General features: G+C 42.4%; 3 protein-coding genes and 1 pseudogene across 10 annotated transcripts; 3 read left to right on the forward strand and 1 right to left on the reverse strand.

Moving 5' to 3' along the window:
- Positions 1-4,005: 4,005 nt before the first annotated feature.
- Positions 4,006-5,918, forward strand: LOC115162727 (rho-related GTP-binding protein RhoV-like). Its single transcript, XM_029714189.1, has 4 exons — positions 4,006-4,175; positions 4,497-4,685; positions 4,803-4,861; positions 4,980-5,918. The coding sequence occupies exons 1-4, from the start codon at positions 4,157-4,159 to the stop codon at positions 5,424-5,426; spliced, it is 714 nt and encodes a 237-aa protein (XP_029570049.1). The 5' UTR covers positions 4,006-4,156; the 3' UTR covers positions 5,427-5,918.
- Positions 5,919-9,721: 3,803 nt separating this feature from the next.
- Positions 9,722-12,230, forward strand: LOC115162728 (zinc finger FYVE domain-containing protein 1-like; annotated as a pseudogene).
- A 10,694-nt stretch (positions 12,231-22,924) lies between these two features.
- On the forward strand, positions 22,925-59,043 carry LOC115162354 (zinc finger protein DPF3). 5 transcript variants are annotated; one of them, XM_029713571.1, is made up of 13 exons: positions 22,925-23,051; positions 23,522-23,578; positions 39,731-39,817; positions 39,937-39,945; positions 46,681-46,841; positions 47,154-47,261; positions 50,409-50,533; positions 53,151-53,246; positions 54,174-54,237; positions 55,614-55,739; positions 56,148-56,276; positions 56,375-57,134; positions 57,320-59,043. In XM_029713571.1, exons 1-12 carry the CDS (start codon positions 23,020-23,022, stop codon positions 56,536-56,538), a joined length of 1,158 nt encoding a protein of 385 aa, XP_029569431.1. In that variant the 5' UTR covers positions 22,925-23,019; the 3' UTR covers positions 56,539-57,134; positions 57,320-59,043. The 5 variants fall into 5 exon arrangements, with proteins under 5 accessions (XP_029569431.1, XP_029569433.1, XP_029569434.1 ...); XM_029713573.1 differs by having other exon boundaries at positions 39,731-39,796; XM_029713574.1 differs by lacking the exon at positions 23,522-23,578 and having other exon boundaries at positions 22,926-23,051.
- On the reverse strand, positions 58,991-118,343 carry LOC115162353 (regulator of G-protein signaling 6). Of its 4 annotated transcripts, none has more exons than XM_029713567.1 (17): positions 118,027-118,343; positions 113,761-113,876; positions 78,391-78,490; positions 75,977-76,027; positions 75,743-75,849; positions 72,156-72,207; positions 71,227-71,291; positions 70,727-70,803; positions 66,587-66,668; positions 66,179-66,253; positions 65,937-66,041; positions 65,483-65,655; positions 63,686-63,811; positions 63,250-63,436; positions 62,505-62,597; positions 61,916-61,975; positions 58,991-61,660 (listed from the first exon to the last, which is right to left on the reverse strand). In XM_029713567.1, the coding sequence occupies exons 2-17, from the start codon at positions 113,848-113,850 to the stop codon at positions 61,610-61,612; spliced, it is 1,494 nt and encodes a 497-aa protein (XP_029569427.1). In that variant the 5' UTR covers positions 113,851-113,876; positions 118,027-118,343; the 3' UTR covers positions 58,991-61,609. The 4 variants fall into 4 exon arrangements, with proteins under 4 accessions (XP_029569427.1, XP_029569429.1, XP_029569428.1 ...); XM_029713569.1 differs by lacking the exon at positions 61,916-61,975 and adding an exon at positions 62,198-62,239; XM_029713568.1 differs by lacking the exon at positions 118,027-118,343 and adding an exon at positions 117,854-117,975.
- Between the last annotated feature and the right edge of the window lie 3,553 nt (positions 118,344-121,896).

Genomic DNA, 121,896 nt, shown 5'->3' on the forward strand with positions numbered 1-121,896 from the left:
CTGGTTTAATAACTGTGGGATATCTGTTTAAAGATGCACTCCGCCATTTCCTGGTTGCTATAAATCTAATAGTTCGCATAATTTCAGTTTATGTGACAAAACAAGCAAGTATAGTGCAGAGAATAATTGTACAATATAAAGCGCTGTGAAATATATTGTCCATAACCAAAAATATTGTATTTTTAGCTGTTTGAAGCTGGTGTACAAAACCGAAAGTAAAAATGAAATTTAAGAATGGGAAGCATAGAAATAGGGCACATAGAACAGATCTACCACTTCTTAGACTTGCTTTCAATGAGAATGACATCTATACCTTACATTTCTATGTGAATCTGGTCAGGTCACCCAAGGTTACATATTCCCGCTTTAAAGGTTGTTGTTGTTTTTATAGTTTGCTCTATTAGGACTTCAGCACTAGAGCACATAGGATGTTGACCATAGAAATGTAAACAAACCATCTGTCCCAACAAACCATCAGTATCATAGGTTGTAGCTAGATAGAGTAGGCCTAAAGCTCCATCTAGTTATCGCGTCGGGGACAACAGTTTTTGACAACTGTAGCATTTTAGCTAAGCCTAACCCTTACTCTTTTCCTAACCTTAACTTCATTCTCCTAACATGCCATGTTAATTATAATATCCTAACCTGCTACGCTAATTCTCCTAACCTGGTATGTAAACAAACCATCAGTCCTGAAAAACCATCAGTTCCTAACCTCCCTCTCCTAACCTGCTGTGCTAGTTCTCCTAACCTGCTACATCAGAGAGGAAGAGTTGAAGCGAGAGGCTCAACTCCACCCACAGTCTGCGATAAGCAGACCAAGTGGGATTGTTTGTATGGAGGTCTATGAGAGTGTCGATTTTGGTAAACACATTATGTTTTGGCTAATTTTCTACGTGAGGCTTATTTGATCGAACAGAGGTTTTATAATGCTTTGTAAACAACAGGTTTAGACAGTGAAATGCTTACTATGCTACAAATGTAGGCCTACAGATATAAGTGGATGCACGTGGCATTCCGGCAACGATTTTATATTAGTGATGGGCATTCCGAGTCTTTTTGGTGAGCCGGCACATTTGGATCTGTTCAGGTAAAAGAGACAACTCATTTGGCTCCCAATTGGCTTTTTGTTCAAAATGTTTAAAGATCGACCTAGAACCATGAAAAAAATCCACATCTCCAATGTAAAGCCCAAAAGGTAGCCTACAGTACCATTATGTCAGATTGTGAAACACGCCAAATTATTCGATGGCCTGCAAAAAAATTCTAATAATCGCACTGAACAATCAGCAAGGACCTGATTGACGCACTCTCGCTACTATTTGTTGTTTCTGCGGTGAGGCTTCACCCTCTTTAGATAATTATTTTGTAATTTATCTGCAGAAAAAAGTTGTTTTGAGCTAAAAAATCAGCACTAGCAGTATGCAAATCAGGGAGCCAAATGACGTCTCTTTCACCAATGTGATTCGGCTCCCGACATTCACCAAAAAGATGAGTTCAAAAAGAGCTGTTTCGTTCGCATCACTATTTTATATTGGAGTTTGGTCTGCTGTTTACACGCATATCTGACCTTTCATAGAATTGAATTCACCATTCATTTTCTGTATAGAGCCCCACAGTGGACGTGTCATAATACCCATAAAACCTAGCAGTCAAACAGGGAAATGGTTCCAATTGTTTTTCCACCATTCATGTTTCCCACAGGGAATTTTAGAAACACTTAAAATAAGGTCTGTTTCGTGAAGGTTTACACTGGTGTGACATTTTGATAAACATGTAAATCTCTCTCAGACAAGGTGACTTTTATCAATGTATTCGCATCTATTTACTCTCAAATTCGAAAATGTTAATTAGCGTCAAAGTAGACATCATGCAAAACTACAAATCCCAGCAGGCTCCTGCACATCATCTCTAGCTGACACCTTTGTTAACAGGCATTGTGTCAATTTATAACTTGCACAAGACAGTTCACAGAATTGTCCTTTTAAATAAATGTACCCAATTTATTAATTTCTACATTTAACTAACTTTAGATAGTTAATCCAGAGATTCTTAACTTTGCCTCGATACAGCACTCATCCAGATCATCATGGCATTTGTAGTTCTTTATGATAGCTACATTAGCAGCTAATTAGCATTTAATGTTTTGGGGGGGGAAATACAGACAAATATATTGATAAAAGTGACCTTTTCCTAGAGAGATATACAAGGTTATCAAAACGTCATGCCAGGGTAAACCTTCACGAAACACAGCCCTTATTTGAAGTGTTTCTAAAAATTCCCTATGGGACAAATTAACGGTGGAAAAACGATTGAAACCATTTCTTGTTTGACCACTAGGTTTTATGGGTATTATGACTCTTATTGTTGTACCACAGATAGAACAATGAGACAGATATTTCACTAGATGTCTAAATGTGATTTCCACTCACTACGGAAGCCCACTGGAGGGCAGTGGGAGAAGATGGAACGAGATTTTGGCTGACATTCTGTACATTTTCTCATCAATTAAACATTTCATCTCAATAGTTTTCTGTTCCCAAAACTAAAATCTGCTATGAACAGAGTGGACTAAGTTTGTAGACTTTACCCTTCGCAAAAGTTTTTAAAAATCGCGCGGTTTAGGAGTGCAAAGGCAAATTGCACTTCAGAGTATGCTTTTCCTAACGGAAATATGCAGATGTCTACTAGAACGCACCAATAGGATATCTCTAGCGTGCTTGGCTCTGCCCACCTCCTTGCTTGTTCTGCCCTCTATGACTCATTTGTTCCCATTTGAAACTCATTTTTTACATTTACATTTTAGTCATTTAGCAGACGCTCTTATCCAGAGCGACTTACAGTAGTCCAAGCTTTAGTCTATCTTGGTTTAGTTAGAAAACTCTTTGGTCGTACTCAAACATCGTTTTAAACTTTGTTTTACTATTGACAGTTACAGCTGATTTTGGGGATGTATATCGATTTTATATACTTAAATAGAAGTAATCAGATTTATTAGTTTCAGTCTCTGAATTCGATTTTATATACTTAAATAGAGGTAATCAGATTTATTAGTTTCAGTCTCTGAATTGTTTCATCAAACTTTTCGCCGCCAGCTCCTGATATTAGGGCATAGAAACTACAATCGGTCTCCTGAATTAGCCTAGTGATAGCCCACATGCGCATTACGTTCTAACTCTTTTCTCCTCTTTTCCATGGCTAAACAAGCTGGCTAGCTGAACTAAGCTAGTTTTCGTGCTTATTGTCAAACTTCATAAATACTGCACTCTCAACTTCAAACGCCTTCGTTACTTAAACAATAACGTAACCAATAAATTCGCTGGAAATAAACTTAAATTAAGTATTGTTTTGTTGAATAGTCATGACTGGTTCGAGGTATCTCGTAAGACAACGGTGGCGAAGGACATCACTGCGTCTTGACCGTAGGGTTAGCGTTCGGACGTTTCTGACTGGTCTTTGAACTGTGAGCCTCTCCCCGCTTCGTTCGATGGGATATGTAGTGATTTTGCCAACACAGCCAGATATGTACACAGTCTTGTACCCTTATTTTCTTTCCAACTGACTATCGTACTTGTTGATTAAATTTGACTTTATTAATTATGAGTAGTCCAGGAATGACACGAGAAAATAACAACTCTACAGATCGTATTGACTACAATGAATGGCTAAATTACTTCCGGACACTAAAGCTACTCCTCACCACTCTATTGGCTATAATGATCCCGCGTCCTCCCGCCTGTCTTCCGCCTTTGCAGACATGTATTTCCATTGTTAGAGCGGCAGTCGCTTATCTTATATAATATATCATCTTTGGCTACGTTCTTTCTCCTAACCTGCTATGTAAACAAACCATCAGTATCAGGTATTAATCGAATGTTATTGGTCACATTCCCATATTTATTTTAGAATACAAAATAACTCTCTCATTTGGTGATTTGATTTGTTCACCTGACCTTGCAACTAATTTACCATAATTTTGTTTTGCGATTATAATTGGTCCCTGAACCCATAGGCGATTTCTGAAATATATAAAAGCCTCCTTCATTTTTCTCTGTAAACTTCTAAAAATAGCCGAAACAATAAAGAAGCCCTCATCAGCTTCCACTGGCCACTAAGAGTTGCTAAATTACCTTTTCACTTAAGTTTTTCTCAACTCATGCACCTTGGTCGGAGAGGTAGGTATGTGAACGATTTGATTTAGGTAGCCTTTCGCGCTGAAATTCATACAGTATCCAGGCCATCGATCCACAATGGCCCATATTTTGGCATTTTGTCAAGTGTCCGATGGCCGCTGTAGGAGTGACTATGCAAATTCAAGCGTGTGAAAATAAGTTTGCGTTGAATTGAGGGCTGTAACTTGATTGGGCGGCATTGTTCGTTCAAACTGGAGGTGGCAAAGTATCCGCTACATTTGTTTCCACCATGTGCGCTTTGATGTAGGATGAAACAGTGGTTCTGTTGGATAAGAATTTAAACTTTTGCTGAAATTCCATCAGATAGTGAACGCAGTAGCGGAGATAAGATGATGCAGGCCCCTGATGATTTCCAAGAAAAGCACCATGAGCCAATCATTAGTTGTATGTTGGTTGGGGATGGCGCTGTGGGGAAAACCAGCATGATTATAAGTTACATCTCAAATGGATACCCAAACGAATACCGTCAGACGGCCTTTGACGTCTTCGCGGGTGAGTTTTTTTTGCATCCTTTAAATACTGTACCGTAACAATTTTCCTTTGGCAGTAATTTGGGCGAGTGAAAGAGGGTTCGAGAATGCATGTGGTGAAATGTGCTCTATTCTACAGGATTGGTTAGAGTAGATGGGATTCCAGTACAAATCCAGTTGATGGACACTGCAGGACAGGTAACTAGGCCAATACATGAGTAGGTCTACCAAATACATTATGGCAACACTAAATGTAGGCAACAGTGAATATATATTTATACCATGAATTAATCTGCCACTTCCTTATTTTCTGCAGGAGGAGTTTGATCATTTTCGCTCCATGTGTTACAATCAAATAGATGTCTTCATCCTTTGCTTCAGTGTTGTCAACCCTGTGTCTTTCCACAACATCACTTCAAAATGGATCCCACAGATCCGCACCTTCAATTCTGCTTCACCCATAGTTTTAGTGGGGACCCAGTCTGACCTCCGACATGATGTTAGCATCCTTATCCATCTGGACCAGCTGAGGGTCAAGCCAGTGGTGAACTCCCAGGCCAGGCGTCTGGCAGAGAAGATCAGAGCCCACGACTATGTGGAGTGTTCCGCACTGACCCAGAAGAACCTCAAAGAAGCATTTGACTCTGCTATCTTTGCTGCCATCAAGCACAAGGCCTGTGAGAAAGCAAAGAAGCTCAAACTATTTGATCGTGCAAAGACTTTTTCTAGTGGGGGGTGGAAGAAGTTCTTCTGCTTCATGTGATCTAATGGCATCACTACCTCAATACAGGACACAAAACTCTCTGGTGTTGAATACTAGGGGGTGGCAGTAGCAGTTGGATGGATTACTAAGGGTTAGTTATTCTGAACAAAAGTTGTCAGATATGTTGTGTTTATTGAAGCTCAAAAGCCAAAAGTACCCCAGCAACCTGTGATAGCCTTCCACCATTGTATGCGCTGTGGAAAGTCTTTCTTATTCACAGGATTCAGACAACATTGTATTGCAGTTGGTGTCACGGCCTATTTGCGACCTGACTATCACTTTTCTGGCGCAAACACTGCATAGTCAAGTATTTTGTTTGTAGGCTTTATAAAATGTGTATCTTCTAGCCATATGCTTCTTGTGGAAGCCGCATGTTTCAAACAATGTTTGCTTTGTCGTTTTATGTCACGTTTACTTTTCTCGTTACACATTTCACTTTGTGTTCATTTTTTTTGTTTATTTTAAGAAATTAGGAGTTTGTAAATGTAAAAATACGAAATCAAGAATGGTAGCCTAGTGGTTAGAGCGTTGGGCCAGTAACCAAAAGGTTGCTGGATCGAATCCCCGAGCTGACAAGGTAAAAATCTGTTGTTCTGCCCCTGAACAAGGCAGTTAACCCACTGTTCCCCGGGAGGCCGCTATTGTAAATAAGAATTTATTCTTAACTGACTTGCCTAGTTAAATAAAGGTTAAATAAAAAAATATAAAGATCATGTAGATCAGCTTAGGGCCCTCATTAGAGTAGTTGTAGAAAATTATATTCACTAATGCCTTGGACCTTATAGTCATTTACTGTTAACATGTGAGCTCCATTTTATGGTAAGGTCTATTGATCACTGAGGGAGGCCAACAGTCTGAGGTAAATCCTCAGAAAACGGAGGGAAAGACATAGCTGAGAATATTCTCACCACAGGGTTTTGTTACCCAGCTCAGACAAGGGACTACGGTCACCTGCTGAGGCTCCAATTTACAAGACAAAGCCTCTCCATTAAAGCTGTTCCCTTTGCCTTTGTAATATAGCAAATTGGTTTAAGCCTTGGAAAGAGGAAAGTCATAATAGATAAATAATCGATTGCAGAGTACTACGATGTGCACAGTTGTTGGGTATTAGAAACCTTGTGCGTATTCATTACGGAAACTGTTTAAGAACCAAACGAAACAGGGAGTGAACTACCTGAATTTGTCCAATAGAAACTTGTTTGCGTTTTACGTTTGGAGTAAACTGTTTCTGTTGCAAAACATTTTGCAACGGAATCGGTGTAATGATTACAGCCCTGGAAAAAAGTCCAAAGTGCTTTGCTTAAGACAGAACATCTTTTTTATTTGTATGATAAGTGGTAAAATGAATGTGCTATAAAGGAGCCAACAATTGAACTACTGAGTGATTATACTATATAGCCTGCATACAAGGCCTAATGAGTCTACTGGATAAAGTTGTGTGTTCCTGGGGATCGGCAGTGTCCGGTGCGAGAGGGGCAGGTTAGTGTTCGTTGCGAGAGGGGCAGGTTGAAGTGGTCATAGTGCAGAAGGTGTCCTATGCTGAGGCAGTGAAGAAATTTGAGGGGTCAAGGGTGAGGGATCCTGAAAGGATCTAAGTGAGTAGTAGATTTGTGCCAGCACAGAGGGGGATAGCCCAACGAGTGATACTGTATATGCTTCAGTAAGTTTGGTTTCTTAGCGTTTTATAGCAATGGTTATCAACTGTACCGCAGAAATGGAACATAAATAACATAGATGGTGTGGAGGTAGCTGCAGAGAAGTTTTGGGGTATATGTGATTTGACTTCAGAAGAGTTACAGGGTGTGTTGAGTAGGGGTGTCTCCTGTCCTCCCAGGCCGTTTGCATGGGCAGGAGGTGATAGGATCAAAGTAGTGGAATGAAGAAGTGGGTTTTTAATGAGTATAGGTGGCAGCTGCAGGTAAGTACCTGGGTGTAAGAGATTTTACTGCAGAAGTTATGTTTTGTGATTTTTATTTTTGTGAAATAGCGTGTGTGTGGTGCAAATTTGTATCCCCCTGCCTTTAAAAAAATGTTATATCAAATGTAAAGTGAATGAACACACTACCGCACAGTAGGTGGCGGCATGCATGAACAAAATGTGAGTGCCATTATACCAAAGAAGTAATGCGGCTGCCTGAAGTTGTAATTTCTCTGAATTTTGTATTTCCTCAGCCTGCTGTGTTGACGAGACGTCTCATATATCCAATCTCTGGAGCCTGTCAAACTAGATAAGTGCCTGCTATCCTAGCACACTGCTGAGATCTGGGGTATATTCATTATGCCTTGTAACTGAAACCATTTACTGCTTAAGAACCAAACGGATGCAAACAGAGAGAACGGAACGCAACTGGGAGGGACCTACCTGAATTTGTCCAATGCAAACTCTCGTTTTCGTTCTATAACATTTTCCGTTTGGAGTGAACTTTCTGTGGCAAAATATTTTGCAGCAGAATCGGCGTAATGAATACACCCTTGACGAACCTGTAACGTTTTCTGTTGGATCAATCAATCTGTCAATTCCTTAACATTGTCAAGGAGACCATTAACATGTATAGTGGGGTGAGTCCCTGCTTTCTCTCCTAGGTAGTAATTAGCATTCTGATAACAATGGTTTCCTCACTCACAAAGGCTTCTCTAGTAGAAAACATAATGTGGTGACTATAAACTCTATCTGCAAAAGGTAAAACAATTATTTTGGAATATTAGTTATCAGTAAATATATATTTGATTATGGGAGATACTCCCAACACTTTTGTTTCCCTTAGGCTGTGTTACGCACAAATACAAATGATTCTGTTGGAATTGACTTGGAATGAAGGAGTGGTAAAATCTAGTACGTTAATCATCTTAGAAATGTCTGTGCTGAAATTCACATTCCCAGGACAAACATATCAACTTGATTTAAAAATGATGATACCTCCATATGAGATGATACCGCCATATGAAAAAGAGAACACACACACCTTTTGGGGTTAATCATAGCCTACTTTATTTTGGAGGGGAACCACAGCTACTAAGGTTAAGAAATATGGCTACGTTTACACAGGCAGCCTGATTGTGATCCTTTTTTCCACATTGGTATTTTGACCAATCACAAAAGATCTCTTTCAGAGCTGATCTGATTGGTCAAAAGACCAATTTGTAAAGTGTGTGTGTATATATCAGAATTTGCATCATCTATTTGAAAGTGTATAATTCACTAAACTGTGCATGTGGGTTCGTGCTGCCAGAATTTCATTATGGATATGTTCAAACCCACTGACATGATCAATCCAGAGAGATCCTTGATGAAAACCTGCTCAGGACCTCAGACTGGGGCAACGGTTCACCTTCCAACAGAACAACGACCCTAAGCACACAGCCGAGACAACGCAGGAGTGGCTTAGGGACAAGTCTCTGAATGTCCTTGAGTGGCCCAGCCAGAGCCCGGACTTGAACCCGATCAAACATTTCTGGAGAGACCTGAAAATAGCTGTGCAGCAATGCTCCCCATCCAAGTTTGAGAGGATCTGCAGAGAAGAATGGGAGAAACTCCCCAAATACAGGTGTGTCAAGCTTGTAATGTCATACCCAAGACAACTTGAGGCTGTAATCGCTGGCAAAGGTGCTTCTGAGTAAAGGGTCTGAATACTTACGTAAATGTAATATGACATTTGTAAAAACCTGTTTTTGCTTTGTCATTATGGGGTATTGCGTGTAAAATTTTGTAATTTTTTTAATCCATTTTAGATTAAGGCTGTAACGTAACAATATGTGGACAAAGTGATGGGGGTCTGAATACTTTCCGAATGCTCTGTTGACCCATTTAGCATACCCACCATACCATGAGATGTCTATGTCTTCATCACTGGAAAAGAGAAACTGTTACATTTTATATAATTGAAATCTTACACTCAGGATGGTAAAAACAAAATTAGGGGTACCTTTTTAAATGTAGACTTATGTCAAACACCCTGTATTCAAGAGTATGCTGTCTCAGCTGGAGACGCATCTGGCGGCGGGCACAACACAAACAATTCAGATTATGTAAATTAGGGTCTAAACTACAACATATGAAAACCTTTTATTTGAAAAATACATTTTGGAAGAATTTATAGTATAGTTTGACAACCCTGATTGTAAGTTTTTAAATGATATCAAACCCAACCGTTTAATATTTTTAATTGATTAAGAAATTGATTTCTTATTCTATGGTTGGGTTTGCAAAATGGGTCAACTTTAAGCACCGCATTCTCCTGAATGTTTTGGTATTCAGGTCCAAAATGTCACTTTCTGACCACTTCTACCATGGGCAACTACAGTATGTATGGAAAGTTTCGTTCAAATCAAAAAGGGATGTGGCCAAAAAGTGATTGAATTAAAATGTAACGACCCGCTTGTGAAATGAAATCACCTCATCTGCCAACTCTACTCCCTGTTTTTAGATAAAGGATGAAGGTGCGTTTTGTGAAGATATTTAATTGCAAGCCCAACAAGCTGATCAAGGTGGTGTCTGTCTTCGGCAACACAGGAGAGGGCAAATCCTACACTCTGAACCACACTTTCTTCATGGGCAGTGAGGTGTTCAAGACCTCCCCCCACGCAGGAGTCCTGCACGGTGGGGGTGTGGGCGGCATTTGACCCCATCCACAAGGTGGTGGTCATCGATACAGAGGGCCTACTGGGTAACAGCTCCAACCAGGGCCACAGAACACGGCTCTTGCTCAAGGTGCTAGCTATCTCCGACATCATAATCTACCGCACCCACGCCGACTACCTCCATGACGACCTCTTCAAGTTCCTGGGCGACGGGTCGGACGCCTACCTGAAACATTTCACCAAGGAGGTGAAGGCCACTACTGCCCGCTGTGGACTGGACGTGCCTCTGTCCACCCTGGGTCCGGCCATCATCATCTTCCATGAGACCGTCCACACCAAGCTGCTGGGCTCAGGTCAGCGCTAAGAAATACTGTAATCAACACTAACCATAGTGTACACAAATCGAACATTGGTGTGGTTACTTTCTGCTCTCATCAGTCTCATTTTTATTTCTCCTTCTTTAACAGTGGAAACATTAGGGATACAGTAGATTCATCCACATTGTCATGAGTGTTGCTACAGAAGATCATATTACATGTAATTTGATAATTATGGGTGCAGAATCTCTACTCACCCCGCTGACCCTTTGACATGCTAAGACTAGTAATTGTCATTCCAACAGAGCTGTTTTGAAACGGTGTGACCAGTTAGTTAGCCAGTCAAGCAGTTTGAGTAATCTACTATCATTTTCCTTTCAAAGTATGTGGCTGTTAAACTGTACAAATTGATTTTATATCCATTTAATGTTTCCCTTTAGAGTAGAATTTGACTTATTTTTCTTAGAAATCATTTTTGGTGAGGCACCTTCCATCTCAGTTTTGATTGATCTAGAAAAGGTTGAAGACCCCTGATCAAAGTAATCTGAAGTGAAATGTCCTTTTATGAGTGGTTATATATCAACTCAAAGTTAAGTCTGTCTTCTCATCCTATTCCATTTTATCACCTTTTTGTTCTCTCATTCTGACAGGAAACTCATCGGAGTCTGTGGATTGGCTGCTGCTTGAGCGCTTCAGGAAGCTGGGCCGTTTCCCAGAGGTTTTCAGCTCCATCCGGTACCACGACACGCGTACCTGTAGCCCCCCAAAGGACTTTGGTGGCCTGCAGCACACCCTGGAGCAGCTGCTGGACAACAACTCCACCCGCTTCCCAGTCGTCATCTTCAAAGCCCTGCAGGTAGTAGACATTATAGCTCAGTCATCTGGCTGTAAACTGGTTTCAAACAGGCTCACATTTACATAAGGCAAACACTGAAACCATGACAGTCAAATAATGGGTGTCAAGCTGTGTTCAAGAATGGAATGTTTTAGCATTTCTGTCTACTGGAACATTTGATATTCATTAAAGGGGTCTTAAAATCAAGCACAAACAAAGTTACAAACGTTGCTATTCAATAGGTGACCGTTATTTTCACTTTCACACTGTTTGAACAATCTAATCAGGCTACATCAATGTAATTTCTGATCTGCTGTTCTTCTCTGTCTATGGCCTAAGTGAGCGCTTCAATGGGGAGATTTCTGATGAGCTCATAGCCCACAACTGCTTCTTCCCTGAGGAGTACTTCACCTGCTCCGGCCTCTGCCTTGTTTGTGGGTAAGTCCTCTGTTTCCTTCTCTTCAATTATTTAATTCTCTCCATCTCATGCCACTGACTATACGATGTACAAGTGACGTCATCCTACGTCATACTTCCGGGTCCTTCTACACTGTGTGCCTACTCTCTCTTCAGGCCTGGTGAAGGATGCTGCACGTCCTGCCTATTGAGTGCCTGACCACATCGTCTCCTGCCACATCTGCCATCGTGACTTCACTGCCAAGCTGTCTAAGCACCACTGTCGCGCCTGCGAGCAAGACGTGTGTTACGAATGCTCCCCAGAGCGTCGGCCGGTCCCCTTGCAGGGCTGGGACCACCATGTTAGTGCAAACTGCAACCAGAAACCTGACGACCTTTAATGGGACTGGCCCTCCTTCCTCAGAACACTGGACTGAACCACTCTTTCAAACCTCCACCTGCCCACTCATATACCTCCATTATTGAAATGGATCTGTCCTATGTCTGTGGCAAGGATGTTGTTAATAAATCTAGTTTTAGGGTTTCTGATGCCTTGTAAAAAGAATTATGTATAATAGTAACGTAATTTGACTATCGAATTACCTTTTCCACATTCACCCAAATCAGTACTTTTTTGTTGGATGATGGTAGTGAAATATTTTTCTACAATGGAATAAAATTAAATTTGTATCATGTAAACTGTTTGTTGAGAAACCTTTTTTTTTTTTTTTGTGTCAATTCTTGACACAAGGCATTGTTTCACTGATGTACAGTTAGGGAAAAAAGTATTTGATCCCCTGCTGAGTTTGTTCGTTTGCCCACTGACAAAGAAATGATCAGTCTATAATTTTAATGGTAGGTTAATTAGAACAGTGAGAGACAGAATAACAAAAAAATCCTGAAAAACGCATGGCAAAAATGTTATAAATTGATTTGCATTTTAATGAGAGAAATGAGTATTTGACCCCCTCTCAATCAAATTTTTCAGGCTCCCAGGTGTCTTTTATACAGGTAATGAGCTGAGATTAGGAGCACACTCTTAAAGGGAGTGCTCCTAATCTCAGTTTGTTACCTGTATAAAAGACACCTGTCCACAGAATAAATCAATCAATCAGATTCCAAACTCTCCACCATGGCCAAGACCAAAGAGCTCTCCAAGGATGTCAGGGACAAGATTGTAGACCTATACACGCCTGGAATGGGCTACAAGACCATCGCCAAGCAGCTTGGTGAGAGGGTGACAACAGTTGGTGCGATTATTCGCAAATGGAAGAAACACAAAAGAACTGTCAATCTCCCTCGGCCTGGGGCTCCATGCAAGATCTCACCTCGTGGAGTTGCAATGATCATGAGAATGGTGAGGAATCAGCCCAGAACTACACAGGAGGATCTTGTCAATGATCTCAAGGCAGCTGGGACCACAGTCACCAAGAAAACAATTGGTAACACACTACGCCGTGAAAGACTGAAATCCTGCAGCACCCGCCAGATCCCCCTGCTCAAGAAAGCACATATACATGCCCGTCTGAAGTTTGCCAATGAACATCTGAATGATTCAGAGGACAACTGGGTGAAAGTGTTGTGGTCAGATGAGACCAAAATGGAGCTCTTTGGCATCAACTCAACTCGCTGTGTTTGGAGGAGGAGGAATGCTGCCTATGACCCCAAGAACACCATCCCCACCGTCAAACATGGAGGTGGAAACATTATGCTTTGGGGGTGTTTTTCTACTAAGGGGACAGGACAACTTCACCGCATCAAAGGGACGATGGACGGGGCCATGTACCGTCAAATCTTGGGTGAGAACCTCCTTCCCTCAGCCAGGGCATTGAAAATGGGTCGTGGATGGGTATTCCAGCATGGCAATGACCCAAAACACACGGCCAAGGCAACAAAGGAGTGGCTCAAGAAGAAGCACATTAAGGTCCTGGAGTGGCCTAGCCAGTCTCCAGACCTTAATCCCATAGAAAGTATGTGGAGGGAGCTGAAGGTTTGACTTGCCAAACGTCAGCCTCGAAACCTTAATGACTTGGAGAAGATCTGCAAAGAGGAGTGGGACAAAATCCCTCCTGAGATGTGTGCAAACCTGGTGGCCAACTACAAGAAACGTCTGACCTCTGTGATTGCCAACAAGGGTTTTGCCCCCAAGTACTAAGTCATGTTTTGCAGAGGGGTCAAATACTTATTTCCCTCATTAAAATGCAAATCAATTTATAACATTTTTGACATGCTTTTTTCTGGATTTTTTTGTTGTTATTCTGTCTCTCACTGTTCAAATAAACCTACCATTAAAATTATAGACTGATCATTTCTTTGTCAGTGGGAAAATGTACAAAATCAGCAGGGGATCAAATACTTTTTTCCCTCACTGTAATGTTGAGGGGATAATGGCGTCAATGCAGTCACCACTGCAGGTTCGTTGCATGCTCTACTACACTATTTTAACTTTGCTCTAAGTCTGTTGCGGCTGTACAAAGCTGCTGCATATCATATGGCCCAAAAATAAAACTGAGACCGAAGTTAGGTTTGATTTGGGTATGCATGAACATCCATAGATCCCAGTTTTAAACCGGTCTGTTTTTGTCAACATCAGATTTAGGTTTAGATGTAGGATATTTGGTCTGCAAATAGCATTTCAGGTTACTGTTTCTGTGTCTGAGAGATGCATTGCCTTTGAGGTATTGTGAGGTAGTCTGGGTACAAGTCTCTGTAACATTCACTCCTTGTACGACATGTCATGCGCCAAATTGGCAAGTGACACGGCGTACAATGAGTGGAATGTAATAGCTGAACAGAAACCCCTGGGGAAAAAATCTGTACTTAACCTCATTATTATTTAATTTATACTGGATGGTATTTTTGTAATGTATCTGACCATTTCTGTTACTTGATGTGCATTATGCACCTAGAATTGAATTGAGTGGCAGTTACTTCCATTTGTTTGAATCTTGTTGAGCTGCTGTTTGTTGAACATGCAGATTCTCCTCTAACCCAGTTTAACATAGCAAACGCAAGCCTACAGATCGCCATAAGCATAGGCTGATGGGACAATGAACTCAGCATTTCAGCAGCTTTTTTTTTTTTACTGTAATCTGTTCTTTGCATACGACACTTGGATACGCACAGTCAGCTGGCATTTAAACCTGAACCATTTCACATCTTTGATGGTTATATGAATATGTGGCTGAAATGTAGTTAAAGCTTTATTCATCAAATAACTTCTTTATATCCACATCTGTTGAAGTGTGTTTTGAAAGAGTACTTTTAAAAGTTCAACCAGGGGAACAGTTTTACCTGGATGCATGCTATGCATGACATTGGACATTATATTACCTTTTACATTGGAGTTTGTAATAAAAAAAAAAAGTAATAAGTGAAGACAAATAATAGTTGTCCTGTAAGCCTTTTAGATATAATTGTCATTTTGGAGTGTTTTGTTTTTATTTTTAACTTTTGTCTAAGCTGTACCCCTGTATAGAAATGACAATGAATCTGCATTGGCTGCTGTCAAAATGTTTATCTGGTTGAATGTCATTGTATAAAACTGATGTCTGTGTTGCACAGAATAATAGCCAGATAATGTAATTTGTCCCCAGCAAGTCCTGTTTCCAAAACACATTACTTGAGAGAAAGATGAGACGCACCTTTGTAAGAAAATATACTGAATTATTGTATCGATGCTCCTATTGTCGACATAAGAAAAGGTATGAAGAAAGGTATGAAACACTATATTGTGCTCATATTAAGTGTGAGAAAGTGTGGATGTCTGCATATTCACAATGTCCGTTAGTGGTGGAATAACTTTAAGACTCCATATTATTAAAGTCGTATCAGCTCATGGCTGTTTATAATTACTGGGGTGGGGCTATTTAGTCAGGTTCAATTTCTAATGAGATGTTCCCTTCAACCCTGCAATGTTTATATGTTGCATTGGGGGGAAGAAAGCACAATAATATCTTTGAGAAGTCTATAATTTACTCAGTTTCGAGCTCAATTGGTATCAAGAGACGTAACATGTTCCAGGAAAACCTTCCCCCTACACCACCAGCCTGTACCGTTGACACCAGGCAGGCTGGGTCCATGGACTCATGCTGCTTACGCCTAATCCTGACTCAGGTACCGGGACCAGGCAATGTTTTTCCACTCAATTGTCCAGTGTTAGTGAATGCAAGCCCGCTTCTTGTTTTTAGCTGATATGAGTAAAACCCGGTGTGGTCGTCTGCTGCAATCTGCCATCATCCGTGATGAGGATGGTCTATTGCAACAGACGGAGATGTTGTTCTGCACACCACTGTTTTTCTGCGCCGTTATTTGCCTATTTGTGGCCCGCCTGTTAGCTTGCAAGATTCTTGCCATTCTCCTTCGACCTCTCATCAACTCGTTTTTTTCGCCCACCGGACTGCCGTTGACTGGATGTTTTTTGTTTGTCCCACCATTCTCGGTAAACCCTAGACATTAGTGCGTGAATAGCCCAGGAGGCCGGCCGTTTCTGAGCTACTGGAACCAGCGCGCCTGGCACCAATGATCATACCACGCTCAAAGTCGCTTAGGTCACTCGTTTTGATCATTCTCACATTCAATCAAACAGTAACTGGATGCCTATCTGCCTGCTTTATATAGCAAGCCACACGACTCACTGTCTGTAGGAGTGAACTATTTTCTTGAAGGGGGTGGTGTACCTAATAAACTGGTGTACATTGTCAGCATTCAATTTTCTATAATATAATACAGGGAGAACCCTAATCATTTTGACAGTTTACCCTATAGGCCACAGGTATGTTTCGTTATTTAGATTTCTAAGACAAAACGGAATGGAAAAACAGATTAATCTTTGAATTTGAATAACAAAAATCTGAAATCGACTTGTTTTCTCATTTATTGTGTCAAAATTGGACATGGAATAATGGAAAACAAGTAACTAAATGTATACAACTTTTAGATTTTCGTTTTTTGTTTTATTCATACACAGAGTACACTCCCCCTCATAGAATATTCACAGGGCTTAAGTGGGGTTACAACCTAAGTATGCAGCACAAAGACAGGAATAGACTATGAAAGTGACAGGAAGATAAAAATACTAATGTTAGCTAAACCTTTTTTATTTTAGATAATTTGTTGGGCTGGAATTTCTCCTGTTGTCATTTCAATAAGTGTTTGAAAAAGATGATCAGAAAACAAAGTAAAACTTGTGATACAAACGTCTCACTGCCTCTTTATAATGCTTCGTGTTTGTGTTTAATACACTTGTCATCTGTAATTTCAAGGTTCTACTGTACATTCAAGTCTCAAATGGACTCCAGGGTTAACTCCTGTTCGCTACTGCTCTCCAGAGGACTTTAAGAGCTACTACATGCAATTTAATTAAATAGGCCTTTTTCTGAAATGTTAATATGAATGGCAAAAATCTTTGTTTATATCCATGAAAGGACACATTTTGGAGGTTGCCAATACTGATTACTTTTAGGATTGCATAGGCCAGGACATGAAAAAAATACATTTTTGGAATCATTTTGTGCTTTTTGGACCAAGAAACAGGTGCGAGGAGTCTGAATCAGAATGATATTTCCTATAATAAAATGTAATCAATAGACACAATTCAACATTAAGACAATTGTGTCATTACTTATTACAAGTAACTTTTCATATAATGGGATGTTGATCAGGTGTCTGGTCCTCAGTAGCTGCATTTGCTGACTACATAGAGGGACCAGATCAGTGATCCTAGATCAGCAATGCTACCCTGAGACACTCTGATCTTCCTTGAATTGTATGTGTGTAAGTAAGTGGGGTGGGGAGAGGAGTGTACTGTAGGTGTGTATGGTGGCCTGGCTGGTCATTTGTTAGTGGGCTGTAGGCTCAGGCCTTTGCCTGTATTTAACATATGTCTGTGACAATAACTCTGAAGAAAATAAATCTTTATTTTATAGCAGAGAGAACAAATGGGAATATTTGTTCAATCAAAACGGAATTTTCACAAGGTACAGACCACACCATCAACTGTATATGTTTAAGATATTTAATGGAGTGAGTGACAGACAGGAGATGGGGGCTCAACATTACCCACTTTGTATGACAGTTGAACTTTGTATGTCACATGTGTCTGGATCACAACCAGTCATAACTAGTGTCCATCAAAGAAACATTTGCATTGCAAATTCAGGAAATTTCCTCAATTTGGACATTTGCTCAGTACTTGAAGGGTAGTGGCCAGTAAATAATAGATTTGTAAAGACAAAGTAATATCATGAAATCTCATTTTGTCTTAGCTTGTAACTCATAAAATATTTGATTTTGGATCACAGGTAAAATGCAGCAATTACATTCACTTGTATTACTTATCTAGTGAAGGAAGGGAGATAGGGGAAGGTTATTCTGCCAAACACATCTACACCCATCTATCCACTCTCCACCCACATCCCTCCATACATGTTCCATCTATCAAACTTTCAGTAAAAAAAAACACTTGAAGCAAATTTAAACATTGAATTAAACTGATTTAATCAAAGGGCAGTTGAAACAAGAGTGAGCAACGTTTAGTATGAGGGGAATAAAATAGTTGATTTGGCAGCCTGGCAGCATGGGATTGGTGCTAGGGTTGGACGATATCTAGATTTTCATACCCTCATACCGTGCCTATGCCATCCCGGTGTCGTGTCTTTGCTATGCCGGATTAAGTGATATGACATGCTATTTTGTAAAATCATTTCTTTGTAATTAATATTACCTGATTAAACTAATCATGTAAATGTAATTAACTAGAAAGTCGGGGCACCACGGAGAATGTTTATAGAGCTTTTATCTTCCGAATAAACTCTTAAAGACCTGGTAATCTTTTATATCAGTAACAGTCAATTATTAATCGACACCTTATTCAGTCTCATCTGAACGTCGTAGAATTCTTGGTTATCTTCACGAACCCTGGCTAACAAGTTGAATCAGCAGGGTAGCCTAGTGGTTAGAACGTTGGGCTAGTAACCGGAAGGTTTCAAGTTTGAATCCCCAAGCTGACAAGGTACAAATCTGTCGTTCTGCCCTTGAACAAGGCAGTTAACCCACTGTTCCTAGGCCGTCATTGAAAATAAGAATTTGTTCTTAACTGACTTGCCTAGTTAAATAAAGATAAAATCAGCAATATGACATTTGGTTTAATTATTTATTTACTAAATACCTAAATAATCACACAGAATTACATATACACAGGATGGATCATACATTGATTACTAATTATGTCATACATGGAAACGTCCCTAGCAGCCGGAACCGATAAGACAGCTGGTTACACAAAGAAAGGGGGTTGGGTTTGAATGAAAGTGTAGGAAGACTAAGGAACAAAAGGATTGGGTCTCTATCAGACCTTATGAAGCTACGTTATTGTAAATACAGAATCTTGTGCATTCTAAATAACCGCCCATTTGGAAAAGGAAAATGCAAGAAATATTTACTCTGAGCTGCGCTCCGATAGATTGGTCGTAGATGGAAGGCTGGGTTGCCCAGCAGAGATCTCTTGTCCTTTGAAGAATATGCCTGGTGGTAGAATGGATACGTTGTCATACCGTCGTCATGTGGTAGAACGGATACGTTGTAATACCCTGTCTTTCTGAAGAGGTTGTCCATCATTTCCTAGCCACACACGTTTACAGCTGCTGCTGCTAACTCGACATCTAGGATGTATCACTTCTTTAGTGAATAAGAGTTCAAAGTTCATACCAAGTTGCCATACTATAAGCTCATGCTATATTCTGGCTGGTATAGTCGAAATTCATCCTTCCAGCATGTCGATCGTCACCTCCACATTGAAATAGCCCATTTTAATGTATGGACACCAGTCCTCACGTCACTGGGAACACAATGCTAATTTCGTTAGGTTGTTGTCATTCAACCTTTCGCAACCAGAGCTCACGCTGAGGTTGGCTTAGTTCTGTAGTTGATACTAGAACTTTTAACGTATGGACAGCAGTCCTCACATCGTCGGAAACATAAATTGACTTTCGTCAAAGGGCTTTTGTAGTGGTGGAGAGAAGGGCGTGTTTCATAGTTCACAACCAATGTCTGTTCACTTGGGCGGGGCCTTTGAGTGAGCAGAGTTTACTTTTATGAAAACAATTCTCTCATTTAGAAGCTAAAATTACATTTCATCTTTTCACAAATAGATTCATAGAATGTGTAGAATGTGTAGACTTTCCAAAATACAGTTAATGTCATCCTATCATCAGTAATAATGTCTCAGACGACAACTGATCTGACATCATATTCTTAAAGTACGAACGGATATTTTCAACTGGTTGGATTACCAAAATATGGTTCCGTTCCCCACCCTTTTGATGTTACCAGACTCTCTCTATGTTAACAAAGGGCTTTCCAAGAGTCAAATCTGTAGAGTAGAGAGAGGAAAGGGGGAAAGGTATTTATGGGGGTCATAAACCTCACCAACAGGGCAAAGTCATGACACCGGGATATACGGTATTACTAGTAGTGCACTTAGCTAACATTAACAAGTTAGCAAAACCCAGCAGGAGAGTCTCAGGGTCATCTATAGGCAATACCACACAACATGAGAGAAATGTAAAGAAGGAGCTTTCCTTAAAGGATGGGAAGGAGAGTCTCAGCTGAAGTCCAAGAATTCTGATATGTTCTGTCCAGTTGTCCCTCAAATAGGCCTGCAGGTGCCAGCAACCAGCTTACATAGCATCTGTGAATGAACTGTGAGGATTGTCGAGAGAGAGAGAGAGAGAGAGAGAGAGAGAGAGAGAGAGAGAGAATTAACAGTTGATTTGTGATTGTTTATTCCACTTGCTTTGGCAATGTTAACATATGTTTGCCATGCTAATAATGAATTGAATTGAGAGAGAGAGATAATCACTGTTGAGCATTCAATTCAAAATAGTGTTAAACTGTTCTACAGTCATATTGTCTCAGCACAGTAGAGTACAGCAGGGTTACAGAAATATGCAGATTTACAGTCATGGGGACAGGATTATTGCTTCTCATCAGGGTGTGGTAGGAGGCGGTAGTGCATGACCTTGAGAGCTTCATGTCTCAAGAGCTGAGTGAATGGTCCTGTGTGTGTGTGTAATTGGTTTAATTACTGATTTACTAGCAAACTAAATGATAACACAAGATAAACATACAGACTTAATACATTAGGAAAAGGTCCCTAGCGGACTGACACAAAATATGGCGGCTTGTTACAAAGAAGATGAAGAGGGAGAGAGAGAGAGAGACACTTATCATTGATACATTTTAGGAACTATTCTCACAGTAATCATATACTTTGCACACAAACCGCCGCCATTTGGAGTAAGAAATCATGAATGTGGGCTCCCGAGTGGCGCAGCGGTCTAAGGCACTGTATCTCAGTGCAAGATGCATCACTACAGTACCTGGTTTGAATCCAGGCTGCATCACATCTGGCTGTGATTGGGAGTCCCATAGGGCAGTGCACAATTGGCCCAGCGTCGTCCGGGTTTGGCCAGAGTAGGCCGTCATTGTAAATAAAAATGTGTTCTTAACTGACTTGCCTAGTTAAATAAAGGTAAGATAAAAAAAATGTATTTACGTTTAAATACCTTCGTTTGCTGTGGATTTCTGTCGGAACCAGCCCTCAGGAAGGGTGTTGGGCCTTTCAGCGGCACGCTTGTAAGGCTCTGATTGTCTAAAAGGGGTCCCCCCGTCTTCTACTGTTGTTTACTCTGGAAGATAATCCTTGGAAGGTAGGCTAGCCAGCCGTATCAACGGTTCTCATTGGTGATGAGAGTAGCAGAATACGTTGATTTGAGAAGAGTAGTAGAATAGGATGGTTTGAAGAGTAGTAGAATGGTCCCATGCTTTTCTAGATATTTTACTTAGGACAGTTAATCAGCCATACCAGTGATTGTCCGGGAGGTGAGCTTCTCACCTCTACCTCGCGTTGATATACAGAGTTCGATCCACTTTGGATGTGAGCTGCAGCTACACTGGTCTCAATGTTAATTTCTTTACCGATCCTTTTATGCACTCTGGTCGAAAGGGACGGTTCCGTCAGGCTGACACGCTCTCACTCTGGGCGTGGCTACTTACTGTGCAAAGTTTATATGAGGAAAATGGTCCCTTATGGCTCCTAAAATCACATTCCTGTCTAAACAAAAATACTTTAATTATTTTTCATATTTCATGCACAACGTAAAGGATGGAGACTTCATACTAGTGTTTAGAGCGTTGGGCCAGTAACCGAATGGTTGCTGGATCGAATCCCCTAGCTGATAAGGTAAAAATCTGTCATTCTGCCCCTGAGCAAGGCAGTTAACCCACTGTTCCCTGGGCGCCGAAGACATTGATGTCGATTATAGCAGCCCCCCGCACCTCTCTGATTCAGAGGGGTTGGGTTAAATGCGGAAGACACATTTCAGTTGATTGCATTCAGTTTTACAGCTGACTAGGTATCCCCCTTTCCCTTACATATAGTGTATATACTTTCCAAGTTACAGTATTTCCTTTATAACACTTTTATTGACATCATAAAATAACAACCCATATGACATTTTTATTCTTTAGCTAGCCTGTGACCATTCCCCACATTCTCTGTTAGGAATATTCTTTCAGTATTCGCTTTAGAACGTGTTAGAGTTTCGACGGGAAAAGTCTCTGGAGACAAAGAAACATTCCTGTGTGAATTTGGAGAGGGATGTTCTCTCTCCTTGATTTATAACAGGGCATAAGGTGTCAACTCCCCACTGCTGCAAACTGACTCAAATTAAGATCTTACATCTGTAGCTAAGTTAGCTATGCAAAGTGACAATTATTTCCAGTAACTGCTCTTCATTATTACTCTGTCAATAAACACCATCAGCTGACAGAAGATCTAGCTAAGTTAGCTACAGAAAGTAATGGAGAAATCTCACTTTTCTGCATTAGCGCTGGTTGGGCAATGGGTAGCTCTGGCTAGCCTGACTATGGCCAGTAACCAGTTAGGGCTAGCTGGCTAGCTAGCCCTAGCCAGCCAGCTAATGCCAGCCAACTTTATTCAGATGTTGTTGAGTTTGTTATATTGGCATGCTAACTTCATTGGCATGCTAACTTCAGTTCCTGTCACACTCACACAGTGTAATATTTTCTTTGTGCTGACAGTTTAGGCTGTAAACACAACCCCTAAGCACCATGAATATTCTATAAAGGGGCGTGTACTTCCAGGTCGGAACAAAACCAAAATCAGAAATATAATAGATGTCGTTATTTGTTTTCCATTATTCCATGTCAAATTCTGACACTATATATGAGAAAATAAGTTCATTTCCGATGTTCGTTTTTCTAATTCAAAAACGAAAAACACGAAAAACGAAAAACAGACCTTTTTCGTTTTTCCATTCTCCGTTTGCCTCGGAAATTAAAGTAACAAAACCTTCACAGACCCACCCCGAGCCCTGATTGGTTGGTTTTTCGTAGGTTTCACTCAGAACTGCAAGACGCTGATATTGCGTTACAGTGTAGCAAAATGGCGGCTGTCATTCAGAACCCACTTAAAGCGTAAGTAAATTAACAAATTTATTAAATTCTGTTGTGTTACTTTGTTGCCAATACTTGAATTACATGGATCCGTACTTTTAAGCAAATACAAGACGTGTGCAAATGAGGGAATAATGCTGTCGTAGCAATTTGTGTATTTCTACTTGCTGAGCCGAATTAATGTGTCAGTGCTTTCACCGAAGTAGACTGCTTAGTTTATTAGACATTTCTGCATATTATGGTTTACAATCTTCTATGTGTGATATGCGGATTATCCCATGTGTCATACTAATTGCGATTTAGGCCTATAACCTCAACATGATCATTTATTGACTCATTTGAACCGACTCTTGAATTTATCTGAACGTTACTTCAAAATTTAGCACAAAAGTGTTTCAACATGCACTCTGCTATTACGAGGACGAGTGAAAGACGATTGCACGAATTTTCCATATTTCCTGAATAACACTGACATCCCGAGTCTTTTATAGTTGGTGTGTATTGTCGAGATGTCAACTTTGGCTGAGCGCAGACGTGACCAGGACCCGGTAGGTAGAGCAAGGCAGGAGGCATTTTACATTTGCATGCCTTTCCGCCAGAAAGCGAAGTGACAGCAATGCGAGCCCCGGAATTTCCGTTGGAGATAGCCCTATGCATTTTGTAAAGCGCTTGTGCAGTTACTTAAGTTTTATCCTATCCTCTGTGTGCTCACTAATGAGTCAACAGTATTTATCCGTGACGCCATTTTTTCTATTAGAGCTTATATTGTCAGATAATATATATTAGCCATAGAAGCTGAAAAAAAACTATTGCCAATTTAGACGTTTTTAGGCAAGTTTGTATTGAGTGATATTGCCACCTCGTACATTTTCTCAGAGAAAGACAAACAAGGCCTACTGGTAAGTCATTTCTTTGTTGCTACCCATGTTTGAGCACTGACAGACTGTTTGTAGGACAGTTAAGGTATAACCAGACCTTTTGGACCGTGCATTAGAGATGGTGAGACTTTCTGGAGGTGAAGAACGAGGGATGTAACTTGACTGTGCCTTTAAGTGGAGGAGTGGTGCAGATTAGCCTGGTCCATGATCCTGTGCCCATCTGTCAGGACATGCTCTGACCAGGAGGAAGTGTTGGGCACAGGCAGCAAGGCAGGAGACCCATCTGCTCTTCTGTAGAGGTACCCTGGCACCCCCATGGGCCCTACAGGGTCAGGGAAGCGTGCTCCTCGCCCACCACTTACGTATAGATGCATCATTATTTTACGCTTGCGACTACATAAACGAGCTTGAAGAGCTCTACCACTGACAAGCATAAAGGATGGTCTTGTTTCATTTCATAACTGTGGTGGTTCCCAGTTGGCACAAAGTAGCCTAGTTTGAGACTGACATTTTTATCAATTTTGTGGGACTCATTTCCTCTAAACCACTTTACCCTTGTATCCAACAAGATCAACCTAATCATTCTACTGTGCCTGAATGGGCTGCTTCTTCATCTCCTAGAGGTTTTAACATGTATAATGTCTCCTCGTTATAAGCTGTGCTTAATGAAGTGTTTCAATCTGCTATAATTAGCTACTGTTTCGGGTTTCAGACTTCATCTCACACATTTGTCAGATTATAATTAGTCACACTTGACACTAATTGGATGTTGCTCATGTGGACCAGTTTTAAATCAAGAGTATTCTCCTTTAAGATGAGGCAAATGAATTGGAGTCTTCTTGGCTTTGTTATAGAGAAGGATATAGCAATCGTGGGTGTAGCCAAAGTGTTGCTCCTCCCACGTGTGTGTTATGCATGGGAGAGGGACAAGGGGCTCTTCAAGCTACTGATAAAATGGAATTCAAAAAATGTAGTCTGTATGTGCACAGGCCATGTGCGTTATTGGTATTCTTTCTCAAGATGACTGTGAAATGGCTTTCTTGCTAGAGTCGATGTGTTCGATAGGAAACAGTCTATCTCTAGACCCTCCCCTCTTGCAGGGCTGCAGCTATGACTTCCTGTAAAGCTCAAATGCACCTGCAAAGAGCGAAGACATTTGCCTGAACCGATCACAAAAGGCAGAAGTATCTGAAGAAAATTGGTATTCTGAAAAAATGTGTATTTTATTGCCCTTTGTCAGCCGGTAGAGTATCAAGGTAAACACAACACGGTTGCTTCTAACTGTAACTCCAGCCCTCATAGGCCCTAAGCTAAAACTCTTGGGGTTCCTCAAATGTAGTGTAAAAGACAATGGAATTTATGTTCCGATTTAAGCTACTGCAGATCGCTTGCCTGGCCTCCTGGAAACTGTGAGTTGAGAGGTCATTCTCTTTTATGCAAAATGTGCGTTTATGTAATGCTCACACTAAGTGCTGGGCACAGATATGACACCCCAAACCATTGACAGGAGCACACTGATAGAGGAGGCCCCAGCAGCCAAGAGATTTGCTTTTGGTTTCCCCCCTCACTAACATCTGTAAGATAGTGTGTGTGTGCTTTTGAGGTAGGCCTATCCTTACTGTAGCTCAGTTGCACACAGTGTCTGTCTGGTTAGCTGTGGTATGTCTTTTTACAGTTGGAACAACCTTCCAACCACTTCAATGTCACAAAGGCCCTAAAAAATGAACAGTTGAAAAAAAGAACGTATGCAAGAGGGAAAAAAAACAGAGAGAGCAAAGACATGAGTAAGTGTTAGCAAGGCCTCGCTCACCTCCTGTGCTCTCAGACGCTGATGCTCGTCACTCATTATGAGTGTTAGAGAGATCTCTCACCTAGGCCACCGCACCTGCTGCTCAGGGCACTGAGGGCAGTGCACTCGGATGAAAGAGGGCACGAAACTTTGAGACCGTTAACACCTCATAACTGAGGGAGCTATCAACATTCCTTTCGCTGCTTGTTTTTCTAACCCCTGGCTGTCTTTTTTTTTTGTCAGACACATTATCCTCCACTGAAGCTTGACGGAAGTGATCTAGGTACAGCATTCAGATTCACATGACAAGATAATGGCTACTGTAATTTGTGTGGTAGTTTTAGGCCCATTTAGGGCCAGCACTTTTTAAGTAGCAGCCTAATGATTGTATTGTTAACAGGTACAACACACATATGCCATGACATGTTAACATTTCCTGTGCTGCTCAGAGGCTGTATGGGGCCATAAGCAAATAAGAAAATGCTCATCCAGAGGAGGTGCTCCTCCTTATTTTTCTCAGTTTTAATTAGATTTTTTAAATTCTTAATACAGACAGAACAGGTAGAGGGGAAAAACACACAAGTATCCCCTACCAGATCTAACCCACACCAACCCCCCCCATGCTCCAACAGAGCTCCACCCTAAATAAAGCAGGCATGATATAGAATTTGAGTACTATAAGCAAATAAAATAAAAAATAATAATAATAATATATATATATATATATATATAATCAAACTAAAAGTAAAAATAGTGATTTGAATTTGTGTTGGTTTATGGAGTTGTGAAATTAGCTGGTCCATGTCTTCTACAAAGGATAGGAAAGGTTGCCAGATATTATAAAATGTAATTGCAGAACCCCTAATGGAGTAGTGCATTTTCTCTAACTTGAGATGTTGCATGCTTTCCTTTTATCCATTGTAAACTGATCCTTCCACTTAAATGGTATAAGACATCTAGCTAGAAGACTAGTAAATGACAGCATGTTTGTTATATAATTGTTTAGAGGGAGTGCCACTCGTAAAATGATATACAGGCAGAAGGTTTTATAGGTCTCCTGTATCTTAGAAAACGTCTCAAATTGATATCCAGAACTCTTGGGGTATTGACGCACGGACCGGTTTGGGTTTTTACTTTACCTTCTGTGATGGTATTTTAATGTTTGGTTTGTTAAATGTGATACACCTTGTGTAACATCCATTTTTATAGTTTACTTCTCTACCTGAGTCATCTCTCTCCATGGCTTTCCACACAGACCTAGCCCCGCCCCCTGTCACTCAAGGAGCGCATTTGTTTTTCCTTGACCACAAGACACTTACGTTCAGTCTGCATGGTCAATGCAGCAGCTGGAACAATGTTGATGTCGACAATACTGTTTTCACTATGCTTCTTAATATAAATCCACTAGTGTTCTAATTACACTATTCGTTTGTTTCTTACATCTTCAAACATAGTTTAGCAAGTTAGGCCTAAATGTTAGCTGCTAATTGCTAGTTAGCTGGCTGGCAAGCTAGCTAGCTAATAAATGTACTGAGTCAGAGCAAACATAATTAGCTATGCAGCCTGATTTAATACTAGTGATGGTGTAGACCTAAATCAGCATGTTGTTTGTGCAACAGTGTCTTCTAAATCAAAGAGGAATATGCAAATTGTTCTCAACTGGCCTACCTGGTTAAATAAAGGTCAAATAAAAAAGGATACATGTGTTGGCTATATGAAGTAGCTAAGAGAGAACAACATCTAATATAGCCAAAGATTATAGGGTCCCCTAGGAAACACTTACCAACACTTTGGTGCCTACCCTGTCACAATAATTCCTCCCTGGCATTTTCATTCATTGTAAAGTCAAACACTGTATTCAAAGTGGCCACTATTATATTCTAACTCTAGAATTAGAATAATCATTCTATTTCCATGATTCCAACAGTTCACCCAAGTGTTTTGCTCTAAATCGCAAGTGAAATCTCAATTGCAACATTTGGTTAAAAATAGGGCCTAGATTGTTTGCCTGTATCGTGCAGCCCTACATGGCAGTGTGGAAATGATCTCAATTGAGTGCAGGAAATGCAGAAAATTATTTTTGGTTGAATTGAACAGTACAAAACAATCAGAATGGAGAAAGACATTCGAAGTGATTTCAATGGATGTGTTTTTACCCTAGGGTCACGCAGAAATCATGCCGCAAATTTAGAACTTAAAACTCCCATCATACTGTAAATTATTATTTTTAAAATTAAATACCGTGATCTATTTAGGTTATTTCACTGATGCCTACGTACATATTAGAGGTCAACCGATTATGATTTTTCAACACCGATACCGATTATTGGAGGACCAAAAAAAGCTGCTGCCGATTAATCGGCTGATTTTTATATTTTTTTAATATATATATTTGTAATAATGACAATTACAACAATACTGAATGAACAATGAACACTTTTATTTTAACTTAATATAATACATAAAATCTATTTAGTCTCAAATAAGTAATGAAACGGGCTCAATTTGGTTTAAATAATGCAAAAACACAGTGTTGGAGAAGAAAGTATAAGTGCAGAATGTGCCATGTAACGTTTAAGTTCTTTGCTCAGAACATATGAAAGCTGGTGGTTAAATATGCCACGTTCTTCAATATTCACAGTTAAGAAGTTTTAGGTTGTAGTTACTATAGGAATTATGATGCGTCGACTATTTCTCTCTCTACTATTTGTATTTCATATACCTTTGACTATTGGATGTTCAAATAGGCACTTTAGTATTGCCAGCTTAATGTCAGGAGTTGATAGGCTTGAAGTCATAAACAGAGCTGTGAATCAAGTATTGCTAAGAGCTGCTGGAAAATGCAGTAAAGTTTGAATGAATGCTTACGAGCCTGCTGCTGCCTACCACCGCTCAGTCAGACTGCTTTATCAAATATCAAATCATAGACTTAAATCTAATATAATAAACACAGAAATACGAGCCGTAGGTCATTAATATGGACAAATCCGGAAACTATCATTTTGAAAACAAAATGTTTATTCTTTCATTGAGATATGTAACCGTTCCGTATTTTATCGAACGGGTGGCAACCCTAAGTCTAAATATTGCTGTTACATTGCACAACCTTCACTGTTAAGTCATAATTATGTAGAATTCTGGCAAATTAGTTCGCAACGAGCCAGGCGGCCCAAACTGTTGCATATACCCTGACTCTGCGTGCAATGAACGCAAGAGAAGTGACACAATTTCCCTAGATAATATTGCCTGCTAACAGGATTTTTTTTAAACTAAATATGCAGGTTTAAAAAAATTGACTTCTGTGTTTTGATTTTAAGAAAGGCATTGATGTTTATAGTTAGGTACATTCGTGCAACGATTGTACTTTTCGCGAATGGGCTTTTGTTAAATTGTCGCCCTTTTGGTGAAGTAGGCTGTGATTCGATGATAAATTAACAGGCACCACATTGATTATATGCAACGCAGGACAAGCTAGTTAACCTAGTAATATCATCAACTATGTGTAGTTAACTAGTGATTAGAGGTTGACCGACTGATTTTTCAACGCCGATTATTGGAGGACCAAAAAAACCACGATACCGATTAATCGGCCGATTTTTGTTTTATTTATTTGTAATAATGACAATTACAACAATACTGAATGAACACTTATTTTAATATAATACATCAATTAAATCAATTTAGCCTCAAATAAATAATGAAACATGTTCAATTTGGTTTAAATAATACAAAAACAAAGTGTTGGAGAAGAAAGTAAAAGTGCAATATGTGCCATGTAAGAAAGCTAATGTTTAAGTTCCTTGCTCAGAACATGAGAACATATGAAAGCTGGTGGTTCCTTTTAACATGAGTCTTCAATATTTCCAGTTAAGAAGTTGTAGGAATTATAGGACTATTTCTCTCTATACGATTTGTATTTCATATACCTTTGACTATTGGATGTTCTTATATGCACTTTATTATTACCAGTGTAACAGTATAGCTTCCGTCCCTCTCCTCGCTCCTACCTGGGCTCGAACCAGGAACACATTGACAACAGCCACCCTCGAAGCAGCGTTACCCATGCAGAGCAAGGGGAACAACTACTCCAAGTCTCAGAGCGAGTGACGTTTGAAAAGCTATTGGCGCGCACCCCGCTAACTAGCTAGCCATTTCACATCGGTTCCACCAGCCTAATCTTGGAAGTTGATAGGCTTGAAGTCATAAACAGCGCAATGCTTGAAGCACAGCGAAGAGCTGCTGGCAAAACGCACGAAAGTGCTGTTTGAATGAATGCTTACGAGCCTGCTGCTGCCTACCACCGCTCAGTCAGACTGCTCTATCAATCATAGACTTAATTATAATATAATAAACACACACACAAATATGAGCCTTAGTTTCCGCATTCGACCATATTAATAACCTATCATCTCAAAAACAAAACGTTTATTTTTTCAGTGAAATACGGAACCGTCCTGTATTTTATCTAACGGGTGGCATCCCTAAGTCTAAATATTCCTGTTACATTGCACAACCTTCAATGTTATGTTATAATTACGTAAAATTCTGGCAAATTAGTTTGCAACGAGCCAGGCGGCCCAAACTGTTGCATATATACCCTGACTCTGCGTGCAATGAACGCAAGAGAAGTGACACAATTTCACCTGGTTAATATTGCCTGCTAACCTGGATTTCATTTAGCTAAATATGCAGGTTTAAAAATATATACTTCTGTGTATTGATTTTAAGAAAGGCATTGATGTTTATGGTTAGGTACAGTCATGCAACGATTGTGCTTTTTTCGCAAATGCGCTTTTGTTAAATCATCCCCCCCCTGTTTGGCGAAGTCGGCTGTCTTTGTTTGGAAGAAATAGTCTACACAGTTCGCAACAAGCCAGGCGGCCCAAACTGCTGCATATACCCTGACTCTGTTGCAAGAGAAGTGACACAATTTCCCTAGTTAAAAGAAATTCATGTTAGCAGGTAATATGAACTAAATATGCAGGTTTAAAAATATATACTTGTGTATTGATTTTAAGGCTTTGATGTTTATGGTTAGGTACACGTTGGAGCAACGTGTACCTAAGCGATTATATGCAATGCAGGACAGGCTAGATAAACTAGTAATATCATCAACCATGTGTAGTTAACTAGTGATTATGATTGATCGATTGTTTTTTTTATAAGATAAGTTTAATGCTAGCTAGCAACTTACCTTGGCTTCTTACTGCATTCGCGTAACAGGCAGGCTCCTCGTGGAGTGCAATGTAAAGCAGGTGGTTAGAACGTTGGACCAGTTAACCGTAAGGTTTCAAGATTGAATCCCCGAGCTGACAAGGTAAAAATCTGTCGTTCTGCCCCTGAACAAGGCAGTTAACCCACCGTTCCTAGGCCGTCATTGAAAATAAGAATGTTCTTAACTGACTTGCCTAGTTAAATAAAGGTGTAAAAAAATTTTTTTTTTTTAAAACATCGGCGTCCAAAAATACCGATTTCCGATTAGGAAAACTTGAAATCGGCCCTAATTAATCGGCCATTCCGATTAATCGGTCGACCTCTACTAGTGATTATGTGAAGATTGTTTGTTTTTTATAAGATAAGTTTAATGCTAGCTAGCAACTTACCTTGGCTCCTTGCTGCACTCACGTAACAGGTGGTCAGCCTGCCATGCAGTTTCCTCATGGAATGCAATATAATCGGCGTCCAAAAATGCCGATCACCGATTTGTTATGAAAACTTGAAATCGTCCCTAATTAATCTGTCAACCTCCAGTACATATCCCAACCAGAAGCCATGGATTACATGCAACATCTGCACTGAGCTAAAGACTAGAGCTGCCGCTCTCGAAGTAGGACTGTAGTCCAAATGCTTATAAGAAATCCCGCTACGACCTGGACTAGGATCGAATCCTACTACTCCAGCTCTGACGCTCGTTGGATGTGGCAGGGCTTGCAAACTATCATGGCGTAAGGAAGTGTGTACGCTTATTACTGTGAAATTATTAACGGTACCACTTGCTATAAATCAGCAAGAAATTATAAAATAGTTACAATTATAACTAAGGCAATGCATTATTGGAGACAGATAGTTTACAAAAACAAAGGAGATTTTATTTAGAAATAACCAGGGTAAAGCAATGAATGTACAGGATGAATGAATAAATCACAAACGGTTAATCTTGATTTTTCAGAACGAAAATAGGCAGGGATTATAGGATAAGTATAGATATTAATCATAAAAGTAACAGGTTACACGCTCTCATTCAAATTGGAGAAAAGATTGGCGAGATTGATATGGATACTCTTAAGTATATCCTGTCTGGAACCAACGGTCTTCAGCGAACTCTCCATGGTGTAGAGTCCAGACCAAACCATTTCAGGTGTCCAGTATCTCAAGGTCCCTGCGCGTGGTAGTTGGTGGTTCATAAATGACAGCAACCATATGGCTGGTCGCTGTCCGAACACAAGGACTGGTGTTGACACATTCAGAGGTGAGGCTTCCTGTCAGAAGAGCTGTGATTGGCTCGGGTTGAGGGAATAGTTCCTGGGGCTGGGTCAGCCCCCATTCATTGCCTGCATTGTTCTGTGACTAATGCCTGGTCATGCGTTAATCAATTGTTCACATACAGTTGAAGTCGGAAGTTTACATACACTTAGGTTGGAGTCATTAAAACTCGTTTTTCAACCACTCCACAAATTTCTTGTAAACAAACTATAGTTTTGGCAAGTCGGTTGGGACATCTACTTTGCAAGACACAAGTAATTTTTCCAACAATTGTTTACAGATTATTTCACTTAATCACAATTCCAGTGTGTCAGAAGTTTACATACACAAAGTTTACTGTGCCTTTAAACAGCTTGGAAAATTCCTTAAAATTATGTCATGGCTTTAGAAGCTTCTGATAGGCTAATTGACATCATTTGAGTCAATTGGAGGTGTACCTTTTGGATGTATTTCAAGGCCTACCTTCAAACTCAGTGCCTCTTTGCTTGACATCATGTGAAAATCTAAAGAATTCAGCCAAGACCTCAGTAGAAACACCATGGGACTACGCAGCCGTCATACCGCTCAGGAAGGAGACACGTTCTGTCTCCTAGAGATGAACGTACTTTGATGCGAAAAGTGCAAATCAATCTCAGAACAACAGCAAAAGACCTTGTGAAGATGCTGGAGGAAACGGGTACAGAAGTTGCTATATCCACAGTAAAACGAGTCCTATATCGATATAACCTGAAATGCCGCTCAACAATGAAGAAGCCACTGCTCCAAAACCGCCATAAAAAAGCCAGACTACATTTTGCAACTGCACATGGGGACAAAGATAGCACTTTTTGGAGAAATGTCCTCTAGTCTGATGAAACACAAATAGAACTGTTTGGCCATAATGACCATCGTTATGTTTTGGAGGAAAAAGGGGGAGGCTTGCTAGCCGAAGAACACCATCCCAACCGTGAAGCACGGGAGTGGCAGCATCATGTTGTGGGGGTGCTTTGCTGCAGGAGGGACTGGTGCACTTCACAAAATAGATGGCATCATGAGGGAGAAAATTCGGTGGAAATATTGAAGCAACATGTCAGAAAGTTAAAGCTTGGTCACAAATAGGTCTTCCAAATGGACAATGACCCCAAGCATACTTCCAAAGTTGTGGCAAAATGGCTTAAGGACGACAACAGTCAGGGTATTGGAGTGGCCATCACAAAGCCCTGACCTCAAGCCTATAGAAAATGTGTGGGCAGAACTGGGGAAAAAGCATGTGCGAGCAAGGAGGCCTACAGACCTGACTCAGTTACACCAGCTCTGTCAGGAGGAATGGGCCAGAATTCACCGAACTTATTGTGGAAGGCTACCCAAAACGTTTGACCCAAGTTAAGGTTTATGTAAACTTCCGACTTCAACTGTAAATGGAGGATACTTTGTACACTCTGTCTTCCACTGCCTGTTTTGAAGACTGATCGCACAGATATCAAACAGTATACTGTTTGGGTGTAAGGGTAATGGCTGTTAATTGTCAGAAAAGCACACATTCTATTTTTTTTTCTCATTACACACATCTCAACACATTTAGCCATGTTATTTTCAGTCTGTTTACGCAGTTTGCTTGAGGAAATAATTGTTTGTTGCACTCTTTCATGCAGTGTATTGTCCTCCAATGGAGAAGTTCTTTGTCATCGTCACTCTTCGTCAGAACTTAGCTGTGTCCATGTCTCTGGCAGAAGTCTGAGTAACCTTGTTGCTGATGGGAGGAGTTTGATGTAGACTAGAGTTGTAAGATGAGCAGAAGAAGGGAAGGACGACTGCTGGGAGGTTGCTGGGAGTGGTTCCCCTCTTCCTTTGTTCTCTGGCCAGTGAAGAGGTCCTTGTGTATTCTTATTGTGGATGTGTTAATTCGACCATCCTCTACAACTGATTTCAAATGAAAACCCAGCTGTGAGCCTACCAGATGAGCTAAATGCCTTCTATTCTGGCTTCGAGGCAAGCAACATTGAACCACGCATGAGAGCACCAGCTGTTCCATACGACTGTCCATGTTCTCCGTAGCTGATGTGAGTAAGACCTTTTTAAACAGGTTAGCATTCACAAAGCCACAGGGCCAGACTAATTACCAGGACGCATACTTGGAGCACATGCTGAACAGCTGGCAACTGTCTAGACTGACATTTTCAATCTCTCCTGGACCCAGTTTGTATTTACTGCATGTTTCAAGCAGACCACCATAGTGCCTGTGCCAAAGATCGCAGAGGTAAGCTGTCTAAATGACTATCGCCCCGTAGCACTCACATCTGTAGCCTAGAAATGTTTTGAAAGGCTGGTCATGGCTCACATCAACACCATCATCCCAGACACCCTGGACCCACTCCAATTCACATACCGCTCCAACAGATCCACAGATGACGCAATCTCTATTGCAGTCCACACTGCCCTTTCCTACCTGGACAAGAGGAACACTTATGTGAGAATGCTATTCATTGACTACAACTCAGTGTTCAACACCATAGTGCCCTCCAAGCTCATCACTAAGCTAAGAACCCTGGGATTAAACACCTCCCTCTGCAACTGAATCCTGGACTTCCTGATGGGCTGCCCACCAGGTGTTGAGGGTAGACATCAACACATCCGCCACACTGACCCTCAACATGGGGACCCCTCAGGGGTGCGTGCTTAGTCTCCTCCTGTACTCCCTGTTCACCCACGACTGCATGGCCTCGCACGACTCCAATACCATCGTTACTTTTGGTGACAACACGACAGTGGTAGTCATCAGTGGTCAGGGCTATCAGACAGCCCATAGGGAGGAGGTCAGAGACCTGGCAGTGTGGTGCCAGGACAACAACCTCTCACTCAACGTCAGCAAAACAAAGAAGATGATCATAGACTACAGGAAACGGAAGGTCGAGCACATCCCCATTCACATCAACGGGGCTGTAGTGGAGCGGATTTAGAGCTTCAAGTTCCTGTGTCCACATCACTAAGGATCTATCATAGTCCACACACACCACTTCCCCTTCAGGAGGCTGAAAAGATTTGGCATGGGATGGGCCCTCAGATCCTCAAAGTTATACAGCTGCACCATTGAGAGCATCTTGACTGGCTGCATCACCACTTGGTATGGCAACTGCTTGTCATCCGACCGCAAGGCGCTACATAGGGTTGTGCGTACGACTCAGTAGATCACTGTGGCCGAACTCCCTGCCATCCAGGACCTCTATACCAGGCGGTGTCAGAGGAAGACCCTAAAATTGTCAAATACTCCAGCCACCCAAGTCAGACTGTTCTCTCTACTACTGCACAGCAAGCATTACCATTGCACCAGGTCTGGAACCAACAGGACCCTGAACAGCTTCTACCCCCAAGCCATAAAACTTCTAAATAGTTATTTAAATTTTATCGATACTAGAACATGAAGAATTTTTGTACTTTCGTTACTTCTGTCAAATGTGTCTCACGGATCAACTATCAGTGCTGCTGATGTCCCCCTTATAGCGCAAAAGCACCGTGCCTGCTCCTCTTAGCCTGCACTGGGAGTCTGGGCTGCATCCTGTCAGCTCCCCACTCATGCCGCACAGAAGTTAACCTGTTAGGGCTAGGGGGCAGTATTTACACGGCCGGATAAAACTCGTACCCGATTTAATCTGGTTACTACTCCTACCCAGTAACTAGAATATGCATATAATTATTGGCTTTGGATAGAAAACACCTTAACGTTTCTAAAACTGTTTGAATGGTGTCTGTGAGTATAACAGAACTCATATGGCAGGCAAAAACCTGAGAAGATTCTGAACAGGAAGTGGCCTGTCTGACAAGATCTTGTTTTTCTTGTCTCTGTTTATTGAAGACTGAGGATCTTTGCTGTAACGTGACACTTCCTACGGCTCCCATAGGCTCTCAGAGCCCGGGAAAAAGCTGAATGATGTCATTCTAGCCCCAGGCTGAAACACATTTGCGCTTTTGGCAAGTGGCCGATAAGAGGATAATGGGCTTAGGCGCGTGCACGAGTCGATCCCGTGCTTTATTTTCTGTCGTCTATTTACCTAAACGCAGATTCCCGGTCGGAATATTATCGCTTTTTTATGAGAAAAATGGCATAAAAATTGATTTTAAACAGCGGTTGACATGCTTCGAAGTACGGTAATGGAATATTTAGATTTTTTTTGTCACGAAATGCGCCGTGCTCGTAACCCTTATTTACCATTCGGATAGTGTCTTGAACGCACGAACAAAACGCCGCTGTTTGAACATAACTATGGATTATTTGGGACCAAACCAACATTTGTTATTGAAGTAGAAGTCCTGGGAGTGCATTCTGACGAAGACACCAAAGGTAATCAAACTTTTCTAATAGTAAATCGGAGTTTGGTGAAGGCTAAACTTGCTGGGTGTCTCAATAGCTAGCCCTGTGATGCCGGGCTATCTACTTAGAATATTGCAAAATGTGCTTTCACCAAAAAGCTATTTTAAAATCGGACATATCGAGTGCATAGAGGAGTTCTGTATCTATAATTCTTAAAATAATTGTTATGCTTTTTGTGAACGTTTATCGTGAGTAATTTAGTAAATTGTTAGTAAATTCGCCGGAGGTTTGCGGGGGGGGGGGGGGGTATGCTAGTTCTGAACGTCACATGCTAATGTAAAAAGCTGGTTTTTGATATAAATATGAACTTGATTGAACAAAACATGCATGTATTGCATAACATAATGTCCTAGGTGTGTCATCTGATGAAGATCATCAAAGGTTAGTGCTGCATTTAGCTGGGTTTTTGTGACATATGCTAGCTTGAAAAATGGGTGTCTGATTATTTCTGGCTGGGTACTCTACTGACATAATCTAATGTTTTGCTTTCGTTGTAAAGCCTTTTTGAAATCGGCCAGTGTGTTTAGATTAACGAGAGTCTTGTCTTTTTAAAATGCTGTAAAATAGTCATATGTTTGAGAAATTGAAGTAATAGCATTTCTAAGGTATTTGAATAACGCGCCACAGGATTCCACAGGCTGTTACGTAGGTGGGATGATTTGGTGCCACCTACCCTAGAGAGGTTAACACACTTAAATAATGTGATAAAGCATTTAGAAATGTTGAAACTGTTAATTAAGGCCAGCATCCCGGAGTCGCCTCTTCACTGTTGACGTTGAGATTGGTGTTTTGCGGGTACTATTTAATGAAGCTGCCAGTTGAGGACTTGTGGGGAATCTATTTCTCAAACTAGACACTCTAATGTACTTGTCCTCTTGCTCAGTTGTGCACCAGGGCCTCCCACTCGTTCTATTGGTTAGAGACAGTTTGCGTTGTTCCGTGAAGGGAGTAGTACACAGCGTTGTACGGGATCTTCAGTTTCTTGGCAATTTCTCGCATGGAATAGCCTTCATTTCTCAGAACAAGAATGACTGTCGAGTTCCAGAAGAAAGTCCTTTGTTTCTGGTCATTTTGAGTCTAATCGAACCCACAAATGCTGATGCTCCAGATACTCAACTAGTCTAAAGAAGGCAAGTTTTATTGCTTCTTTAATCAGAACAACAGTTTTCAGCTGTGCTAACATAATTGCAAAAGGGTTTTCTAATGATCAATTAGCCTTTTTTTTAAATTATTAACTTGGATTAGCTAACACAACGTGCCATTGGAACACAGGAGTGATGGTTGCTAATAATGGGCCCCTGTACTTCAACCACTAACTTACCATCCTGAGACAAGGCCGAGTATAGCCCACAAAGATTTCCGCCACCTCACAACCCAAGGGGGGGTCAGACTGCTCTGTCAAATCATAGACTTAATTATAATATAACACACAGAAATACTAGCCTTAGGTCATTTAATATGGTCAATTCCGTAAACTGTCATTTCGAAAACAAAACGTTCATTCTTTCAGTGAAATACGGAACCGTTCCGTATTTTATCGAACAGGCGGCAACCCTAAGTCTAAATATTGTTGTTACATTGCACAACCTTCAATGTTATGTCATAATTATGTAAAATGCTGGCAAACTAATTACGGTCTTTGTTAGGAATAAATGGTCTTCACACAGTTCAACGAGCCAGGCGGCCCAAACTGCTGCATATACCCTGACTCTGCTTACACAGAACGCAAGAGAAGTGACACAATTTCCCTAGTTAAAAGAAATTCATGTTAGCAGGCAATATTAACTAAATCGGCAGGTTTAAACATTTTTTTACTTGTGTATTGATTTTTAAGAAAGGCATTGATGTTTGTGTTTAGGTACACATTGGTGCAACAACAGTGCTTTTTTCGCGAATGCGCTTGTTAAATCAACACCCGTTTGGCAAAGTATGCTGTGATTCGATGATAAATTAACAGGCACTGCATTGATTATATGCAACGCAGGACAAGCTAGATAAACTAGTAATATCATCAACCATGTGTAGTTTGTTTTTTTATAAGATAAGTTTAATGCTAGGTAGAAACGTACCTTGGCTCCTTGCTGCACTCGCGTAACAGGTGGTCAGCCTGCCACGCAGTCTCCTCGTGGAGTGCAATGTAATCGAACATAATCGGCGTCCAAAAAAATGCCGATTACCGATTGTTGTAAAAGCTTGAAATCGGCCCTAATTAATCGCCCATTCCGATTAATCGGTCGACTTCGGTCTACGCTGTATTTTTGATCATTTTGATGTTATTTTAATGGACAAAAAAATGTGTTTTTCTTTCAAAAACAAGGACATTTCTAAGTGACCGCAAACTATTGAACAGTTTCGTAAATATTTGGACGAGCAATGTCAGAGCGGCATAGACTAGTATCCAGTAGAATAGAATACACTATATACATATGAGTAATGCAAAATATGTTAACATTACTAGTGACTAGTGTTCCATCATTAAAATGGCCAGTGATTTCAAGTCTATGTATATAGGGCAGCAGCCTCTAATGTGCTAGTGATGGCTATTTAAGTCTGATGGCCTTGATAGAAGCTGTTTTTCAGTCTCTCGTTCCCAGCTTTGATGCTCCTGTACTGACCTCGCCTTCTGGATGATAGCGGGGTGAACAGACAGTGGCTCGGGTGGATGTTGTCCTTTGATCTTTTTGGCCTTCCTGTGACATCGGGTGCTGTAGGTGTCCTGGAGGGCAGGTAGTTTGCCCCCGGTGATGCGTTAGGCAGACTGCACCACCCTCTGGAGAGCTCTGCGTTTGCGGGTGGCACGGTTGCCATACCAGGCGGTGATACACCCTGACAGGATGCTCTCAATTGTGCATCTGTAAAAGTTTCATCTGTATCCCAATTAAATCTGAAAAACAAGGTCTATAAGTCTATGCATGAATAGACCTAGGCTACATCTTGATTTATCCAGTTTATCAAGAGATTTACCATTCAAATCAATTATTACCGTTATGACGTTAGATTGATAAAAACAAAGTAAAATGGATTGTATAATTCATTCATTAATGCATACCTGGCTGTCTCTGAAAAATGTTGATGTAAAAAAATGTCAAATATAATGATATTGAACTCATAAAATGCCCAACAATTGAACAGAGCAGTAACTGACTATCTGTCTGGATCAAGTGCCATTTTGTGACTTTGGTTAATATGCCTTCTTTTTTTGCAGTGGTATCGTTTTGGTATCGAGTATTGTGATGCTAAACCTGGTATCAGTATCGAAGTCAAAATTCTGGTATTGTGACAACACTACTCGGTACTGATACCCATTGTGTATATAGACAATTTATCATTACTGATTGTGTATTTATTACATGTATTATTATGTAATATTACTTTTCTATTTCTCTTTTCTTTCACTGCATTATTGGGAAGGGACCTTAAGTAAGCATTTCACTGTTAGTCTACACATGTATACGAAGCATGTGACTAATAAAATTTGAGGCCAGTTTTATAACCTTTGAATGCACGTGTGACCTCATTGCTCTGACATTTCCACAAGGCCTAGAATAACATTAATAATGCCCATCACTACTCACTGACTTTGTTAGTTTATAACATTATGATTTTTTGAAGATGCCATCCTATCTGATGGTTAGGCTAGTCTTTAAGCTTCTCTCTCTCTCTCTCTCTCTCTCTTTCTCTCTCTCTCGTGACATCTCTTACGCTCTCTCATGCGCTCTCCTTGCCTTGTGTACCTGGGACTGTTTACTCAATCACAACCACACACGCAGGCTCTTTCCCAGAATCCTCAAACACTGTGGCTTTCTGAAACTGCGGAGCCTTCCTTTATGTGAGGGACAACATTCCAAGCATGTCTGTTTATTTGCTGGAAGCTGTCTAGTCAGGGAATTGGGGAGAAAGAGGATAGGGTCGTAGGACAAGGAGGAAAAAGAGAAGGCAGATTTTGGCTTTTTTTGCTCGGCCTAAGCATGTCTCTTCTCTGATCGAGACTGGGAGAGCTGCAACTAAAGCGCCTCCATTAAGTGTTTGTCTTATCAAAATGGCTGCCTGTGGGTATTGTAATTGAGAACATGTGGTGAAAATTAATTACAGCTATATGTGTTGTTGCCATGTTCAAGAAGCTGTCTGCCAGTGGCAGGCCCAACTAGGTAGAACTTTGCAGAGGCAAATGTTCCTGTCTTTTATCTTAGATTCAATATTCATCCTCATTCGATATAATCAAACCTGTCTGTGTGCTAGAGGCTCTGCTTCGATTAATTAATCAGGATAATTACCATATGTGGCAGAGACTGAAGGTTTGAATGTGAAATCTCCTCCTTTCACAGCAGATATTAACATTGATACCCTAAGGGGCTGCCAAACTATCACCGGCATTGGAAAAAGCTTCTCAAACTACAGGGTCATTGATGATGATGATGATAGTACTGTCTGTAAATCTGTATACGTTAGTCATGAGTCTTTGAACACATTCCTATTGATGCCCTAGCCTAACCCAATCATCCCCTTCATTGATTCAGCGCCCTAAATAGAAACCAAAGCTCACTACTGTGTAGAATGGCATGTGACCGTCCCAGCAGCCCAAAGGTCATGTCGCTAGGCTACATGAAAGTCACTTCGGTCTCTGCAAAGAGCAATGTAAGCATCACACGGACGACAATATTCAGCTTAGTCACATTGTTTGTCCATGGTAGAGCCACTCCAATCAGTGAGTAAAGGTCCTGAGAAGTGTTTGTTTGATTCTTTGATTGACCCTGGTGATTAACATGATTAACAGTTGACTGTAATCATCATTTGCATTTCTGCTGGTTGCTAGGGGACAGCCCTTAATCCTCCATTCCTGATTGTATGCAGACAGATCAGGAGAGAGGGTGAAGAGGTGGAAATATGCTTCCAGAATGTAGCCGATACCAACCCTGTAATGTTTTCCACAAGCACATGGAGTAGCCAATCAAATAGAAAAAAGGAGCCAACCAGGCTCCACCCATTTCTTTGCAGAACAAGCTCTACTTTGGTGGCCTTTGTTACATTCTGATTGTATTTTCAACAAACAACTATACTAATCAAATACTAACTATACTAATCAAATGTTTTCACACTTACTGTAGACTAGGTTTCCATCCAATTGGCAACAGATTTTCATGCGAATATTCTAAAATCTGCTTTTAAACAATATGCGTGTTTTCCCACCAGAGATGTTTCCAGCAAATTGCCTCACTGTAGATAAAAGGCTGTGTTTGATGACATAGTGGACGTACCTTTTGTGGTTAAATTCCCATGTACCAAATAAAAACAAATACAACTTAATGAGTTTCCATCACATTTTGAATTCTACTGATGGTTTTCTCACAAAAAAAATTGCGTTTATATAGCGAGTTTGCCCACTCTGGTATTGGCACGTGCGCTTTAGCCAATAGCGCTATCTACATGATGAGATTATTATTATTATTATTATTATTATTATTATGGACGAAAGAGCAAGATTATTTTTCGAACGGCAGCCAAGTATCGATTATCATGTCACCAGAATTAGGGCCTCAATATTTATTGGAAAGGAGCATCAAACTCATCACCTTGTACTTTCAACACCCTGTGAAGTTAATTTATTTCATTTGTAGCCTAATAAACTGCATGCTTTCCCGACGAGCCTAGTGGGAGGACCACACAACATGATCGCGTGACTCCAAGTTTACTTTCATATGATGGTTATTATATCAATATTTGCACATTTGTAGCATAATTCATTTTACAGACACCAAAATATCACACCTTGTCTAGTGTATTTTGTTATGTCGACATTCTGAAAGTGAATCAAAAAATGTTCTGTTTCCGTCAGGCCTCATGACATTTTTCTTCGATGTACTTTACTTGCATAAAAAGGTTGGATGGAAACCTGGTTTGTATTACTTTCATCAGCTGTGGTACAATATGATATAAAACACAGGATAAATATGTCTTAAAGAAAGACTTAAGCCTTTAAAGAATCCTGTAAGTGTCTGCTGACTAACACAGGCTTGGAGCTTACTTTTTAAGAGGCATTTTGTCAGCTATCTGCAATACAGGTATGATTGAAGAATGAAGCAGGTGTTAAACATTGGCTTTGCTACACAGAAAGCAGCTGTTCACTACTCCATTGTCAACACTTTGAAAATACTATATACAGTGCATTCGGGAAAGTATTCAGACCCCTTCAGTTTTCCACATTTCTGTTACGTTACGGCATTATTATAAAATTGATTAAATAGTATTTTCCCCCTCATCAACCTAAACACGATACACCATAATGACAAATCAAAAACAGGTTTTTAGAAATGTTTGCAAATTTATTAAACAGAAAATGGAAATATCGCATTTACATAAGTATTCAGACCCTTGACTCAGTACTTTGTTGAAACACCTTTGGCAGTGATTATAGCCTCGAGTGTTCTTGGGTATGACACTACATGCTTGGCACACCTGTATTTGGGGAGTTTCTCCCATTCTTCTCTGCAGGTCTTCTCAAGCTATGTCAGGTTGGATGGGGAGCATCGCTGCACAGCTATTTTCAGGTCTCTCCAGAGATGTTAGATCGGGTCCAAGTCCGGGCTCTGGCTGGGCCACTCCAGGACATTCAGAGACTTGTCCCGAAGTCACTCCTGCATTGACTTGGCTATGTGCTGAGGGTCGTTGTCCTGTTAGAAGGTGAACCTTTGGCCCAGTCTGAGGTCCTGAGTGCTCTGGAACAGGTTTTCATCAAGGATCTCTGTACTTTGCTCTGTTCATCTTGTTGAATCTTGGTTTCATCAGACCAGAGAATCTTGTTTCTCATGGTTTGAGAGTCCTTTAGTTTGGCAAACTCCAAGTGGGCTGTCGTGCACCTTTTTCTACTGTGGAGTGGCTTCTGTCTGGCCACTCTAACCTAAAGGCCTGATTGGTGGAGTACTGCAGAGATGGTTGTCCTTCTGGAAGGTTCTCCCATCTCCATAGTGGAACTCTGGAGCTCTGTCAGAGTGACCATCAGGTTCTTGGTCACCTCGCTGGCCCAGGCTCTTCTCTCCCGATTGCTCAGGTTGGCCGGGCGGCCAGCTCTAGGAAGAGTCTTAGTGGTTCCAAACTTCTTCCATTTTAAGAATGAGGGAGGTCGCTGTGTTCTTGGGGACCTTCAATGTTAGACATTTTTTGGTACCCTTCACCAGATCTGTGCCTTGACATAATCATGTCTTGGAATTCTACAGACAATTCCTTCGACCTCATGGCTTGGTTTTTGCTCTGACATGCACTGTCAACTGTGGGACCTTATATAGACAGGTGTGTGTGCCTTTCCAAATCATATCCAATCAATTGAAATTACCACAGGTGGACTCCAAGTTGTAGAAACATCTCAAGGATGATCAATGGAAACAGGATGCACCTGAGCTCAATTTCTAGTCTCATAGCAAAGAGTCTGAATACTTATGTAAATAAGGTATTTCTGTTTATTGAATTCTAAAAACCTGTTTTCACCACTGATTCTGGGATATTGTTTGTAGATAGATTAAATACATGTTTTCCCGCATCAATTTTAGAATAAGGCTGTAACGTAACAAAATTTGGAAAAAGGAAAGGGTCTGAATACTTTCCGAGTGCACTGTATGTCACGTGCATGCAATGTTTTGCGTAACGCAAGGGTTGAGGGAGTAGGGAATGTTTTTCTTAAAGAAACTAGGTATTTTGGTAACAGAACTTTTCAGTCAAACAAAATGGCTGTAATTATGTTGCAGCTTCAGGGTGAACAGCGCGATAAACACTTGCTGTGCTGTGGTGCCTGTTCACTGTCTTTTGTGTCTTAATTATTTCATCAAACAGTGTGCTTAAGCATCAGACTAGCAGTGCGTATACTGGATTTTATTCAAGCACATGGGGTGTGTCTATATTTATGGAAAAATACATGTTAAAACATTTCGGCCAATCGATTGGTCAAAAAAAGACATTCGGTCGACCAATATTTTATTTTTTTCGGGAACAACCCTACTCTGTTGAAGGTTTACTTTTTTTAAATCACTTTCCCTAAAATCAGTAAGCTCAGCGAGTAGATTGATGGGCACCTGTTTTTGCTCTGGACAGCTTGCGTGTGCTGTGTGAAGGCATCAACTCATGTACTGCTCGAAGTTGGGACTCGAGCGTGATGGTGCTTGAATGAACAGCCAATCATATTGCTCAAATACAAATAGCATGACATTTTCGCATACAGTCTTCAGTGGTTGATTTGCGATAGAGCAGGTAAATGTTGAACTGGAATGCAGCAAAGCGCCAAAATGTTGCTGGCCCTTTTGAGCCAGTGACTGACGAGATCCACTGGCCCAACACGTGTTTTTATTGACCCAGGACCAACGGGCCATCATTAATGTCCGACCATGCACGCGAAAGAAAATATATGAATGTGCCAGAAAACAATAGGCTAAGTGGATTTCGACTCATTGTTACAACATTATGGGACGTGCAAATTCATGCTCGTTCACTCCCTGTAACATTTTTGGACTGCAACCACCACACACACACCCAGGTACTGAGAGGCGGGACAGACAGCAGACTGTCAAACCAGCAGTGTTTTCCTGCCATCGCTCACTTTGACTGACAGGTGGTTGTCCTATAAATAGATCACCAGAAGATGCTGTTGGTTGTTGGTTCTAGCAGGAGCGGGCTCGGCAGACTATTTCTGACTAGTAGCCTAGTTATTTTAAGTGGGGAAAAGTACCTGGCTGAAAATGGGTCTGTAATCGTTTGTATAGCCGACTGCCGGTGCTAGTGGAAAACACTGGTTTACATGGTTTATAATCGTTCTGATCAGAACCTTGATGCACATCCAGGGCTGGCACAATTACGGATACGAACAGCTGACTGAAGACACGGGGATGGCCGGGCATTCCATCGGTTGAGTCAGTTAAGAGTCCATGTTACCAAATAACAATGTGATGAAACTTTGTTGCTCCTTGCTGACACAAGCAAGGTGTTGCAGCAAATGAGCACACAAAGGTGCAAGTAAGGTGCAGCAGCAGAACACAGAAATATAATCTATTGTAGCACATGCAGAGGAGAGGGGAAAAAAGTGTATTAAAACAACAAAAAAATATATATATGCTATTCAAACAGTTATTATGGAGACCACAGTAATTTGACTGGCCAATTACTGTCATCCAAAATTCCATGACAGTCACCGCCCTGTGCACTAGGGATGGGCATTTGAAATGATTTTCACTATTCTAATATCATTTTTGGGGGGGATATCTGGACTGTCGAAATATGTTTTTATTATATATATATAGATGGATAGCTTTTTACTTCAATGGGGACTTGCTCCTGCGACTCAGGAGAGGGGGGTGCACTGCTTGATGTTTCAGTACAGACGGGTGTGGGAGGGTCGCGAGAGGAGCAGGTGGCAGTGTGTCAGGCATGGAGGGGGAGAGCGGGGGAGCTAGAGAAAGTAGCCAAACCGACCCGTGCAAGTTAGGTTATCTATCGCACCAAGTTTTTCTATCATCTCATAAGGTAGTGTCTGTCTTGGCTGCATCTAATTGATGTAAAGATGCTAGCAAGCTACACTAGCCAGCTAAGTTAGTAAGCCTGCTTGCTAGCTAGCAAGGCTAATTTACTATTTAGATTTGTTCCCCGTTTCCTTGTCTACAACTACAATTCATATTAATCAACAAGCCTACCTGTTGGTTGATCATTGTAGCCTATTCCTTCTCATTCCATAATTGTAATTCCATTTTCCATTGACTAGAAATCACCCACTTTACTTGCTACACATGGAGCCTCTGACAGCAGTGCTGCTTTGATTGGCTGACAATAACAAGCTACATGCGTGAAAAGTGTGGACTACTATTCAAATGACCGCGCCCATCCCTACCATGCACATCATTCCTCCATCTTATAGTTTGTTTGTATGTGTAAGGTTTATGTAAGATTGTCACAAATTCCGCCATTGAGACTGTCGCATGGAAACTTCTTCCCCTGCTAAGTATGTATGGTGTGTAGTGATGTTTCCAGTGGTCAGTGAGTCATGGCTAAAATGAATTGTCTGGTTAACTACTAATCTGGCCATTGGGCTTATTTCAGTATCTTTACCAGCCACATAACCAAATGCCTGTCAGTGCCAACCACAAGTGGTGTTGACCGGTCTGAATGGTCTCCCTGCTGCAGGTTGGGTGACCAGTTCTACAAGGATGCCATTGAGCAGTGCCGCAGCTACAATGCCCGCCTGTGTGCTGAGCGCAGCGTGCGCCTGCCCTTCCTGGACTCCCAGACCGGCGTGGCACAGAACAACTGCTACATCTGGATGGAACGCCACCACCGCAGCCCTGGTGGGTAGAGATAGAAAAGCATGATGGCTGGCTCTGTTTACTAAAACTATCATTCACTTGTTGAGGTTTAGTGGGTAATGTCATCTGTATCGAAATATGTCCCTCTGGCCACTACAGCTACAAACATGTCTATATAAGGAAATCCAATAGTGTTTATGTTGCCTCCAGCGAGAACCCTTCATATATATACAACTGCATAAGAATATTGAGTTCACTCTTTTAGGGTCGCTAAGCAACACATGATGTATCAGGCTGGGGGGGAGTGAGAACTGTGAGGTGTATTCTTCACTTCCTGTCTGTCTATTTTTATAGGGGTTGCTGCAGGTCAGATGTATACGTACCCCGCCCGCTGCTGGAGGAAGAAGAGGCGGCTGCACACCTCCATGGACACTCCGCTGCGCCTCTGTGGCCTCCAGCTAGGTAATAGAAACCCCCCTCCCCTCACAAAACTCCTGCAACTCTCTGCTGTGTCTCATCACCAGTCAGTCCAGTGCGTTCATCTCCCATTCTATTATCTTGTTATTATTTATGATCTGGAATCATTTAACTGAAAGCACATCATTCAATTTCAGTGTGGAAAGCAAACAGCCAGCTAGTCACTTTTTATCAAATGAGAAGTGCTCCGTTCAGTGAGCGAGTGAACTTGTTTTGTGAGAACTAGAACATGAAGGACAGGAATCACAACAGACTGCATTTAATAAATGTTATGAACATTTTAGTTTGTCGCTACTTCTCATAAGTTCTTGGAAATGTTCTCACAAACTCGCTCACTCTATCACCCACTTCTATTTGTTTTTACCCATTCATTCCGACACATTAAGTCACTCTGCCCTACACTCACACTTCCTATTGTAATGTTTTCACTGAGCCTCACTTTGCTCTTCTCTACCCGTCACTAAGACACCCTGCTCTAACAGTAACACTGTGTAACACACATTAAGTCACTCTGCCCTACACTGTGTAACATACCAGTGAATGTGATCAGTGCCTCTGCCTGGTTTCTCCAGACTCCACTGGGAGAGTGCCTTCTCCTGTAGCTGGGCAGAGGTAGCTAGCGCTGCAGCCAGCCGGAGTTAGTGCTGCTTGCTGTCTGACTGGCGGTGGTAGAGGGAAACTTGGGCTGCATGCAGAATCGACTCGCTGCTGCAGGCTGCCTGCTCTATTTTTAGCCTGCAGCTCCCAGGGGGGAGGGGCTGTCTAGTCACTGAGAGTTGAAAGTCAACATGTGCAGACACAATGGTTAGGGGCTTCGGTGTGGATGAGCCCTCAGTTGCTAGCATATGGTAATTAGTGCCTACCCCTGCCTCCCTCATCAACCTACTTAGATCCTCACCACTCAACTGCTGCATGTCAGCATTCAGCTCAGGGAGTGAGACTGCTAGGTGATTTCACTTGGTGAGATGAGTGTCTGAAGGTATGCTTAGAAAGCTTAAGTTGAGGCTTTGAAGTCTGTCCTCTTAACATCATGAGGCTACTGCTGAATGAAATACCCTTCAATGAAGAAAGTCTGAGTATGATCTCCAGGCTAGACTGACTACCAGCCAATGTTAGTCTTTTCTCTCATCCACACTCTGTTTTCACCTCTCACAATACAAGAGAACTCTATGGAACATTTACATTAAAGGGACAGTTCACCCAAATCACAAATGTACCTATATTTATTGACAGTTACAGCTTTGCATTAGCATTATTGAGTGTAATTTTTTTTTTTTAAAGGGCAGGTCGTCTCTCTTAGCATGCTCCAAATAGCAAGCCCACATTAGCCTACCTTTTGTAACACGGCAGTACACATTGGATTAAGCCATCTTTCATCAGCTGAATAGAAACATAAGCTATACAGAGAGAGTATCTCACCTCCCTAATGAAGGGATTTGGCGTTAATAGTGATGCTTTCAAAAATCAAGCAATTTGTATGTTCCAGGGAAAGACTAAATGCGGTGCTGCCTGTCAGTGTCTTTAGAGTTACATACAATGTCTACAGTTGTGGCCAAAAGTTTTGAATGACACAAATATTAATTTCCAAAACGTTTGCTGCTTCAGTGTCTTGAGATATTTTTGTCAGATGTTACTATGGAATACTGAAGTATAATTACAAGTGTCAAAGGCTTTTGACAATTACATGAAGTTGATGCAAAGAGTCAATATTTGCAGTGTTGACCCTTCTTTTTCAAGACCTCTGCAAATCCGCCCTGGCATGCTGTCAATTAACATTAACATCCTGACTGATGGCAGTCCATTCTTGCATAATCAATGCTTGGAGTTTGTCAGAATGTGGGCTTTTGTTTGTCCCACCCACCACTTGAGGATTGACCACAAGTTTTCAATGGGATTAAGGTCTGGGGAGTTTCCTGGCCATAGACCCAAAATATCGATGTTTTGTTTCCCCGAGCCACTTAGTTATCACTTTTGCCTTATGGCAAGGTGCTCCATCATGCTGGAAAAGAATTGTTCGTCACCAAACTGTTCCTGGATGGTTGGGAGAAGTTGCTCTCGGAGGATGTGTTGGTACCATTCTTTATTCATGGCTGTTCATAGGCAAAATTGTGAGTGAGCCCACTCGCTTGGCTGAGAAGCAACCCCACACATGAATGATCTCAGGATGCTTTACTGTTGGCATGAGACAGGACTGATGGTAGCACTCACCTTGTCTTCTCCGGACAAGCTTTTTTCCGGATGCCCCAAACAATCGGAAAGGGGATTCATCAGAGAAAAGGACTTTGCCCCAGTCCTCAGCAGTCCAATCCCTGTACGTTTTGCAGAATATCAGTCTGTCCCTGATGTTTTTCCTGGAGAGAAGTGGCTTCTTTGCTGCCCTTCTTGACACCAGGCCATCCTCCAAAAGTCTAAGCCTCACTGTGCGTGCAGATGCACTAACACCTGCCTGCTGCCATTCCTGAGCAAGCTCTGTACTGGTGGTGCCCCGATCCCACAGCTGAATCAACTTTAGGAGACGGTCCTGGTGCTTGTTGGACTTTCTTGGGCACCCCGAAGCCTTCTTCACAACAATTGAACCGCTCTCCTTGAAGTTCTTGATGATCCGATAAATGGTTGATTTAGGTGCAATCTTACTGGCAGCAATATCCTTGCCTGCGAAGCCCTTTTTGTGCAAAGCAATAATGACGGCACGTGTTTCCTTGCAGGTAACCATGGTTGACAGAGGAGAACAATGATTCCAAGCACCACCCTCCTTTTGAAGCTTCCAGTCTGTTATTCAAACTCAATCAGCATGACAGAGTGATCTCCAGCCTTGTTCTCGTCAACACTCACACCTGTGTTAACGAGAGAATCACTGACATGATGTCAGCTGGTCCTTTTGTGGCAGGGCTGAAATGCAGTGGAAATGTTTTTTGGGGGATTCGGTTCATTTGCAGGCAAAGAGGGACTTTACAATTAATCTGATCACTCTTCATAACGTTCTGGAGTATATGCAAATTGCCATCATACAAACTGAGGCAGCGGACTTTGTGAAAATTTATATTTGTGTCATTCTTGGCCACAATTTGTACTTTGATGTGACGGGCAGCTCCCGGGTTTGATTTATTTGTGTGATTATTCCTCTTTACCCAGATGGAGGACTCGCAGGCAAGGATGTGATTCCCACACAGGGCACCACGCTGGAGGCTCTTCTCAGAGGGGAGGGCTTAGACCAGAGGAACAACTCAAAGGACGAGGAGAGCCTCCTAGAGATCCAGGTGGGTTATAATGACGTTTTAACCCAATGGCTTCTGAGCGTAACAGAACTCCCTGGAACAGTGTATAAGGGCTAGGGCTGTCCCCGACAAAAAAAGATCTTGGTCAACCGAGAGTCGTCCTGTTCTTTCAACCAATGCATTGGTCGAAATGTTTAAACTTATTTTTCTATATATAGACCGACATACCTATGTGTTTGAATAAAATCAACTACGTATGCAATGAGCTTGTCTACTTAACCACACTGTTTGATTAAATAATTAAGACACACAAATGACTCCAAAGAGCCCGACGGTCACACTGTATTAAAAAAAAGCTCTCCTCCCTACTGCAGCGAAAAGGCACCACAGCAGTGTTTACTGCGAAGCTGCAACATAATTCCAGCCATTTAGTTTTTCATGTTTCTGACTGAAAAGTTATTTTACCAAAATCTCTCATTTCTTTAGAACCCTTGTTCTCTTTACGTGCAACATGTAAGCATCGCATGCATGTGTCCAATATGGCCTGAACTATAGCCTATCATAATCATATCAAAAAATTGGTAATAACAAACTCCAAACACAGTAATGTCGACTGCAAAATGGATGTGGAGGATGTCGAAAACTGCAAATGTTTACTGGTTGCTCAGGAGGGAAAAGGGAAGTCAGATGTGTGGAAGACATTTGACTTAGTTGTGGAAACTACTGCAGATCCAGAAAAAGGAGCGTATAGGAGCAAACGTTGTGTGAGTATTGTGTGCCAAACAGTTGCTGAGGAACTTTGCTGTAACGTGACACTTCCTACAGCTCCCATAGGCTCTCAGAAGGCGGGAAAAAGCTAGGTAAACAGCTTTTAAACAGAGTCAAGAAGCTCAAGGAATGGTCAGACAGGCCACTTCCTGTAAGGAATCTTCTCAGGTTTTTGCCTGCCATATGAGTTCTGTTATACTCAGACACCATTCAAACAGTTTTAGAAACTTTAGGGTGTTTTCTATCCAAAGCCAATAATTATATGCATATTCTAGTTAATGGGCAGGAGTAGTAACCAGATTAAATCGGGTACGTTTTTTATCCGGCCGTGCAAATACTGCCCCCTATCCCCAACAGGTTAAAGTCCCCGGCCACTAGGAGCGCCGCCTCTGGATTAGCATTTTCTTGTTTGCTTATGGCCTTATACAGCTCGTTGAGTGTGGTCTTAGTGCCAGCATCTTTTTGTGGTGGTAAATAGACAGCTATGAATAATATACATGAGAAATCTCTTGGTAGATAGTTTGGTCTACAGCTTATCATGAGGTATTCTACCTCTGTCGAGCAATACCTCAAGACTTCTTTAATATTCGAAAAAATATGGTAAGACTCTTGTCTTACCAGAGTAGCTGCTCTGTTCTGCCGAAACACGGAGAAGCCAGCCAGCTCTATATTATCCGTGTCGTTGTTCAGCCAAGTCTCGGTGAAACATAAGATATTACAGTATTTAATGTCCCGTTGGTAGGATAGTCTTAATCGTAGATCATCCAGTTTGTTTTCCAAGGATTGCACGTTGGCCAGTAATGCGAAGGGAAGTTGTGGTTTACCTACTTGTGTGCCAAGCTTGTAGCATCATACCCAAAAAGACTCTAGGCCAGGGTTGGGCATACTTTTTGGCTCGAGGGCCACATCGGGATTTTGAAATTCAATGAAATTCAAATTTTTGGGGGACAATATGTTTAAAATACATTTGAGGGGGCCTCCTGAGTGGCACAGCGCTTTAAGACACTGCATCGCAGTGCTTGAGGCGTCACTACAGACCTGGGTTCGATCCCAGGCTGTGTCACAGCTGGCCGTGACTGGGAGACCCATGAGGCGTTGTCTGGGTTAGGAGAGGGTTTGGCAGGCCAAGATTTCCTTGCCCCATCTCGCTCTAGCGACTCCTGTAGCGGGTCGGATGCATGCACGCTGACACGGTCGCCAGATGTACAGCATTTCCTCCGACACATTGGTGTGGCTGGCTTCTGGGTTAAGTGGACATTGTGTCAAGAAGCAGTGTGGCTTGGCTAGGTTGTGTTTCGGAGGACGCACGTCTCTCGACCTTTGCCTCTCCTGAGTCCGTACGAGAGTTGAAGTGATGGGACAAGACTGTAACTACCAATTGGATACCACGAAGTTGGAGATTTAAAAAAATAAATAATAATTTTACATTTATTTGTTTCGCGGGCCGGATTCAATTGTCTGCGAAACATAAATACTTTGCCCCCCCCCCCCCCCCCCCCCCGATCTAGGCTTTCCGAAAGCACAGTAATATAACCATATACAATTTCAGTATCACATGTCTTAGGGTGATGAGCTGTGCCTGACACTGCAAATCAGACAAACCCCCCCCCCCCCCAAAAAAAATTGTGACTGCTCCACTAAAGAAATGTCGGTCGACCAACAGCCTATCAACCAAACAATCGACCAGTCGGCTAAATGGGGTCAGCCCTTATAAGGGCACACTGTCACAATGTGCTCAAATATGCAAATAGCAAGTATCATATGTTTATAGCCTTATCATATTTTATTACAGCCATCTATCCTGGACACATTTTATACTTCCTCAGACAGTCAGGCAGTGTCTTTGACCTCTAGACAAGAGGGAGATCTCTCTATTCCTTTTTCTCCACAGAGGGTCTTGGAGGCTGACGCAGCTGAAGATGCTTACCATGACGATGAGGACTATGACGTGGACACCCCCAAAAAAAGACACAGAGGAAAAAGCAGGGTAGGTGATCCGCAGAGACATACTGTACTGTCGTGAACTACTGCTAATGCACATGACTGCCCTAGTTAATAATTCATTAATGGATTCAGTCCCTCACTGGTACCATATTTGCATTCATTATCCGGGCATCTGTGCTGTGAGGACTTCCTGTACTCTGAATACCACTCAGTGCTAGAGAATGATCTGAATCAATTCATTATAATGCATCAAATCATCTTGGTACCATGGCTAAGTGCTATTGTATTTATACTGACAGAATTACATTATAGATTAGTATTTGTTTCCAACGCAATCCAGTCATAAGCTTTAAAAAATACCTGTCCTGAGAAACATTTCCTTCATACAGACTGTTACTATGACATTGATGACAATGGAAACAGACGACCTGTAGCTATGAACTACTATCTCACCTATTATCCTGCCAGCCAGTTGAAATTTGCTTATCTGTTGGCTGCTTTCTTTGCAAGTGAAATTTCACTTACATTTTTTTTTTATTTTTTTTTTACAAAAATGTAAATTCTTATACAAATCACCTTCCCCGTTTCTATTCTCTGTCATGTGTATCTTTCCACACAAAAAACCTTTTTAACAAATCATAGTTTCAACTTAATGGGGTAGAAATATATCCTACCATATACAGTTGTTGGCTGGCAGGAAAGATGTTAGTTTGATCTCACAGGTATTAGTGTTTGCCTGTTGATACACTCTCTTGATTGTGCTGGGTCTGCCTTTATGAGGTGGTAACTTGTCGGTTGGACATTTTAGCTTAGTAGGTTTCCTGTAGGTTTCCTTTTCATTTGCATGACACTTTGTTGTCATGTACTTCTGTTTGCCACTTCCCTTGAATCACTGAGTCTCTATGGCTTCTGCTGGCTTAGCGCTGTGGTCTCCTTGGTCACCATGGTGATGGTGGTTTTGTCCCCACAGGGTCGGATTTCAGGCCGCAGGAGGACAGACATGGATGACCAGGACAAGCCATATAGCTGTGACAGTAAGTAAATAAGTCAAGTAATGATCAACCTCCCTCACATATCGTATCAAAAGGTGCATTGTGATATCATCCAGTCATGAGACATTTGATCTCCATTTCAACTGGTTGGTTTTGTTAAAGACATTCTCCTGAAGAGAGCTGATGGTACTACCATGTCTCTGTAAGCTAGTTAAACAGCATATTTTAATCATAAAAAATGGATATTGATTTCTCTGGTCTGGATGTCTTTCTACAAAGGGATTAGGTGCTGTGGTGCCCTCGGGACAGCATTTCAATGATCTAGCAATCAGGGCTTAACTAAAACTAAATGAAACCCTAACATTTCAACGATCTAGCAATCAGGGCTTAACTAAAACTAAATGAAACCCTAACATTTCAACGATCTAGCCATCAGGTCTTAACTAAAACTAAATGAAACCCTAACATTTCAACACTATGTAGATAAGTCATTCAAATCCCCCTTGGAGAACTCTCACATTTATCAGAGCCATGTGTGTTTCCACTTGCTTCTTACCAGAGAGGTTGTCACTGTCTCCAGTAGTCCAGTAGGCATGGCATTTGCATGTGGAAAAGCTAGGCAGGAGTTATGGATTTTCTGTTGTTGTGGTGACTTTCTGAGTGGGACATAGTCATGCCATTTTTTTGTTCTTTTATTAGATTTTTTTGCTTTGTGTTTTCTCTATTTCAGACAGATACAAACAAAAGCATAAGTCAAAAACAGCGGCCTCTGGTATCTGGACTTGTTGCCTTTTACTGGTATCTTAGGACATTTGGATATGTTTGTAGTTGATTAATATTCTCAGTGATCTTATTGGTGTACTCTATAACCATTCTCTAAACAATGAGTCCATGTTGTGTGACTCTTGAAACACTTATGTTCCCACATCAAGTTTGTTTCTCCTGATTGTGTTCCGTATTACTAAGGTGTGAACCAGTTCCCTGTATTTTCATACCTTTCTCCAACAGATAAGCGAAGCTCCACCATTTGGATCCTATCAGTCTATTTACAGAACTCAACTTGTTGAAATTCTCAAGGCATGTTTTGTTAGTCTACAGATATGACCTTATTTGGCAACCTTACTGAGCATAATTGAAGATGCGATAAAGCCATTGTGCAACAAAAATGACATGAATGCTCAAATGTGGAAAACATACTACCTGACACTACCAGTGTACCTAACGTTGAAATGGATCCTAATGGTTTCAGTGCGGTGATGGGAACATTGTGATGTAAAGGTCTTTTTGAATTTTTACCAAATCCCTGTGTCTAGCTCTGAAAGTGGCACCTAAATCCAATTCGTAATTTCTCTGTGTTGATAGGCATGTTCTGAGAAGGGAAGAACTGAGTGTTTTGTCTGTGTTTTGTGCTCTCTCAGTCTGCGGGAAGCGTTACATGCACCGTACAGGGCTGAGTTACCACTACACCCATTCCCACCTGGCGGAGGAGACGGGGTCCGAGTCCTACCGATCACCCTCCGCACAGCGCTCTGACCGACACAAACGTAAGGCACACAAACTGATATTCAAGGCCTCTCAAATGTCTCTTTTCTGCTTTCACCATCCACAGAAATAGAAATATACAGAGAGCCAATGTGTGTTTTTAAACATCATGGCTATTCCTAGTATGCGGTTTGAATATTCATGTGAGCTTTGTTGCAGTCTATTAGCTAAAGTAGGGATAGCTGTAGGTGTAACAGTGCATCAGGTTTACCTGCGCCTCATGGCTAACCACCTCCCCTGGGCTGTCAACATGTGATTTCTGTCTTCAGTGCAAGTTCACTAGCCCCATTTTAACCAACAATGTACACAAATAATGTTTAGGTCAGCCCTGTCTGAGGACTTTGAAAACAATTTTTTTCATGAATTTTGTTCATATCTAGTTGATCCAGCCTTCTGTTCATCCTCTGCAGGTCAGAAGGGTCCAGGTAGTACTGCCATTACCAATAACTACTGTGACTCGTGCCGGTGCACCCCGGGCTCCAACAAGCAGAGGGGTAAATCTGGGGAGAGGGGTCCCTGCTCAGTCTGCCGGCGCTCCAGTGAGTACCCTGCTCTGCTACACAGCATCCATGACTATGACTAAGCTGTACTGTAGCTGTTATGTGCTACCATCATCCTGTCATCTTGTTGTTGCCAGCTGGCCGCCCAGAAGAGAAGGAGGACAGCAGGCCGTTTGCTGGGGCAGAGGAACTGTTTGGCACCACCTCGGAGAGCGACACGTCCACGTTTCACGGCTTTGAGGACGATGAGCTTGAAGAGCCCTCGTCAAACGGCAAGGGGACGCCCAACCGATACAGATAGAGAAGAACTTTCTAGGTTTAAAGACTATTTTTAATATGGATAACCTCTGGCAAAAGTCTGCTGCTTCTTTTTAAATGTTTTTATTTAAAGTGATTATTTCAGGAGAGAAATGCAAGAAGTGTTATTTTGTTATCTACTGAATCTTGTTTAATAATTTATGAATGTGTTTTTTTACATTAACTTTGAAAGCAACTGAAGGTGTCTCTAGACAAATGACTTGCTCCCTATGTGAAATGGAAAGAAGAATTTCTTGGATTATTTTTCCACTGGAGCAGAAAAGGCAAATATGTTATGAAAAAACACTGGGACATGTGGATATAATTATGCTCTTTTTGGGATGATTTGCCAGAGAAAAATAAAATCCAATAATTTATCTGAAATTTAGTTAAATGACAATGTCTGGATGAAGAATGAATGTCAACACAAACCCTTCCCTCGGCTTGTTGATGTCACTAGAATCACCATGCAGTTTGGAAAGACTTCCACTGCTTCATCCTCTGGATTATAATAATGTGAAAATGGAGTGGCGTGAAGCAAAGGATTGATGTGTGAATTAAACAGGCTTATACCAGAAGCAGGGCCTGGCTAGCTGAAAGGTAAGCACCTAGGTCCTATTCAAACAGTACAGTACTTTCTCATTTAAATACAAGGAATATTCTTATTCCATCAGTTCATGCCTTACATTTGCCATCAACAAAGATAAAAACAACTGTTGGTTTTTATGCCAGCTATCTTGGAGTGTGTGTGACTCCACAATCTGACCCATATTTCTCTGTTGTAGGAGTACCATGGCATGAGGACCCAGGGGGCTTTGCAGCCAGTGAGGGGTGAGGTTCAGGACCCTCAACTGGACCTCCACACACCCCTTCACTGGGCCCAAAGACCCTATCCGTCTGACAGTCAGCCACCAAACAGCCATCCATCCAACAGCTATAATGCCAGCCTGCCAGCGACCACATAACCTAATCCTCCCTAACGCAGATATTTTCTCTTTTTGAAGCAATTTCCCCCCTGAGAATATGTATAGTTTTTATCCTGTGTTTTCGTCCTCTACGGCTGTGGCCACCATGCCCAGCCGGCAGGATCCAATGTGACACTGAGACGTCATTAACTTCATCACTGTGCCAGCCTGCGACCCAGGCAAGAAACCAGCTCTGACAGCCATGATGACCCAGTGACCTCACTGGAACCACCCTGAACTTGAACCTCTGCCCCTGTCATAGCGGCGGTGCTGTCACTTATACAACAAAACCTCTGGACTACTTACTCTTTTTAATGTCACTTGAACGGGCCAAACAAATCAAGAGCTTTCTTGAATCCCTTTCATCCTGAAGTTAGAATCGTGCTATGTTCCTTTGTTTTGAACACGATATTGACAGATTGGGTTGTTAGTGTCATTGTGGAGAGAGGTGGATATTTTATTATTCTGTTTTGTTCTGGCTTTGTTTATACCTCTGTCTTTCTACAATACCTACTTCTACTCAGGCGTATGATTTGTACTGCTGTTGATTGTTCTTCTCTCTGCATCACAATGCGTTCATTGTCAGCCACTGTCCCCTGCCTGCCTCATGTGATTGTATCCCTATGGTTTAGTCATCACAATAACACGTTTAGTGATCCCAGCTTTAACAAATCAGTGTTCTGAACTCTGCCCAACCAAGTTCATGGGCACATTACTCCATATTTTCTCCTTCCTCTGACTCACTTGTCAAACGCTTCTGTCCAGAATCACTTACATGGCATGTGTGCATAATGCAAGGATAGTTGCTTACAATTACAGAAGAAGTCTTTAAGCTGTAAAACAATGTTATTTTTGACATTTGCTTTTAAGTGCTATATAGCTGCGTTTACACAGGCAGCCCAGTTCAGATCTTTTTTCTACTAATTGGTTTTTTGACCAATCACATCAGATCATTTCCCATCAGATCTTTTGTGTCTTAAATGTTGACTCTAGACACTCACTCACATAAACATTCTTAACACTGAATTCCCTCAGGGACCCTTTCATCCACAGTTTCTAGGACTTCTATGGAGAATTATTTTGGTAATCAACAACAACCTCCCCATCAATTACTGAGTTTCCATGGTAACCTCAAAGGTCTTAAGTTAGTCATATTAAATGACAACCTGGTTGCTATTATGGTCATTGTTTTCTCTCACTGGTGACGTCCTCGAACAAACAGCACGGTACAGTATACTTCCAAACAACACTTCATGGAAGTCAGCGATGTCTGTCTGTATAGAAACAAGTGTCATCACCACCAATCATGTAATAGTGCATAGCTTGTATACCTCATCAAAGAGTCAAATACACAGCAATAACCCCAGAGCTCTTAGCAAGCCTTCCTGAGTTAGAGGGAAGCACAGGGGTCGGAATGGAGCCAAGAGATGAAATGGACTTCACCAGTCATTTTATCTTCAACTGTAAATAACTCATGGAGAGAATTAAGTCTTTGTTAAACTATTTTTATTGTATTGAAAGAAAATAAAGAATGAGACACTGTCCTCTCCGGATATTTGGGGGTGTTTTTCTGTGGTCCTATGTAACACTATTGTAGTAATTACAATGTTACTACCCAGTTACCACATACTGTAAATGAGAGGTCACCATGTAGACAGAGGTCCAAAGGTTTTATTATTTGGTGCCCACAAGATATCAGGTGGATGGGTATTTTACATTGATAATAGTCATCTTGCTGTTTGAGAAACTAGAAGCACAAATTCCCTGGATATGTTACATGCATAGTAATGTGCCCATACCATAAAGTGTGCTTTTAGATCATGGAAATCTATAGAGTCAATTTATGTACAATGCACTCTGTACATACACTATTGTGTTTGTGCCGACAATATTTTTAAACACTGACTCAATAAATTAAGCATCTCTACCTTACAGTCAAGAGGTTATCAGTTTATGATAATCATAAATATTCACCAGTACAGTGCATTGCAGCAACTCTAATTGAAACAATTATTTAAATAATTATCTCAGTATTTCAAGAACTTGGGACGATAACATTCTATCTGCAAAAAGATTATTCTGATATAATTGGCTTTAAAGTTCCGAAACCCTTTGGTCTCAGCAATTTTTTATTTTGTACTTTTAACTTCACATGAATTGTGGCATTTAGATCACTATATAGATCTGTTCAATGTTCTCTATGTCAATAACTGAATTTTGACAACAATGCAGATCGAACATTATAGTACCAAGCTCTCGATTTGTCTTTCATAATGTTGTCTCTGGCAGTTGTCTCTGGCATAACTGTGTACGCAACCAATAAACTTTGATCTGAGTTGATCATGTGTCCCTCCCCCTCACCACACGAGGGAGTTGTTGTTGTGCTGTGAATGATACCCTCTTCTAGCTCAGGACTTTGGGAGGGTAGAAGAGGTATTATGTACTGTATGTTCCAGTTCCAGGGGTGGATGTGGATGCAGTGTATCTCAGGAGTTTGTCCTTTCAGCTGCGATGCTCCTGTTCTGTTCAGTGGTGGGGATCGAGGGCATTAACCTTTTGTTCGTGTTTGAAGATAAGAAGAAGAAGAACCAAGCAGCCTGCTGGGTCTCTGTTCACGTGACTTTTACTCCCCAGCTCAGACTCCCTAAACTCCATTTCGCCAGAGCATTTTCCCTAACAAGCATGCACACTGTTTGGCAAATATAACAATGGCTTACAACATATGATGAGCACATACACATCTCTCTGACCCAAAGACTGGACTATGGATAAATGACTGAGCATGTAGGTAATGGTTTACATTGACACTCATGCAACAGAAAGGCTAGTACTAAAGAAAGCTGAATTTCCTGGGCTGTTAAATGTCATTCTGTAGGATCCCTCTGATTACGGGGTAAAATTATGATTCTTTGGAAATGAGACCCTGGTCTCAATGGGTTCCCCTGGTTAAAAAAGGTTAATAAATAAATAATTTGACATGAAATAAATATTCCTGCCACACCTGTTAGGGCAGGCCACCATGTTCCACAGAGGTTGTGCATGGTATTTACTCTCCATTAGATGGTAGTGATGCAGGGCTATTTTCATTAGGGGCCTGTAAGGCATGTTAATGTCACTTAAGTATCTCTGTGACTGATCAGATGTGGCACTTATTTGGCATGTATCTGCTTGAATAGGTCCAGAATAATATGTAAACCCCATGAGGCCGTATAAAAGACTAAATAAGGCTGAAATCACAAATGTATAAACTCGACATTATTGACATTTTCCATAAGGGATAGGGTTTTGAAACATTATAGCTATCTAAATTAATTGAATCAAATGGTAGGTGTTCTAGAGTGTATGATTGTCTATGTAAAATACTAGAGCTTTCTTGTCCAGGTCTCCTTTGAAAAATAAGCCTTTGACCTCAATTGGACTTCATGATTTCAATCAATAAAAATCCAACCACAGCATGAATTCTAAACAAACAAACAAAATGTTTTGATGAAACATGCAATGATTCATTGTAGATTCTCTATCAAGGCCTTAAACCTACTCTTGGAATGTAATGAAGCATGGAGAATTTCCCTCAAAGTTACTTAACCGGTCTTCTATAATAACAATTCTAATACCTTAGATTTATGGGCCAACAAAAATATATTCCCAATCACTGCAAAAATAATAGGTTTTAAGTTTCCATCAGTAAACAGGATTATGCGGTGTACTGTATAAGAAAAAATATGATATAGATTTAGATAAAGATATAAAAAAGAGATTTGTTATCCCGCTGTCTTTATTGCTGACTGCCTAGTGAGGGCAGGTGGAACTATCTATTTATATATGTATATACCCCACTATGACTCTTTGATCTTGTATGTAGCCCTACTGTAACCGTGTGTGTCTGTGTGTGCTTGTACTATATGCATGCCATGTAGTGAGTGGGTCAAGGCCCGCCCTGGCTGGCATGATCCATTCCTCTGTGGTTCTGTGAGTGTTCCTAACCCCAGTTCTGCATGGTATTGTCTGTAACCCTTCAGAACAGAGCCTCCCGCCCCAGCACGCCCCTCTACCCACATGGTCATGACCCCTCCAGGGGTGTCTCTCTATGCCCCTCCTGCCCAGGCAGTGTCAGGATGACTGCATCAGCCCTGTCAGCCGCTTGCCCGTCAAAGACTTGCCCTGGAAGATGGAAACAAACTTTACTGGCTGGGTTTCTGAAAAATCATTCAGTCTGTGTACATTGCTGTGCCAAGAAAGTACTTAGACTAGCTATCCCTGCCAACATGTTGAGCACTTACCTGTCCTTTTCAGAATTTTTAAAGAAATGCAAGTAAAAGACCTCTGTACTACTAGCGTTCACAATCATTTTGACCTTGAAAAAGGTATTCGTTGGGTCGCGTGCCTGTGTTACAGCCCTAGTTCCTGGTAACTTACCACACTGCGGGTGAACTTCTCCAGGGAGGTACGGCGGCCCTGCTCACTCTCTGTCTGTGACTACAGGCAGGGTGGTGTGGAGGTTGGGTGGGGGTGAAAAACGGTGAGAGACACGGGGAGGGGAGGAGATGAGGGAAGGTTAGAAGCGTTTCAAGGCAAAACACATTTTAGTCCATGAAGCCAGAAGCAGTGGCTGTGGTAGAGAAGCTAGGGACCAGGCCAGCAGGGGGGAGTGCCTTTTCAGGGGACTAGATAACACAGGGATGCACTGCAGCTGCTCACCAAGAGAAGATGATGCTTTGATCTGCTGTGGTGCTGATCATCCTAGTACACAGTATAACAGCACTTGCTTTATTTTCTGTTTTAGAGAGCCGTGATTGTATGTATAAATCTGAAGGAGTCAAAGAATATAATAAGTGACAAAAATAATCAAGCTAATGTCTCAGTTTAGATGTAAATGGAGATATAGTATCTGTAGAAAGTGTAGAATTTATTATAAATGTATCCTCTTCCAAAAAAAGGATGGAGTGCTTTCAAACATATTTAGTAAAGGGTGTGACTGATTCGGGTTAGTTATAGTAGAGCTCACCGGCTTCTTTCTGGCTAGCAGGAGGTCCTGATAGATGTTAGATCTCAGGAAGCGTGCATAGCTGTCACTTTTCATCAACTTGAAGATGTGCTCCTGGAGAAGAGGGAAGAGGTGGTGATGATGATGGTCATGGGGGGGGGGAGAGAGAGAGAAAGAGAGACAGGGAGAGTTGAGATTATGTAAGAAGGCACGGGGGAGCTGAATGTTAACCATGCGTGCTAACATGGAGGGACTAAGGGAGGGAGGGAGAGAGGTACGGAGGGTGGGAGGGAGGAGTCTCCCGAGACAGGGCTGAGTGAACACAGAGCCATCCACGCTAATGCACCATCAGGCAGTCGCCCTCAAACAAAGCTAATACAGTTTGAACCTAAGGAATCTAGGATGAATGCATGGGCTATTCATAGGCATTACTCGGCCCATTAGGCCCTGGCTAACCTAACATAGCAGGCCTAAAAAGACAACTGAGCAGAGTTTCCACATCCGTTTTTCAGAGGAAAAGGAAGCTAGGATGAATGAACTGTATCCCTGAAAACTGAATGCATTTGGTTGTTTGCAACTACGCTAAGGGTGGGCCCTGGCAACCACAGATTCTTCACCGCTGTTCACTTACTTCCTTCGCACTCCATGTATCACACCCCTCTCAGCCACCAGTGTGCAGGGGGTTTACTGTATGTGCAGTAGTAGCAGCAGTATTAACTGTGTGTGCATATGCGTTTATGTGCATAGGGGAGGTTGTGATACATACCTGTGCGTCTTCATAGCTGTATCGTCCAGGGTCTTTGAGGTTATGGCTGGTGCGCTCATAGCTGTGGGAGTCCAAGTTGATGGAACTGGGCGCTCCCTCTGCCAGGAACTCCTGCCAGATCTCCTGGGCCCTGGCTGCCACGTTCTCCAGGGGCCTCCGCTTCAGGTCCTGCACTGCCAACCAGAACCTAGCCAAGGGGCACAGGGAGGGCACAGCCAATAGAGATCAGTGTCTGCAGCATTCACTTCCCATTATTATCTGCCAGGAGAGGAGCGCTCCCCCCTGTGGACATTCAGTGCTGTCATTCCATTACCGCCACTCAAAAGTCTCTCTATCTAATGGCCTGGGGAATTGAAATGAATGTGAAACAGTAGAATGAAAGAGGATAGTGACTGTTTATCACTGTGAGCTGTCCCTGTAAGGCTCTATCTCTCACCGGAGGTTCTCTGAGCTGAACTCCGACTCCAGGAACTTGAGGAACGCTTCCTGCCCTGCTGGGTCCTTTAGGGCCTCCTCCAGAGAGAAGCCCCACTTCTTCACACGGTGCTGGCTGGGGTCCCGGCTGCTCACAGGGAAGAACGGAGAGAGACAACCATGATGCCTTTCAGACTTAAAACAGACCTGGTTAACTGTACATGATCTTCTCACAAAACATACACTACCGTGGTTAACTGTACATGATCTTCCCACAATACATACACTACCGGTCAAAAGTTTTAGAACACCTACTCATTCAAGGGTTTTTCTTTATTTTTACTATTTTCTACATTGTAGAATAATAGTAGAGACATCAAGACTATGAAATAACACATATGGAATCATAAAGTAACCCAAAAATATAGTTTAGGTTTTAGATTCTTCACATAGCCACCCTTTCCTTTGATGACAGCTTTGCACACTCTTGGCATTCTCTCAACGAGCTTCACCTGGAATGCTTTCCCAACAGTCTTGAAGGGGTTCCCACATATGCTGAGCACTTGTTGGCTGCTTTTCCATTACTCTGCGGTCCAACTCATCCCAGACCATCTCAATTTGGTTGAGGTTGGGGGATTGTGGAGGCCAGGTCATCTGATGCAGCACTCCATCACTCTCCTTCTTGGTAAAATAGCCCTTACACAGCCTGGAGGTGTGTTGGGTCATTGTCCTGTTGAAAAACAAATGATAGTCCCACTAAGCCCAAACCAGATGGGATGGCGTCTCGCTTCTCCTCCGTGCTTTACGGTGGGAAATACACATGCAGAGATTATCCGTTCACCCAAACCGCGTCTCACAAAGACACTGCGGTTGGAACCAAAAATCTCCAATTTGGACTCCAGACCAAAGGACACATTTCCACCGGTCTAATGTCCATTGCTTGTGTTTCTTGGCCCAAACAAGTCTCTTCTTCTTATTGGTGTCCTTTAGTAGTGGTTTCTTTGCAGTAATTTGACCATGAAGGCCTGATTTACACAGTCTCCTCTGAACAGTTGCTGTTGAGATGTGTCTGTTACTTGAACTCTGTGAAGCAATTATTTGGGCTGCAGTTTTCATCATAGTTTCATCATAGCACTTGATGGTTTTTGTGAATGCAATTGAAGAAACTTTAAAAGTTCTTGAAATTTTCCATATTGACTGACCATGTCGTAAACTAATGATGGACTGTCATTTCTCTTTGCTTATTTGAGCTGTTATTGCCATAATAACATAGGGCTACCTTCTGTACCCACAAATTAACTTTTAAGAAGGCACACCTGTTAATTGAAATGCATTCCATGTGACTACCTCATGAAACTGGTTGAGAGAATGCCAAGTGTGTACAAAGCTGCCATCAAGGCAAAGTGTGGCTATTTGAAGAATCTCAAATCTAAAATATATTTAGATTTGTTTAACACTTTTTTGGTTACTAGATGATTCCATATGTGTTATTTCATAGTTTTGATGTCTTCACTATTATTCTACCATGTAGAAAATAGTAAAAATAAAGAAAAACCCTTGAATGAGTAGGTGTTCTAAAACTTTTGACCGGTAGTGTGCATTACATTGTGGTTGTGGATGCTGTTTAAAATGTTGATTGCATAGGGAAGGAAGGAGGAGCTAGCCATTGGGCTATCATGACATTTCAGCCAGCACCTGACAGCACTAACCCTCTGCCTGAACCCACCAGTCATTTGAAGACTGATTGTGTTGACTAGTGAGGTCTGTGCATGGTGTCCATGGTGCCTATGGCCTCACGCTGCCTCCCCAATGAACCCACCTAGCCTCCAGGTCCCAGAAGGTCATGTCATCGCTGATCCAGGGGTTGGACGGTTCAATGGTTGACGCCAAAGGATCGTAGACCATGAACTGTTCCGTGTAGCCCATGAGGCTGTCTGCTACTTTGGACATTTTCATACAGTGTCTGTCCAGCTGGATGTTCAAGAAGGAAATCTGAGGGAGAAAATAATTAATGATGGCAGAATAAGATAGTAGGGCATTACTCAGAAGTGAGCTGGAGTTATGATTGATGAATGAGAGACAGACAGACAGACAGACAGACAGGCAGGCAGGCAGGCAGGCAGGCAGGCAGGCAGGCAGGCAGGCAGGCAGGCAGGCAGGCAGGCAGGCAGGCAGGCAGGCAGGCAGGCAGGCAGGCAGGCAGGCAGGCAGCAGGAGATAATGGATAATGGCGGTGTTAGTAATGACCTGTCAGGAGCATCACAGTGTGTTACCTCCTTCTGCACGTCCTCTCTGGTGAGCTTCCTGGCCGGCTGGGACGGGAGGGACTGGTGAACTGGACTCTGAGTCTGGGTGTCGTCTGTTACCCCATACACCGACTGGACAAAGACAGAATGGATATACATGTCTGTTATTGCTTATACGCTCACCCACGACACAGGCACGCGCCGCACAGAACATATACATACATACACAAACAGAGAGACCACTCACCACTAAAAGCCTTATTTCTTACCTTTTTCACCCTCTGTGGATTCTTCTCTCTCCGACACTTGCGAATGTCCATCTCTGTGGTATTTACACAGCCTGGCTGTAAGAGAGTTAGTTTCTAGGTCAGATTATAGTGGGTCACCAGGCAGTATCCTGCCCTAGCCTGGAGGCTAGACTTCATTCAACATTACAACCGCAGAGGAGTTGGAAAATACAGAACCCCACTGGGATCCTGTCTAATTCAGGCTAACCCAGGCCACACTATACAACTAGGCTGATAGAACCCTTTATTGTTCTAACAGTAGAGCCCTATGGGACTTTCACTGTAACACTCCCTGTCCTCTCATCACATCCTCTCTCCAGCCCTCCCTCAGACCCCAGAACCACTACCTTCTCTCAGCTCACCACCAACTCCCCTCAGCCCTCAGCTCACCACAGGGCGATGGACGTCCCAGAATGCCCTCTCTTGGCTGTCCAAGATCTTCCTCTCAACCTTGTCCTTCTTCCTGTCGATCCTGAGGGTAGACGACAGAGGACAGAGACAGGTAAATACTGAGGGTGGGGGACAGAGTACAGAGCCAGGTAAATACTGAGGGTAGACGACAGAGGACAGAGACAGGTAAATACTGAGGGTAGGGGACAGAGGACAGAGCCAGGTTGATACTGAGGATAGACGACAGAGGACAGAGACAGGTAAATACTGAGGGTAGACGACAGAGGACAGAGACAGGTAAATACTGAGGGTAGACGACAGAGGACAGAGACAGGTAAATACTGAGGGTGGGGGACAGAGGACAGAGCCAGGTTGATACTGAGGGTAGACGACAGAGGACAGAGACAGGTAAATACTGAGGGTAGGGGACAGAGGACAGAGCCAGGTTGATACTGAGGATAGACGACAGAGTACAGAGACAGGTAAATACTGAGGGTAGACGACAGAGGACAGAGACAGGTAAATACTGAGGGTAGGGGACAGAGGACAGAGCCAGGTTGATACTGAGGATAGACGACAGAGGACAGAGACAGGTAAATACTGAGGGTAGACGACAGAGGACAGAGACAGGTAAATACTGAGGGTAGGGGACAGAGGACAGAGCCAGGTTGATACTGAGGATAGACGACAGAGTACAGAGACAGGTAAATACTGAGGGTAGACGACAGAGGACAGAGACAGGTAAATACTGAGGGTAGGGGACAGAGGACAGAGCCAGGTTGATACTGAGGATAGACGACAGAGGACAGAGACAGGTAAATACTGAGGGTAGACGACAGAGGACAGAGACAGGTAAATACTGAGGGTAGACGACAGAGGACAGAGACAGGTAAATACTGAGGGTGGGGGACAGAGGACAGAGCCAGGTTGATACGGAGGGTAGACGACAGAGTACAGAGACAGGTAAATACTGAGGGTAGACGACAGAGGACAGAGACAGGTAAATACTGAGGGTAGGGGACAGAGGACAGAGCCAGGTTGATACTGAGGATAGACGACAGAGTACAGAGACAGGTAAATACTGAGGGTAGACGACAGAGGACAGAGACAGGTAAATACTGAGGGTAGGGGACAGAGGACAGAGCCAGGTTGATACTGAGGATAGACGACAGAGGACAGAGACAGGTAAATACTGAGGGTAGGGGACAGAGGACAGAGCCAGGTAAATACTGAGGGTAGACGACAGAGGACAGAGCCAGGTAAATACTGAGGGTAGACGACAGAGGACAGAGACAGGTAAATACTGAGGGTAGACGACAGAGGACAGAGACAGGTAAATACTGAGGGTAGACGACAGAGGACAGAGACAGGTAAATACTGAGGGTAGACGACAGAGGACAGAGACAGGTAAATACTGAGGGTAGACGACAGAGGACAGAGACAGGTAAATACTGAGGATAGACGACAGAGGACAGAGACAGGTAAATACTGAGGGTAGGGGACAGAGGACAGAGCCAGGTAAATACTGAGGGTAGACGACAGAGGACAGAGACAGGTAAATACTGAGGGTAGACGACAGAGGACAGAGACAGGTAAATACTGAGGGTAGGGGACAAAGGATAGAGCCAGGTAAATACTGAGGGTAGGGGACAGAGGACAGAGCCAGGTAAATACTGAGGGTAGACGACAGAGGACAGAGACAGGTAAATACTGAGGGTAGACGACAGAGGACAGAGACAGGTAAATACTGAGGGTGGGGGACAGAGGACAGAGACAGGTAAATACTGAGGGTAGACGACAGAGGACAGAGACAGGTAAATACTGAGGGTAGACGACAGAGGACAGAGACAGGTAAATACTGAGGGTAGATGACAGAGGACAGAGACAGGTAAATACTGAGGGTAGGGGACAGAGGACAGAGACAGGTAAATACTGAGGGTAGGGGACAGAGGACAGAGCCAGGTTGATACTGAGTACACAGATAAACGTGTCACTCTTATTTAGAGACCCGAGGAGGGTTAAAGCTCGAAGTGTACAGTGAGAGAAAAAAGTATTTTATCCCCTGCTGATTTTGTACGTTTGCCCACTGACAAAGAAATGATCGGTCTATAATTTTAATGGTAGGTTTATTTGAACAGTGAGAGACAGAATAACAACAACAAATCCAGAAAAACGCATGTCAAAAATGTTATAAATTGATTTGCATTTTAATGAGGGAAATAAGTATTTGACCCCCTCTCAATCAGGAAGATTTGTGGCTCCCAGGTGTCTTTTATACAGGTAACGAGCTGAGATAAGGAGCACACTCTTAAAGGGAGTGCTCCTAATCTCAGCTCGTTACCTGTATAAAAGACACCTGTCCACAGAAGCAATCAATCAATCAATCAGATTCCAAACTCTCCCCCATGGCCAAGACCAAAGAGCTCTCCAAGGATGTCAGGGACAAGATTGTAGACCTACACAAGGCTGGAATGGGCTACAAGACCATCGCCAAGCAGCTTAGTGAGAAGGAGACAACAGTTGGTGCGATTATTCGCAAATGGAAGAAACACAAAAGAACTGTCAATCTCCCTCGGCCTGGGACTCCATGCAAGATCTCACCTCGTGGAGTTGCAATGATCATGAGAACGGTGAGAAATCAGCCCAGAACTACACAGGAGGATCTTGTCAATGATCTCAAGGCAGCTGGGACCATAGTCACCAAGAAAACAATTGGTAACACACTACGCCGTGAAGGACTGAAATCCTGCAGCGCCCGGAAGGTCACCCTGCTCAAGAAAGCACATATACATGCCCGTCTGAAGTTTGCCAATGAACATCTGAATGATTCAGAGGACAACTGGGTGAAAGTGTTGTGGTCAGATGAGACCAAAATGGAGCTATTTGGCATCAACTCTACTCGCCGTATTTGGAGGAGGAGGAATGCTGCCTATGACCCCAAGAACACCATCCCCACCGTCAAACATGGAGGTGGAAACATTATGCTTTGGGGGTGTTTTTCTGCTCAGGGGACAGGACAACTTCACCGCATCAAAGGGACGATGGACGGGGCCATGTACCGTCAAATCTTGGGTGAGAACCTCCTTCCCTCAGCCAGGGCATTGAAAATGGGTCGTGGATGGGTATTCCAGCATGACAATGACCCAAAGCACACGGCCAAGGCAACAAAGGAGTGGCTCAAGAAGAAGCACATTAAGGTCCTGGAGTGGCCTAGCCAGTCTGCAGACATTAATCCCATAGAAAATCTGTGGAGGGATCTGAAGGTTCGAGTTGCCAAACGTCAGCCTCGAAACCTTAATGACTTGGAGAAGATCTGCAAAGAGGAGTGGGACAAAATCCCTCCTGAGATGTGCGCAAACCTGGTGGCCAACTACAAGAAACATCTGACCTCTGTGATTGCCAACAAGGGTTTTGCCACCAAGTACTAAGTCATGTTTTGCAGAGGGGTCAAATACTTATGTCCCTCATTAAAATGCAAATCAATTTATAACATTTTTGACATGCATTCTTTTTGATTTAATTTGTTGTTATTCTGTCTCTCACTGTTCAAATAAACCTACCATTAAAATTATAGACTGATCATTTCTTTGTCAGTGGGCAAATGTACAAAATCAGCAGGGGATCAAATACTTTTTTCCCTTACTGTAGGTCACAACCTGTCTCGTTGCTTCATCAAGCAATCTGTGGTATGGCCGCTGGTAGGGTACAACTCTTACATAACTGACATTTTCTGATAAGTGCTTGGTGGCCTATTTCTCTCTGAATTTAGCAGAGCTTAATGTATAATCTCTTACCTCTACCTAACAACAGTAAATACTTAGTGCTCAGACTATAATCATTTGAAAGGTTCATCATTAATTTTTTTAATTTCCTGATATCGTGTTGAATAGACTGTATCTGATCTGCGCTGTGTTTACAAATGTCAACCAGCAGATGGAGGCGTAATAGAAGGAACATTGATAAAAGACAAAGATTAAAAGGTCACCTCGAAAGTAACCTAGGGGTATGCATCTGACTCTCTATAGTCATCTGCATCAGTGAATGAGACATGGGGAGTACACTGACATATGGCACAATAGACAACGTATTAAAACCACAATACATTGTGTATGTTCTTTTGCCTAGTTACTGTCCACTCACTTGACCTGCGCCTCAGCTTGCATGAAGATGAACTCCCACTTCCTGGCGAAGGCCCTCTGCAGTCGAGCCAGGTTCTCCTGTAAGACCCCCCAATCATAGAGACATGAGGGGTGAGAGTCAACCAGTGAAGGTTCTTGGGTAATTACATTGCTATAATGCATAACTCTCTTACTGCATAAAGCTAGCCATCTCAGCTTAATCAGCAAGTAATATCACGGCTGTTGTAATTTGCACGTAATAATGGCATCTGCTCGGCAGACGAGCAATGCAAAAATCTGTCGTACCTACACATATTCACTGAAATGACCTATTTTTTTTATGTGGGGAAAACAACACTCTGACCCGACCACCAAACCTATAGAGCATGAAATAGACTAGAGCTCAGGGGCATGTGATCTGAGAGAAGCTGTAGTTGTGTAGATGATAGCTTTGTTTAACAGGTCTGTAGTTTATAGATAGGGTACTGACGACAGTTCCAGTAGGGTGAATAGGGCACTCACAGCCTCGTAATCGGCTAGCTCCAACCTGGCCTTGTTCTGCATGGTGCGCTTGCACAGGTAAATGGCTGCAGAGGAGAGAAGTAGTCAGTTACTTGCTGTTGCCTGGCAGACTTTTTTGTGACATTGCCAAACAAGTGCCACAGATGATGCATCAACATTTGTGTGAGTGTAGTTCATCTCTTGTAAACAAATGCCACCCATTCAGTTTCCACCTGAGTAAATCTCTACTGATCAGAGTGTGGTGAGCAATATTTAATGAGACCGTTGGCATCTTTTGTCATTTACACTATCAGGCTGGAGAAATGTCACGCAAACATGAAAGCCTGGAGATTTACAATATATATATATATATATATATATTTTTTTTTAACTAGGCAAGTCAGTTAAGAACAAATTCTTATTTACACTGATGGCCTGCTTTGTTCAGGTGCAGAACAACAGATTTTTACCTTGTCAGCTCGGGGATTTGATCTAGCAACCTTCTAGTTCAACACTCTAACCACTAGGCTACCTGCTGCCCCGTGGGTCACCAGGGGCGGCAGGTAGCATAGTGACAAAATAACGCCCCTATACCCTGGATGGCTAATCTAGCGCTGCAGGCTTGGGGGTGAGATGAGATCCTCCTGGACAGATAGTGGGATGCATTACAGAGTGGGCCACTCAATCAATAATGGGTGTGAGACAACAGATCCATAGTCTGTGTTTACACTGTAGGCAGGTGGATATGACACAGTCTGTGCCAGGCACTCTGCACTGAGCAGGGCTAAAGGCTAGACTGGCTGGGAGGGGGGGGGGGGGGGCATCAGGGGGGAAAAAATGTGGGTTTATGCACGGATAATTAAATCTCAGAGGCAATATTTAGACACATTTTGAGCTGAGTTCAGTAATATTTTTCAAATTCCACCCCTAGGGACCCCAACCTAACTTACCATAGTCTGTGTTTTCAGGTTCCCAACAATTAGAGGGCCAGAAGTATGGAGCCTGAGGAGGAAAGTGGAGACATCATGAAAGTATTCATTATCTTAAGAACATTTAAACATCCAAGCATCTGCCCTTTCTATAGTTTTCCTAATGTTGATGCAGACAATTTTCCCCACACTGTCTCTAGCAGCAGTGTTTGAAGTAAACTGTTTATTTTCTTTTTGTTTCACTCAGCTAGCATTGCTTTTTATGTGGATCTGAATGTCAAATAACGAGGTTTTAAACATATTTCGGAGACCCAGTTTTTTTGAAGATTTGAATATTGCATGTTGTGTCCAGTCCACCCTGACTCATAGCCCTGACTTCTGTTGAGACGAAAATGCTGGAGAAAATACAAACCATCCAAACTCTCTGTTCCTATCTTTTCCTCTCTAAGAACATTAACAAGTTAAAAGAAGATGAGTGACCTGATGATCAATGACCTTGTGCTCTGCATAACTATCTAGGGAAGAACGGTAGCTATATTCTCCATTCATATTTCATCAACTATTGCAATTGATATTTCAGATTCCCAGTTCATTCCATAGTGCATAAATAAATGATTTCTCAGATATAGCGTACATTCTTAATGACGGGCGGAATTAGAACACAGAGACGTTCCACGACATGATATTTCATCTCCAACATCACTCATAATTAGTTTCAGAACAAAAGGAAATCAAGATGAATGAGATCTGAATATGTGTCAGAATCAACACATCTAACAGGCAGGTTAATGTATACTTTGCTGCTGAATGAAGATTGATAGATAAACAGAGATCCATCTACTCTGTCTTTACCAAACTGCTTCAACAACATTTTATGACGTGAGTCTGCTTGCCCTGAAACATCACAGATTTGTCTCAAAGCACAGCAGGAAGTTGTCATTAAAAGTGGGGCTTCCAAAAAGACACAGCAGCTATTTATAGCGCAGTGTACCCACACAGCCTCTGTGACTCCTCAGTGCTGGCACAGACACAAATCAACATATTCAACAGGTCATGCAGGTCCTCTTTTAAATGGCAACGATGACGCTCGCTTGTTGCACCATGACATAGCATCAGAGGAAGGGTATTTTTAGTTCCATTGAATGTGAGTGACACACACGCACACATCCCCTTCCAGAAAAAAAGGACATAATGTGTTTTAACCTGAGGGAAAAGAAGTGTGGCTAAATGGACTCTCCGGTAGATTGGGGGGAGGAGTGGGAGGGGTGGGTGACACAGGACAAGTGCTGAGGAAGAGAGGAGTGCCAGCCCAACGATTCCCAAAGAGAGCTGCTCCCAGCTGGGATTAGCCTGCTAATCAGTCAGCCATAGTGACTCATTCTTCTGGAGCCTTTTAGCAGGACCAGGAACCATTCAGCCTCCACTACACTGTAACATACTGTACTGTACTGTATGTCACGATGCACGGCCCTGACTGTACAGTAGATTACCTCGAGGACGGAACCGCAAGGCCAGTGTAGCGACGTGTCGTTTTAATGTCTTATGTTGAACATTGTGGAACATCCTTTTTCTGTCTGTCTATAATGCTGAACTTTTATGGGCTACTGACTTCCTCCAAGCTCTCAATTCAATTCAAAGGGCTTTATTGGCATGGGAAACATATGTTTACATTGCCCCATATGGGGAGGCAGGTAGCCTAGTGGTTAGAGCGTTGGGCCAGTAACTGGAAGGTTGCTGGATCGAATTCCTGAGCTGACAAGGTAGAAATCTGTCGTTCTGCCCCTGAGCAAGGCAGTTAACCCACTGTTCACAAGGGTGCCGAAGACATGGATGTCAATTAAGGCAGCCCCCTGCACCTCTCTGATTTAGAGGGGTTGGCTTGAATGCAGAAGACACATTCCAGTTGAATACATTGTTGGACAACTAGGTTTCCCCCTTTCCTAAAGCAAGTGAAATTGATAATAAACAAAAGTAAAAAATGAATAGTAAACATTACACTCACAAACATTTCAAAGGAATAGAGACATTTAAAATGTCATATTATGGCTATTCTCTCTCTCAATTCATTATTTCTCTCTTTACGATAAAAGTTCATAAAAGTGGCCCTTCACACCTAGGTGCCACACCATGTGACCTCATGGGACTAGAAAAAGCAGTGCTCCTCTCTCTCTCTGTCATAGCTCTTATCCTCTTATCCCGCTGGACCTCTTTTGAGGAGGGAGAAGGACCTCCATCTCCAGCAGGCTGACCACAGGGCCTGGACCTTCGCTTTTAATGGAAAGAACTGGTGAACTGATAAGTTAGGGAAAATACATTTTAGGGAATAGTACCTGTAATCCAGTACAGAAATTGGGATGGAAGAGCCCATGCACTAAACAGTCTCAGAAGGAGGCTTAGTCCTTAAAGAGCTAGTGTAGCCTGAATGGTGCATTTAAGCTAACCTTCTTCAAGGAAAGGAAGAGCCAGCAGACAGAGTAACCAGGGACACAACCCAAACGAGCAGTCCACGAGGGGCCATCCAAACTCAGCAGAAACGAGCAAGAAACCACCACCAAGGAGCGGGTTGAGAGTTTCAAGTTCCTCTGTGTCCACATCACCAACAGACTATCACAGTCCAAACACAACAAGACAGTCGTGAAGAGGGCACAACAACACCTTTTCCCCCTCAGGACACTGAAAAGACTTGGCATGGGTCCCCAGATCATCAAAATGTTATACAGCTGCACCATCGAGAGCATCCTGACCAGTTGCATCACCGCCGGGTATGGAAACTGCTCGGTATCCGACCGTAAGGCACTATAGAGGGTAGTGCGTACAGCCCAATACATCACTGGGGACAAGCTTCCTGCCATCCAGGACCTATATACTAGGTGTGTCAGAGGAAGGCCCAAAAAATTGTCAAAGTCTCCAGTCACCCAAGTCATAGACTGTTCTCTCTGTTACCACACGGCAAGCGGTACCTGAGCACCAAGTCTATGTACAAAAGGCTCCTTAACAGCTTCTACCCCCAAGCCATAAGACTGCTGAACAATTAATCAAATGGCCACCCGGACTAGTTACATAGTAATAAGTGTACACACTACCCTACACCAGATTGCAGGATGCTGTGAGTAGATCTGCAACACTGTACATTGTGCCTCTCCAATTGGTATAATCTATTATAGCAATATTGATATCTATATTTATTACATAGTGATAATACTCAACCATATCTCAAGTGATTTAACCACAGGTTAAGGGAGTAAATTACGGCAGTGAGAGGAGACTGATTAGGCAAACATTTCCAAAGCGGTGGGTACAGACTGATTACAACGCTTGACCTGTATAGTGAGGATCAGACTACTAGAGGAATCTCTCACATCAGTGGCTCTGTTAGAACACATTCTTCCCTGGTTATTTCTGCTTTAGAGCGTAAAGTTACCAGCCACAAGGTAATGAGGCTACTGTTCTGTTCTGGACAGTTCACAGGGATCATTTATCCACTCCTTTGCCTTCATGTGATAATGGTCATGACACATGTTATGGATGGTGGTTTGGACAGTAAATCCAGTTTAGGACCACTAAGGATGGTAGGTATACTGGTGCCTGAAAATACCATGGTAGTTTACCTGGAAGCGGTATAAGGTCCCATCATCTTTGAGAGTGAGGACGTGGTCGGAGATGGGGAAGAGGTAGCCCTGGGCAGCAATCAGGCTCCCTAAATGGATGGCTTCAGCTGCAGGAGCGAGAACAGGATACTAACGATGAGTACAGAAAAATGGCTTCCCTTTTTAATGCTTGAGTAGAGACTGAGAACAGTGGTCAATCCCTGTGAAATATGGCTGTGTACATAGCAGGCATACCTGAGTCCTCAATTGAAAGGTTTTTCACCAGCCACAGCACAATGTCTGCTCCTGGTATTCAAAAGAGAAGAATGGTTAACAGTGACATTGAAATAGCGTTGTACACACAGAAAACCTCTACACAAAAGCTGCAACAGTCCTTGAACTGGTCTCCCCTTAACAATCTATTACTTTTAGCTTACACCACAGCTACAATACTGACATAGTCGACCAATCATCCTGTTATCAAACCTTTGTAACTTTTGGAAAAAATAGTGTTTGACCAGATACAATGCTATTTTACAGTAAATAAATTAACAACATTCTCCAGGGCAGCTGTCCAGGCCCTTTACTTTTTTCAATCTTCACGTATGACCTGCCACTGGCTCTGAGTAAAGCCTGTGTGTCTACTGTATGTATGCTGATGACTCAACGCTGTACACGTCAGCTACTACAGCGACTGAAATCACTGCAACACTTAACAAAGAGCTGCAGTCCGTTTCAGAGTGGGTGGCAAGAAATAAGTTAGTCCTAAATATTTCAAAAACTAAAAGCATTGTATTTGGGACAAATCATTCACTAAACCCTAAACCTCAACAAAATCTTGCAATGAGTAATGTGGATATTGAGCAAGTTGAGGAGACTAAACTGCTTGGAGTAACCCTGGATTGTGAATTGTTATGGTCAAAACATATTGATGCAACAGTAGCTAAGATTGGGAGAGGTCTGTCCATAATACGTCTAATATAAAGCGCTGCTCTGCCTTCTTAACAACAATATCAACAAGGCGGGTCCCTAGTTTTGTTGCACCTGGACTACTGCCCAGTCGTGTGGGCAAGTGCCATAAAATGGGACTTGGGGAAATTACAACTGGCCCAGAACAGGGCAGCACGGCTGGCCCTTAAATGTGCACATAGAGCTAACATTAATAATATGCATGCCAATCTCTCATGGCTCAAAGTAGAGGAGAGATTGACTTCATCACTACTTGTTTTTGTAAGAAGTATTGACATGTTGAATGCACCAAGCTGTCTGTTTAAACGACTAGCACACAGCTAAGACACCCATGCATACCCCACAAGACATGCCACCAGAGGACTCTTCACAATCCCCAAGTCCAGAACAGACTATGGGAGGCGCACAGTACTACATAGAGCCATGGCTACATGGAACTCTATTCCACATCAAGTATCTCACACAAGCTGTAAAATCTGATTTTTAAAAAGATTTTAAAAATACACCTTATGGAACAGTAGGGACTGTGAAGAGGGAAACACACAGGTACAAACACACATACAAACAAACACACATAACATACACACTATACACACATGTACAAACCCACAAAACATACACACTATACACACACGTACACCTGGATTGTGTGTTATAGTAGAGTAGTGACCCGAGGGCACATACTTAATGTATTTTGAAATCTGTAGCAAAATGTATTTTAGTGTTTAAAAATTACAATGTCTATTATTGCCTTACTTTTTACTAGACCCCAGGAAGAGTAGCTGCTGCCTTGGCAGCAGCTAATGGGGATCCATAATAAATACAAATACAAATGCCCTTGGCTAAGGCTGAATGTGGCATAGGGGAGCAGGTGTTTGCAGGAACAATTCAAACGGAACAATGTGATCTTGGACTAACAATAGGCAGGAAACCAGGTCTTTTGTCTAACTCCTGGATAGCAACATATTTGGCATAATGTTAGCACTTGGCAGTGAGGAGTGAGACTGAGAGAGTGAAGTGTGACACAGCAGGCCTAGGGAGACATGTGAGGGGGTGAGTCACACTCAGAGAGCATCCCCCCACCCACTCCCCACCAGCCCCATAGATACTGTTGACTCTGTTGACTCACAAGCTAACACACATACACCAGCCAGAACTGTCTTACTCACTCACACTGCCCCCTTAAACCATGTCACCCAACACACAACCAGCCACACTGCATAATGACAAGGGCAGCGACACACCAGACATCACATTAGGCTTCTCTGCCAAAACCTTACGGGCTGAGACTCCCTCATCTGTTCCAATCTGCAGAGGCAGCAATTCAAATGAGCCTGAAAGGTCATATTTTCTTTAATGATTCTGACTCCTCTCTCTCTGTTGAGCCACACTGAGTCATATCTCTCTCTCTCTCTCTCTCTCTCTCTCTCTCTCTCTCTCTCTGCCACTCTCTCTGCCACTCTCTCTGCCACTCTCTCTGCCACTCTCTGCCTCTCTGCCTCTCTCTCACACACACACACACACACACACACACACACACACACACACACAGACACACACACACACACACACACACACACACACACACACACACACACACACACACACACACACACACACACACACACACACACACACACACACACACACACACACACACACACACACACACACACACACACACACACACAGCTGGTCACCTGATACCACACTGGGGATCTTGGACAGGAAGCTCTTGACAGTTCGGATGGCCACCCCTCCTGCCTTCTCATCCTGTATCCGCATAATGACATCTTCAATCTAACAGGGAGAGGAGAAACAACACAAGTGATCAGGGTTAGAGCATGAACTAAAACATCCACAGTTTCTCCATAAAAAGTATTCATTTTCATATTATAATCCAATGGTGATGGGGATTACTTGTGTGTGTGCTGTGGCCTGCAAAAAAGGGTCTGTTTATTGAGCCCCACAGTTCCCACGGTAACAAGGCCCTCCAATGGGGAGACAGAGTGATCCCTCAGAGGCTAAGATAAACATCACACCTCAAACGCACGGCAGGCAACGAGCACCCCACCACATCACACATCAGCAGCCTAAAATTAGGCATGGCCGCACCGTGCTCGCAACTTACGACTCATTACAAAGACAGGAAACCACACTCCTCCATGCAAACATACACACACGCCCTCTGGAAAACAATTCCCCTCACTCTACAGTCAGCCAATATCACTCGCACTGACACATTATGCACACATTTATAGCTCCATGCAGCAGAGGTTTGCATTAAGGTGGAGAAGCTTAATAAGGGCTATGTGGTGTGAAAACCTTGGCCTGGTTTTTACAGTCTCTATATGTCAGGTCAGGTATGATGTGACTAGGATTAGTGCGTAAGACCTGATCTCCCAATGTCACACCACAAGGCTCCCAAGCACCACAGCCTGGACTGATGGACTCAGACCAGAAATTCACACCAAATGATTTAGTACACTCAGTGTTATCCAGAGCCCACCTCACCCTGTGCTCACTGGCCATTAAATCCTTAATTTTGTGGCAAGCACACAAACACACATACACACACTGACTGTAACAAAGCTGATTATGCTTGGATGAATTCAAAAGCCTGATTGTGTGCAAAGCATATATGATTTGGCTGCTCCCTTCACTTCCCCATCTCAGAAAGGTAATCTGTATTTATCTTCACTGTTAAATGGGAGATGGCATGGTAGTCAGGAGACAGCAACCATCAGAAAACACTCTTTATCAGTCATTTGTATAGAGCCCTATAGGGAACAGTGGTAAAGTCAAGCAATTCTCTGTTGTGTGCCACTGCCATTCCAGCATGTTCCTGACCCCCTTCTCTTCCTCTCCTCTCATCCATCATTTAAACTGACACATTTGCACGTGTGAAGTCGATCCATCAGCCTCCTTAGCTTCAGAATTTCATCTCTGAGCAAGCAAGCGCACCAAGAGCCAACTGCCTCCTCTCCTCAGTGGTTGCAGCAGGTTGCAGTTGCACGGCATGCCTCAGTACTGTGAACTCACAAGGACAACTAGATGTGCAGTATTCTGCAACAACCAGGAGGAGCAATCCCAAGTTAGTAGACCCATCAGCATGTCTGTCTATGGCTATCATCTCCTTGCCAACCAGCTAAGTGTTAAGTAGATGACGCAGACCCACAAATCGTCCATTTTATATGGCCAAGATAAAGCAAAGCAGTTTAACACAAACAACAACACAGAGTTACACATGGAATAAACAAACATACAATCAATAATACAGTAGGAAAATCTATATACAGCATGTGCAAATGAGATAGGATAAGAGAGGTAAGGCAATAAATAGGCCATGGTGGCAAAGTAATTACAATATAGCAATTAAACACTGGAATGGTAGGATGTGCAGAGGATGAATGTGCAAGTTGAGATACTGGGGTGCAAAGGAGCAAGATAAATAAATAAATACAGTATGGGGATGAGGTAGATTGGATGGGCTATTTACAGATGAGCTATGTACAGGTGCAGTGAACTGTGAGCTGCTCCGACAGCTGGTGCTTAAAGCTAGTGAGGGAGGTAAGAGTCTCCAGCTCCAGAGATTTTTGCAGTTCGTTCCAGTCATTGGCAGCAGAGAACTGGCCAAAGGAAGAATTGGCTTTGGGGGTGACCAGTGAGATATACCTGCTGGAGCGCGTGCTACGGGTGGGTGCTGCTATGGTGACCAGTGAGCTGAGATAAGGTGGGGCTTTACCTAGCAGAGACTTGTAGATGACCTGGAGCCAGTGGGTTTGGCGACGAGTATGAAGCGAGGGCCAGCCAACGAGAGAATACAGGTCGCAGTGGTGGGTAGTATATGGGGCTTTGGTGACAAAACGGATGGCATTGTGATAGACTGCATCCAATTTGTTGAGTAGAGTGTTGGAGGCCATTTTGTAAATTACATCGCCGAAGTCGAGGATCAGTAGGATGGTCAGTTTTACGAGGGTATGTTTGGCAGCATGAGTTAAGGATGCTTTGTTGCAAAATAGGGGGCCGATTCTAGAATTAATTTGGGATTGGAGATGTTTAATGTGAGTCTGGAAGGAGAGTTAACAGTCTAACCAGATACCTAGGTATTTGTAGTTGTCCACATATTCTAATTCAGAACCGTCCAGAGTAGTGATGCTGGATGGGCGGGCAGGTGCTGGCAGCGATCGGTTGAAGAGCATGCAATAAGTTTTAGTTGCATTTAAGAGCAGTTGGAGGCCACGGAAGGAGAGTTGAATGGCATTGAAGCTCGTCTGGAGGTTAGTTAACACAGTGTCCAACGAAGGGCCACAGGTATACAGAACGGTGTCGTCCCCGTAGAGGTGGATCAAAGAATCACCAGCAGCAAGAGCGACATCATTGATGTATACAGAGAAGAGAGTCAGCCCGAGAATTGAACCCTGTGGCACCCCCATAGAGACTGCCAGAGGTCCGGACAACAGGTCCTTCAATTTGACATACTGAACTCTATCGGAGAAGTAGTTGGTGAACCAAGCGAGGCAATCATTTGAGAAACCGAGGCTGTTGAGTCTGCCAATAAGAATGTTGTGATTGACAGAGTCGAAAGCCTTAGCCAGGTCGATGAATACGGTTGCACAGTAATGTCTCTTCTCGATGGCGGTTATGAAATAGTTTAGGACCTTGAGTGTGGCTGAGGTGCACCCATGACCAGCTCTGAAACCAGATTGCATAGCGGAGAAGGTACGGTAAGATTTGAAATGGTCGGTAATCTGTTTGTTAACTTGGCTTTCAAACACCTTAGAAAGGCAGGGTAGAATAGATATAGGTCAGTAGCAGTTTGGGTCTAGAGTGTCTCCCCCTTTGAAGAGGGGGATGACCGCGGCAGCTTTCCAATCTATCGGAATCTCAAACGATACGAAAGAGAGGTTGAACAGGCTAGTAATAGGGGTTGCAACAATTTCGGCAGATCATTTTAGAAAGAGAGGGTCCAGATTGTCTAGCCCGGCTGATTTGTAGGGGTCCAGATTTTGCAGCTCTTTCAGAACATCAGCTATCTGGATTTGGGTGAAGGAGAAGTGGGGGAGGTTTGGGTTGCTGTGGGGAGCGCAGGGCTGTTGACCGGGGTAGGGGTAGCCAGGTGGACAGCATGACCAGCCGTAGAAAAATTATTGTGGATTTATCGGTAGTGACAGTGTTTCCTAGCCTCAGTGCAGTGGGCAGCTTGGAGGAGGTGCTCTTATTCTCCATGGACTTTACAGTGTCCCAGAACTTTTTTGAGTTTGTACTACAGGATGCAAAGTTCTGTTTGAAAAAGCTAGCCTTTTTCGTAACTGCCTGAGTATATTGATTCCTAACTTCCCTGAAAAGTTGCATGTCACGGGGGCTATTCGATGCTAATGCAGAACGCCACAGGATGTTTTTGTGCTGGTCAAGGGCAGACAGGTCTGGAGTGGACCAAGGGCAAAATCTATTCCTGGTAATACATTTTTTGAATGGAGCATGCTTATTTAAGATGGTGAGGAAGGCACTTTTAAAGAATAACCAGGCATCCTCTACTGACGGGATGAGGTCAATGTCATTCCAGGATACCCCGGCCAGGTCGATTAGAAAGGCCTGTTCACTGAAGTGTTTTAGGGAGCATTTGACAGTGATAAGGGGTGGTTGTTTGACCGCAGACCCATTACGGATGCAGGCAATGAGGCAGTGATCGCTGAGATCTTGGTTGAAAACAGCAGAGGTGTATTTGAAGGGCGAGTTAGTTAGGATGATATCTATGAGGGTGCCCGTGTTTACAGATTTGTGGTTGTACCTGGTAGGTTCATAGATAATTTGTGTGAGATTGAGGGCATCAAGCTTAGGATGGCCGGGGTATTAAGCATGTCCCAGTTTAGGTCACCTAGAAGCACGAGCTCAGAAGATAGATGGGGGCAATCAATTCACATATGGTGTCCAGGGCACAGCTGGGGGCAGAGGGTGGTCTATATCAAGCGGCAACAGTGAGAGACTTGTTTCTGGAAATATGAATTTTTAGAAGTAGAAGCTCGAATTGTTTTGGTACACACCTGGATAGTAAGATAGAACTCTGCAGGCTCTCTCTGCAGTAGATTGCAACACCGCCCCCTTCGGCAGTTCTATCTTGGCGGAAAACGTTATCATTAGGGATGGAAATTATAGGGTTTTTGCTGGTTTTCCTAAGCCAGGATTCAGACACGGCTAAGACATCTGGGTTGGCAGAATGTGCTAAAGCAGTGAATAAAGCAAACTTAGGGAGTAGGCTTCTACTGTTAACATGCATGAAACCAAGGCTTTTATGGTTACAGAAGTCAACAAATGAGAGCACCTGGGGAGTAGGAGTGGAGCTAGGCACTGCAGGTCCTGGATTAACGTCTACATCACCAGAGGAACAGAGGAGAAGTAGGATAAGGGTACGGCTAAATGCTATAAGAACTGGCCGTCTAGCACGTTCGGAACAGAGAGTAAAGGGAGCAGGTTTCTGAGCACGATAGCATAGATTCAAGGCATAATGTACAGACAAAGGTATGATAGGAAGAGAGTACATTGGAGGTAAACCTAGGCATTGAGTAATAATGAGAGAGCTACAGTCTCTAGAGACATTTAAACCATGTGATGTCATCGCATATGTGGAAGGTGGAACAACATGGTTGGTTAAGGCATATTGAGCAGGGCTAGAGGCTCTACAGTGAAATAAGACAGTAATCACTAACCAGGACAGTAATGGACAAGGCTTATTGATATTAGGGAGAGGCATGCGTAGCCAAGTGACCATATGGGTCCAGTGAGTGGTTGGGCTGGCTGGGGACACGGCGATTCAGACAGTTAGCAGGCCAGGGCTAGCAAGCTAGAAGTTAGCAGGCCGGGGCTAGCAAGCTAGCATAAGGGCCTTAGATGGACGTCGCGATGGGGGAAAGTCTGTTTTTGCCTCCTCGTGCGGTGACGTCGATAGACCAGTCGTGGAATTAGTAGGGTTCCAAGTAGCAGAGGGGTCCAAGTCCAATTGGCAAAATGGGTATAGTGGTCCAAGAAACTGGCCGATGGATCAGCTAACAGTCCAATATGCTCTAGATAGCTAGCAGGCCACGGTTAGCAGAACGGGCCTTCAGGGGACGTCGCGCCTGAGGGGCCTGTTGGGATCCTCGGGCAGATTATGTTGGTATTCCAGTTGAAGGATTGGCAGGGTTCCGTGCCCCGTACTGGCAGTAGAAGGGGTCCGGATATTGTAGCCGAGGAGTGGGCTTCAGGAGTAGCCCAGGAGCCCTAGCCGGGAGATGGGTCTAGCATGGGCTAGCTCCAGGCTAGTTGGTGCTAGTTCTGGGACGGAAACGTTAGCCAGGAGTAGTCAACCCGGATTGCGGTTAGCTAGCTGCGATGATCCAGATGAAAAGGTTCAGAGTTTGCGGTAGGAATCCAGGGATATGGAGTGAAAAATAGGTCCGGTATGCTCTAGTTTGAAACGCGTTGTACGAACTGGCGAGAGCTTTCCAAGCTAAAGGTTAGCTGATGACCGCTAGCAGTGGTTAGCTGACTGATAGCTGATAGCTGGTAGCTAGTTAGCTAGCTAGCTTTAGTTGAGGTATTCCAGTTCGGAGGTAAATAGAAATACTTTAGAAAGAAAACAGATCCACACCACATTGGGTGAGGCGGGTTGCAGGAGAGTATTTTGAAGTTGAGGTTTAGGAAAAATATTAAAAAGAATGCAAAGAAAATATCTAAAAAGATATATACATGGGACGAGACAAGACAAAGACAAAGACGTCTGACTGCTACGCCATCTTGGAACCAAAAAAGATATACCTGAGCAACACATTTGAGATGCATATGGATTTAATAATAGCCCCATAATGTTTCAGACAGAGAGGAGGAGAAATAGTGAGGCAAGACAATTATAATTCTCTCACCATGAGTGTCTTCATATGAATTATTAAATGAAAGCTCATCCACAGAGAATTACTGCCTTTACACAGACTGTGCTGTTGCTGTGCTGTTGATACCTCTTCACAGACTGCTCTTAGAGAGAGAGAGAGAGAGAGAGAGATACCACACTGCATCAACTCTGTATTTTCAGAGAGAAGAAACAAAGATTTTACAGTATGCTACAGTAACATTCCTGTCTTTAGCCTGTGTGTTGTGAGCAGAGACATTTTAGAATGGCACAATCAGTCCAACCATATTTACTGCCTTCCTGTGTTTGAATACAATCCTTGAGACAAAACATTGGGGAAAAAACTTGGAAACCATTTCCATTTGGTACAATGCAGTGCCACTCCACACACCCTGAGAGAGTCAGTGAAAGGATTGAGTTATTTTGTTCTTGTGTAATAATGGACCTTGAACTCCATAACAGCATTTAAAATAACTCATTATCTCCCTATAGGATGACAGTGGACACGAAGTACTTGGCAGGGGTACAGAACCTTGCCGTATCTTTTCGCTATGGAAGCTAATGGTGTTTGCAGCTTGGTGTGGAGGGCTTTGAGAGCTGGACATTCCTGCAAGCAGGCGATAACAGCACTTTACCCCTCTGCATTGAGCTCTATAAACGGCAATCGCGTTTATAGATGTGTGTGTGTGTATGCTGGGCCCCGTTGTCAACAATCTCTCTTATCAGTGAGGCTACTGAGGGCCCATGCTGCTGTCAGGGGAGTGCCACCATTTCACTCACCCAGACACCCCGGGACGCTCCCTGACCAGTCATTACAGAGTGGAGTGTGAAGGCCCAGTGGAGGTGACAGGGTCAGGCACATGTGAGAGTGGCTGTTTGGAAGCCTAATGATGCTAGAAGAGGCTCAATTTATAAACACAGAAACACCATGAGGAATTGTGGTACCGTGTAAGCTGTGTGGTTTCGATTACCAACTGGAGTTTCTATCTCATTGAAACAGTGGTTTCAGTTGAAATAATGTCTGTAGGAGCTATTACTGGATACAAGAAAGAACTAAATTTCCACCAACCAGGATGTGTTTAAATACCGGTCATGACAAGAGTATTTTCTCAAATTGTGACTAATACTAACTACAGTACCTTAAATCTGTAAATGGTCCTAGACAAGCTAATAATAAGATAATAAAACCAGAAAAGTCCCAAAATGAGGCCTTGATAAAAAATGTATAAGGCTGTAATAGAGCATTAATGATTCAACAGCCGTCACCTCCACAGACACACTCGTCATTGACATTTATGGCTGTGAAAGTCATGATGGCCAATCGGAAAACTTTTAAGACTGTTTTCTGACCTACTTTCTGCTAAATGAGGTTCTCTGTACTGCTCAATTAACATATGAGCAGAGTCCAACAGTTTGAAATATAGAATAGACTTCTGATAAGTGCATATTGGATAAGTGTAAACTCTTCCTACGTGCAGTGAGAGTTCACAGACCCAGTACATTCTTCTGACTTGCTCTGGATATCTTCATATGGATTAGTGCATGCTTTCTAACAGTCCAAAGCCATCACAATGAACTGTTTATGGAGCAAGTAAATTTTAGGCAAGAAGTCAAACATACATTTTTTTCTCCTAGGACCAGCCAGGCATCACACTGTGGGAATAACAAGCTGATATCTAGCTTGGTGCCAGCTGGTCTGGTCTGCTCTAGGGATGCAGGTGTGAATGAGGGCTGCTGGGGTAGAGAGACTCTCCCTGTACCCTCTATGGTCCAGAGGGGGGCCTGCTGCAGGTCTAATCACGAAGAGGGGGCTCCGGGTGTTAGGGAGCCTCTCCTGGATTTGTTTCACCAGGGAGAGAAACTGTGACAGCTACTGGGACAACCCTCACATGCAGCAGGACAAGCAATGACTGGAAAGGCCAAAACTAGAGAAACCAAATACACACATACAGTTTACTTTACACTCACACATACCTCCCTCCATTTGCTCTATTCTAGTGCTTTAGGCAGTCATTACGAAACCCAAGTACCTGCTCAAGCCATTACTCTTTTTCCTGCTGATATATCAACAATGTAGAATGTCTTGAAAACAGAAATGCATTAATTGATGAATGCGTATTGGAAATAGTCCAATGATATTTCTCAACAGGATACATCTCAGTTATGTGTATGTTTTCAGTGTTTTATGACAGTATGTTCCTGTTACCAAGCGGATCATTTTACACCTCACTGAAGCCATTTTCCTCCATCAACATAGCTCATCCTTTTGATCACTGTAAAGCCTGGATTGTACTGCAAACACATCAAAATGAATCTTTCAGCATGGAGAAAAAGCATAATCACTCAAATCCTGGTCAATCCATATTCTACCACGTCCTTGCTGTTTCATTGTTCTGATGAGAGTCAGAACACAATGCAGGACGAAGTCATGATCATGCACTGTAGCATAAGGTAACTCATTTCAGGGGGGGCATTGGGCTTCTGAAAACGAACCCTCAGCCATGTTTCCACAGCTAAGACCGCTTCAACCTTGCTTCTTCAATACTCAGTATGTTGAAAATGTATTTATTCTCATAAAAATCTAATCCAGACATTGTTACAGCGACAGGCCAAACTTTTAGAAGTGAGTCTGAGTCACATACTCTGCTCAGACAGTTCATCTGTAGTACCTTCACATTGCCACAGGCAGGGCATCAGCAGTTTTCATTGTTCACTTTTCAGCCAGTAACCTCAGTGGTCATTCAACATTCTGAGCCTGCTCTAGTAAAATGGGGCAGAGGTGCAGCATACTGAAAAAGACCCAATTAGCTGCAGCTTGATTGACTGTTCAGCCTGCAGGCCTACTGGGGCCGAGATCCACAGGAAAAGCCCAAGTGTGAGTATGTGTGTGATTCAGTGTCACGCCCTGACCATAGAGAGCCTTTTATTCTGTTGGTTTGGTCGGGGTGTGACTAGGGTGGGTAATCTAGGTTGTTCTATTTCTATGTTGGCCTGGTATGGTTCCCAATCAGAGGCAGCTGTTTATCGTTGTCTCTGATTGTGGATCATATTTAGGCAGCCATTTCCCCACTGTGTTGTGTGGGATCTTGTTTTGTTTATGTGTAGTTGCCTGTGAGCACTTCACTCAGTTATTGTTTTTGTATTTGCTGAAGTTTCACTTTATAATAAAGATGTGGAACACTACGTACGCTGCGCCATGGTCCAGTTCTTACGACGATCGTGACATTCAGAACCAAGGCCTACATGGTCAAAGTGTTGATGGCAATGGGAGTTGCCTGCTTGGGCTAGTTGGAGCTCCCTTGTTAAAGAGACTAATAAGAGACTAATAAGAGACTAATAATGGCGCCGGAGGAGATGGCTGACGTTTTACGGGCTCCTAACCTATTGTGCTTGTGGTTTTTCGCATTATTTGTAACTTATTTTATACATAATGTTTCTGCCACTGTCTCTTATGACCAAAAAGAGTTTCTAGATATTAGGACAGTGATTCCTCGCCTCGTACTAGACCAAGATTTTATCTTTAACGAGTCGGACGCAAAGGACTTACTAAAGACACCAGACAAGGCCCAAAACCCCGTCATGAAGAAGAGACAGAAATATTGGGGATGTAGGTCGGGTTGCCTTGTAAGGATCCGACGGCAAGTGGGTAAACCGCCTCTACCATCAGTCCTATTAGCCAACGTGATTGGATAATACACTGGATGAGCTCTGATCAAGACTATCCTACCAACGGGACATTAAAAACTGTAATATCTTACGTTTCACCGAGACGTGGCTGAACGACGATATGGATAACATACTGAGCATCGGCAAGATAGAACAGCTGCCTCCGGTAAGACAAGGGGTAGTGGTCTATGTCTATTTGTCAATAACAGCTGGTGCACAAAATCTAATATTAAGGAGGTCTCAAGGTTTTGCTCACCTGAGAGAGTATCTTATGATAAGCTACAGTGAGGGAAAAAAGTATTTGATCCCCTGCTGATTTTGAACGTTTGCCCACTGACAAAAAAATTATCAGTCTATAATTTTAATGGTAAGTTTATTTGAACAGTGAGAGACAGAATAACAACAAAAAAATCCAGAAAAACGTTATAAATTGATTTGCATTTTAATGAGGGACCTGAGTATTTGACCCCTCTGCAAAACATGACTTAGTACTTGGTGGCAAAACCCTTGTTGGCAATCACAGAGGTCAGACGTTTCTTGTAGTTGGCCACCAGGTTTGCACACATCTCAGGAGGGATTTTGTCCCACTCCTCTTTGCAGATCTTCTCCAAGTCATTAAGGTTTCGAGGCTGACGTTTGGCAACTCGAACCTTCAGATCCCTCCACAGATTTTCTATGGGATTAAGGTCTGGAGACTGGCTAGGCCACTCCAGGACCTTAATGTGCTTCTTCTTGAGCCACTCCTTTGTTGCCTTGGCCGTGTGTTTTGGGTCATTGTCATGCTGGAATACCCATCCACGACTCATTTTCAATGCCCTGGCTGAGGGAAGGAGGTTCTCACCCAAGAGTTGACGGTACATGGCCCCGTCCATTGTCCCTTTGATGCGGTGAAGTTGTCCTGTCCCCTTAGCAGAAAAACACCCCCAAATAATGTTTCCACCTCCATGTTTGACGGTGGGGATGTTGTTCTTGGGGTCATAGGCAGCATTCCTCCTCCTCCAAATACGGCGAGTTGAGTTGATGCCAAAGAGCTCCATTTTGGTCTCATCTGACCACAACACTTTCACCCAGTTGTCCCCTGAATCATTCAGATGTTCATTGGCAAACTTCAGACGGGCATGTATGTGCTTTCTTGAGCAGGGGGACCTTGCGGGCGCTGCAGGATTTCAGTCCTTCACGGCGTAGTGTGTTACCAATTGTTTTCTTGGTGACTATGGTCCCAGCTGCCTTGAGATCATTGACAAGATCCTCCCGTGCAGTTCTGGGCTGATTCCTCACCGTTCTCATGATCATTGCAACTCCACGAGGTGAGATCTTACATGGAGCCCCAGGCCGAGGGAGATTGACAGTTCTTTTGTGTTTCTTCCATTTGCGAATAATCGCACCAACTGTTGTCACCTTCTCACCAAGCTGCTTGGCGATGGTATTGTAGCCCATTCCAGCCTTGTGTAGGTCTACAATCTTGTCCCTGACATCCTTGGAGAGCTCTTTGGTCTTGGCCATGGTGGAGAGTTTGGAATCTGATTGATTGATTGCTTCTGTGGACAGGTGTCTTTTATACAGGTAACAAGCTGAGATTAGGAGCACTCCCTTTAAGAGTGTGCTCCTAATCTCAGCTCGTTACCTGTATAAAAGACACCTGGGAGCCAAAAACCTTTCTGATTGAGAATGGGTCAAGTACTTATTTCCCTCATTAAAATGCAAATCAATTTATAACATTTTTGACATGCGTTTTCTGGATATTTTTGTTGTTATTCTGTCTCTCACTGTTCAAATAAACCTACCATTAAAATTATAGACTGATCATATCTTTGTCAGTGGGCAAACGTACAAAATCATCAGGGGATCAAACACTTTTTTCCCTCACTGTCTAGACCACACCATTTACCAAGAGAGTTTTCATCTACATTTTTCGTAGCTGTCTATTTACCACCACAAACCAATGCTGCCACTAAGACCGCACTCAACAAGCTGTATAAGGCCATAAGCAAACAAGAAAATGCTCATCCAGAGGCGGCTCTCCTAGTGGCCGGGGACTTTAATACAGGGAAACTTGAATCCGTTTGACCTAATTTCTATCAGCATGTTACAAGAGCAACCAGAGGGAAAAAAACTCTAGACCACCTTTACTCCACACACAGAGACACGAACAAAGCTCTCCCTCGCCCTCCATTTGGCAAATCTGACCATAACTCTATCCTCCTGATTCCTGCTTACAAGCAGAAACTAAAGCAGGGAGTACCAGTGACTCGCTCAATACGGAAGTGGTCATGGGACGCAGATGCAAATCTACATGACTGTTTTTCTAGCACAAACTGGAATATAATATTTCAACTCCCGATCGGCGCAGCTGTCTAAGGCACTGCATCTCAGTGCTAGAGGCATCACTACAGACCCTGGTTCGAACCCTGGTTCGATCCTGGACTGTATCAGATCCGAACGTAATCGGGAGTCCCGTAGGGCGGCGCACAATTGGCCCAGCGTCTTGAGAGTTTGGCCGGGGTAGGCCGTCATTGTAAATAAGAATTTGTTTTTAACTGACTTGCCTAGTTAAATAAAATATTATTTTGACGGCATTGAGGAGTACCCCACATCAGTCACTGGCTTCATCAATAAGTGCATCGATGATGTCGTCCCCAGAGTGACCGTATGTACATACCCCAACCAGAAGCCATAGATTACAGGCAACATCCTCACTGAGCTAAAGGGTAGAGCTGCTGCTTTCAAGGAGCGGGACTCTAACCTGGACGCTTATAAGAAATCCCACTATGCCCTCCAACAAAACATCAAACAGGCAAAATGTCAATACAGGACTAAGATTGAATCGTACTACACCGGTTCCGACGCTCGTCAGATGTGGCAGGGCTTGCAAACTATTACGGACTACAAAGGGAAGCACAGCCGAGAGTTGCCCAGTGACACATGTCTACCTGATGAGCTAAATGACTTCTATGCGCACTTCGAGGCAAGTAACACTGAAGCATGCCTGAGAATGCCAGCTGTTCCGGACGACTGTGTGATCACGCTCTCCGTAGCCGATGTGACTAAAACCTTTAAACAGGTCAACATTCACAAGACGGATTACCAGGACATGTTCTCCGAGCATGCGCTGACCAACTGGCAAGTGTCTTCACTGACATTTTCAACCTGTCCCTGACCGAGTCTGTAATACCAACATGTTTCAAGCAGACCACCATAGTCCCTGTGCCCAAGAACACCAAGGTAACATGGCTAAATGACTACCGACCCGTAGCACTCACATCTGTAGCTATGAAGGGCTTTGAAATGCTGGTCATGGCTCACATCAACACCATTATCCCAGAAACCCTAGACCCACTCCAATTTTTATACTGCCCCAACAGATCCCCAGATTACGCAATCTTTATTGCACTCCACACTGCCTTTTCCCACCTGGACAAAAGGAACACCTACGTGAGAATGCTATTCATTGACTACAACTCAGCGTTCAACACCATAGTGCCCTCAAAGCTCATTACTAAGCTGAAGACCCTGGGACTAAACACCTCCTTCTGCAACTCAATCCTGGACTTCCTGACAGGCCACCCCCAGGTGGTAAGGGTAGGTAAAAACACATCTGCCACGCTGATCCTCAACACGGGTCACCTCAGGGGTGTGTGTTCAGTCTCCTCCTGTACTCCCTGTTCACCCATGACTGCATGGCCAAACACGACTCCAACACCATCATTCATTTTGCCAACGACGCAACACTGGCAGTGTGGTGCCAGGACAACAACCTCTCCCTCAAAGTGATCAAGACAAAGGAGATGATCGTGGACTACAGCAAAAGGAGGGCTGAGCACGCCCCCATTCTCATCGACGGGGCTGTAGTGGAGCAGGTTGAGAACTTCAAGTTCCTTGGTTTCCACATCACCAACAAGCTATCATGGTCCAAACACATCAAGACAGTCGTGAAGAAGGCGTGAAAAAGCCTATTCCCCTTCAAGTGACTGAAAAGATTTGCATGGGTCCTCAGATCCTCAAAATGTATACAGAGGCATCATCGAGAACAACCTGACTGGTTGCATCACCACCTGGTATGGCAACTGCTCGGCCTCCGACCGCAAGGCACTACAGAAGGTAGTGGTTCAGCCCAGTACATCACTGGGTCCAAGCTTCCTGCTATCCAGGACCTCTATATTAGGCGGTGTCAGAGGAAGGCCCTAAAAATTGTCAAAGACTCCAGCCACCCTGGTCATAGACTGTTCTCTCTGCTACCGCACGGCAAGCGGTACCGGAGCGCCAAGTCTAGGACAAAAAGGCTTCTAAACAGCTTCCACCCCCAAGCCATAAGACTCCTGAACAGCTAATCAAAAAGCTACCCGGACTATTTACATTAACCCCCCCATCCCCCCATAGTCACTTTACCTACATGTTGTCGTGACGTTGTATTAGTTAATGTGACGACTGCTGCTCATCGAATGATTAACGGTTTATAATTGCGTGATTAAATGAATTAAGCATTGAATCAAGCAATTATTAACTCATTAACCTGGGGCACCATGGGAACATTGTTTTGATTGAGTTTCTATTTCCCAAATTAACTCAAAGGATATCAGAATATCGATTACAACAGTCGCTAAATTAATCAATTTCCTCTACAGTCTCATAATCTGAACGTCATACAATCCGGGAATCTGCACGGACCCGGGCTTTACCACTGAATTTACCACACCAATCTTAGTTGATTATTTATTTACTAGCAAGCTAAAATGATGATAAAAATACACATACACAAAACACAGTCTAGCTATTGATTAGGACTTAGTATAACGAGCCAACACACTATGGCGCTTGTTACCCAAAATGGGGATTTTAAAGAGAGAGAAATAAAGGAAGTACACGAGAGAAATATACATTTGGGTTCATTTGTCAGCCATGCTTATTTAACTAGCCTTGCCCCGAACTGCCGCTCTTATGGGTCAGAATATAATGATGTAATTACGTGTTGGAGGTCTCAGGTGGGAAGCTCCGCGTGGGTCGTTTAGGCTTCTAAATGACGCACTTCCCCGACGCAACTCTCTGGTTGTCCTCACGATGTCAGTGTCCTTCTTGGCTAAATGGTCTGATCCCTCGCCCTTGATCTGAAAGGGGTCTTCTGAGGACAGACAGCTCTGTAGCTCAGAGCTCACAGCTTCGGCCCGAACGGGGTCGATACCACGATTCAATGGAGAGTGGAGGCTGGGTGGTTCGGCTTGAATTCACCCGCTTAGACACAGCTACTCGTCCGTAGCTCGTGTAGAAAAATATTTCTTTGTCTTCAACCTTGTGTTTCGTTTTGGGGTTCGTCGACTTTGTTAGACCTTAGCTGCAGCTTGGGGTCAATAGTCTCCTATTTAATTCTTCACTCTCCTGTCTTATACCCTCGGGTCAGAAGTGGGTGTAACAGCCTTTAGGGCAATTCTCTGGGCGGACCAAGTAAAGGGGGCAAGGCTTAGATTTGGCTAAAAATCCGATTTTAGACACTAACTACACATTTCATCTTTACCAAAACATTCTGTTTGATTTGGATATTTTCCAAACAGCGTTCAATGTATAAACATCAGGCATATACTGGGAAAACTCTTAAAGGTACAATGTTTTCATAATAACGTCATCTCTTAACCTTTAAAAACAAATACAAAAGTTACATACATTTTAATATTCCACTTTTCGTCATAACCACCATTGTGGCTGACGGAAACCATTGTTCCAAAGTCCCTTTATTGCATGTTTAATGTTCTGAGGCCAGTTCTCCATTGTTAGGACAAAGGAATTTCTCTGTGGCCTAAGTTTATTATGGGCATGAGGTGTTATAAAACCCCCACATCTTCAGACCCCTAGATCTCTCCTCCTCTGTTGGGGGTTTGGGAGATAATCTGTAGGGTGGTGGTCTCCTGTACCCTGACCTGATCAGGACAGTCATGACAATGTACATATTACCTTAATTATTTTTTATTTTGCTTATCGAAATCCTTTATTTAACTAGGCAAGTCAGTTAAGAATAAATTATTATTTTACAATGATGGCCTACCCCGGCCAAACCCTCCCCTAACCCGGACGATGCTGGGCCAATTGTGCGCTGCCCTATTGGACTCCCGATCACGGCCGGTTTGACCCAATTACCTCGACTGGCCTGTACCAGTCCCCCTGTGTATATATTTTTTATGTTATTATTTTTTACTTCAGTTTTTTTTTAGTAAATACTTTCATAACACTTATTTTTCTTAAAACTGCTTGTCGGTTAAGGGCTTGTAAGTGAACATTTCACTGTAAGGTCTACACCTGTTGTATTCAGCGCATGTGACAAATACAATTTGATTTGATTTCATTTGATTTAATATAGGCGGGTAGTGGGAGAATGGGAAGGAAGAGGAGGGTCTACATGGGCTTTAGTTTCCATGGCAACGTTCATAGAGACGAGGGGAACGGAGCAATTAAAAGTTTGTTGAATTTCTCCCTACATGGGAATAGAGCCAGATAGACTCAATTTACAATTACCGATCAGGCCTGTAGAGAGGGATAATCTAGTCAGTAGTCAGCACTCCCCTTTGAAACACAGGGATGAAGAGAAACATCACGAATACCAGAAAAACATCCTCCCATGTAATCATCTGTTGTTACAGACTCAATGGGTTGCATGAGTGCAGACAACACAAACAACCATTTGAATCCCTTAGTCACAATGAATGGTTCACTTTTAGAACTAAGATTAATTTCAAGAGACACAATTATATGCAATGACAGATGTACTTGAAAAGCATGAGCAATTCCAGGATAGAAACAAGTAACCCTATAATATCCTATATCAAGACCAACACAGCCAATGCTTTGGATCTCATTCACTAAAACTGCAGTCCATCTATTGAAAACAACTGCTACAGATGAAGGTTTATAATTTGATCACTCCAGTCAAATGATCAAAGACTTCAAAGACACGCCTAAAAACAATGGGTGACCGAGCACTCTGCTGTCTCAGACCACGGCTCTTATTATGCTAGCTAAATAGCGCACAATTTAAACACTTGCCCCCAATCCCCCCTTCCCCAAAACATGTGTAAATATTGGACTATAACTCGTGCCTTCCTGTATTATACTTATGCTAGAATGTTTATTATATTCTACTGAGCCATTTACTTTATGTTCGTATTCTTATCTTTTATTATTCCTTATTGTTGTTGCATTGTCCAGAAGGAACCTGCAAGTCAGCATTTTGTTGAACGGTGTATACCATGTGTATCCTGTACATACGACTAATCAGACTTGACACTTGTATTCATGGTCTAAAAAGGCTTCTATAGTTTGTAATTTCCATTTTAAAATGACTTGATTTGCCCTAACGTAAAATGTATCAACCTCTACAAAAATGTCCATTAATTATAATCCACATAATAATTAACATTTCCTGTTGCTGCATTTCCTGTTGCTGCATTTTCCTGCTACAGAAAGCTGGCTCAAATTAAGATCCTACATCTGTATTCTTCAAGGCACTTAGGCCAAACAAACACATCCTACACCATCTGCATCCTGAGTACCAGTGGGACTCCAGAGGGTCTGTAGTCTAATAAGGTCCCCTGACTTTATCCCTGCACGGTAATTGGGGAAGAAATGCTATAGTGAACCCTTTTTGCATGAGGGGTAATGAACGACAACAGAATAGTTAAAGTGGGAGTGGTGGCACTGGAAGAAGAGTTGCCCTGCTGCTACTGTGTCAATTTTGCTTGGTTAGCACTTTACAAAGTTTCTCCACTTACATGGTGACACAGAGAGATTTGAAAAGGACTGCATGGAAGTGATTTTTTCTTCACATTTCACCACCAACACAGTCCTTAATCTGAGCCAAAATCACAGTCAATCACTCACTTCCAAGCTACATCCATTCATCTGCACTCTTTCCGTCTGTGTCTGAGGCAAAGCCAAGCTACTAAAATGTGAAAGTTGTTAGACAGAGAGCTTGACAACAGGGGGGCTGTGTTGAGTGAGAGACGGATAGAACTGTTCTATTTTCAGAAGGTAAGGCAAGGCAAGCTGCACAGAGCTGATAGATTCTCTATGTGGGCATCAGATGGATCACGGCCACCCTGTACTGATACCAATTTAGCTGCTGCAGTCAGTGAAGCCCACTCTCTCTCTTCATTAGCCCTGTCTGGAGGAGCATAAGAGGTGTATGAGAGGACCATGCTGGCTAGGATGCGTACGCTTTGTCGTGATGTGCTCAACATAAAAAGCAACAACTGAATTTATCTATCTGGAGTGGCTGCGAGATGAACAATGTATGTTGAGGAGACAACATACTCACAGCTGAGACAGAATAGTTACAGACTGTTGTTATTTTCATTGTGGTAGCTCAACATCTTTACATCCAATCCAAGTCTAATTTCTGGTCTTACTGATATACCAAATAAATGCACAGGGAGGGTTCATGAAGCTTAAGAAAACCACAGTACGCAGTATTCATTTTTGACTTTGCGATGCTGACATTGAGTGCCTCAGGGTCTTTTCCTGTCTGTCACTGGGTTGTGGTGACTAGGTTAGTGGGAAGATGTTTTCCTTAGGCACTCATCTGACTCATCTACATCTACATGGACCTACTTGTTCCTTATGTGAGAGAAGGGGGAATTATATTCCTTCATGACAGAGTACACTACTCCTTAGGTGCTGGAGGGAGGACAGGACAAGCAAGGCCCGTGGGCTGCAGTGTGGACGGGCAGTGTGCCATGCCAATCAAAGCGCAGAGAATGCAATTTTTTGGTGTTATTAGACAGACTCCTTGAAGTTTTTGGTTTGTTGGAACAGATGGAATTTAACTAATTTGATCAAGCTCTACTTATTACTGAAATAACTACTGACCAGTTACTGTCCTGTAAAGTAGGTATCTTCACAGCAGATACAAATGCTTGCTATGCCTTTTCTCTAGCCTGTCATTATTACTAATGCACAAAACAGTGGTGGGCTATCAGAGACAGAGGCAGCCTGAAGTCCTCCAAACAAGCCTTTTTTGTGTCTGTTCACAGCTGTCTAATCAGAGTGTTATAATGAAATGACCAGAATATTGCTGATGCAGTAGACACATTGACATTGTGCACCAAGATGTATGGTCAGTGTATTCCTGGCCATACATGCTCATACATGCTCATTGGATGCTAACAGGTCATTGGTATTTCAAGGGTTAAAATAACAGCAAAAGGTGTTTAAATAAAACGGTTTGTTTCCTGCTCAGGGATGATGTGATGCCGTCTCTCTGGTTACACTGAAAATGAATGTGGGTTGAGGTTGAGCCACCTCCACGGCTTTTCCCAGCCATTAGACTACACACACACACACACACACACACACACACACACACACACACACACACACACACACACACACACACACACACACACACACACACACACACACACACACACACACACACACACACACATACACATACACATACACATACACACACACACAGAGTCAGTTTACCAAAGTCTTGATATACAGGGATGTTTTCTCTTTTTTTCTCCTGATGTTACCATTATATGAAGCCATCTGTTCTTAATTCATTCTAAACGACTCTCATGATACAGTACCATGTACAATCTGATAACACTGCATCGCTGCAGTCCCTGTCATGGATAGAAGAATACACAATTGCCACACCCCAAAATGATGATGTCTTCTATCTTAATCCTTAATGTCTCGGAGCACACAGGCAATCAGTGAGGTAATGGCCCTTGACCTTTAAGACACACATGGATTATCTGTCATGGCCCCTGCCCTGATAGAGTGAAGGTTTTTATGGCTTCATGAATCAATGGTCCCATTCCTTTCCCCCCAGTGTGACAACCCTCCTCTATGCAGCACTGTGCCTGTTACCTGTATCCTGTGTTTGGCCCTCCAGAATGTTACTAGAACATTCCCAAATTAAGAAGGTAGGATGCTGCTCTGACAACAGGGAAATAAATTGAAAACGTCTGTTCTGAGAGAGCCAAGGAGCCTCACCAGCGCGTCACTAGGGGAAATGTCCACTGGCTCCCTCAGTGACATATAGATACTATTAGGGACCCACTCTGCTGTCGGAGAGCAACATGAACCCACCAGGACCAATGTAGCAATGTGCAGAGTGTGCTTTATATGGGAAAGGAATGAGCAACTTATTTTCTGAGAACCCCCCTACTTCAATGAGAGCTGAACTCAATAATGAGTGCAGAACAGTGTTTTAATAGCTCATATTTCCTTACAAGTTTTACATTCTACCTACTTAGAGCCACAGAGTACTAGAGTCACTAGCATTGCTCACCTCAGATGAGGTTGTACCTGTCCCCTTCCCGGGGGATGGCTGGCTCCTCGTTCTCCTGACAGACAGAGGGGAAGGTTCAGTGGCCTTTGTCACCTTGTCATCCTCTCCCTGCCAGGCCACTTATTATGATCCTCTAATGGCCTTTTAATAACCACGTATTAGCCTGGAGGTATTTGATGATAGGGAGGCTATTTGATTGAATCAGAGAGTGAAAACAAGTGTTTTATAATGGGATATGTTACATGCAGCACGCCGCCTCCCTCTAACACAGCCCTGTTGCCTGTCTGTGATCGGGGGGATGGTCTAATGATGGAATAAATTAGCCATGTGGTTTGGAAGATATATTTCAGTAATAATATATACCTATCTTTCATACTATCCAGGCCCCACTCAGTGTTGAACAGTATGATTGTCTTAGCAGAGAGCAGTCCCTATCCAGTGCTGGCTAGGGCCAGCAGCACAGCAGCAACCAAACAATCCAATGTATAGTTACTTATGAATCTTTTATCATTTTACTTCAGGGGAGAATAAAACAAACAATCTATCATGTCAGTGGAGGTGGATTTTGCTACTAGAGCAATACACCCCCTGCATTATTGAAGACGTAACCCACTGAGACATGAGCCATGCTTTGTGATCTAATATCCTGCCACTATATTTCAAAATGAAGTGAAATGTCATTTTTGTATTTTTCTATCTGCTAGTCGTATCTGAGCGTGGCAGCTGCTTGTAATTCAGTGAGTTACTGTGCAGGCAAAATGCTTGGCCATACCTGCCTCAGGACCCAATTATCTTGTAATTTTCCTTCTAAAAAGGCCCCTGCTTAGGGCCATATTCCAGGAAAGGAATTGGAATCTTTCTCTCCAAAACACAGATAAGCTATTAATGCACCAAGAATTAAGGACATGAAAGAGAGAAAAAGGCGAACATGTGACTCTGAAATGTGAAATGTCAAAGACTCCCAGTCAGTAGTGTTTGCTGATTTTCCTGTCAGACTGTGGAAATGAGGCCTGTATTTCTGGGAGTCAGTTTTCATGGTAGAGAAAACTCATCCCCTAAATGCCATATCGGAGTAATGTTGGGTAGCTGTTACCTAAACCAGAGTGAGCTGAGATGATAGAATTGAATTTATGTAGAGATTCAAAATCTCCCAATGTTATGCATACTTCTTATTATGTAACAATATTTAGATGGATCATTTTGCATGTTACATTTTAGTCATTTAGCAGATGTTCTTTTCCAGAGCAATTAGTGCATTCATCTCCAGATATCTAGGTGAAACAACAACATCACAATCATAGTGAGTACATTTTCCCTCAATGAAGTACTTATCAGCAAAGTCAGTGTTAGAATACAAGTGCCATTTCTTTTTTAGGTGTTGAGTATAGCCTGAGGGTAAGGAAGGGCCCTTCCCCCTAGGCAAGCACCAGGGTCTTGAAGATGATTTGTGCTTCGACTGGAAGCTAGTGGAGTGTGCGGACGAGCTGGGTGACATGGGAGAACATGGCGGCGGACTGCGGTGTTCTGGGTAAGTTGCAGGGGTTTAAGCGAGGAGCCCAGCCAACAGAGAGTTGCAGTAGTCAAGACGGGGGATGACAAGTGCCTGAATTAGGTCCTTTTTGAGGAAAGGTTGTACTCTACGGATGTTGTAGAGTATGAACTTCCAGGAGCGAGTCACTGCTTTGACGGTTGCAGAGAACGACAGAGTCACGCCAAGGTTCTTTGCACTCTGGGATGGGGACACCGTGGAGTTGTCAACTGTGATGGAGAGGTGTTGGAGCGAACCGGCCTTCCCGGGGAGGAAAAACATCTCTGTTTGTTCGAGGTTGAGCTTGGATCCTGCTGTACACAAGTTCACAAGGCCATTTAATTCTAAAAACAGTTATACTGTCATCTGGGCACAGAAAACAGTACCTTTTGTAGACGCTGCATGTTACGTTGCCATTTAGCTCCAGATCAAACTAGTCTAGCCAGTGGTTTTCAGCAAACAGAAGACGTTGGGCTTATCACAAAATGTGTCCCAGACAAGTTTTTGCACCTTAGTACCTTAGCTAAATCATATTATTCTTTAACCACCATCAAATAATTGTCTAATTTACACTGTTCTTCTAACACAGTGCTGCTCTGGTGGTGCTGTGAACTCAACATCCAGCAGTCTTTTAGGGAAAGCTTACATCGCTGTTCTGTTCTGGAGATGCTTTCTTCTCCGCTCCCAAAGTGAATAAGTATGTGACAGCATCGCAGAAGCAATTAGGGCTTTAGGGGATTAGCAAAGTACAAAAAAGCCATGTAAAGCAAGCAACAATTGTACACACAGTTGTGCTATCAAGATAAAAACTAAAAGGTTGCTCAGTGAAAAAAATATATTTTATATATACATATATTTATAAATGTGCATTTGTTGGTAACTCCATTTCTGGTATGGCATCAGAACATGGGAATAACCATTTTAGCTTCTTCTCGTGTTTCAGTCTGACTGCAGCAGAGCCCTAACTCTTCTCTGTTCTGGGCCGTATTGATTCACATGATTATTGTGTGCTTAAAAGCTTTAGAGCTCTTTTTCCGCCTTCCCTCTGACCTTATGAAGACTAATATCCACTTTAAGTTAATGTAGGCTCAAATTCAGGGCTTTGTGCATTACAGAGTCTTAGAAAATGAGCCCTGTACCAGGTAGAGGTAAGCAGTTTTGAGCCATTGTGGGTTTACTGAATGTTATTTCACCTCTGATAGATTCTGTACTTAGTTCCCACTGTAATATCTTTGTCTTTATATCATGTAATAGGTCATCAGTCAAAATTAGATAATGCCTTCTATGTTCCACAGTCTTTACCTCCCTTCAGGAGAATGGCATTGCCTGCATTTTCCCTTTGTAAGGAATTTCGTTGCACTGTGGAATAAATGTGGTGAGGCATTTGAGATGAACATTCTGACCACAGCCTTATGAGTTATTGACAGACCAATAAGAGTGAGATTCTGTACACAGTAGTCCTTGGTGGTTAGTTGAGGTCTGTGTAAAGAGGTCTCTGTTGAGGTTGACAGCTATTTTCCAGACAGAGAGAGAAACAACGTGAGAGACAGAGAGAGAGGGAGACAGCTAGAGAAAGAGAAAGAGAAAGAGAGAGAGAGAGAGAGAGAGAACATGATCGTGTGGTTTCTAACACTCTCACATAAATGCCAGCTAGTTTAACTTTCTTACTTGAAAATCTCCATTTACCTTTGTCTGCCTACATGACACTGAGGACAAGACTTAATATTAAAATATTCAAGCTGGTTATGTATATTCTATTTGCTGCAGGTGGTTGTTATACAACTGTAGTCAATCCACTCTGACCTTATACCTTGTCTTAGCAAGATGGATCAGGTATGGTGATATTGTTTTCTGGGACGATAGCTTAAAAAGGGATACATGATTGAGAACATTCTAATCACCAGGCCAGGTTGTATTTCTTCCTGCTTGCCTTTTCCACCATTGAGCTGTGGCTTTCTGACAATGAGAAACACAATAAGCTAAATCACGCAGAACGGTTCCAATTGGGTGAGCTGTCAGTGAATCCTGGCGGGTAATCAGCTATTCTGATGCAGGTCCATGAACCCAGGCCAATAGTCTGGCCCTCTGAGGGCTCTCCAGGAAGACGAGTTGGCTGTGGTGATTAACATTTGCGGTGGGTGACTCATCCATGCTTCGCCCTCATCAGACAGACAATTACAGAGACCCTCCGACACTCCAGGAACACCACAGTCCATCCTTACCTTACAGACCTGATGACTTGTTCTATATGATACAAGGAGATTATTCAAATGCTACATCTTAGAAAACTAATCTGCATGCCTCAGATCGTCATCAAAACAGACATGAAAGGAGAGCAGATGGTGATATGTTGCTGAAAGAGTTTTACATGACCAACACAATATTTCCACAACGTTATTCTGTGACACTAGTGAAACACAGCAATATTAATGTTGAACGCTAGGCCCACACTGGCTTACCGTCAGATGTAAAAAGCAGCCATCCACTGTCATGCTTGACTCAACATTAAGCGTGTGACTATATTCTCTCGTTGTTTATCTGTGAACTCACATTCTTCCGCAAGCCCCTCTTCTCTATGGCTTTGAGGAGACAGCATGAGTAGCCTGCAGTCCCAGGCATCACTGGCTACGAGCACAACACAGAAACAGCATACAGTGTGAAAATCTACTGGAGCATTTAGCAAAAACACTGTTTTTTAGACCACGACCTATAGAGGTTTGAATGTGTCTGTATTAAAGTCGGTGCTGCACTGGAAGCTGAAACAGACTAACAGAGAGGCTCCATTAGAAGAGCCAAATATTGACTGGTAGAATACAGTAGAATATGTTTGACTGTGGCAGGTTCACTGAGTCTCACGTTGCTCTACTTCCCTGAGATAAGGTAAAATAGCCACAGACTCTGTGATCTAGTGCAGGGTTTCCCAAACTCGGTCCTGGGCACACCAGGTTTTTAGCGAGGGCAAAAAACAAAGGGGGGGGGGGTGGCAGGACCGAAACCCTGATCTAATGGACGGTGCAACTCTCCAGTCCAGAGCTTCATTCAGTGTGTCAACAGCACCGCAGGCCCACAGAGAGGCCTGCCAATCACATGCCTAACTGTCAGACGTCCCACTGTCAGACCAGAGAAGATTCGGTCCTTTCACCCAGGCAGGCCATGGAGAAATGACGAGAGCAGCTGTTCTGTTTACACGTCACACACTAAAGGACAGGGATTTCAAATCAAAGATTTCAGAGCCCACCTGATCATTGATTTGATTGCATTTCAACTGATTTTAATATGATTGAAAGACAAATCCTCTTCAACTCTATCCCTATGAGGTTGTCATCACTGTTTTGCACACCCAATTGCTGGGGATATCTACTGTAAGATGGTATTTAAGACATGTTACATTTACCCTACTCTGGAGTTCCAAGCTGTATTGCCGCCTGCGGTGGGTGAGGTGCGACCTAGGGGGGTTGTGGGGCATGCAGAAGTTGGGGCATCGTGGTGCCTGATTCCTCCCTACACCCCCAACCCCCTCTGACCAACCTCCCAGAGGTGAGCTCTGCATCACCATAAGTACATATGGAACCCCACGCATCGGCCCTAATGAGCACGATAAACATCTCCTGTATTATTTAATGTGCTCCTTTTGACTGCAGTTGACTTGTAGTACCAGTACAGACAGAGAGAGAATCCTCCCTGAGAAGATGTCCCCTAGCTAGCTGGAGAAAAGCCCTTCATTTCTTCACAGTGTTTCCACTATCGAGTGGTGAATAATCCCTTTAACCAAATACATACTGCAAATGATCCAATAAAAATGTTGTTTTAGCAAACCTCCAGGATTTTTGGGGGATATCTGCATAATTACAATTTGGATGGGTAAAATAATTATCTTTAGTCCATTACAGACTAAAGAGAGGGAGCGTTAGTGTTGTGTGACAGTTTGCGATAGCTACAGTTTGTGTAGTTTGGCCTTTATAATGCAACAGTATCAAAACTGAAATAGACCTGCTTTGGAAACCAAGCCTGGCCTCGATACACAAGCTTTAGCGCAATCGTATGAGTGACACCATACCAGCACATCTGATATGCCTGCCTTGGCACCAGTGGACACGCTTGTAAAACCATTCATGCTTGATAAAGTAGCGGTATGCCTCATACCCAGCACTACAGTTGACAACCAGTGTGTCCATTTGGGGTGCGTTATCTAAAGTGCGTACAGGAACCCTGAAGAGGAGCCAGTGGACACCTATGATGGGGAGAGTCTTATGAGATATACTGAGTACTGAGATATCCTCCACTATCCTCCCCTATCCCAGAGGCACTTAAGGGTGAGTGGAGAGTGATTCATGGTCAGTGCAGGCAGACAGGCCTCCATCCTCAGACCTGCTCCAGTGTAGAGCATGTCTGCCTGTCTCTGGCCTTCTCTTACTCACAGCTGGGGGTAACAAATAAATACTCCCTAACTGAGCAAAGTCCTTCCTGTGGTGAGATAATGGATGTGGGGCGGGGGGTAAGGTGAGGTGTGGGCTGCTCTATAACGTCTCCTGTTCATCTGTGAGTAGAAGCTGTCGCTGAGGCTGTATTGGATACATCACATAACAGAGAGAGTGATGGGTAATACAGTATGTTTGACACAAGCTGCTGCATAAAGATGTGTACTTTCTGGTCATTTCCTTACTTAATTATGTTTTAATTTTTCATTTAACCTTTATTCATCTAGGCAAGTCAGTTAAGAACAAATTATTATTTACAATACTGTAAGCAATCTCAGTTCTATTTAATTGTAAATCCAACTTTTGAGGACACTAGAAACAAAAACATCACAATTTACTGTCACATTAAGGGATAGAAATACCAGCCAGTGAGAATAAATGTGTTCCACATTAATAAAATAAAGTAGAGGAATGAATTGACTCAATATTTCTCTTCAGTTATTAATGTTGGACAGAGGGGTGGAGATGAGGGAAGGCAATGAGAGAGAGAGAGAGAGAGAGAGAGAGAGAGAGAGAGAGAGAGAGAGAGAGAGAGAGAGAGAGAGAGAGAGAGAGGGAGAGTGAGAGAGGGAGAGAGAGAGGGAGAGGGAGAGGGAGAGGGAGAGGGAGAGGGAAAGAGAGAGAGAGACAGTAAACCGTATGCTTGCCGATTCCATGATTCGAGCCATTCATTCTGCTGTATAATATGTTGTAAAACATGTATTCTCATGTGCACTGAACTGTAATGACCTTTAGGGCTCAGAAGCCTGGTAAAACATAACAGCTGGTTAAAATATTAGTAGCATCACTTGACTGTGACTATTATATCAGTTGGAGTATACTTTACATTTAAATCTTCTCATCCTAGGGATACAGGCTTAAAGCAGCCTGAATAGTCCATCCACCAAGCAAAAGAGCGTTCACATTTAAAGCTACAATATGTAACTTTTTGGGCGACCTGACCAAATTCATATAGAAATGTGAGTTATAGATCTCATTGAAAGCAAGTCTAAGAAGTGGTAGATCTATTATATATGCGCTATTTCTATGCTTCCCGTTCTTAAGTTTTGTTTTTGTGTCTTTTAATTTAGGTTTTGTACACCAACTTCAAACAGTTGAAAATACAATATTGTTGGTTATGGAAAATATATTTCACAGCAGTTTAGATGATACAATGATTCTCTACACTATACTTGGTTGTTTTGCCACATAAACTGAAATTAGGTGAACTACAAAAATGTTTGCAACCAGGAAATGGCGGAGAGGTTTCTGCATAGTGCACCTTTAAATGAGCTGTATTTTAAAAAGTACACACAGTAGGCTGTGTTGTGTTGGAACAATAACTTTAGGCAGGGTGCTGAATTGAGTCATCAACTAGGCCTCGGCAGGACTCATTTGAGTGTTAGTCCGTCACGATCAATATTTACACACTAACAATTGTTAAAAAAACATCTGTATTGGAGGTTTATAAGACCATGCAGAGCATGGCTATACACTCACACTTCAGGTACAAATGGGGTAACAACATCCAAATCAAACAGAGATGAAACACAGAACCAACACTTGATTCTCTTTAGGCAGAGAGAGAAAGCATCCCATGAGTCCCCGGACAACAATAGTTGTGTATACAGCAAGCCACTGCCACAGAGAAGAACCCAGAGTTAGAGCAGAGTCACAGAAGAATGAGGAGGAGACACATTTGTCCTGGGGACTGGAGATCTGACTTGTCTATTAATAGTCTATTAATAATTGCATTTTCCAGCACAGCAGAGATCCTTGTCACAGGCTGGTTTTCACACAGCTCCCGCCACTTGCATTAATTTGTCCTCCATGTCTTGCCTTAAACATGCCAGACAGAGCAAGGCAAAACACACACAACGGGTAGGGGCCATTAAGCAGGACAGGTGTGTGTGTACGTGTGTACGTCTGTGTGCATTCATTACATATTGAGCTCTCTCACTGAGGTCTTGCAGCAATAAGGTGTGCCACAGTTATTGCATTGTTTTGCTTCAACAATTCCTCTCTGAGAGAAAATTACATTGAACAATTAAACAATAAGCCAGAGGAGGTGTGGTATATGGCCAATATACCACGGCTAAGGGCTGTTCTTAGGCACAACGCAACGTGGAGTGCCATGGTATATTGGCCATATATCACACACCCCCGAGGTGCCTTATTGCTATTCTAAACTGGTTACCAATGTAATTAGAGCAGTAAAAATAAATGTTTTGTCAGACCAGTGGTATACCACGGCTGTCAGCCAATCATCATTCAGGGCTTGAACCACCCAGTTTATAAGATTCAATACAGCGCTGCCAAGACTAGACAGGATAAGCATTCTCCACTTTCTGTGTAGTCAGGCTTTCTGTAATGGGTAAATTCACAGTCAGTTTTGTCTAACTGCACATCCAGGTTAATATTATTGCAATTCGCTCTCAACAAAAGGAAGTCTCAGACATGGCCCTGAAGTCAATACATAGTCCTACTAATTACAGCTTCACAGCTTCGCAGCAGTCTACAGAGACTGGGGTGAAAACTCTGCATGATGTTTTCATACCGTACCATCAGTGGGCTATACTGTGACTGGCCGTTGTTCTTTGCATTGGGATAATGCATTTCTTCCGGCTGACGTGTGACCAGGCCTAGGGGACGACGGCAGCAGAGCATATTGATAACCATCTGGTCCTCCCTCAGCACCATCTCACACTGACTACACCAGGCTGCCTGCCCAGAGGGCCATTTAAATGCAGAGCAGCTGGGCTAGAGTACACCGCCACCTCATCCTCAACACTGCCTCACACATCACATACCCAGCATCACACATACCTCAGCATCACACATACTCAGCATCACACACACACAGAATCAAAGAAACAGAGGAATTAGAGATATGAAGCATTGGGCATACAGATAATCAGTGATAGAGGGAGTCTGGGGTGTTGTACCACCATCAGAAACACAGAAATTCAGAGATCTTGTAAGGTCTCTTTGATTGAAAGAAATCCCTCATGTCTGTCTGTCTGATATCTTTAGCGTCTCAGACTGCCTCTGCTACTCATAGCTTCGCTTTCGCACAGGTACATGTTCCTTTTCTTTTTTGTCAACGTACTTCTTCAGTGTCATTCATTACATTTTTTCATTCATTGCTGCTGCTCGAATGGACGTCTTCTCTTCTCTCACTTCCTTGGCTTCTCTCTCAAGAACCTCAAGGGGGGCTAGACCCCTGCTTGTTTTACATTTGTATACACAGGGCATTAAGATGTCTGCTCTGTAACAATAAAAATGCATTTGAGTTCATAATATGCATGACACATTGCAAAAGTATGATGCATGTTATGCATAAAACTGACAAAAGGTAATCATCTTTGTATGGGGTATGATGGCAATTAGCTACTTTCCCTATGGTCATTGGCTCAACTTACCAGAGGGCTGACATTTTGACTATATTAGCCCACACAGCTACAAGGATGCACTTACATTCTTGTTTAAGAACCTCATATTGCAGCTTATAGAGACCCCAACTGATGTATAAAACACTCTTAAAGCTATCTACCTTGATTTAGATACAAGTATCTTGAAACCTACAACACAATAAATTCATTTTACTTGGTGAAAATCATTTTTTGGGACCTAACTTGCTTACCGCTTTTTCCATGTGGTTTCTTCCTTCACAGACTCCATTATAAATGTTGTGTATGGTTTCCTAGAAACAAGGGATGGCTCAACTAATCCTTTGGCTCAACTTACCCCTCTCTCCCTTATATACTGTACAGTGCTTTCATAAAGTGTTCACACCCTTTGACTTTTTCCACATTTTGTTGTATTACAAAGTGGGATTAAAATTGATTTAATTGTAATGTATTTGTCAACAATCTACACAAAATACTTTGTAATTTCAAAGTGGAAGAACAATTCGATTTTTTGTAAAAAGATATATACAGTACCAGTCAAAAGTTTGGACACACCTACCCATTCAAGGGTTTTTCTTTATTTATACTATTTTCAACATTGTAGAATAATAGTGAAAACATCAAAACTATAAAATAACACAAACAGAATCATGTGATAACCAAAAAAGTGTTAAACAAATCTAAGTATATTTAATATTTTAGATTCTCCAAAGTAGCCACCCTTTGCCTTGATGACAGCTTTGCACACTCTGGGCATTCTCTCAACCAGCTTCACCTGGAATGCTTTCCCAACAGTCTTGAAGGAGTTCCCACAAATGCTGAGCACTTGTTGGCTGCTTTTCCTACACTCTGCGATCCAACTCATCCCAAACCATCTCAATTGTTTTGAGGTCGGGTGATTGTGGAGGCCAGGTCATCTGATGCAGTACTCCATCACTCTCCTTCTTGGTCAAACAGCCCTTACACAGCATGGAGGTGTGTTGGGTCATTGTCCTGTTGAAAAACAAATGATTGTCCCACTAAGCACAAACCAGATGGCATGGCATATCACTGCAGAATGCTGTAGTAGCCATGCTGGTTAAGTGTGCCTTGAATTCTAAATAAATAACTGACAGTGTAACCAGCAAAGCACCCCTACGCCATCACATCTCCTCCTCCATGCTTCACAGTGAGAAACACACATGCAGAGATCATCCGTTCACCTACTCTGCGTCTCACTAAGACACGGCAGTTGGAACCAAAAATCTCAAATCTGGACTAATCAGACCAAAGGACAGATTTCCAGCAATCTATTGTTCATTGCTCGTGTTTCTTGACCCAAGCAAGTCTCTTATTATTATTATTGGTGTCCATTAGTAGGGGTTTCTTTGCAGCAATTTGACAATTAAGGCCTGATTCATGCAGTCTCCTCTGAACAGTTGATGTTGAGATGTGTCTGTTACTTAAACTCTGTGAAGCATTTATTAGGGCTGCAATTTCTGAGGCTGGTAACTCTAATGAACTTATCCTCTACAGCAGAGGTAACTCTGCATCTTCCTTACCTGTGGCGGTCCTCATGAGAGCCAGTTTCATCATAGCGCTTGATGGTTTTTGCGACTGCACTTGAAGAAACTTTCAAAGTTCTTGACATTTTCCGGATTGACTGACCTTCATGTCTTAAAGTAATGAGGGACTGTCGTTTCTCTTTGCTTATTTGAGCTGTTCTTGCCATAATATGGACTTGGTCTTTTACCAAATAGGGCTATTGTCACGACTTCCGCCGGTCCCTCTCCTTGTTCGGGCGCCGTTCGGCGGTCGACGTCACTGGCCTTCTAGCCATCGCCGATCCACTTTTCATTTTCCATTTGTTTTGTCTTTGTTTTACACACCTGGTTTCAATTCCCGAATTACATGTTAATTATTTAACCCTCTGTTTTTTTGTGCGTGATTGTTTTATGTATGTTCGGTCCGTTATTGTGGGCTCGGTATTACGACATGTTATTGGAATATTTGAGTAAATTTACTTGTGTTGCTCATCTCTGCTGTCCTGCGCCTGACTCCTCTGCACCAGCTACACCCAGACCACTACAGCCATTTTCTGTATACCAACCCTACCTTGTCACGACACAGCTTAAACGCATTAAGAAGGAAAGAAATTACACAAATGAACGTTTAACAAGTCACAAATGTTAATTGAAATGCATTCCCGGCGACTACGTCATGAAGCTGGTTGAGAGAATGCCAATAGTTTGCAAAGCTGTCATCAAGGCAAAGGTTGGCTACTTTGAAGAATATCAAATATAAAATATATTTTGATTTGTTTAACACTTTTTTGGTTACTACGTGATTCCATGTGTTATTTCATCATTTTGATGTCTTCACTATTATTCTACAATGTATAACATAGTATAAATAAAGAAAACCCTGGAATGGGTAGGTGTGTCCAAACTTTTGACTGGTACTGTATATATGAAAAATAAAACATAAATATATCTTGATTTGAAAAGTATTCAACCCCATGAGTCAATGTCTAATCACCTTTGGCAGTGATTACAGATGTGAGTCTTTCTGGGTAAGTCTCTAAGAACACTTGCCCATCTTTTCAGAATTCTTCAAGCTCTGTCAAATTGGTTGTTGATCATTGCTAGACAACCATTTTAAGGTCTTGCCATATATTTTCAAGCAGATTTAAGTCAAAACTGTAACTCAGCCTTGGTAAGCAAATCCAGCGTAGATTTGGCCTTGTGTTTTAGGTTATTGTTCTGCTGAAAAGTGAATTCTTATCCCTGTGTCTGGTAGAAAGCAGACTGAACCAGGTTTTCCTCTAGGAGTTTGCCTGTGCTTATCGCCATTCCATTTATTTTTTATCCTGAAAAACTCCACAGTCCTTAACAATTACAAGCATACCCATAACAAGATGCAGCCACCACTATGCTTAAACACATGTTTTATTATGTACAGGCTTCCTCCTTTTCACTCCATCAATTAGGTTAGTATTGTGGAGTAACTACAATGTTTTTGATCCATCCTCAGTTTTCTCCTATAACAGACATTAAACTCTGTAACTGTTTTAAAATCATCATTGGCCACATAATCACCATGCTCAAAGGGATATTCAAGTTCATGCAACTTATTATGTGACTTGTTAAGCAAACGTTTACTCCTGAGCTGTTCGACACTATGGCCTATTTATTGCCTTACCTCCCTTATCATACCTCCTTTGCACACACTGTATATATCAAATCAAATCAAATTTATTTATATAGCCCTTCGTACATCAGCTGAAATCTCAAAGTGCTGTACAGAAACCCAGCCTAAAACCCCAAACAGCAAGCAATGCATGTGAAAGAAGCACGGTGGCTGGGAAAAACTCCCTAGGAAAAACTCCTGAGAAAGGCCAAAAACCTAGGAAGAAACCTAGAGAGGAACCAGGCTATGAGGGGTGGCCATATACGTTTTCTATTGTATTATTGACTGTATGTTTGTTTATTCCATGTGTAACTCTGTGTTGTTGTTTGTGTCGCTCTGCTTTGCTTTATCTTGGCCAGGTCGCAGTTGTAAATGAGAACTTGTTCTCAACTAGCCTACCTGGTTAAATAAAGGTGAAATAAAAATATATATATATATATATAAAAAATAACAAAGGGGTTGAATACTTATCGACTCATGATATTTCAGCTTTTCAATTTTTGTTAATATGTACAAAATTTGAAAAACCTAATTCCACTTCGACATTATTGGGTATTGTGTGTAGACCACTGACAAAAAAACGAATTTTAATCCATTTTAAATTCAGGCAGTAAGACAACAAAATGTGGAAAAAGTCAAGAGGTGTGAATACTTTTTGAAGGCACTGTAAGTAATATCCCTGTAAATCTGCTAATCCACAAAAATCATCTGACTACTGTTGTTGTTGTTGGTGATAAAAATATGAATATTCCTGCAAAACCCCCTGTTCAACAAAAGCAGCAGTACTTGTGTAGCATAAGTTACCTGTTAGAACATAATGCTTCAAGTCATAGAATTGATAGAGGAATTACGTTTTAAAACGCTTACAGTGTCCCCTGTAACATATAATCAATGGCACAGCCCAGGTGGTTTTCCACAACATGACAGCCCCTTATAAAACATGTAAGATCTTGGAAAAACAACTTTCAATAAAACATTCAAAAGCATTTCCATGTAAACTCACAAAGTCCATTTCTATAGCATCAGTAGGCAATAGGACACCTGTTATCAGAGCAGAATGCCTGCAGCTCAAGTGAGCTGAATAGTTAGCATGACAAATACATTCATACAAACATGTGATTACTGAGGCCCTCATTGGGAAGCATTGGCAGCCTTCAGGCCAGGCAGCAATTTAGTGTCTGAATCAGAATACATCAGCCAGGAACAATCAGAGGCTGGAAAAGCCATCTGCAATCTATGGAGGGTGAATATTTATGAGAGTGAAGTGTGTCAGACAGCTACAGATGTAGGATCGTAATATGAGCTAGTTTGATCTTGCTGGAAAATAAGCCTGCAGCAACAGGAAATGTGAATTGTGTAGATTATAAATAATGGCCATTTTTGTAGGGTTTGATACCTTTTTATTAAGGGAAAATCAGGCTGAAAATTCAAAGTGGAAATTACAAACTTCAGAAGTCTTTTTAGACCTCAAATACACTACAAGGTATGTCCTGCATTGTAGGAAAGTTCTCCTGCAATATGGTGATCAAATTAAGATCCTACATCTGTAGATGTCGTACTCTAGGAGCTAAAGATGTCTCCATTTGCTTCAATCTTCATTTGATTGTGTCGTGTCTGACATGTAGAGCCACTGTCCAACATCTCTGTGCGGCGTGTGACCACATTAAACCACATTAAACCTGCTAATGTTCTGACTGCTCATTCAGGTGGATAGGAGAAGTGGAGGCTTGAGGGCTAAGTGGTCATTCTAGGAAGTGTATTTCAACACTGAACAAGGCACAGGATCATGTCAACTCTTCATTATCATTATCATCATGCTCAGAGATCTTCAATCAGCGAAAAATGTTTTCTTAAACCATGTCATCATCCATCCTCTACTGACTCCATTTCTTTTATCAAATCATTTGTTTATCTCTCCCCACTATTAAATAGTCATTAGCAAAAATGACAAAAAATAACAGAATGGAATTGGATCTGTCAACTCTTTGCTTTAGTTTTTCCATCATCAGCACATTGGGACAGGTTTTTGAATGGGCCTGCCTGTGCCGAGTGGCTCCAGAGAGGACAAGCCCAACCCTGGAGGAACAGCCACTTCCTCTGAGTCCCACACTACATCATTACCCATGGTGCAGCTCATCCTCTCCTCTTCTCTTCTCTCCTCTCCAATCAAATGACAGGCATTGAGACTCAAGTGCCTTACGGATTGTACCCTTGACACATAAAGGACTTTTTCTCCCCTAAACCCAAACTGATGGAGAGCTTATTAAAACTTCAGAGGGCTGCAGAGTGCAGACAGTCTGCCGGGCTGCCAGAGGAAGTTTATTGTGGCCAGTGTGGGTCCATCAGTGACTGTCTCTAAACCCACAGAGTTCTAAACCCACAGAGAGAGGGTTTAGAACATGTTCCATTACCTGCCATTGGATGTGGCTCTTCCTGTTATATTCATATGGTTCAGACATTGAGATGGAACTGTTCTAGATGTTGGGAGAGAGGTGTCAGGAACCACTGTGAGATTCATTACTGTACCAATCTGCATCAGAAACAGGCAAATGATATCGCTCCATGTCTTTCAATGGATACCTACATTGGGTGCTTACTTATAGAGTCCGTATCTTCTTGTAAATTATAAAATTGTCCAATACCATGTTATATGGGCTGTCAGAGAAACACATACCTTTCTATAAACTATCATGTTGGGAGAGTCCTCCCCAGGATCTGTTGTCCCCACACCCTGTTGTCCCAGGTCTCTGGATGCCTCCGCCATGTCTGCTGTGTCCTAGGCTCAGGAGGCTGCATGGGTATAGAGAGACAGGAAGCAGAGGGGAGTTAGAGGAGAGGACCAACACTGTCAAAAACTATTCATCATATATATTCATTTATTCAGGTTGTCCAAATAGACCATTTTTGATAGTTCCTCACAGCAATGCATTCATTTGGTTCAGAGTTTCATTCCAAAACGCTGTATATCCATTTTCAGAAATGTTGGTAAATTAGCTTTTGTTTTACAGAGAGACAAGTAGTACTGCTAGGTTTTACACAGTCAAATGTAACAAATAACTACATTTTTTATAAAGAAATATTAAAATCATACATATTATATATATTATATATATTTGTTTTTATATAATTCAATACAGTCATATGAGATCTGTATGTAAAACATTTACATTTTACATTTTTGTCATTTAGCAGATGCTCTCATCCGGAGCAACATACAGCAAGTGCATTCACCTCTACGGGCCACGGGGGCAGTATTGAGAATTTTGAAAAAAATATGTGGCAATTTTTAACTGCCTCCTACACCAACTCAGAAGCTAGGATATGCATATTATTAACACATTCGGATAGAAAACACTCTGAATTTTCTAAAACAGTTTGAATGGTGTCTGTAAGTATAACAAAACTCATATTGCAGGCAAAAACCTGTGAAAAATAGATTTAAAAAAATGAGAATTTTGTGACTGTACTATTTAGTGTCATTGTTTTAAAGATACCACAGTGAGAAAGGATTCAGTTCGCAACTCCTACTGCTTCCACTAGATGTCAACGATCTTTAGAAAGTTGTTGGAAGCATCTGTGATGAATACAGACCGAATAAGAAAGCTTACAAGTTGACACGTCATCACTTCATTTTTTGCGCCTGCGCATGAATCTGAGAAGAGTGCCTTTGTCATTATCGTTTATTCTAGACACTTGATAGGTTGTGTGAAAATATTACTGATGTTTACTGATGTTTCACGTTAAAAATGGACCAAAAGATTAATGATGAACAACGTTTGACATGTTTAAACAAACGTAAATAGATTATTTACTAGGTTTTCTTTAGCTTTTTGACGTGACTTTACACTGCCCACCTCATTTTGTGGGAGCCTACTGAACGCTAACTATTTGGACATAAATTATGAACTTTGTCAAAAGAAACCACATTTGTTCTGGACCTGGGATCTCTGGCAGCGCCTTCTGATGGAGATAATCAAAGGTAAGGGGATATTTAGAATGTTATTATCGATATTAGATGATGCTAATGCTAACGGTATAGCTTAGCTTAGCTTAGCATATAGCTTATTGTTGTTAGCATAGTACCCAGTTTATGCAAAATGTGATTTCCCAGTAAAGTTATTTTGAGATCTGGCCATTCGGTAGCAATTACGAGATGATAATATATTATTCTTTGAATGACAATATTATAATTTACCAATGTTTTCGAATAGTAATTCCGTGATTTGTAATGCTGGATTCACTGGGTGCATTCGAGCCGAAAAAAATTCTGAATTTCACCGCGACTGTAAATGCTGTTTTTGGATATAAATATGAACTTGATGGAACTAAAAATGCATGTATTGTATAACATAATGTCCTATGAGTGTCATCTGATGCAGATTGTCAAAGGTAAGTGCATAATTCTAGCTAGTTTTCTGTCTGTTGATGCCCTTCTTTGAATTGGCTAAACATTACACGCAGCTATTGTCAATGTACTCTCCTCACATAACCTAACTTTATGCATTCTCCGTAATGCCTCTGAAAATCGGACAGCGTGGTTAGATTTAGGAGATCTATCTTTCAAATGGAGGAAAATAGTTGATTATTTGATTTTTTGAAATGATTACTCTTGCAGTTTTGAATTACCCGCCATGGTCACATGACAATGAATCCCAATACCGGGATAAGATCGGGATAAGATCCTCAACAGGTTATTAAGATAGCTAGGTGAGACAACCACATATCACAGTCAAATATACAGGATACCAACATTTCATTTCAGCTAGAAACACATTATAATTCAAATAAAGGTCTACGAATAAAAAAAATCTGAGAACAGTAATATTTTACACACACGTGAAGGTACCAATAAGCAATCATAATGATGAAGAAAAAAACAAATGTGAAGAAAAAAAGAAATAACAATTTGCTCTTCTCTCAGGTGACAACACCTCTCAAAATACAGCCCGATAACAAAGCCTTGGCAGTAATGCAGCACAGTGAAGTGAATATGAACTAGCTAACTAAGCCAAGAAAAATGTCAAGCCTGTAAGTCAAAGTGGCAGAATTCCCTTGCAACAATCATGTATAATCGGGCATTGCACAGCCTTCCACTGATTAGCTATAGATACTCAATGTTGTTCAGGACATTAATGAGTCAGAAACTGTAAATAGGAATGAATGTAGGTACTGTAGATAGTGTGGTAGATAGTGTGTTGTGCATATCAGCACTGACTTTGCTGATAACTTCTTTATTGAGGAAAAATGTACTTATTACGACTGTGATATGTAGTTGTCTAACCTAGCTGTCTTAAGATGAACGCACTAAAATGACTAAAATGTAAATGTAAAATGTAGGTGATGTGCAATAAGCATGTTGCTGAATACGCTAGGCCACTATAGTTAAAACCTTGACCATTTGCACGGCTAAGACACCATTAGCCACGCAGTGTGCTTTACCTTAGATCAGGCTTGCCAGTCCTGTGTACTCTCATGATATAAGGATTAAAACTCTACCGTAAGCGATTATACATGACCTCCATTCAATATCCATCCCACTACGGCTCTCTCTCTCTCTCTCCCTCCCTCTCTACAGGATGATTCATTCTGTTTAACTAAGGGTTTTCATAACTTCACAAGGCTACAATTGTATCCACCTACAGTTGAGTTATAGTGTGAATCAGATTGGTATAAGCATTTGGAATCATCCATCAGGCAGCGAAAAAGAGAGGATTACATCATTTGACACATTCATCATTTTGGAGTAGCCCTACATAGAACAGACAGAGAGGATAACGCTTCCAGGAACCGTTTTATATTAAAATAAAAGCCTTATCATACGCCTGACTGGGCTTTTCATGTTAATAACTATTTGTGTTCCACTACCGGAAAGTCTGATAGGTTATTGTGGTTTATCTGAAGGGAGGATATACTGTGAGTAAGACACACTACATTCTGAAACAGCAGGGCGCGTGCTTTACAAAATGACATGAAATGAAATGTTCATACATAGTATGAATCAGTAAAACAACATTTTGTCAGAGAGCAGCCACTGGTGAGTGACTTCCAGTACAATTACATAATTGTGTCTTGAAGAGTGGCCACTTGCTGCATTGTAATCCACAACAAACAGACTATAATGGTGAGAGGATCAGATTGAGATTGAATACCTTCAATAGGCGACTAGCTGCACAGCACTAGACACGCAAGCTTGTGTTGAGCATTTCATAGTAATGATTTCAACTGTTGAGCACAAAAAAGATCATTATGCTATGGAGCAGGAGGCAGTGATCATGCACATGATGGTACTATCAAGCCCTTCTGATCCAGTGTTATTGCCAACATGTTGATGGATCGAGGAGCTGTCTGCAGCCCGCATTGATTAGCACAATGTCTAAGTAACCAGGAGTTCATAAACTAAGTTTACATCATATCATTTGATCAATTTCTCCTACTATTTGACATTCTGTATGAATTATATGACACCTACAAGACAAGTCCTGTGGCAATAGCTCCTTTGCTATGGACAGCTAAAACCTGGAATTCATGGAAACAACTTCAATTTCCAAAGCATGCAAATCTAACTTCACAGAACACCAGTCTGTCTGTGTTAGAGTTAACAGGATGGAACACAGGCACTGACATACAGACACTGACATCTCCATGCTCACAGACAGAGACACAGCCCCAGAACCACAACAAGCAGATCAGCACACCACTGGACAATATATCAAATAACTCCTGCATTCCCTCAAAAACAAACCCATTAACAAACCATTGACACTCACCATCTAATCCTATAGCCTCAACAGGAGACTCTGAGCTGTGGGGAAGAGTTGATGTACAACAGGCACAAAACAGACATGCAGTTGATCATGCAAAGCCAATCCCCCTCACCCACACCAGCCTGCCAATACAATGCTCCTGACATCTCCCAACTAATGAAGCATTCATTCATTACCTTAGCAACAAAATAATGCCTTGTCCACTGCTCCCTGTTTTGCTGTCCTTATCAACAAGCAGCAGACAGGTTCATGATATAATTGGCAGGGGGGAAAGAAAAAAAGAAAAAAAGAGGGGATGAAAGCAGTGGAGCCGCGAGAGGGAGAGAGAGCGAGCAGCTGGTTGGTCACTGCAGTATTCCTCTATTCCTCCTCTTCTCCAGTCCTCTGCCTGCCATGGGAGGGAGCACGGAGTGGAGCGGAGCAGTGAGTCAGAGAGATCCTCGCCTCGAAAGTGCGCTCCTTTCTCCTCTCTCTCTGTCTGCGTGTGTCTGTGTGTGTGAGGGAGAGGGAGAGGGAGAGAGAATTAGAGAGGCAGATCGAGTTGGGAAAGGGGGAGGGACAGAGGAAGAGAAGATGAAGTGAAAAAGAGAGGGAGGAGAGAAAGACAGAGAAAAGAGAAAGCCTGAGTGAGAGAATGGTTGAGAGAGAAGAGATGAGATGGAGTGAGAGCAAGATAGCTTTGAATGCTGGGGAGCAGAGAGAGCTGTACACACTGCAGCAGCGCCCACTGATGCTGAAAATAAGAATCATTCCATTAAGAGGACACTGAAATTGTAATAAAGGCCAAGTTACACTTTGACTGTACAGAGTGAATGTGAAATAAGCTCTTAGAGGAATAGAGATGGAGAGATAATGGAGAGAATTAAATGTATAGGTTGTTAATCCACATTTTCATTTGAAAGCCCATATTCTATACAAGACCGCACATAAATGAATGTACAAGTCAAAGGCTACCGGTCTTTAAACGGTCTGATCTAAGACTTCAGCCACTTAATGAACTGACATGTATACTGCACTGTAGTTATTCTCAAATTTTAATCAACATGCTATCAAAACATATTCCAATTGAAAATGTGCTTGTCCAGGATGGCAAAAGATTGCCCTCCGTCGCACACCCATCCCCCTCTCTCTCTCTCTCACACACTCTCTTCTCCTCTGTCCAGGACCATCCAAGCTTAAATAGCGAACCAAAACGGTCAAAGCTTTTTTTTAATCCTATAAATTAGATCCAAAAGTCCCCCGAGGAATATTCTCACAGAAATACATTGCATGGCCAATTTGTGAATGCATGCAAATGCATGCACACACGCACACAAACACAAGTACTTTTCACAGAAGCAGTTAACGGGTTACATGTATGAATACAAACAGTACTTGTATTGCAGCTTTTATCCACACTTCGTGTGTGTGTGTGTGTGTGTGTGTGTGTGTGTGTGTGTGTGTGTGTGTGTGTGTGTGTGTGTGTGTGTGTGTGTGTGTGTGTGTGTGCCCACCCCCATCTCTTTCAGCACACTGGACAGCGTGTTCTAGGCTGGGTTTGGTGGTCTACTCTAATTCTGCCTGTCGTTCCTCTCTAATTATCACGACACAAGGCGAGACCCAGATGCAGACACAGGAGGCAGATGATTTAAGCTCTGGTATTTATTATAATCCAAGGAATAGACAAAAGGCAGGTCTGGGACAGGCAAGAGTTCATAGCCAGGGCAGAGTCCAAAACGGTACAGGGCAGCAGGCAGGCTCGAGGTCAGGGGCAGGCAGAGTGGTCAGGCAGGCGGGCTCAGAGTCAGGATAGGCAAGGGTCAAAACCAGGAGGACGAGAAAAAGAGAGACTGGGGAAAACCAGGAGCTGAGAGAAAACCGCTGGTTGACTTGGCATTTCTATCGCCCCTTAGCACTCACGTCTGTAGCCATGAAATGTTTTGAAAGGCTGGTCATGGCTCACATCAACACCATCATCCCAGACACCCTGGACCCACACCAATTCGCATATTGCCCCAACAGATCCACAGATGATACAATCTCTATTGCACACCACGCTGCCCTTTCCCACCTGGACAAGAGGAACACCTATGTGAGAATGCTTGCTGTTCAATGACTACAGCTCAGCGTTCAACACCATAGTGCCCTCATCACTCAGCTAAGGACTCTGGTACTGAACACCTCCCTCTCCAATTAGATACTGGACTTCCTGCTGGGCCGCCCCCAGGTGGTGAGGGTAGGCAACAACACAGCCGCCACGCTGACCCTCAACACGGGGGCCCCTCAGGGGTGCTTAGTCCCCTCCTGTACTTCCTGTTCACCCAGCACTGCGTGGCCAAGCACGACTCCAACACCATTATTAAGTTTGGTGACGACACAATGGTGGTAGGCCTGATCACCAACGACGATAAGACAGCCTATAGGGAGGAGGTCAGAAACCTGGCAGTGTGGTACCAGGACAACAACATCTCCCTCAACGTCAGTAAGACAAAGGAGCTGATCGAGCACACCCCCATTCACATCGATGGGGCTGTAGTGGAACAGGTTGAAAGCTTCATGGTCCACAAACACCAACACAGTCGTGAAGAGGGCACGAGAAGGTCTCGTCAGTCTCAGGAGGCTAACAATATTTGGCAGATCCTCAACAAGTCCTACAGCTGCGTCATTGAGAGCATCTTGACTGGCTGCATCACCGTTTGGTATGGTAACTGCTAGGCATCCGACCACAAGGCACCACAGTAGCGGGTACGGCCCAGTACATCGCTGAGGCCGAGCTCCCTGCCATCCAGGACTTCTATACCAGGCGGTGTCAAAGGAAAGCCCTAAAAATTGTCAAAGCCTCCAGCCACCCAAGTCATAGACTGTTCTCTCTGCTACCGCACGGCAAGTGGTACCGATGCACCAAGTCTGGAACCAACAGGACCCTGAACAGCTTCTACCCCCAAGCCATAAGGTGGCTAAATTGTTACTTAAATAGTTAACCAAATAGCTACCAGGACTATCTGAATTGACCCTCATTGCACTCACTTTATTGACTCATCACACACAGCGCTGCTACTGTTTATTATCTGTCACTTATTCCGAGTTATATGTACATATCTACCTCAATTACCCCTGCACATCAACTCGGTACTGGTAGCCTGTGTATATAGCCAGGTTATCGTTACGCATTGTTGTATTTATTATTAATATTATATATATATTTTAAGGGGTGGATCAGCTTAATATTGCGGAAAGATTGTTGCTTCCATCAATGTAATTGTCTGCATCATTTCCAATCCCCCATATATTTTTTGTTGTTGTAAATAAATATATCCATATACATACACACATGCATACATATACACATATACACATACCTATATAGACATACATCTTTTTTTTTGAATATACCTTTATTATTCCCCGCAAACCCTTCCACCCTTCCCCCAATTGGAGTAAACTTATAAACAATAACACTTAGGCTTCTACCTTCAGTTTATACATCTTATACACATTTTACAGACACAATCTATTTTACAATAGTTATATTTTGTTGGTTTTTAGTCCTTCCTCTATTTCTGATATCCAGTTTGATTTCTATTTGTAACTGTACTATTTCACAACATTTCTGAACCTATATACATTTTACAGACCCCGTATGTTTTACATTGGTTATCTTGTTATTAGTCCCACCCTTCAGCTCCATTCAACCCCTCCCATCTATCTCTCAACACCATCCATTTTGGATTTCTATTTGCCATATATTTTTCAACTGTGCTGTGATTAATATTATTATTATGTGTTTTACTTTTCTATTATTTCTCTATTTTCTTTCTCTCTGCGTTGTTGGGAAGTAATTTCACTGTTAGTCTACGCCACGTTTACGAAGCATGTGACAGATAACACTTGATTTGATTTGTTGGAGTGCTTACAGTAAAACATCAACCACAGTAATATGGCAATATGATAATCCCCCACACTCACACCATACAGTATTGCATTATGGCTGTGACCTGTAAAACTGAAACATCTCCCACTTACAGTGCCTTCGAAAAGTATTCAGACTCCTTGACTTTTTCCACATT

Source organism: Salmo trutta, chromosome 25 (genome assembly GCF_901001165.1).
Source record: "Salmo trutta chromosome 25, fSalTru1.1, whole genome shotgun sequence".
In the NCBI taxonomy this organism is placed as follows: Eukaryota; Metazoa; Chordata; class Actinopteri; order Salmoniformes; family Salmonidae; genus Salmo; species Salmo trutta.

Bases quoted from the DNA above. Each gene is read 5' to 3' on its own strand.
- LOC115162727 (XM_029714189.1), top strand. The intron at 4,686-4,802 runs GTGAGTTTTTTT...TCTATTCTACAG, and splicing joins GGCCTTTGACGTCTTCGCGG to GATTGGTTAGAGTAGATGGG. The intron at 4,862-4,979 runs GTAACTAGGCCA...TATTTTCTGCAG, and splicing joins TGATGGACACTGCAGGACAG to GAGGAGTTTGATCATTTTCG.
- LOC115162354 (XM_029713571.1), top strand. From the start codon at position 23,020: ATGGCGGCTGTCATTCAGAACCCACTTAAAGC. The intron at 47,262-50,408 runs GTAATAGAAACC...CTCTTTACCCAG, and splicing joins CCTCTGTGGCCTCCAGCTAG to ATGGAGGACTCGCAGGCAAG. The intron at 50,534-53,150 runs GTGGGTTATAAT...TTTTCTCCACAG, and splicing joins AGAGCCTCCTAGAGATCCAG to AGGGTCTTGGAGGCTGACGC.
- LOC115162353 (XM_029713567.1), bottom strand. From the start codon at position 113,850: ATGGCGGAGGCATCCAGAGACCTGGGACAACAGGGTGTGGGGACAACA. The intron at 72,208-75,742 runs GTAAACTACCAT...TTTCCTCCTCAG, and splicing joins GGACCTTATACCGCTTCCAG to GCTCCATACTTCTGGCCCTC. The intron at 63,812-65,482 runs GTGGGTTCATTG...CCCTGTGAGCAG, and splicing joins TTCTGGGACCTGGAGGCTAG to CCGGGACCCCAGCCAGCACC.